Consider the following 129,172-nt stretch of genomic DNA (forward strand, 5'->3'; position numbering starts at 1 on the left):
GGCAGGCTCTTTCTTTTGCTATATGCTGCTCAGGGAATCTTTTAGAAGTTGGCTTTACAAACCCAAGGTCTTCCCTAGAAGGTCTGTGGCCTTTGGGGAGCCCCTGTCAGGACTGAAGCCTTTCAGCCACCCCTCAGGAGGTATTCCCAGGTGGTGCAATGGTAAAGAATCTGCCTGCTAATGCAGGAGCTGCAGGAGACATGGGTTCGATCCCTGGGTTGCGAAGATCCCCTGGAGGAGGAAATGGCAAACCACTCCAGTATTCCTGCCGAGCTGACCCCATGGACAGAGGAGGTTGGTGGGCTACAGTCCATGGGGTTGCAGAGAGTCAGACACGACTGAGCAAGTGCACACACAGGAGGTATTATGGAAACTGTAAGAGAGGCAGGGCCTGACCCAGCGTGACCCAGGGTCCTCAGCTTCCCTCCTCCTCCTCAGACCAGTCCCCCATCCTGAGGCCACAAGCAGACCCCACAGCCCAGGCAGAGCCTGTGAGCAGATGCAAGTTTATTATTGCATAGACGGCAGCTTCCTGAACCTTCACCCCAAATACCAACCCCCAAACAAGACCCCACCCAGGAGCCCTGGTAGCCAGAGGCTTATTCCCAACCCTAAGCCAGACCAAAAACCCCAGACAGCGACCTCAGAGCCCAGGCCTGGAGCCTGTCTCCCCTGAGAAGCACCCCGGCCCACCCTCCTCTTGCCCTACTTGTCCAGAAAAGCCCACACACGATGGCGGAGGCCCTGGAGGACAGCAGAACCCACAGGCTCCTCTCGGCAGAAATGCAATCCAACAAGCTCAAGGCCCCAGCAGTGCTTGAAACAGTAAGTGTGGAGTTGGAAGGAAGGTTCCCAAGTATTGAGGGAGGAAGGGAAAGCTGACCCCATCAGAAACAAACTTTAGGTCAAAGAGCAAGCCCGGGGGGAGGCCAGACTACCCCTGCCCCAGCCCCCAAGGAGCAGAGAAACAAAGACAGAAAAGCAGCTGCTCCCCTCCAACTCAGTTTAAATGTCCTGGTCACGTCCTTCCCCCCGCTCAAAGGGGCCTGGACCACTGGCCCTCCATCCTTCCCCAGCGCCGAGGCCACAGCCCTCAGCCCCCACCCACTCCCAGCCAGCACCAGGGACAGGAGAAACCAGAATGGTACACAGCACATTGGAAAGGGGCTACATGCAAAGACCGGCTCCTGCCAAGCAAGCCGAGGAGCTTATCACAGGAACAGCAGGAACCCCACACCTGCTCCCCTCTCCCTGGGACACGCTGGCTGACAAGCAGCCTTCTTCAGCATCGGCCTGAGAGTCTGCCCCAGCGAAAGCTGCCTGGGCTTCCATGCTCAGCACCCCCCACCAATCAAGCCTGCGGTGGCCCCTGGGAGCGGAAGCGGACAAACCAGTTCACGGGCATCCCTGAGGCTTTATCTCACCGGCCCCACGGCTCCTGCAGGGTGACCTCTCCTCACCCTCAGCATCCTCGAAGCCCCCATGTGTAATGCCAGCCCCAGGCTCAGGTGCCCTCAGAAACAGGGCCATCCTAACTGCCCCTCAGCCCTTCTCCCCACACACCCCGCCCCCTGGCCACCTGGTCAGCGGCTTCCCAGCCAAAGGTCCCAAACCCTCACGTCTCCCCCTCGCCTGCTGGTCCAGAGGGAAGCTAACTGGACCGGTGGGAGGAGACAGAAGCACTGTATTCTGGGATATTCAAACAGAAGATGTCCATTTCCTCTGTTGTCATCCTGAGCATCTGGAAGCAAGGGACAGAGTATGGGAGGGGTCGGGACTGAGACAAGAAGGGCTGGTGGGCTGAGAGCATCACCCGCCATGACCCACCACAGGGATCTCGTCACTTCCTCCGCTTGCCTGGGAGGCCTCAGAAGTTTAAAATAAAGCCAGGGAGGGTAGGAAGGAGGGGGCTGGGATTTAACATCCGGGTTTGGTGACTTCTCCCAAAACACAAAAAGCCTGGGGAGGGGGTGACCTAGGGTAGGGGTGGAGGCGAGGGAGTGGATGGGGATGGGGGATGGAGCAGATTGGGAAGTTCAAGACCAGGGCTCTTCTTTCAGGGCTTTCCCTGCCACTGGGCAGAGAGCTCCCGGACGTTGCCCAGCACTTTTCTCTTCCTCTGGGCATTGCCTGTGTCTGGGCACAGATGCCACGGGAAGCCTCCTTCAATGTTTGTGGTGTGGATGCGAGTGGACCCCCAGCAACCGGGTCCAGTCCTCCTCAGCCGCCCTGCCTGGCACTGCAAAAGATGGGTCCATGCATCCTCAGCAGGAACTCCTGGCTCTGCAGAGAAGAAAAGAGGTCCAGGTGAGGGAAGGACGGAGGAGGGATGAAGGCAGGGGCGGGGGGTGGGGGTGAGGCTGAGCCAGGCTCCGGGCAGGGTTCAAGGAGCAGGCCTGATCCTCTCTGGGGCAAGATCTCTATCACCAGCACCATCCCTGCCTCTGCAAGCCCGCAAGCCTTGGCCTTGGGCTCTGACTCAGTGGGACCAGAGACAAGCCCTAGAGGCCCCTCCTTGGCCCATGCAAGGCCCTGCTGGAGGCTGCCTCTGCCTGTTCCCTTTGCCTGGTACATGCTGCCCTCCTCTCCTCCCCTCCCTCACTGCCATCTGGCTCGCCCCTCACCATCCTTCAGGTCAGGAAGTTGGCAGTCCCCGCTGCAACCATTCCCAGATCCCCTAGGAAACACGGACCCCGCTGGGGCCAGCATCTGCTCCCAGGGCAGCACCTACCAGGCTAATATTGTCACTGGCTGTTTACCCTTCTCCTTCTCCTCTGGGACTGAGTAGGAACCCCCGGCCCATACTAAGCTAGAGTCAAGGGAGGGGATCTTTGAGGGGAGCAAGGCAAGAGGCAGCAAGTCTTGTTAGCAGCACCAAACACAGGATTCACAGTGTAAAGGCTGGTCCTAGTATGAGGAAGATTTGATTTGCCTTGTGGCTACTTTGGGTTCCCAGGTGGTGATGGTGGTAAAGAACCCGCCTGCCAGTGCAGGAGACCTAAGAGACTATGGGTTGGATCCCTGGGTCGGGAAGATCTCCTGGAGGAGGGCATGGTAACCCACTCCAGTATTCTTGCCTGGAGAATCCCATGGACAGAGGAGACTGGCAGGCTTCGGTCCACAGGATCACAAAGAGTCGGACACAACTGAAGTGACTTAGCACGCATGCACGTGGCTACTTCACCCTGAGACCAGCGAGGGCCATTTTCCTTCACCCCAGCCCTGCCCACTTCCTTTTCACCGGACCTTACCCAGCTCCTGAGCTCCATCACGGGGAGAAAACCAACTGATGGAACCGACTGACTGACAGCAGGGTTCAGGAAGAGGACTGAGGGGGGCAGGTGGAGAGTGCGAGCAAGAGAGAACCAGAGGACAGGGAAAGAGGATCCGGCCATCCCGGGCGACCTCAGTCTAGACTTCCGGGGCTCTGTGGGGAGGAGGTCAGGAACTATTCTGCTTAATGTTTAAACTCCAAGACTCTTACACAATGAGCCGTAAGTTAAAGGTTTACTTTCATGTTCGCCTCATTTCTTAGGGCAGGAATGTGTCCCTGCTGTGTCCCTATTCCCAGCAGAGCAGGCGCTCAGTAAAGGGGGGTTAAATGGGCTTCCCTGGTGGTTCAGGGGTAAAGAATCCACCTGCCAGTGCAGGAGACACGGGTTCGATCCCTGGGTCAGGAAGATCCCCTGGAGAAGGAAATGGCAACCCACTTCAGTATTCTTGCCTGGAAAATCCCATGGACAGAGGAGCCTAGAGGGCTACAGTCTGTGGTGTCGCAAAAGAGTTGGACACGACTTAGGGACTAAACAACAACCACAACAAATGAATGGTGAGTTCGTGAATGAACGAAGCCCCCAGCGTTCATCTGACAGCCAGCCAGTGTTCTGTGCACGTTGGGCCAACGAGGGTGCGTGCATGTGTGTGTGCGCACTGGGGAGAGATGATCTCTCAAATCCACACTCTAGGTCCCTGCCCCTGCTGGGGGGTGGGCCTCAATTAACCACAAGACAGTGGCCCAGCAGGCCCTTACTCTCCTCCCCAGAGACTGCCGTGCTCTCCTCCCGGCCTCACCTGGGGGACAAGGTCAGGTCAGCAGGTGAACGAACAGGATGGCCAGGCCAATGTTCAGCAGGATCACCATGCAGATGAGGACGGTGTTGGGGACCTGGGAACAGCGGAGACAGGCTGCCTGAGTCCCCAGGAGAGCACACTCCCCCACCCCAACCCTCCGCAGTGTCCAGCACCTGGACAGACCATCCGAGCTGGAAGGATTCCTGGAGGAAATAATCAACCAAACTGCTCAGGGTCTAGAGAGATCGAGAACGTATCCCAGGACACACAGAGGGCAGAGCTTGGACTGGAATCCAAGTACATGGCCGTACCCACTGCTAATTCCTCTGGGGCTGCATCTCTCAGGCCCTCTGAGCCCAGCTTCAGTCTTTGTCACTGTAGCTTCCTGCTCCCCTAACAAGGCCAGAGGGCCAGGACTCACCCCCTTAATGAACCATTCCTCCATCCCCCCAAAGCCCTCCCTGCTACACCATGTAGTAGAGGCTATTGGAGCCCAGCCTAGATCCTTCATAAACAGGAGCAGCCCACAGCCTAGCTGCTTGGGACTCCTAGTCGCCTCCTCCAAAGGAGCGACCAGACAACTGTACAGAGGCCAGCCCCTGCCCAAGGTGGGGGCACTCTGCCTGCAACCCTGGGTCAGGCTGCACCTAACTAAGCCCACATCCCGGCAGGGGTTCCCCCCTGCCCTGTCCTGTGCCATCATCCTGGTCCCCCAGTCATCTGCCCCCCCAATCCCACTTCCAGCTCCCCGCCCCTCCCGCCCCCTCCCCCCACCCCCACCGCCACTTCCACCAGCAGCCTCACCTCCTCCACCTCGACCTCTGCCGCCGCTGCGGCCTCCTTCCGAGCCTTCTTCTTGGCCCCAGCCTTGGTCAGCCCTCGGGCCTCCGTCTTGCGGGCCTTGACCTTGGGTTCGGCTTTGGGCACGATGGGCTTGGGTTCCAGCTTGGCGGGGCTCTCGGGCGCCGGCGCGGGGCTTCGGGGCGGGGGCGCCGTCCCGGGCGCGGCGGCTGCGGCCGGGGAGGGGGGCACGGAGTCGGCGGCGGGGGGCTCGGGCTCGTCCTCGAAGGGCGGCGGCGCGGGCGGCGCGGTGCGCACGGCGTAGCTGTGGTAGCCCTGGTACAGAGCCACCTCCGGCTCCTCGGGCCGCGCGGGCGGCGCCTGCAGCGCCTCGATGGCCATGCGTTCGCTGGCCGGCCGGGCGGGGCTGCGGCGACCCGCGCCGTCGGACGGCGTGACCGGCCGGCTGCCCTCGCCGCCGCCGCCGCCGCCGCCGGGTTCACCGTTCCAGGCGCCTGGGCTCAGCAGGCCGTCTTTGGACGCCGCGGCCGGACGGGGCCGCTTGGGCTGCGGGGGCGTCCCGGCCGGCGACGGGGGGCCACCCTCGGGCGCCGGGGTCTCCCGCTCGTGCAGCTCCGGGCTCTCGCGGAGCCGCTCCGGGAGGCCCGCGGCGCCGGGGCCCCGGTCGGGGGAATCCAGCAGGCTCTCAGAGTTCTCCAGGATCTCCTGGAGCAGCCGGCGCTTTTGATACTCCGGACCTGCGGGGGGACCACAAGGGGAGGTGGGATTCGAAGCTGGGTCCCCGCACCGGCTGACCTTGGGCAAGCCGCTCCAACCCCGCTGAGTCTCGTCAACTTACTCAGCCAGCACTGACCTGCAGCCACCAGGTGCCAAGAACACTGTTTTTAAGCCATTCCCCAATACTAACTCATTTACTCCTTTGAATAACTCTATGCTGCTGCGTTGCTTCAGTCGTGTCCGACTCTGTGCAACCCCATAGACGGCAGCTCACCAGGCTCCCCAGTCCCTGGGATTCTCCAGGCAAGAACACTGGAGTGGGTTGCCATTTCCTTCTCCAATGCATGAAACTGAAAAGTGAAAGTGAAGTCGCTCAGTCATGTCCGACTCTTTGCTACCCCATGGACTGCAGTCTACCAGGCTCCTCCATCCATGGGATTTTCCAGGCAAGATTACTGGAGTGGGGTGCCATTGCCTTCTCCGGAATAATCCTATGAGGTGGATGCTATTATTTAGCCTCCACTGCACATAAGAACTCGGAGAAGGTAATGGCACCCCACTCCAATGTTCTAGCCTGGAGAATCCCAGGGACGGTGGAGCCTGGTGGGCTGCCATCTATGGGGTCGCACAGAGTCGGACACGACTGAAGCGACTTAGCAGCACATAAGAAGAAAAGGAGGCTCAGAGAGGTAAAATGCCTTGCCCAAAGTCACCCAGCTGACCAAGAGCGGAGCCGGGGCTGGCACACAGGCTGTCTGGCTCCAGAGTTTATGCTCTTTATGGTCACACCGGCCTCTTTCCATTCTCTTATCTGAAAAACAGGCCTAATGATATCTATTTCATAAATACTAACTGTAAGATTAATCGAGTGGGAAAAAAAATGCCTGTGAAATGCTGAGCGCAGAACCTGGCACGTGGTGACAGCTGTTGCTATGACTACCCAAGGCGGAGGCTGCCAGCCAGCGTCGCTCTTCCTGGGACCAGCAGGGGGCGCACTGTGATGGGACGCGTGACTCCTCTTGCCGGGCTGAGATCTGCACTCTGAGGTCTTGTATCTAGCCTCCCTTGCTGCTGCTGCTGCTGCTGCTAAGTCGCTTCAGTCGTGTCCGACTCTGTGCGACCCCATAGACGGCAACCCACCAGGCTCCCTCATCCCTGGGATTCTCCAGGCAAGAATACTGGAGCGGGTTGCCATTTCCTTCTCCAATGCATGAAAGTGAAAAGTGAAAGGGAAGTCACTCAGTCGTCTCTGACTCTTCGCGACCCCATGGACTGCAGCCTACCAGGCTCCTCCGTCCATGGGATTTTCCAGGCAAGAATACTGGAGTGGATTGCCATTTCCTTCTGCCTTGCTGCTGCTGCTGCTAAGTCGCTTCAGTTGTGTCCGACTCTGTGCAACCCCATAGACAGCAGCCCACTAGGCTCCTCTGTCCCTGGGATTCTCCAGGCAAGAATACTGGAGTGGGTTGCCATTTCCTTCTCCAATGCATGAAAGTGAAAAGTAAAAGTGAAGTCACTCAGTCGTGCCGGACTCTTAGCGACTCCAAAACCCTTCAACATGGAGAGCACCAGTCACCCACCCTGATGGACTCCCACCACTGTATTCAAGGGCAAAGTCTGGATCAGAGCCAGGAGGTCCTCCTCACTCTGCAGCCTCATTCCCCAGGGACAGGAGACAGGCTCCAGTTGGGGAAACCTCTTATTACCACCCCAATCTCAGCCTGAGTCCCCTTGACTCATCCCACCGCATGCCTGCACCACGCCCCACAGATGCTCACAGGCATGTGTGGACCCAGAGGAGCATCTCAGCTTTCCACCAAGCAAAGAAAAAGGTGTCCACCTCCCCATCCCCACCCCACGGACTTTCCCCACCCCATCCTGGCCAGTCCCCTCCCTGGCTGGCCCTACCTGGCTGGTAGAAGTCTGGAGCCAGCTCCCTGGCCAAAGTGCGGGCAATGTTGGACTCTTGGTTAGCAGCCAGGGCAGCCTGTTCTGCTGCCTCAGCTTTGGCCTTGGCGTGGCTTGTCCTAAGGAGACGACACGGTGGAGTCTCAGGATCCCTCCAGAGAACCAACCCTCTCTGCCCTTCCTCCCCCACCCACAATGAGACACCCTGGACAACACTTTTGTTAACTTGGGCTGTCAATGAATATTTATTAAGCCCTGTGGTCCAGGCTGTTGTGCGTTCCCCCGACCATTTCCTCTTCTCTCAGGGCACACAGACGGACATCATTTTCCAGCCTCCCTGGGGTTAGGTGTGGTCAGGTGACTGGCTAAAGCATTGTGGGAAGACAGGATGATGCCATTTCCAGGCATGGTCCACAAAAACCTGTCCTGTAATCCACAGTGTCCTCTCTCTTCTCCGCTGTTGCTGGTAAAATGCAGAAGCCAAGCCCCCAGAACAAGGGACTTAACCTCATTTGTGTCACAGCTCTTTTCAACCTGGTGACACCTCTGGACCCTTTCTCGGTATACTGTTTTAAAATGCATAAATTACACAGGATTACAAAGACATGCAATTACACTGACACACCGTTACCAGAATATTTAAAGGAACAAATCTGTAATATAATAATGCATATTCTTCTTTATTAACACATGAAACAAAATATTCAGCAGGCCTATTGACCACCATAATTTAAAAGTATAGATTAGCATAAAGGATATTTCAAGGATACATGCAACAACAGGAATGTGGCATGAAAATATATGTGATTTCTATGAGTGACAAAGTCAGAGATACTGCTAATACTACTGTGATTTATTGCCGACTTCTGTAATTGAAGAAAATACTAAATTTCAGTTACACGTCAGTAAAAATAGAGATGTGGTTTTCCCTGTCCAGATCCCTTCACTGGGCAAATGCACCCACCCTTGGCTGCTGAATTGACTGCTGATGGCTCACTGCTGTCTCAGAGAATTGCAACCAATAAGAAGCCACCTTGTTCCAAAGGTCCATACCCCTCCCCAACCCAAGGAGCCTATAACCAATGACTACTGACACCAGCCAGCCCCTTTTTGCCCCAAGAGGAACCAACTCTTGAGGTACCGCTCAGGCTCCAGAGCCCCACCGTGGGATGAGGTTGAAGGACTCCAGAACACATCCCTGCTTAGCTACTTCTCTGTCCCAGCCTGCCTCTCTCACTCTCCCTTGCTTCTGAGAGCACTTGCTCCATAAATCGGCAGTGCAAGAATCCTCATCTCAGACTCAGCTTCTAGGGAATCTAACCTAAGGCAGCATCCAGATTCACAGACTCGCTGAATTCTATCCACAGAACCCCCGTGGCCCCCAGGGTCAAGAAACATGGTGGAAGGAACTCGGGTCCACAGATGATTATTGCATGGAGCAAAGCCCACCTCCCCAACAGTTTCATATTAAACATGCAACATTTGAGCATTAAATTTAAACATTAAACTCAGCAAGCCTTAAATGTCTACTGCATTAAGTGCCTAAGATTTGGGGATGTTTATTTCAGCTGTTAATCTAACCTAACTAGGAAACGCACCTACAAAAATATTAACAGCCCCACTAACCAATGGACTTCAAGGTAAAGAAATTAAAGATTATCTCATGTAATCATCATGATGCCTTAGGAAGATGGTGCTCTTATTATTGTCCCTATTTTACAGAAAAGGAAACTGAGGCACAGGCAGGGTAAGTAACTTGCCCAAGGTCACAGAGTCCCTAAGTGCAGCAACTGGGATTTTGAACCCAGGCAAGATGATTCCAGACCCTGTGCTGCTCTGAAGAGTGTGCCGTGGTTGGTCAGGAGCCAAGATTCCAGGGGCAAGACAAGCGCCTTTCAAAAGGAGGAGATGGGCTGGACGCAAGCAACCAAAATTATTTAATATAATGTAACCAAATAAAAGGGATTCCCTGGTAGTTCAGCTGGTAAAGAATCTGCATGCAATGCAAGAGATCCCTGTTCACTTCCTGGGTCATGAAGTTCCCCTGGAGAAAGGATGGGCCACCCACTGCAGTATTCTTGGGCTTCCGTAGTGGCTCAGACGGTAAAGAATCTGCCTGCAATGCTAGAGACTTAGGTTTGATCCCTGGGTTGGGAAGATGCCCTGAAGGAGGGCATGGCAACCCACTCCAACATTCTTGCCTAGAGAATCCCACCGACAGAGGAGCCTGCAGGGCTGCAGTCCGTGGGGTCGCAAAGTCGGACATGACTGAGCGATTAAGCTCAGCACAATTAAGTGCCATTGTGAGAAGTGCCATAAAGGAGTATAGAATGTGATGAAAATGTCCAACAGGAAGGCTTGATGTAGATCAGTGGTGGAGGGGGGGATCAGGCAAGGTTTCCTCGAGGATGTGACAGTTGAGACCTGAAACTGACACACCCATTGATTGGCTCATCAGCACTGAGGCAGGAACAGTGAGCCAGGCAGAGGGAAGGGCATGTGCAAAGGTCCTGAGAGGGGGTACAAGCGTCATGTCTTTGGGGAACTGAAAGGTCCAATCAGTGTCCCCATGAGCAGATGAGTCACTTCCTTGGGGATTTGATCTGCGTGTATCTCCAGCACAAATTGAGCCCCATCTAGAGATGAAGTTTACTAAGCTCCCTCCAGGTGCCAAGCCTTTTGCCTACGTTACGCCTTACAATCCTCAAAACTGCCTGGGAGGTAGCTTTTATTGAATCTACTCCACAGGTGGGGAAACTGAGTCTCAGAGCAATACCTTGCTCAAGGATGCCAAGTAACAACTGACATTTACAAAGCATTTACAACATGCCAAGAGCTTTATAGAAATTAATCCATTTCATTTTCCCAAGTACTCTTTGTGGCCCATCATCCCTCTTTACAGAGGAGAAATCCAAGGCACAAGAAGGTTTAAGGAGCCCACCTACAACTCATCCAACCAGCAAGTGAAAGCAAGGTTTCAAACAAAGGCTTTCTTGGGCCTAGAGTCTGTGCCTTTTGTCACAGGTTTGTCTGTCCACTCAATAGTAAGTAGTGGGGGACTTCCCTGGTGGTCCAGTGGTTAAGAATCTGCCTTCCAATGCAGGGGACATGGGTTCTATCCCTGGTCCGGGAACTAAGATTCCAATGCTGCTGGGCAACTCCGCCCACACACAGGAACTACTGAGCCCTGCAGGCTCCAGATCTCTGGTCTACAAGAGAAGCCCCACTCACCTCAAGGCGAAGCCCGGGCACCACAACTAGAGGCCCAGCACAGCCAAAGTAATAATAAGTAGTGGAGCTCAAACCCAGAACTGTCTGGTTTCTAAGCCCCTCCACTGCCACAGAAATGTTTACTGAAGAAAATAAGATTATACTGAACGAAAGAATCCATAAAAGAATGCACGCATACATACATGTACACCTGCATGGGCAAGGGGCAGCATAGAGAATAAAGAGCAGGCTTTTGGAATCAGCAGCCCTGGATTCTAACTTTGGCTCGGCCATGGCTGGGGCTAGGGTGCAAATGATGCATTCACCTCAGGCTCAAAATTTAGGGGGCTGACCAAAAAAAATTAAAAACCTCAGTAATCCAGATAAACAATACTTGAATGCAATATTTTTTAAAGTCAAAATTAATGCAGCAATAATCCTTGATGAACAAGTTATGAAAAAAATGTCAATAAAGTCCAAATCCAGACCATGCACTTCTACGACTCACCTCACTCGCCTCCCCCTAGTCCCAACCCTACAAGGACTCTAGGACCTTGGGTGAATGGCTTTGCCTCTCTGTGCCTCAGTTTCTGCGTCTGTAGGATGATAATTCTCCCCTCTTGGAATTGATGTGAATGGCTGAGAAGCAACATAGGAAGGTGTTTAGCCCGGGATGGGGCTGAGGGATGGTGATGGTGGTGGTGGTGATGGTGGTGATGGTGATGGTGATGACGATGGTGTTGATGAGGGTGTTGGCAGCGATAGAGAAGAAAGAGGAGGAGAAAAAGGAGGAGAAAGATAACATTTGTTACACCGAAACCAACTGTGGAACCAACAAGGGCCTACTGTATAGCACAGGAAACTATAGAAAGAATCTGAAAGAGTATACACACACACATATGTATAATCAAATCACTGGGCTGCACGTCTGAAACTTGCATGATATTGCAAATCAACTATACAATTAAAAACTAAAAAAAGAGAAAAAATGTAGTGCATGCACAACCCCAGACACACGTTTGCCTGTACATGGGTATGTGTGATTCAAAGATCTAAATTTTCAGAGACACTTCCCTGGAAACCTGAAACCCCAGGTTGGGTGGGGGAGGAGGGGAAAGACTGGGCAAACCTTCAAACTGAGAAAATGTCCTTTTTTGGTGGTGTGAGCTGGATGAGGCTTGTTTCCTGGGAAGCTGTGTTGCAGGACGGACTCTTCAGGCCAGAATGGCAGTCTTCACACTGAGCCCTGGAAGGTTCTAGAGGATCAACAATGGACCCTCCAGGGCAACCAGAACAGGGGTCAGAGGGGGATGGCCACACAGCCCCCTCTGTAATAAAGGTAATAAAGGCTGCTGGGTTTGAAGGAAGCACCCTTGACTGATTGAATACCTTACCAGCCCCGCTCCAATGCCTCTGATCTCAGGAATGGCCCCTCAGCTCCCTAGCCCTCAAGCCAGGAATCCCAGTGTCTCCCACACCCTCCTTCCTCATCTTTCAATATTCACAAACAAGCACCACCAACTCCTGTCTCTCCTGCTCCCCCCGAGGCTCTTGATCTCTATTCTCCATCTTTCCATGGCTCCTCCTGCCAGGTTCCCCTCTGCCCTCTGTAACCTCCCTGCTTCCAGACTCACTCCCTACAACCGATCACACACAGCTTGCTTGCCTCACCTCTTGCTGACAGTCTCTGCAAGGCTTCCTATCTCGCAGAAAGTAAAGTCCAAAGTGCTCAGCACAGCCTTCAAGGCTACCCAGCCTTGAAGCGGCCCTGAAGCGCTGAAGCGGCCCTGATGGGGTGTATCTGGCAGCTTACCAGGTAAACGGCAGGCTGAAGTGCTGCGGTCCAGAGGCTATCTTCTAGTCCAGTGGCACTCACAGTGTGGTCCATGCAGACCCCAGCCCCTCACCACCTGGGCACTTGGTGCAAATGCAGACTGGGGGGGCTCCACCCCAGATCCACTGAATCAGAATTTCTCAGGAGGAGCCCAGGAATCTGTGTTTTATAAGCCTTCCAGCTGCTTCCACTGCTCATTAAAATTTGAGAAGCCTGTGCTGGACAGATAGAAACATCCAGCTCTCTCTTGGGCAGTTCCCAGCCTGCTCAACCACCCAGGAGCCTTGAGGGTCTCCCTTCAAGCACCAGGCTCCCTCCCTGAATCCAGGGCCTGCAAGGGAAATGCAGGCACCATTTCTTTTCCTATGACCACTTGGGGAGGGGCTTTTGGGGAGGGTCTCCCAGGAGGGCTCTGCCCCTTCTGTAGAGAAGGGAAGGAGCAGTAACTGGGGCAGGGGGTGGGGCAAGGATCAGTCACCCTTCTTGATTTCATCAGATTTTCTTTCGTCAGCAGGTTAAAAATAAGGCTGGTGGTGGCTCCGGGACAGGGCAGGGCCATAACCCAGTGGGAGCACTCCCGACAGTGTCGACCCTCACTCTTGTCTCCCTTCCCCACCCTGGACCCCTCACCACCCCGGAATAGCTGGCCTCGTTGCCCAGGCGTCTCCATCAAGCTCTGATGGCTTTACTGGGCCAAAGCAGGGGCACCCACAGGAGGCACCCCTGACTCCTCTGCTCTGGTTGTTCCCCCATCTGGAATGTTCCTTTCCCTCCTTCCACCTCCCAGCCTTAAAGGGCCAGCTTCAGACCCACTTTGACTTCCAGATTTATTCAGTTAATGCAACTTTATGGAATGCCTGCTATACGTTAGGAATTTTCTGGGTGCTGTGGCTACGATAGCAAGCCAAGTATCTAAAAATCCCTTGTAGGGGGACTTCCCCGGTGGTCCAGGGACTAAAACTCCATGCTCCCAATACAGGGGGCCTGGGTTTGATCCCTGGTCCGGGAACTAAGATGCTGCCTGCCACAACTAAGACCCGGCATAGCCAAAGTACATAAGTAATTAAGTGAAAGTCACTCAGTCATGTCTGACCCTTTTCGACCCCATGGACTATACAGTCCATGGAATTCTCCAGGCCAGAATACTGGAATGGGTAGCCTTTCCCTTCTCCAGGGGATCTTCCCAACCCAGGGATTGAACCCAGGTCTCCCACATTGCAGGCAGATTCTTTACCAACTGAGCCACCAGGGAAGTCCAAAGAACATAAATTAAGATTTTTTTTAAATCCCTTGTAGAACTCACATTCTGTTGCAGGGGTCAGCAAATTAGGGTAACAGGCCATATCCAGCCTGTTTCTCTATCACCTGTGAGCTAAGAATGTTTTTTATACTTTTTAAAGCTGTGAAAAAAAACCCAAATAGTAATTTTATGACACATGAAAACTATACAGAATTTAAATGTGTGTCCATATAAATAAAGTTTTATTGGAACAGAGTCACATGTATTTGTTTACTATTGTCTAGAGCTAAGCGGTTGCCACAGGACTGGAAAAGGTCAGTTTTTATCCCAATCCAAAAGAAAGGCAATGTCAAAGAATGTTCAAACTACCGCACAATTGCACTCATCTCACACGCTAGTAAAGTAATGCTCAAAATTCTCCAAGCCAGGCTTCAGCAATACGTGAACCGTGAACTTCCAGATGTTCAAGCTGGTTTTAGAAAAGGCAGAGGAACCAGAGATCAAATTGCCAACATCTGCTGGATCATGGAAAAAGCAAGAGAGTGCCAGAAAAACATCTATTTCTGCTTTATTGACTATGCCAAAGCCTTTGATTGTGTGGATCACAATAAACTGTGGGAAATTCTGAAAGAGATGGGAATACCAGACCACCTGACCTGCCTCTTGAGAAACCTATATGCAGGTCAGGAAGCAACAGTTGGAACTGGACATGGAACAACAGACTGATTCCAAATAGGAAAAGGAGTATGTCAAGGCTGTATATTGTCACCCTGCTTATTTAACTTATATGCAGAGTACATCATGAGAAACGCTGGGCCGGAAGAAGCACAAGCTGGAATCAAAATTGCCGGGAGAAATATCAATAACCTCAGATATGCAGATGACACCACCCTTATGGCAGAAAGTGAAGAGGAACTAAAAAGCCTCTTGATGAAAGTGAAAGAGGAGAGTAAAAAGGTTGGCTTAAAGCTCAACATTCAGAAAACGAAGATCATGGCATCTGGTCCCATCACTTCATGGCAAATAGATGGGGAAACAGTGGAAACAGTGTCAGACTTTATATTTTGGGGCTCCAAAATCACTGCAGATGGGGATTGCAGCCATGAAATTAAAAGACGCTTACTCCTTGGAAGGAAAGTTATGACCAACCTAGATAGCATATTTAAAAGCAGAGACATTACTTTGCCAACAAAGGTCCGTCTAGTCAAGGCTGTGGTTTTTCCAGTGGTCATGTATGGATGTGAGAGTTGGACTGTGAAGAAAGCTGAGCACCGAAGAATTGATGCTTTTGAACTGTGGTGTTGGAGTAGACTCTTGAGAGTCCCTTGGACTGTAAGGAGATCCAACTAGTCCATTCTGAAAGAGATCGGGCCTGGGTGTTCTTTGGAAGGAATGATGCTAAAGCTGAAACTCCAGTACTTTGGCCACCTCATGCAAAGAGTTGACTCATTGGAAAAGACTCTAATGCTGGGAGGGATTGGGGGCAGGAGGAGAAGGGGATGAGAGAGGATGAGATGGCTGGATGGCATCACCGACTCGATGGACATGAGTTTGAGTGAACTCCGGGAGTTGGTGTTGGACAGGGAGGCCTGGCGTGCTTCGATTCATGGGGTTGCAAAGAGTCGGACATGACTGAGCGACTGAACTGAACTGAAACGGTTGCCACAGCAGTCCATGACCTGCAAGGCCAAAAACATTTACCATCTGGTGCTTTACAGGAAAAGTTTGCCCACCTCTGTTCTAATGCATCCACTCAACAATGGTCTCTCCTAATATTCTAATTAATAATATTAGTCTACTATTGGTTGAGCTCTTTGTGCCCAGTTCTGTGCTGTGATCACCTTTACACAAGTGACTTCAGAGAGGTGAAGTCACTTTCTCAAGGTCAAACAACTAGAAAGTGTACCTGCCCAAGCTCTTCCCCATTACACTGAGCTGGCGCTTTCCTGGTACTAACTGGACCAGGTCCTCCACATGCTGGTACTAGGGATGGGGATAAATTAGATCCAGCAGGCATCTGAAGAGCTCCCAACCTAATGCAGCCCCTCCAAATCAACTGTGCAGCATCTCTGAAAATCAGCAGATGACGGGGCAGGGGCAGAGCAAAGTCGCTAAGCCACAGGGCAGGGCAGCTAAGAAGGGACAGCTCTGGTAGCCTTGGCTCTGCTCCTTATACTCTCAGGCAAGCCTGAGGCCCCTGAGCCCCAGTCTCGTCATCTGTACAATGGGGATAATAACAGCACCTATCCTGGAGAAATGGTATAAGGAGTATAAATGAATAAACACTCATCAGAAGGGTGAAGGGTACAAGCTCCAGTCCATCACATTCTGACTTTTGCTCCCTGGTCTCAGTTTCCTCAACTGTGAAATGGGGTTAATATCATTTACCTCACAAAATTACTGGGAGTCTGAAATGAGATTGCACAAGAGTACTTAGCATAAACTGAGCACTTAACAAATATTAGCTATTATTATTGTTACAGTTTTGGTTATTATTATAACAATGTTTGGGGATCCCCAGGTGGCTCAGTGGTAAATAATTTGCCTGCCAATGCAGGATACACAGGAGACTCAGGTTTGATCCCTGGATTGGGAACATCTTCTGAAGGGAGGGCATGGCAACCCACTCCAATATTCTTGCCTGGAGAATCCCCATGGACAGAGGAGCCTGGTGGGCTACAGTCCACAAAGAATTGGACACGACTGAAGTGACTGGGCACATAAGATAGTTTACCAGCAACTCCCTTCCAAAAGTCTAAGGACTGCCAACAAATTGGTATTTAAATAGGTATTCTTGTAGCAGGATATGTCATGTAAACTTTGTTTCAAAGTTCACCCAGTTTGTAGCATAGTATAGTACTTCATCCCTTTCCATTGCCAATAATGGTCCACTGTGTGTGTGGATAAACCAGATTTAGTTTATCTGTTCCTCAGCTGAAGGACATTTGGAATGTTTCCATCGTCTGGTTACTACGTATAATGCTACTATGGATATTCCTGTGCAAGTTTGGGGATGGATGTAGGTTTTCATTTCTCCTGGGTGTACACCTTAAGGCGTGGAATTGCTGGGTCATGTTGTAGCTCTTTTTAAACTTTTGAGGAACTTTCAGACTGGTTCTGAGTTGAGTGCACCATTGTACTTTCTTCTAGTAACATAAGGGTTCCGATATCTCTACACCCTTGTCTACACTTATTATTACCCACTTTTAAATTTTAGTCACATAATGGTTTGTGAGGCTCATTTCATTGTACTTTTGATCTGCACTTCCCTGGAGGCTAATGATGTTGAGTGTGTTTTTAAATGTTTAATGACCATTTATGTTATCTTCTTAGGAAAAAAAATGTTTATTTAGATTCTTTGCCTGTTTTCAATTTTTTTAAGTTGTAAAAGTTCTCAATATATTCTAGATACAAGTACCTTATCAAATATAGGATTTGCAAATATTTTTCCCATTCTATTGTCTTTTCAATTCCTTGATGATGTTCTTTGAAGCACAGAAGTTCTTAAGCTTAATGATTTCCAATTTATCTATTTTTCCTTTTGTTGCCTATACTGATGCTATCACATCTAAGAAGCTTTTGCTTAACTCAAGGTCACAAAAACTTACTACCATATTTTCTTCTCAGAGCTTTATAGTTCAGTTTTTACATTTACATCTAGGAAGACTACTTCTAATAAGGAAAAATGAGAAATAAACTAAGCGTTCATACTGCCCTAGGAGACAGGCACTACAACCATTTTACAGATGAAGAGACTGAGGCACAGTGGGGTTAAGTCACTTGGCCATTATTTTTATTGTGAACATTACGCCAGAAATGGCCCCTGCTCTGGAAGGATCTAGAGTTTGGTAGGAAAGATAAGACAAGGTGAAAAGTTTTGAGAACAAACATACACAAAAGGCTACAGGGCAGGAGGAAGCCCATGTGGTGAGCTACATGTTCATAATCTGCATTTTCTTATTTTCATATCATATATTATAAATATATAAAAGATGTAGTAGAGGACTTTCCTGGTGGTCCAGTAGCTAAAACTCTGTGCTCCCAATCCAGGGGGCCTGGGGTTCTATCTCCAGTCAGGGAACTGGATCCCACATGCCCCAATGAAGACCTGGTGCGGCCAAATAAATAATTTTTTAAAACATGTAATATAATATGGCTTCATCAGCACAAAAGAATATGAAAAATAAACAGATTTTTTTTAATATTTTGGTATTTGAGGTGGTTAAGAGCAGTTTTTTCACAGTGGGTGACATAAATTCTCTGTACTTTGATTTTTTTTTTCCATCTGTAAAGTGGGGATATGAATAGCCCCTGCCTCACAGAGTTGTAGAATTATCGTACATAAAGTATTTAGAATAGAACCTGGCACATAGAAAGCCCTATGCAAGTATTTTAACATTTTAAAAAGTTGATTTGTTTTAGTTGAAGTGGAGGGGTATGGGTTTTGAGTCTGGGGGGCTGTGCCACCCCCTAAGAGCTTAAGCAGAACCTCCCCACCTTGGAAGCCCAGACTGAAATCCCCAGGCCGTGGAGGTGAACGCTTCCAGATTATGTTTTACAAAGACCTTTCTCCTCTTCTTGAAAAGGAATCACCAGCCCAGCTGGGAAATCTTCACCATGTGTGAGTGTGTATGTGACACCCCTTCCCATCCTCCAGTCTCTATGCAGGAGACAGAGTGACAAGCTGCTGTTTACTGAGTGCTAACTATGTGCCAGACACTTGACCTATGTGGTCAGCTGAATAATGGCCCCAGGGATATCCAGGTCCTAAATCCCTGGAACCAGTGAATGTTACCTTATACGGAAAAAGGAGCTTTGCAGATGTGATTAAATTGAAGATCCTGAGATGCAAGAATTATCCTGGGTTAGACAAACAGGCTCTAGATGTAACCACACATGTCCTTATAAGAGGGAGGCAGGAGCAGATGTGACCACAGGAGAGGAGAAGATGATGTGATGATGGAAACTGAGATGAGAGTGATGCCATTTGAAGATGCAGGATGGGACCACAAGCCAAGGAATGGCAGCGGCCAGTAAGAAGCTAAAAAATCAAGGAACTGGATTCTCCTCCCAGAACCCTCAAAAGGAACCAGCCCTGTCATCAACTTGTCTTTAGCCCACTGAGACCGATCTCAGACTTCTGACCTCCAGAACAGTAAGAGAGTAAGTCTGTGCTGTTTTAAGCCCCCACGTTGGTGGTCATTTGTTACAGAAGCAACAGGAAACTGCAGCAACCTGTGTGATCTCATGCCATCCTCAGGCAACTCACTGTGTAGAAGAAAGGAAAGATCAGGAAATTATTTGCCCATGGCTCATTGCCAGGTGACACTCAGTTCAGTTCAGTTCAGTTCAGTCACTCAGTCGTGTCCGACTCTTTGTGACCCCATGAATCGCAGCACGCCAGGCCTCCCTGTCCATCACCATCTCCCAGAGTTCACTCAAACTCACATACATCGAGTCGGTGATGCCATCCAGCCATCTCATCCTCTGTCATTCTCTTTTCCTCCTGCCCCAATCCCTCCCAGCATCAGTCTTTTCCAATGAGTCAACTCTTTGCATGAGGTGGCCAAAGTACTGGAGTTTCAGCTTTAGCATCATTCCTTCCAAAGAAATCCCACGGCTGATCTCCTTTAGGATGGGCTGGTTGGATCTCCTTGCAGGCCAAGGGACTCTCAAGAGTCTTCTCCAACACCACAGTTCAAAAGCATCAATTCTTCAGTGCTCATCTTTCTTCACAGTCCAACTCCCACATCCATACATGACCACTGGAAAAACTATAGCCTTGAGTAGACGGACCTTTCTTGGCAAAGTAATGTCTCTGCTTTTGAATATGCTATCTAGGTTGGCCATAACTTTCCTTCCAAGGAGTAAGCGTCTTTTAATTTCATGGCTGCAATCCCCATCTGCAGTGATTTTGGAGCCCCAAAATATAAAGTCTGACACTGTCTCCACTGTTTCCCCAACTATTTGCCATGAAGTGATGAGACCAGATGCCATGATCTTCGTTTTCTGAATGTTGAGCTTTAAGCCAACTTTTTCACTCTCCTCTTTCACTTTCATCAAGAAGCTTTTTAATTCCTCTTCACTTTCTGCCATAAGGGTGGTGTCATCTGCATATTTGAGGTTATTGATGTTTCTCCCAGCAATCTTGATTCCAGCTTGTGCTTCTTCCAGCCCAGCATTTTTCATGATGTACTCTGCATATAAGTTAAATAAGCAGGGTGACAATATACAGCCTTGATGTACTTCTTTTCCTATTTGGAACCAGTCTGTTGTTCCATGTCCAGTTCTAACTGTTGCTTCCTGACCTGCATATAGGTTTCTCAAGAGGCAGGTCAGGTGGTCTGGTATTCCCATCTCTTTCAGAATTTCCCACAGTTTATTGTGATCCACACAATCAAAGGCTTTGGCATAGTCAATAAAGCAGAAATAGATGTTTTTCTGGAACTCTCTTGCTTTTTCCATGATTCAGTGGATGTTGGCAATTTGATCTCTGGTTCCTCTGCCTTTTCTAAAACCAGCTTGAACATCTGGAAGTTCACGGTTCACGTATTGCTGAAGCCTGGCTTGGAGAATTTTGAGCATTACTTTACTAGCGTGTGAGATGAGTGCAATTGTGCGATAGTTAGAACATTCTTTGACATTGCCTTTCTTTTGGATTGGAATGAAAACTGACCTTTTCCAGTCCTGTGGCCACTGCTGAGTCTTCCAAATGTGCTGGCATACTGAGTGCAGCACATATTGAGGTGGCACTAGTGGTAAAGAACTGGCCTGCCAATGCAGATGTAAGAGACGTGGGTTCGATCCCTGGGTCAGGAAGATCCCCTGGAAGAGGGCATGGCAACCCACTCCAGTATTCTTGCCTGGAGAATCCCATGGACAGAGGAGCCTGGTGGGCTACAGTCCACAGGGTCCACAAAGAGTCAGACATGACTGAAGGGACCTAGCACAATCACTCACACATAGCTAGTGAGGTCCAGAGCCGGCTGGAACACGACTCCAGGTCTGTCTGGCACCAGACCCTTTGCTGACCCACGCATCTGCTGCACACTGCAGTTAAGCCAGAAGAGCCCAGCAGCTGGAACTGGCTACAACTATGCTATTTCCCCCAGGGGCCTGGGCATCCCTAGCATGCATCCTGCCTGCCTGAGAGTCCAGAGCTAATGGTTACCAGCAGGGACACTGTCAACTTCCCCAGTGAAAGGCTAGTCCATTGGAAACTGGGATCACCTGGATGACTACATATGACTGAGGTCTGGCTACACTATGGCAGCCAGTGAATGGACAGAGAGGGGACATGAGGCCTTGCTCCACCTCCCCACATGGGACTGGGCTCTACAGTCCAATCTGAAGCCCGGCTCTCAGCAGTGAGGCCTTTTCTGCATGAGTTGGCTGTACAGAGAAGCTTCCTTTTAAAAAAATCTGTGCCAGGGACTTCCCTGGTGGTCCAGTGGCTAAGACCCTGCACTCCCAATGCAGGGAGCCCAGGTTAAATCCTGGTCAGGGAACTAGACCCCACATGCCGCAACTAAGTTCACACGCCACAACAAAGATCGAAAATCCCACGGGCCATGACTATGACCCTGGGCAGCCAAATAAATAAACAAATACTTTAAAAAACAAAAAGCCTAAGCCAGATTTTAAAATCACATTTTGTGAATTATGAGAACAGTAATATCGAAGCAACAGCACTGTGAACCCACTGTGCTAAAACAAGGGCTATGTTAGCTTTTGAGCCTTCTTTTGAGCCTTTTATGAACAACTGTTAATTGTAAAGCCCAAAATTTAAGAGCATGGAATCTGAAATCATGCTACCCAAGTCTGAATCCCTGAGTTAGACATTAGCTGTGTGGCCTGAGCAAATCACTTAACCTCTCTGTGCATCCATTTCTTCTTCTGAAAAGTGAGCATGGCAAGAAGATTTTTCAGATGGCTCCTGGTATTCACACCTTTATGGGATTCAGCCCCCACCCCCTGCCACTACGGAGTATGGGCTGAACTCAGTGACGGGCTTCTAACTAAAAGACCATGACAATGGTGATGTCACTTCCATGACTAGTTTACAAAAGACGGCAACTTTGCTTTTGATAACAGACTCTTGCTGGCCTTGATGAAGCAAGCTGCCATGCTGGGGAAGCTTTCATAACAAGGAACTGAAGACAGCCTCCCACCAACATCAGTGAGAAGCCAAGGGCCTCAGTTCAAATGCCCACAAGAAACTGCATCCTCCTACAAACAAGTGCATGCGGGTGGAGTGGATCCATCCCCAGTGGGGCCTTCAGATGGGACTACAGCCCTGACCAACAGCAGCCTCGTGGGAGACCCTGAGCCAAAGGGCCCAGCTGAGCTGTGTCCTGATACCAAATGGACAGAAACTGTGAGATAAGAAATGTGTGCTGTTTCGTGCTGCTATGTTTGAGCATAAGTTATTATCCAGTGATAGACAACTAATACAATTGGGATCATAATACTTCATAGGGTTGTTATGAAAATTAAAGGAATTAATATACAGAAAGGGCTTAGAACAGTGCCTTGCATGCAGTGTATATACAGTAGTGTTATCCTATAGTAGTATGAAAGTGTTAGCTTTCACTATTATACATTTCTTACTTACATAATTTTTCGTGTTTCCACATATTCATGTTTATCATTTCAGACCCCCTAACCTTTCTTCTTTTGAAATTTAACATCTACCTATTTTTAAAATACGTATTTACTTATGCATTTGGCTGCACTGGGTCTTACTTGCAGCATGCAGCATCTAGTTCCCTGACCAGGTGTTGAACCTGATACCAATCTGCATTGGCAGCACAGAGCCTTAGCCGCTGGACCACCAGGGAAGTCCCAACATCCATGTATTTTTGTGCTAGTGCTTCCTCTTCTGGGAATCCGACCAACTGACATACTCAAACTGTGCAAGATGACACCCATACAAGGGTATTTACTGCAATCCTGTTTGTAAGAGCAAAACACTGGAAATGAAGCCAAAGCAAGAAGGGGGGACTAGTTGATTACATTATAGTATAATCAATACTTGTTGAGTACCTACTATGTGTCAACACTGTGCTTAGACGTTTGCATGTATTATTTCATTGTATCCTCACAATATTCTCTAAAGTAGACATCACTATCAATCCCCATTTTACAAGAAAACTAAGGCTGACAGGGTTAGGTAATCTGTCCCACTCACACAGTCAATAAAGGAGGAAAGCCGAGAATTCCAGTGTGTTTAACACCAAAATAAGACAAAGAAAGCATGTGTTAGTGTTGGAGTCAGACAACCTGGTTTCAAACCCTACCTCCTTCACGTCCAAATTGTACGACTTTTGCCAAGTCATGGAACCCCCTCCAAGTCTCAGTTTCGCCATCTGTAACTCAGGTTAATCACTTTGCCAACAAGAGTCTGTATAGTCAAAGCTATGGTTTTCCCAGTAATCATGTACAGATATGAGAGTTGGACCATAAAGAAGGCTGAGTGCCAAAGAATTGATGCTTTCGAACTGTGCTGCTAGAGAAGACTCTTGAGAGTCCCTTGGACTGTAAGGAGATAAATCAATCAATCCTAAAGGAAAACAACCCTGAATATTCATTGGAAGGACTGATGCTGAAGCTGAAGTTCCAACACTCTGGCCACCTCATGAGAAGAGCCAACTCACTGGAAAAGACCCCTGAGAAAGACTGAGGGCCATAGGAGAAGAGGGAGACAGAGGATAAGATGGAAAGATAGCATCACCGACTCAGTGGACAAGAATCTGAGCAAACTCTAGGAGACAGTGAAGGACAGGGAGCCTCGTGCGCTGCATGCAGTCCATGGGGTGGCAAAGAGTCAGACACAACTTAAGTGAACAACAACTCAGGTTAGTAATTGCACTTAGAACTGTACCGTGAGGATCAAGTGAACTGTGCCATGCGAAGTGTACATTCATTTGATCATGACAAGCATTTACTAAGCGCCTACTGCATGCCAAGTCCTGGGCTAGATCTAGGGGCACAACAATGAACAGAAGAAATCTACCTCCTAGAACTTACAGACTAGCCCAGCATGCGCATAGTGGAACCCCATAAATGGTAGCTGCTACTATTAGAGACTGATTCTTCTTCCCAGGGTTGGTCTTCCCACCTGGGTCTACTGGTGACCTGGGTCTGGGTGTGTTCTGCTTCCCTCACTCGCCCCCCCCGCCTCGGCTCACCCCCACCACCCCCACCACCACCCCCATCCCCGGTGAGCCAGCCAGCAATGGCATCCCAGAAGACTCGAGTCAGCAGACATCTCCTGCCTAAATAAGGACAAGGCGTCCAGGAGAGCTTTCTGCGAGCCGGAGGAATGTGACAGCTGAGCCCGCCCGCCCAGCACCCTCCCCCGCCTCCGGCCCCTCCCCAGGTATGGCATTCCAGCTTTTCCCAGAGCAGCCCCCAAAGTCCCCAACACCCCCTCCCCCAGCCCAGGCCGCTCTGATAACTAACTGCTAAGGAGCCTTCCGGAGGAATTCCAGGCAGCTCCATCTGCTCCTGGGGCTGGCATCCCGGCTGCCACATGGAGAGGAAGAAACTGCAGGGAGGGGCCAACCCAGCCCCAACCCTGGAAAATTGCATCCCTTGGTTCGAAAAGCATTTCCAGAGATATTCTTTGGCCTCGGGCACTGTGTCAGGTGTGAGGGCCCCAGCGGAGATTCTGACCATGCTGCTGTCTCCCCGTCCCCACACCAGGCCCCAGCACTCACACCTGCTTCTGGTGGGGTGGGGGAAGGCAGACACAGCTAGTCCAGAGCATGGGGCCAGGGAAGACGTCTTCAAGAAGTTCTTGCTGAGGCAGGGGTTGAGCAGGGGAACTCTGGCACCAGATGACCGGAGTTCCCATCCTAGCCCTGCTTCTTCCTAGCTGTGTGACCTTGAATGAGTTACCTAACCACTCTGGGCTTTCATTTCCCCATCTGTGAAATGGGAGAATAACAGCACCCACCTCAGGGTCGGGAGGACTAAGTACACTGGTTTTGCAAAGTGCTCAGAGCAGCAAGGAGGAGGTCGTGTCCTCAGGATTTGTTCAGGGTGACCGACGGGAGAGCCTACCATTTAAACCAGGGTGCCTGAGGGTGAAAGCGGGAGCTGTTTATAAGTATACCCTGCACAATCCAAGGCAATCTCGGGCACACGAGGCCGCGTGGTCGTCCCAGACTTGACCACAACTAACGTGCCAACTGTCACCGCCAGCGACTACATATGTCATCTTTGTAAGCAAGCCCTGCAAGAGGTGAACAGCATATCCAGCACACTGATCTGGCCTTCAGATTTCCCAGGAGGAAGACACGTGAAACTGAAATTTGAGCTGGAGTCAAAGAAAAACATAAAGGATTTCAATGCATTAGTTAACACATATCTATTGAGCTTTTTATGTGGGTCCGTACCTGGGCCCTGGGGTGAAGGGGGAGGAGAAAGAAGTATCAGAAGAAGCAAAATAAAGAAGTAAAGGATTCCATTCCCGGTGACCAGCCATAGTTGGTCAGATAATAAGAGGGGATTTGGGGACAGGATTCAAGACAGAAAAGACACCATCAGGGAGGGGTCAGGTCAAAGGTGGACCCTAGGGATGTAACCATTGGCAGATCAAATGCAGAGCAAAGGCAGAGAGGTGGGCAGGAAGGGGACCTCAGGAACCAGATTTTGGACCAGAATTGAGGGTCCAAGTTTCATCTCCACCCCTAACGGGCTGGCTGACCCCTGGCAACTCACACAATCTACATCGCCTCACTTTCCACAGCAATAAAATGGAGCAAACAATACCTTCGCCCTTCAGGGTTGCCCGAATACCAAATGCGATGGAGCCTGTGAAATTCCGTTCAGTTCACAGGCAGGTCGCAAACGGAGAACACGTGCTCTACAAGGGGTTTTGTCCACTGATGAATCCCCAGCACCAAAAACAGGACCTGGCCCACAGTGGGTGCTTAATAAAAATTTGTTGAATGAATAAACAGCAGCCATTATAAATATTATTATCGTAAGTATTATAATACTTATAAGCCAGTAATAGGCCTGGCTGAGCTGGAGCAGAGGAAAACAAAGGAGCTTTTTTACAGGAAACAGGCTGAGACAGGTGAAAGGATTTGCCTGAAGTTACTCTCCTAGTAAGTCACAGAGCAGGGTCTGGGTTCCCGGCCAGGATCTTCAACCCCACCTTCTCTGTCCTCCTGGCCTACCTATTTTTCGCCTGTCTTCTATAAGCATTCCCTAGGTGCCTACTAAGTGCAGGCATCTGACAACATAACGGGAATAAAAAGAAACTTAAAACCATAAATCTGGCCTTAAGGATCTTATAGACCTGTAAAGAAAATCTACAGGAAAATAATCTAGTTGAGAAAATTCAGGTTTGGTTTTTTTTTTTTTTTTTTTTTTTTAAAATATGGACTATTTTCTTTTAAGTCTTTATTGAATTGTTACATTATGGCTTTTGTTTCATGTTTGGTTTTCTGGCTGCCAGGCATGTAGGATCTTTAGCTCCCCAACCAGGGATGGAACCTGCACTCCCTGTATTGAAAGGCAAAGTCTTAAACACTGGACCACCAGGGAAGTCCCAAGTTCAGGCTTTTGAAAACAGGGAACCCAGAAGAGGAAGAAACAGTAAACTTGCCTGCAGATGAGAGCTCTGAGCTACAGCCTGAAACAGAGAAGAGATGGAGAAATCAAGCCTGGTACTAAGCATGTACTGGAGGTGACCTAGGCAAGCTCTTGACAGGACACTGGTAGCTTGAGATCAGCCATAGCCATCTTTACACCATGGAAACTGGCAAACTCCAGGAAGCAGAGTTCAACTCCGTCCCCCACCCGCCAGCCCCTCCAAGAGCTACTTAATCAGCACACTAATTCTCAGAATAGACATGAACTAGAAAAAAGTTAACAGTCTCAGCAGACTCAAATTATGTCTTACCTCCTACCTGGACAATCCCCCACCCCGCCCCATCCCTTTGAAAAAAACGTTATTAGCTCTCTTGACAAAAAGCACTTAAATTTGCCATCTCCAAGCACAAAATCTCCCCTCCGTATTTATCACAGGACAATTTCTGAGTGGGTCTCAGGCGGCGTCAGAGTAGCAATTTGCTCTGTGACTGAGCTGGGGAAGCGAAGGGGATCCCTCCAGGCTGTATATAGGCATCCTTTCTTTTCCCTGCGTGTAGTCCTGGGAAAATGACAAAGTCTTATTTTCAATTCTGACTCTTATTTCCATCTGAGCTGGTCAGATGGAAAAGAAAGAAGGGAAGAAAAGGTGGTAAAAATAGAGGGAAGGGCAGGAGTCAAGGCAAAGAAAGGTTGTTTAAAACACACACACAGTTTTCATGAAACTGAGAAAAATAACCTGGCAATGTCACTTCACCAAACTGCTTTCCTCTGCTTCGTGAACACAAGCCTGGACTATTTCCAAGCCTCCCTTGCAGGGAAGTGTGGCCACGGACCAGATGCTGGCCAATGGAATATGAGAAGACATGATGCGCCCTACTTCCTGGCCAATAAGAACCTTCCACTTCCTCTTTCAATGCGTTTTTCCTTTTCATTGGCTGGACGCAGAAGAGCGTGATCATCTTGGAAGCCACATGTGGAAGACAGCAGAGCCACAAGACTGGAGGAGACCGGGTCTTTGAATCATTGCACGGAACAGAGCTGCCCACTGATAAGAGAACCCATTTTGGATTTTACAAGAGTGAAACATAAACTTTGCTGGATGTGTTCTGTGTCTGTGTGTTTGCTGGTTTCCTATAAACGGAGGGACAAAAGCAGATGAGGAAAGACGACAAAGGGACTCCTGTGCATCTTCTCTCCAGCCTGAGGGAGAGGGGGCTTCTGTTCCAGGGCTCCCGCAGCGAGCCTCAGCCAGGAGGTCAACTGTTCGCCACTGGAAGCCAGAGTGAGAGCAGGACACCTCCTCTTCTTGGACAAGATTCAGGAAGGCACCGTTAGTCTGAATGCCCATCCCTCTTTCAAAAGAGCCCCACAGGCTCATTAATGAGTCGGTCATTGCCGAGCATTTAATGAACGTCTACTGTGTATAATGCCTAAGCTTGGGCTCCTCCCATCCACAACTCCAGAGTCCAGTTGCCCTTCTAAAGACCGGCTTTCCCTCCCTTTCAGGCTCTGGAAAGAGGGAGAGGAGAAATCTTTCAGGCCAGTGACTCAAAAGCTTACTACTGACAGGACCAAAAATGATAGGTGGTACCAGGACATTCATCGGATAATACTGGCCCTTTAAAATTCAAAGTCAACCATTCTGATTTCTTCAAAAAGAAAGTCTCATTTCATGCTTATATATCTTTTTTTTTCCCTCTTGGCAAATATTTATTTATTTGGCAGCTCCAGATCTTATTTGCTGAATCTTCGATCTTTAGTTGTAGCATGCAGGATCTTTTTTTTAGTTACAGCATGTGCGATCAAGTTCCCTTACCAGGGATCAAATCCAGGTCCCCTGCATTGGGGGCATGGATTCTCAGCCACTGGACCACCAGGGAAGTCCCTTATATATTCTTAATGAGTCTTATATTCCATTTTTTAACAGAGAGAGACCAGAGCAGCAAGTAGCCTTGATCTGAGCTTTTAGTAGGCAACCCTAGGGGGGACAGTTGAATGATGTTTTGCTTCACTGTATTTTTTTCTTTTTCTTGTGTTGTGTGTTCTAGTGTTCTTGTGGTATTATTTGTTTTTGTTTTTTCCCACTAACTCCTCTTTATGTAACACTGGATTTCGACCTATGGTAATGATCTAAAGATCCTTTATAAAAATAAGTTTCGGACTTCCCTGGTGGTACAGTGGATGAGAATCCGCCTGGCCATGCAGGGAGCACAGGTTCAATGCCTGGTCCGGAAAGATTGCACATGCCACCAAGCAACTGAGCCTGTGCTCTAGAGCCTTCGGGCCCCAACTACTGAGCCACACGATGCAATTACTGAAACCACACACTCTAGGGTCCACGAGCCACGACTAACAAGCCCCTGCACCGCAACTACTGAAGCCCATTCACCTAGAGCCTTGCTCCACAGCAAGAGAAGCCACCGAAATGAGAAGCCCACACACGACAGTGAAGAACAGTCCCCAGTCGTCACAACTAGAGAAAGCCCACATGAGGCTGCGAAGATCTGGTGCAACCAAAGATAGATAAATAAATAAAGAAGTGTGTTCATGTCCAAAAAAATTAAAAATAAATAAATTTAGGCTTAGGAAGATTGTTTTTTTTTTTTTTTTAAATAGTAAAGAAATAGTAACCCAAAGGGTATATATGGCCATGGTTCGGCTTGGGAAGGTACATCAGTGAACGACATTTGGGAAACTCCAGCTCACCCCCCAGGGTCACACCTCTGGGCCTTTGCTCATGCTGGTCCCGCTGCCTGCTCTTCCATGCAGACCTCACTAGGCTCCCGTGGCCTTAGTCCGGGCTGAAGTCATCTCCCAAAGAAGCCATGGTAACAATGTGCACGTGGTCGGGCATGGGGAAGGCCAAGACAAACAGGCAAATCTGGGCTGCTGTTTTTCCCCAAAACAAGGAAAGGACAGTTCAGCAACCTAGGACACGGAGACCAGTGGGGAGCAGGGACTTGCCCAGGGTCATTCAGCAGGTTGGGGCAGAGGCCGTCTCACCCTCACACCATATGGATGGGATGACAGAATACCACCACCACTATTGAGACTTTGGCCGGTAACTGTACTTGGAGAAATTTATTCTAGACATATACTGATCCACGGGTGAAATGATGAATGTACAGCTTTATCTCGCAGAGCAAAATTCTGGAAGTTACCTAAACAATCCCTGCAACAACCGGGGCTTGATTCAACAAACGATGATTCAGCTATACAATGAAATACTATGCGGGAGTTCAAGCGGAAAAGTTCTTTATTTAGAAAGATCAGGAAAGCTCTCTGAAATATAAACATAGCAAAGAGAAAAAAGCAAGGTTCAGGGCTTCCCTGGTGGCTCAGTGGTAAAGACTCTACCTGCCAATGCAGGAGACACGGGTTCGACTCCCGATCCAGGAAGATTCCACGTGCCACGGAGCACGGGTCTGTGACCTGCAACCAACAAGCCTGTGCTCTAGAGCCCTGGGAACTGCAACTACTGAGCTCATGAGCTGCAGCTGCTGAAGCCCCACAGCCTGAAGCCTGTGCTCCGCAACAGAGAAGCCACCTCGATGAGGAGCCTGCGCCCTGCAACCAGAGAGTAGCCTCCACTTGCCACAACTAGAGAAAAACCCGAGCGACATCGAGGACCGAGCACAACCAAAAATAAATAAATGAATAAGTAAATAAAATTAAACAGAAAAAAAGGTTCAGACAAGTATGTATAATATGCTGCCTTTGGAGGCAGAGAGAGCAAAACAGAAACCTACAGGTTTGCTTGTATTAGATGGCACGACAGGACACTGCCATTTTGCAGGTCAAATGAAGTTCCACCTTAATAGAGTAACTCTGGAAGGAAAAGAAAAACGGCAAATAACAGTTGACCAGGGAGTGTGGAGCAAGCAACCAGAGGGCAACAAGGGAAGAAGAGAGACTTCACACTTTTGCCTAAAAGTGGGGTTTTGAACCACATGAATGTACAAGCAATTAAAAATATAAAAGAATGAATAATTGGGGCTCCAGGGCCAACTTTTCTGGCACGGAGTGCTTGTGTCTATAACCACACCAGTTGGGGCGCTCAGGGAAGAACTATGTACATCTGACACCCGGTGGGGGTGGGGGCTGTCCCGGGGGCATCTGACAAACTCCCACCTACAGGACTTGCTTGGTGACATTTCTGAGCCTACCTGCTGGGTCAGAGCTCAGGGGCCCCCAGCCTTGGCCAGGCTTCTGGCAAGGCTGCTGCCAGTCCTGTGGGGTCACGGGGTTGGCAGCAGGTTTCTGTGACCTTGGGGTGATACCCCTTCCCAGACAGGGTTGCATGGAGTGGGGACTGATGGGAAGAGCGCTGGGGCAGTCATGCGATCGCCCTTACCAGGGATGCGGCTTGGCCAAAGGTGGCTTTAGAGAGATGGATCCCCAACGCAGCCCCTCCCCAGACTGTGGTCCCACTCCACACCCCTCCTGGAGACGGGAGGAGAACGGCTGTCCCCAGTCTGGGCTGCTCTCTGGTTCCTCATTCAACAACACCCGAAGGAATCACTGAAGAAGAAGCATGGTTATAATAATAATGACAAATGCCTCTACTGAGTGACACCTGTATGCCAGGCGCCGGGGCTACGGTGCACGCATGCTCAGTCGCTTCAGTCGTGTCCAGCTCTTTGCGACCCCACAGAGTGTAGCCCACCAGGCTCCTCCTCTGTCCATGAGGATTCCCCAGGCAAGAATACTGGAGTGGGTTGCCGTGCCCTCCTCCAGGGGATCTTCCCGATTCAGGGATCCAACCTGCATCTCTTATGTCTCCTGCACTGGCAGGCAGGTTCTTGACCACTAGCACCATTTGGGAAACCTGTGGCTAGTACTTGACATAAACCATCTCATTTTAGCCTCACAACACCCTCATTGGGAAGTTGCCACCATACTACAAGGCCAGGGAAACTGAAGCTCAAGAAGAGTGACCTGTTGAATGAAGCAGTGTCATCTGACCCCAAAATCCATGCTCCTGATCACTAAAGGATGTCTTGTGCCTCTGTTTCTCCACCTGGGAATGTGGAAAAAGCAACAAGGCTTGTAAACAGGGGCTGAGGAAAGGGGCTGGAGATGTTTAGACCAGAGAAGACTCTTGAAGGTGTTAAGATCATAATCTTTGCATCTCCCCAGGGACGTCCGGGGCAGGCACTGCTAGTCGCTCACCAAATATCCATTCTTCCCCTTCTTGCCTCCTAACAGAAGTGTAACCTTGCTCAGGGAAGCAATGTGTCCAGCTAAAAATATTCACCTTCCCAGATCCCTTGCATGCAGGGAAGGCCATGTGATCCACTCTGCAGAAGAAGATGTGAGTCCCCGGTGGGCTTCTTTCCCTATCAAGAGATGCCGGTGCATTCTGCCCCCGGATATGAAGGTGGAGCTAGGGGTGCCGTGGCCATGTCTGAGTACAAGGCCAGAAACCACCTTCTAAGGAGAGCAGAAAGGAAAGACAGAGGGAGGTAGGCCCCCAGGGCATCTTGGAGCTGCCACGTCAGCCTTGCACTGTCTTTCTGGTCTGGGAGAAGATAAGTCGAGTGCTTAAGACAAGTACTGCTACCCGCAGCTGAACACGTTTCTAACCCACACAGTCCCCAAGGGCAGGACTGGGACCAATGAACTGAAGTGACAGAGAAGCAGAGCATTCTCCTGGTTTGAGCCAATCTTAAAGCCAAGGCTGTCCAAAGTTGGTCTGGACCAGCTCAAGAGGAGTGAGTTTCCTCCACCTGGAGACACAGAGGCAGTGACCGAAGGGCCGTTTGGCAAGGATGATGGGCAAGGCATTCTGATATTGCCTGGGGCTGGACCAAATGGCCTTGCATGCTTTAATCATGCCCACTTTGAGAGGTGAAGAAAGGACCCCAGGATGTGTGCCCAGCCATGTGTGGGCCAGGTTGCTGCCCTGCGATGACCTGAAAGGCCTCACCCAGGCTGTGTCTACACGTTCAACAATAAGGGCAACAGTCCACATCTGTGCTGTCCTACCCGATAGCCAGGGGGCCCTTGACATGTGGCTACTGAGACTGAAGAATGGCACTTTCATTTCAGTGTATTGCCATTTGAATTGCCACACGTGCAAGAACAGAGACACAGACATAGAGAACGGGCTTGTGGACACAGCAGGGGGAGGATGCGGAGGACACACTGGGAGAGCAGCAGTGGCATGCACACTGCCGTGCTTGGTGGCGTCTGACTCTGCGACCACGGTCTGCAGCCCGCCAGGCTCCTCTGTCCATGGGGTTCTCCAAGAAGGAATACTGGAGTGGGTTGCCATTTCTTTCTCCAGGGGATCTTCCCAACCCAGGGACCGAACCCAGGCATCCTGCATTGCAGTCAGATTCTTTACCCTCTGAGCCACCAGGGAAGCCCATATACTGCTGCCGCTGCTGCTGCTAAGTCGCTTCAGTCGTGTCCGACTCTGTGCGACCCCATAGACGGCAGCCCACCAGGCTCCCCCGTTCCTGGGATTCTCCAGGCAAGAACACTGGAGTGGGTTGCCATTTCCTTCTCCAATGCATGAAACTGAAAAGTGAAAGTGAAGTCACTCAGTCATGTCTGACTTTTAGTGACCCCATGGACTGCAGCCTACCAGGCTCCTCCATCCATGGGATTTTCCAGGCAAGAGTACTGGAGTGGGGTGCCATCGCCTTCTCCGATAGCATGTGTAAAATACAGAGCTAGTGGGAAGTTGCTGTATAACACAGGGAGCTCAGCTTCGTGCTCTGTGATGACTTTGAGGGATGGAATGGGGGTTGTGGTGGAAGAGAGGCTCAAGAGGGAGCAGATGTGTGTGTGTGTGTGTGTGTGTGTGTTGTGTGAGGGAGGGCATGTATGTATACATGATCAGCATGCATGTATAGCTGATCCCTGGTAGCTCAGCTGGTAAAGAATCCACCTGCAACGCAGGAGACCCTGGTTCAATTCCTGGGTTGGGAAGATTCCCCTGGTGAAGGGATAGGCTACCCACTCCAGTATTCTTGGGCTTCCCTGGTGGCTCAGAGAGTAAAGAATTTGCCTGCAATGCGGGAAACCTGGGTTGGATCCCTGGTTTGGGAAGATCTCCTGAAGGACAGCATGGCAATCCACTCCAGTATTCTTGCCTGGAGAATCCCCGTGGACAGAGGAGCCTGGCGGGCTGCAGTCCATGGGGTCACAAAGAGTCAGACAGGACTGAGCAACTAAGCACAGCACTGCATAACTGATCCAAGGCTTCCCAGATGGTGCAAGTGGTAAAGAACCTGCCTGCCAATACAGGAGACATAAGAAACATGGGTTCGATCCCTGGGTCAAGAGGATCCCCTGGAGAAGGGAATGTCTACCCACTCCAGTATTCTTGCCTGGAGAATCCCATGGACAGAGGAGACTGGTGGGTCCACAGGGTCACAGAGTCAGACACAACTGGTGTGACTTAGCACACAGCTGATTCATGCTGTTGCACAGCAGAAACTAACACAACACTGTAAAGCAATTACCCTCAAGTTAAAAATAAATGAATAAATTGCCACATGTGGCTAGCGGCCCCCACATTAGCAGAGTGACCTGTCCCCACCTCACCCCTGCACTCTCCCCAGCCTCTTATACTATGGTTTTCTCTCACTCCACATCAGTCACGCTGGTCTCCTTGCTGCTTTTAGAACATTCCAGGCACCTCCTAGCTCTGTCCTCTGCTGGGATGCTCTCCCCTCAGGTACTCCATTAGCTAATTGGTTCAACTCCTTCATGTCACATATTTAGAAAGGCAACTTGCCCCCTCCCACACGCTCTAAAATTTATTCATGTCTGCTGTGCTGTCTCCCCAGCTAGAATGCAACTCCATGTAGGCCAGGATCTTGAGGTTTTCCTCCCTAAGTATCTACATCACTCCCTAGCACACAGTAGGTTGTTGTCGTTCAGTCACTAAGTCATATCCGACTCTTTGAGACCCCATGGACTGTAGCACGCCAGGCTTCCCTGTCCTTCACCAACTCCCTGAGTTTGCTCAAACTCATGTCCATGGAGTCAGTGATGCCATCCAACCATCTCATCCTCTGTCGCCCCTCAGTCTTTCTAGCATCAAGGTCTCTTCTGATGAGTCAGATCTTCGCATCAGGTGGCCAAAGTACTGGAGCTTCAGCTTCAGCATCAGTCCTTCCAATGAATATTCAGAACTGATTTCCTTTAGGATGGATTGGCTTGATCTCCTTGAAGTCCAAGGGACTCTCAAGAGTCTTCTTCAGCACCACAGTTCAAAAGCATCAATTCTTCAGTGCTCAGCCTTTTTTAAGGTCCTACTCTCACATCTGTACATGACTACTTGAAAAACCATATATAGCTTTGACTATACAGACCTTTGTCGGCAAAATGATGTCTCTGCTTTTCAATACATATTTGTTCAATTTTATTGAAAGCTTAACTGAGTCAAATGGAGGGTGCCTCCCCTTACGAGCTGTTGGAGACCTACCTATCAATCAGTCAACAAGGCTTCCTGAGCCTCACTAAGTGCTGGGTGTTGTGCCGTTTGCTGGGACCTGGCAGTGAACACAGCCAGTGAGGGTCCCCGTGCTCTGGAAATGGACAAAGCAGCAGGGAAGACAGAATGAGTCAGGACAATGGTGGGGGAGGCAGCTGAGGCTGGGGCACACAGGAAACATGTAACAGGGAACCCAGACTAGGAAAGAGCTCAGGGCTCCCCTGAGGAAGAAATTGAGCTGGGTGAGGTCTGATACATGAGAAGGTGTTAGCAAGACCAAGAGTAAGGGAAAAGCATTTTAGGTACATGGAACAGAATGTGCAAAGGACCAAGGGCAGGAAAGAGCATGGCCCTTTGGAGGAACTGAGGCTGGAGGTGAGTGATGGGGAGAGTGGTGTGAGATGGGGCTGGTGGGGGTGAGCTTGAGCCAGACAAGAAGGGTCTTGGGGGCCAAAGCAAGGAATCTGAAATTTCTCCGAAGGGCAGACACCCATGATGCCCACATCACACCCCCTCAGTCTAACTCCCAGTTTCATCCATAGCTTTTCGGGACAGCTCCACACACAGGAAGATGCCTCTGGCATGGCCAGGGTCCCATCCAGGCTTTCTGCCCAGAGCCTGCTCTTGACGCTGCAGGAGGGAGGCCCGTTCAACCCACCCCAAATGCAAGTGCACCCGAAAGGACAGGGGATTTATGCCCCAGAGAAACCTGCCGTGAGTGGAGACTGGAGCCCGAGGATACGGCTTTGCCCAATTACCCTCCCTGCCATTCTCCAGGGGCACAGTCTCAGGAGCGTTCTGTACTGAAGTCCCCATCCAACCCAGTTCCTATGGCTGCCACCATGCCTCCATGACACACATTTATATTTGCTTTTCCTTCTTCTCTGTCTCTCTCTACCCACACCCACTTCCTCTCACCTCCTCCTTCCTAGCATCACTTCCCAAATCCACTTCCTGCACCCAGATCCTCATTTCAGGCTCTGCTTTCAGGGGAAACCAAACTGAAGACTCCATGAAAGTTTTGCTCATGAGAGTGATACGTATGGTCAGGCTTACATTTTATTTATTTTTTTAATCTTTGGCTGCACCACAGTGCATGCCAGATCTTAGTTCCCCAAACAGGGATCGAACCTGTACCCCTTGCAGTGGCAGCCTGGAGTTTTTAACCACTGGACCACCAGGGAAGTCCCCAGGTCTACATTTTAAAATCTCACTCCAGCTACTGAGCAGAGTCTAGGGCAGGAAGAAAACTGAAGAGCTGATGAGGGGCCCTTACAGTGGCACAGTGAGAGGCGCTGGTGGCCAGTTTAAGGCTGTAGACTCCAAGGGGCCCTTGGCTGCCCCTCAGGCTGAGAAGCTCAGCAGCAAGGCAGGATGATGGACAGTTGGCCCCAGCCTGCCTGTCTGTGAGAACCAGGCTCGCCAATTTCCATCCTGCAAGCCCGCCCTGGCTCTGGAGACCTGTGGCAAAAAGATGCTATTTTTAGAGAGCTGGGTGTTTACTTGAAGGATCTGAAGACTGGGCTTTATTTTTAACTGCTCTCCCAATGGCAGGGACCCACTGGTGTGGACTTAGGAAGTCAAGTGGAAGTTGGACTGGGCTTTGGAAACCCAGGGGAGTGAAACAGCCTGCGCTTGGGGAAGGATGAAGCTTGGAGGAAATGCCAGCCTGCCTCACTGAGTTCCACGTGCCTGACTCTCTGGTTAAGAAGAATGATGATAAAGCTGGCCAGGGCCTCTCCTTACCTAACACCGAGACTGCATAAAGTCCTCTACACACATCATCTCATTTAGCCCTCATCACGACGTGGGAGGCCAGGCTGTTAACTGTTTCCATTCTGCAGATGAGGAAAGTGAGGCTCAGGAAGGACAAAGGACATAATGTCTGCAAGAAACAGAGTGGGGGACTTCCCTGGTGGTCCAGTGGTTAAGAATCTGCCTCGCAATGCAGGGGACGCTGGTTCGATCCTTGGTGGGGGAACTAAGATCCCACATCGGGGAATTAAGAACCCACATGCTGCGGGGCAACTAAGCCCTGTGCCACAGTGAAGACCCAGCACAGCCAAAAAAGAGAGAGAGAGAGAGAGAGAGAGAAACAGAGCGGGATTTGAACCTCAATTTCTTCACCTCCCCAGGCTTTCAACTGCTCTGCCATACAAAAAGATGGCTGGCCAGGCACCAAGGTCAAGGCACAGAGTATCTGACTGGCAGGATAGTAACCTGAAATGTTAGCACTCAAAGACTTTTTCTTCCAACAGTGCTTAGGAGGGTAGAGTCCAGATCAGAAAATCTAAGCCTTGTTGTATCAGTTACTTGGGGACTTTGGGCTAGTTTCCTCACCTGTGAAATGGGTTACTATAATAAATAGCACTGCCCTCATGAGGATTTGGCTCCATTCCGGTGGCTCAGACAGTAAAGAATCTGCCTGCAATGCGGGAGACCGAGGTTCGATTCCTGGGTCGGGAAGATCTCCGGAGGAAGGAAATGGCAACCTACTCCAGTATTCTTGCCTAGAGAATTCCATTGGCAGAGGAGCCTGGGGGCGGGGGGGGGCGGGGTTGGGCTACAGTCCATGGGGCCTGGGGGTGGGGGGGCTACAGTCCATGGGGCCACAAAGAGTCGGACACAACTGAGCAACTAACACTTTCATGAGGATTAAATGAAATGATGCGTATAAAAGGGAATTAGCACAGAGTCCGGTACCCAGTGGTCAGAACGTGGCCCTGACCTGTGCCTGGCCCCATCCTAAGGGCTCGATCCTCTCATGCGCCCAAGGCTGGTCCTCTCATGATCCCCATCTTAGAGATGAGGAAATGGAGGGACAGAGGGACTTCCCTGGTGGTCCAGGGGCTAAGACCCCACACTCCCAATGCAGGGGGCCTGGGCTCAATCCTTGGTCAGGGAACTAGATCCCACGTGCTGCAACTAAGATCTGCTGTGGCCAAATGAATAAAATAAACTATAATGGTAAAAATTTAAAAAAAAAACAGAAATGGAGAGACAAACTTTGGAGGGAAGTTACTTGCCCATAAGGCTATCAAGTGTCCAGGACTAGAACCCAGGCAGCCTGGCCCCGAGTCTGAGCCCTCAAGCACTTGGCCGTATGGCCACCACTATCATTCTCACCGTTACTGTTATTCTAACACCCGGTGTCCAGGCCCTTCCAGTGATGCCCCCCGAGTCCCTGGAGCTGCTGCACTGAGGCCCAGCTCAGCTGCCATGGTCAGGGCCACGCACTGGCTTCGCAGGGTTGGACCTTCTACTGGGACATGGGGAAACCCTGGCATTGCAACAAAAAGGTGATCTTTCTCCCCAAAGTGCAGGCTGTTGGCCTGTCTGTTCTCTGACTGCTATTTAGGCTGAAATATCAAGCTGGAAAGGTTCTAGAGCCAGACTGAACCACAGTTTATAGGGCCAGGCGGGGGGGAGATAAAATGCTCTTTTCCACTTCCCAGATCCCTGTCCTCTTCCTGGTTGATCTATTAAACGTGACCCAGAAACCAAGTGAGGTTTTGCAAGAGCCCCCCAACTCTGTCCTCTGGCCATGCTCCTCTCTCTGGGTCACTGCCCCTTTTGAGGCCTCAGTTTCTCCATCTGCTAAATGAACACGTTGGGTGGCATCCTCTGACTAGCTTTATCTGAGGACTGATGGGAGTGATGCTGAGTGTTTTCTCTGCACCTCCACTCTCCGAGCTCCGAAGGCCTGGCTCCCCCAAACACTCTGCCCTACAGTCTGAACATCGCCCTGCTGCCAGGGACCCAGGCAATCTCTTCTCTCTCCCTAGACCACTGGGCTCAGAGGCCTTAGAGTCACAGCTGCCTCGTGTATATCATGAGAATCCAGCTCTGACAACTCAGGAAATTCCATTCATCCTGGGCTTCGGTCTCTGGGAGCAAGGGGATTTTGTCCATCTGGCACTTCTCAGAAGAGGGATAGGATGCGGGGGCAGGAATCCGGGGTTTGGGGCCCTTCCAACATGTTGAGGCCACCCCCTGGGCGTTTAATCCTCCCTGATGGAACCCCATATCCAGGAATCTCTGGAGGTCAGCTGGAAATAGAACAAGGGAGAATTTCTGCTTTTGTGGGCCTGGGCAAGTTAACAGGGACCACTGGGTTCATGGAACACCCGACTGTCCTCAAACAATTTGGCAAAGATGCAAAAGACTGATAATCATGGTGCTGATGATGGTGTGAGGAAAATACCCTCTTATACATTGTTGGGTTGGGTTATAAATTTGGTGCAACCATTTTTGGAGATGAACTGGGATTCTGATAATAATTAAAACACACATTCTTTTTGACTCAGCAATTCCACTTCTAGGAATTTAACCCATAAACGTACATCTGTGTGAGCAAGGATGACAGGCAGAGACATGGGAGCATCCCAGCAGGCTAACAACTTGGCATGCCTTGCAATGATTACTCTTAAATACCTGTTGAACATATATGGGGAGGGGGCAGTGGGACCTTAGATAGGGGTGTTTGTTTGTGTTAATCCACTCAAGGGTATCACAGATCTTTTCAGGGGAGAGACCACTGAATTTACATTTTGACCATGAATGTCAAGAGTCAGTCCCTTGCAAAGACCTGGGCTAATGGCCTTATATTTCCAATGCATTCAAATGATGCCTGAGTAGCCCTGAGAGGATAGGGTACCTGGCTGAGCCATCCCTTTAACCAGATCCATGAGCAAGAACATGGGTCCAAGGATGTTCAATGCAGCCTTGTTTGTAATTGTGACAACATGAAATGCTTTCAATCTCCGTCATGAGAGATCTGGTTAAATAAGCCAAGCCGCATCCAAACTGTGGAATATTATGCAACTGTTAAAAAGACGAAGGCAGTATGTACACACGATGACGAGATCTCAAAACGTATTAAGTTTAAAAGCAAAATGAAGAACACTATGTAGGTAGTTCGGTTGTGGAAAATAAAAACAAAAAATCACAAACCAGAATAGGTAAACGGAATGATGCTATGCGTGAAGTGTTAGCAGTGGCTACTTTAAAGGTACAATCAAAACGGAAGTAGAAAAGATGTTTTATTAGTTTTTATCTTCTATCATTCTGAATTTCCTTACATTTCAGCAAGTATGCTGTTCTGAACAACGTAAAAAAAAAAAGAAAAAGAGCAAAGAGAGAAATTACCTATCTGAAGTGGCAGAAACTGTCCCAGGTAAGATCACAGACTCTGGGGCTAGAATAATGGATCTATCGCTCAGTCTACCTATGTGACTTGGAGTATGTTCTAACAGTCTCTATGTGCCACAGTTAGAATTAGATGAGTGGATTTAGCTAAGCATTTAGAACAGTGCCTGCTGCATAGTAAGTTCCAAACTCCTTTACCCGGCGTTCAAAGCCGTCCTCACCTGGCCCTAAGCTGCCTTCCCAGCCTCATCTCTAATCGTTTTCCCCACCCATGGCACCCCTGCCAATGACTCATGGCTCCCAAAATAAACCACACACATTCCTACCTCCGTGGCTTTACCTGGAATGACCTTTCTCTCCCACTTCTCCACCTGGCAAACTCCTAAGCAGACTTACCCACAACCTGCAGGGAATCTCCCAGACCACCTCTGGGGCAAATAGTTACTCTTTGTTCCTCTAACACACCACTGATCGTGTCAGATTCCAGCCTGTCTTGTCCACTAGGCTGTGAGTCCCCAGAGGAGGCCAGCCATGCTGATCCTTTGGGTGCCCAGTGTCCCAGTACAAGCTTGGCCCAGAGTAAGTGCTAATCAACACTTCTGAAAGAAAACCAGCTAAAGGTTAGGTTATGGTTAAGGCCATTCTAGAACCAGATCTCTTGGCTCTGGGGTCTCAACTCCCAGCTCTGCCATTACTGAGAGGAATGACCTTGATTGAGACACTCAATCTGTCTGTGCCTCAGTTTCCTCATCCGTAAAATGGGAATAATAGTACCTTCCTCATAGGGTTGTTCTGAGGATTAAGTTAATATAACTAAGGTACTTAGAATCCTTCTGGATCCTAAAAATAAGAACTATATAGATCCTTGTTAAACAAAAATTAAATAATCAGGCGCAAACATGGGAAAACTTAGCCCTAGTCCAAGGCCAGCCCCTCTTCCCAGGATGGTCTGCAAAACCTGGAGGGGCTGGAAATGAGTGCTGGCAGATGTGAAATCACAGCCTGAAACAGCGCCAGGACTTCCCTGGGGGTCCAGTGGTTAGGAATTCGCCGGCCAAGGCAGGGAACATGGATTTGATCCCTGGTCTGGGAAGACCCTACGTGCCACCAGACAACTAGGCCCGTTAGCTACAACTACCGAGCCCACACTCTGCAACAAGAGAAACCACCACATCAAGCCCACTCACTGCAACTAGAGAAAGCCTATGAGCAGGAATGATGACCCGGTGCAGCCAAAACTAAATCAATAAATAAAAACTCTTCATAAAAAAAAAGGGAAGAAATAGCACCAGACCCATTCTTTTTGTTAGTCAAGGACCAACCCTGGTCAGGTGCTTACAGGTCTCTCACACCTGTCAATCTCTAGCCAATGTCTCTTTTCAGCAAAACGGGACCAGACTTCAGGCTTAGCATCTTTGGCCTTAAGGTTGACCTCAGGTTGACCTCAGACTTGAATAGCATTCTGTTTTCAGAACCTCCCGTGATATGGGTCTCTCATTTTTAACAGTGTTCCAAAGTCTTCCTTTTCAGTAAGTGTACATATGTTAAAGTAAGTTGATTTGAAGATAGAGATTAAATTGGAAAGGTCCATATAGTCAAAGCATGGTTTTTCCAATAGTCATGTATGGATATGAGAGTTGGACCATAAAGAAAGCTGAGAGTCGAAGAATTGATGCTTTTGAACTGTGGTGTTGGAGGAGACTCTTGAGAGTCCCTCCGACTGTAAGGTGATCAAACCAGTCAATCCTAAAGGAAATCAATTCTGAATATTCATTGGAAGGACTGACACTGACGCAGAAGCTCCAATACTTTGACCACCTGATATGAAGAACTGACTCATTAGAAAAGACCCTGACGCTAGGAAAGATTGAAGACGGGAGGAGAAGGGGATGACAGAGGGTGAGATGGGTTGGATGGCATCACCGACTCAACGGACATGGGTTTGAGTGGACTCCAGGAGTTGGTGATGGATAGGGAGGCCTGGCGTGCTATGGTTCATGGGGTCGCAGAGAGTCAGACACGACTGAGTGACTGAAATGACTGAGATTGGAAAACAGAGGTGATATGTGGATGTAGCAAAAATTGGGACTGTGGCCTGCAGAAATACAAGCCTGGGAAATTGTTTTTGGGACTGTGAGAGATGATAGGCTCCCTCCAGCTGATATTAATATCATTCTCAAGGGAGACTCAGATCAGTGCAGAATGACTCATTATAACACAATTCATTGTTAACAGTGTACACCTCCTTGGACGCTTTCAAAGCAAAGGCCCTTTACATGGGCTATCTCTTTTATCCTCTGCAACAATACTTTGAAAGAGAATGTGATTCCTAGTTGACTGAAATGGAAAGTGAGGCATAGAGAAGTGAGGTAACTTGCTTAAGGTCACACGGTTTGTAAGAAGCTGAACGCAGATTCAAACCTGGATCTGTCCAATGTCATAGCCAAGCTCTTGGCTCTAAGCTTGCCAAGCTCTTAGCTTCTGCTCATCTGAGAAATTCACCTCTCAGCAACTCACAACGCCAACTCTAACCCTGCATTCAACCTGGGAACTTCCAGGGTCAGTCAGGGAGTGGGTGGGAATCGGGGTGGGCACGTGGAGGAGCAGAGAACACATGTGTTCAGGGGACCCTATCTTCAGGGTCACACCGATGCCACCATGGTCCAGAACCTGAGATGTTGCAAACGTCACACCCCGGGGAGGCTGAGAACTCCCGCAGGCCAGCCCCTGCCTCTGCTGCCGTGGCACAATGACAGCAATAACAACAAGAATCCTAGACAATGACAACAGCAGCTAATATTTATTGAGTGCTTCCTACTTCTGGCCCTTGTCCTGAATGCTGCGTATATAGTATCTGGTTTAACTTTTGTGAAAACGTTTCGAGGTAAACATTCATTTCCTTTTAGACATAAGAGAATTGCAATCTGCAGAGAAGACAAGATATGGGCGGCAGCAGCAGAGGGCAAGCTCCACTCAGAACCTCTCCCTGTGCTCCTTCCAGAAGGGAGCCGTTTATCAGGGTGTTGGCATGACAACCAGAAGGGCTGAGATGCCTCCTCAAACATCCCAGCTTCCTTCCACAGCCCAGCATCCATGACCTTAAAAGGCATTACAAAAAGCGAGAGTAGCCACAAAATCAGAAACCCTGAAGCTAATACCCCCTTGACCACCTAGTGGCTATGAGCCTTTCTTTGTCCCTTTCCGTACCTCAGTTTCCTTATCTGGTCAGTGAAGGAGCTGGACCATCTCCTTAGGGCCCTGAATGGATCTAGGAGCAACACTGCCCAAGAAAAGTATAACATGAGACACACATGCAATTTTTTTTTTTTTTACTTTTCTAGTTGCCACATTCAAAAATGTTAAAAGAAACAAGTGAAATTTATTACAATAATATGCTTTCTCCAACCCATTATATCTAACATATAATCATTTCAGGACTTCGGCAGTCCAGAGATTAAGACATCGCCTTCTAACATAGGTGATTGCAGGTTCAACCCCTGGTTGGGGAGTTAAGATCCCACATGCCTCATGGCCAAAAAAAAAAAACCAGAACATACACAACAGAAGCAATACTGTAAGTGGATTCAACAAAGCCTTTAAAAATGGTCCACATCCCCCCCCCCCGCAAGAAATATAAACATTTCAACCTGTAATCAATATAAAAATTTATTACTAGGTTCCTTTACATATTTTTCTTATGAAGTCTTTGAAAGCCAGGGTCTGCTTCACACTTACAGTGCATCTCAATTTGTATCAGCCACACTTTAAGACCTCGACAGACACACAAGGCCAGGGGCTACCATATTGGACAGCGCAAAGCTAGAGTCGCCTTCAATCTAGAGCACATTTTAGGGAATGAGACATCTCAGCTCTCCCCCTTCTCCCTGGGAAAGCAGTCCTGGTCCTAGACTTTGAGCTGAGAAGTTCCTTTCAAGCCCAGAGCAGACAATCTGAGGCCACAATGGAGAGAAACCCCAGGCTGCCTGGGCCAAGGAGGTTGGGAGAAAGGCTCTCTGTTCTCTGCAGCCTGATTACTCAACAAAGCCCCCGGGAGCGAGGCTCCTCCTAACCCAAAGATTCCCTTAATTGGAAATTCAATCTGAGCTTAAAACCGAGTCAAGCAGCTACCCACACTCCCCACCCCCACCCCAGTGCCACCAGCTCTGTGGGCATCCAGGATAAGGAATCCTAACCTCCCCTCCCGGTGGCACCACATGGAGGAAGCTGGCACCACCTTCTCACTCCTGAGACTCAGTGCCCAGCCATGGGTCTGGCAGCCTTCTTGGAGGGAGCTCAGTGTCTTCATGTTCAAGGGCACAGCCTTAGCAGAAAGGACAGGGAGGGTAGGGAAAGCAAGGGGGGCGGAGAGGGGCAAGCTTTTGTCCCCAGCAGGGGAAGACCTTGGGGAAATCCCTCCTTCTCTGCAAGCTTCCATTTCATCACCTTTAAAATTGAACATGTTAAACGATGGTAAAGACTGCTTTGCTGTTGGCTGCTCTGTGCCAGGCATTTTTCAGGCATTATCTCATCTACTCCCCCAAACAAACCCAGGAAAGAAAGAAGAGCCAGGGTTCAGAGTGGTGAGGCGACTTGGGCAAGGTCACACAGCAATTCAATACAAGAGCCAGAATTCCAACTCATGGACTTCCAAATCAAGAGTTTAAGCTCTTACCTCATTTAAGCTCTTTGGAGCCCCAGGCTGGCACAGGACAGCCTTGGCTTATGCCTGTCGTAACTATATACACTTGGCATAATAACTTTAAATGTTCCTTTGGAGAGAAGAGACAAATCTTCCATACAGAAGAATTTCTAGTTACGTATATGGATACTTTCCCCTCCAAAAAGGCAGAGGTTTAATTCCAGACCCTTCTGAGTGTGGGCTGAACTGGATGTCTGGGATCCAGAGATTAAATTAGGGGGAGGATAAAATGGTAATTTGACAGCAGAGAAACCCAGCAGACACCACCTGAAAGTCTGAAGTTTAGTTAACAGTAAGGTATGAATGTTGGCTTTGATGAATGTGTCACTGTAATGAAAGAAGTTGACATTAGAGGAATCTGGGTTAAGAGTATATGGGAACTCTCTGTACTACCTTTGCAGCTCTTCAGTAATCCTACAATGATTCCAACATCAAAGTACTATTTTTAAAAAGTGACCCCTTGGGACTTCACTGGTGATCCACTGGGTAAGACTCAGAGCTCCCAAGGCAAGGGGCCTGGGTTCAATTCCCAGTGAGGGAACTACATCCCACATGCTGTAAAGATTGAAGATCCCGTGTGCTGCAAACTAAGACTCTGTGCAGCCAAATAAATATTATAAAGTGCTCCTAAAAGCATCCAATAAATCATATGACTATCTGGCTCTGCCCCTGACCAAGAAATCTTAAGAAAATCACCCATACCTTCTTTCTGCCTTAATGACAGTAACTATTCACACATTCCTAGCAACTGAAAGTTTACAATGTTTAGAGTGGGCAAATGTGCCGGTTAAAGCTTTGGAACCAGAAATCCAGGAGCTGAAGCCCTGGTTCTCTCACTTGCTTGTCGGGTGGCCTGAAGTGCACTGTCTTCCTTCTCTGGGTCTCAGCTTCCACATCTGTAAAACGGATTCACGGAAGGTCATGATAACTAGCATCTGTGGAGCCCTTGGCTAGGTGTCCAGCACAGCGGTGGGTACTCTGATGTGCCACCCAGTTTCCCCTTCAAAACCCAGGATTTATTTCTCGCCTCCTCCTGCCCTCAAGCTGCTCAGAGTACAGCCTACTGTCAGTCCTGTCCAGGGACGGCCACTAGCTAGAGAGAGCCGACCAGCCCCAGGTCATGTGCCTTCTGGAGGTCAGCTTGGATTCAATGCAGAGGCTCCAAAGATCCAGCTCCCTCACTTCAACTTGGGAGAACTTTGAAGGTCCTCTCCACTGCAGGGCGCCCCTTGGGGTCTGCTGAGGCACTGTGGAGACTGCATTGCAGCCCAGCATGACCCTCTGCCCAGTCCTCCTCCTTCCCTTCCCCAGATATTGGTCCTCAGAATGTGCCCGTAAACTCCTGCATATTCATCTCCATCTCAAAGTTGGCTTCTGAGAGAACTCGTCCCATGACAGAGCTGTGAACCACTGGACACGGACTATGTTTCTTAACCCTCAGACCCACCCATTTTTATAGATGGGACAACTGAGGTTGATTTAGCCAAGAACATACACGTAAGAAATGGTGGCATCGCAGACAGGGAACGGAAGTTCAGATGGGCAAACTGAGTTGCCCGTCTTTCAGGTCTGAGCTGAAGGATGAAAGAGCTAAGACTCAGCCCTGCTCCTGCTTAACCCTTAAGACTACAGTGTGAAAGCCTCCATCCCAGGCCATGTCGAGCCGCCAGCAGGAGGGTTCTCGGCACGAGGACAGGCTGGTACCTCTCACGGCTGTCCTGCCACACCCTCTGTTGCCCCCGAAGTTCGTCAACACCTGCAAAACGGGATTAACAGCAGTGCCTACCTCCTCATGACCTTGTAAAAATGAAATGAGTTACTATACATCCCTGGAAGGAAAGTTATGACCAACCTAGATAGCATATTCAAAAGAAGAGACATTACTTTGCCAACAAAGGTCTGTCTAGTCAAGGCTATGGTTTTTCCTGTGGTCATGTATGGATGTGAGAGTTGGACTGTGAAGAAGGCTGAGCGCCGAAGAATTGATGCTTTTGAACTGTGGTGCTGGAGAAGACTCTTGAGAGTCCTTTGGACTGCAAGGAGATCCGACCAGTCCATTCTGAAGGAGATGAGCCCTGGGATTTCTTTGGAAGGAATGATGCTAAAGCTGAAACTCCAGTACTTTGGCCACTTCATGCGAAGAGTTGACTCATTGGAAAAGACTCTGATGCTGGGAGGGACTGGGGGCAAGAGGAGAAGGGGACCGACAGAGGATGAGATGGCTGGATGGCATTACTGACTTGATGGACGTGAGTCTGAGTGAACTCCGGGATTTGGTAATGGACAGGGAGGCCTGGCGTGCTGTGATTCATGGGGTCGCAAAGAGTCGGACACGACTGAGTGACTGATCTAATCTGATCTGATCTGATACATCCCTGATGGCTTCCCTGGTGGCTCAGATGGTAAACAATCCGCCTGCAATGCAGGAGACCTGGGTCTGATCCCTGGGTTGGGAAGATCTCTTGGAGAAGGGACTGGCAACCCACTCCAGTATTCTTGCCTGGAGAATCCCATGGACAGAGGAGCCTGGTGAGCTACAGTCCATGGGGTCACAAAGAGTCAGACACGACTCAGCAACTAACACACATACGTGAAGACATCAGAATGGTGACTGGCTCACAGGAAGCCCATTATAAGAGTTAGAATATAAACAAATAATATAAGCAGCATAAAGTTGCAACTGTGAATGTTGTAAGAAGACATCTATGCAGCTGAGTGAGAGTCAGGCTGTGACAGGGGGTGAGGCTTCATCAGCTCTATATGGGGGTCAGACTTGACCCGATCTCTGGAGGAATAGAAATTAAGGAGCAGCAAGAGGAAGGAAGAGTAGTCCAGACAGAGGAATCAGCAGGAACAAAAGCCTTCGGACAGGTAGAACTAGAGAAGGATGATGAAAGGCCAGTATGACTAGTACAGAGCCAAAAATCCAGGTCCTAGGATACGATGGTAGAAACTGAGGCTGGATAGGAGGGCAGGAACCACTTACTACCTGGCCACTCACTACCTGGGTGATTTGCAACTTTATCTTTCAGAGCCTCATTTATATCATCTGTAAAATGGGGACAAAAATAGTACAAAGTCATGAAGGAGACTGAATGAGTAGATATTTGTAAACCACTTAAAATAATGCCATGCACACAGCAGGTATTATAAACGTTTGAAGGTAATATTGGAACTTTTTCTGAAATACAGTGAGAAGACATAGAGGGACTCGAATGTGGATGAAAGCGTAGGTACTAAGCGGATGGAGAGTGGATGGACGAAGGGCTGGGGGATGGGTCAGTGGAGGTGGCTGAGAGAATGGACAGGCGGATGGGTTGCTGGGTCTGTTTGGGTGATGAAGGTGGTTGGATGGATGGATAATGAGTGGATGGCTGGATGACTGGGCAGGTGGTAGAAGCGGATGTTGTTTCAGTAGACAGAAGCATGATTGGGTAAAGGGGTGACTAATAAATGGAGGAAATCAGATGAATGAAGGTGGTGGGGTAAATGGATGCATGGTTGGATGTTAGGATGGCTGGTGGTTCAGCAGACAGGGAGAAGTTGAGTGAATGTGGGTGCTGGGGATGGATGGGTGGTTGAACGGGTGTTTGGGTGGCTGGAAGAATGGTTGTGGATGGATGGGGGGGGTGAGCGCTTGGTTGAGTGGGTGTAAAGATGGAAAGCTGAATGGATAGATGAAGAAATGGTTGGGTGGATAAGGTGGATGTTATACAGGGGCTGAGTGGATGGATGGATAGAGGAGTTGGGCGAATGGAGGGATTGCTAGGGTGAGTAGTAGAGAAGTTGGGTGAGCGAAGTGGGTGGATGAATGGATGAATGACAGGGTGGTTGGATGGGTGACTAGGTGGTTGAATAGGTTGCTGGGTGGTTGGATGGGTAACTGGGTGATAGAATGAGCAAACAGAAAATTAAGTGGCTGGGTGGGTGGGATGGACAGTTGGGTAGAGAGATGGTTGTTTAGGTCAATATTATAAAAGTTGGGTGAACATAAGGTTTAAGTGAAGGGAGGGATTGGTGAAGTGTGTGAAGCTGTGGGTGGGAAGAATCGAGTGTATAAATGGATGGATGATGGATGGACAATGAATGGATGGGTGAACAGGTGACATGAGATCCCGAAGCACGCCAATAAACCCGCTATATAAAGTCTTGGGGGGAAACCCTTGATGGTGAAAGAAGCAGGAACAGGGCCTCTGAGGTTGCGCTGGCCCGGGACCCTTCCCGGAGTGGGACGCTGCCCATCCGGGCCCCACCCAGGGGTCCTACCTGGAGGCGGCGATCTCGGCCTTCTGGCGCGCGATGGCGGCGGCGCGCTGGGCGCCCTCCACGCTGTGGTCCACCTTCTGGCGGACCTTGCTGCTCTTGAGCGGCAGCACGCGGCGCTTGGTGCCCTTGACCAGCACGTTGTGGCGGTACTTGCCCTCCTCGCGGCGGCCGTCGGGCAGCGTGGTGCAGCCGTAGCCGTGGCGCAGGTTGTCCAGCCACTCGCCCTCGTAGCGGAGGCCGCTGGAGCGCTCGCTCACGCCGAAGCCCGAGCGCTTGTCGTTCTTCCACTCGCCCATGTAGGTCTCGGTGGTGGTGGCGTCGATGTCGGCCTCGAAGGGCGCGGCCTCGTCGGCGCCCTCGCCCAGGCTGCCGGTGGACGCGGCGTCGCTGGCGCCCGAGCTGAGGTCGCTCTTGAGGAAGCTGACGCGGCTGCGCTGGCTGCCCAGGGACGTGCGCGACTCGGCGCGGCGCAGCTTCCCCAGCAGCGCGCCCCGCTGGAACAGGCCGCCGCCCTTGGCCGCCCGCGCCACCGCCTCGGCGTTGGCCAGGAGGCTGAGCGCGAAGCCGCCGCGCGGGATGGCCGGCCCGGGCAGCGCGGGGCCGTCGGCGGCCGGCGAGGCGGGCGAGTCCGGGGCCAGCGTGCCGTTGCTGTGCTCGCTGCGCAGGGACGAGAGCGACGTGCGCAGCGGCGAGCGCACCACCACGGCCATCCCGTAGGGCACGCTCTGGCGCACGCCGTAGCCGTGGCGCATGCCGTTGGTGAACTGGCCTTGGTACGTCCCTGCGGGCGAGGAGAGGACGGTCAGTGGGGCTCCCAGGGCTGCCAGGGAGCCCGGCCGTGCCACGGCCAGGCCGTCGAGGGGCAGGGGATGTGGAGTGACCGGAGCCAGCGGGCCTCCGAGGGTTGAGATTGCCTGAGTGTGTGAGAACACATGCCTGAAAGCCAGGCGTTGATGCAGTGGTGTGAATAGTCCCATTGGTGGGAACGTGTCAAGGTCACGAGCATGCCAGATGGAGTGAAGTGGAATGGCGAAGGGCATCAGTGTGTGAAGCTGTGCCAGCAGGCGAGGTCCCTCGAGTGCATGGAGTTACACGAGTGTGCCAGGACATGAGCAGACAGTGTGTATATTTCTGCTGGTGGGAACACACTAGGGTCTTTAGTGTGCCAAACAGAGTGAGGTTGAGAGAGCCTTTTTAAGTGAAGAGTGAGCAGGTGAGGCTCTGTGAGTGTGAAGTTAACTGAGCGTGCGTAGAAATGGAATCACACAAGAGAAATGAAAAGTGCCAGAGGGAGAGTGGGTAAGACAGTGAGTTTGTGAGGTAGTGTGAAAATTGCATTTGTGTGAGTGTGCAAGGTAGGGGAGCATGTGGAAGCATGAGTGTGCAAGGCAGTGTGTGCACAGGGGGTGACCGAGATCACACCAACGGGTCATCATGAGATGTATGTAAGGTTATGAGAGCATCTGCGGTCTTCAGTGTGCAAGGACAGGTAAAGTTGTAAAGGTGCAAGACTTAGAGGATCAAAAAGTACAAACTTGTGAGCAGGCAAGGCTCTGTATGTAAGGTTAAATGTTTGTGCATGGTTATCCTGGTGTTCAAGGTGAAGTGAAGGTCCAAGGTCATGAATGGCTAAGGCGGTGTTTTCATGGTGGTATGAATGTTGGAGGGCATGGGCAAGTGTGTATTTGTGCAAGGCCATGTGTAGAGAAGACGGTTGGGGGCATGAATATCAGTGTCTTTTGACTGTATAGGCTCATGTGTGTCTGATGCCGTGTGCACACATGGCGTGAGTGCCTAGCAGAGGTGACATTACGGGTATGTGTGAGGTCTGAGTACGCAAGGCCATCTGAGTGCTGAAGTGCAACGTAATCTGAGATTGAGACACCCGATGCTGAGTGAGGGTGTGAGGTTGGGTGCATTAATGAAACTGAGACCATTGACACTACATGTACGAAGGATAGTGGCATGTACAGGGAGCTATTAGCAAGAAGGCCTTGCGTGTCCATGAGTATGAACACATGAGCTCCTGGGAACTAGAATCTGTGCACGTGACTGTGACATGCATAGAGGGGCGGAAGAGAGTAGTGGTTAGAAGCACAGACTCCGGAGCCAGGCTGCTGGGTCTGAATCCTGCCTTGGCCCTTGCTAGCTGTGTAACTTTGGGCAAGTAACTTAACCTCTCTGTGTCTCAGCTGTCTCACCCGTTAGAACAGATTAACAGTTGCCTCTAACCTCATAGGGTTGTTGGAGGTTTAAATGAGTTAATATTGCTGATGAACTATGAAGGAAAAGATATGAGTGTGATTTTGTGATTCTGCAAAGTTGTGCTAGTGTGTGTGGTCACCTAGCTGCATGAACAAGCTGATACAAAGCTACAAAATAACTTCATATTCCACCCCCATCCTAAGAGGCTGTGCTCCCTGGGGCTCCATCCAAGACCTCCCTCCATCTAAGACCTCCCCCGCCCTCCCCTGTCCTCCCTGGGGGATTGCATCATCTGGTACTTTTATAACTGCCACCTATCTCCTGCTGGTTATCCTGACTATATCCCCAACCTCTTCCCCTCTGCAGCACCACCTTGAAGACAGGTGCCCCCAGATGTGACACAGCATCTCCAACTTGTCACCTCCCCTCCCAGCTCCCCAACACCTGTTCTGCCTTCTGGATCTTCCTCCCCGCAGCAGCACCCCTGAAAGCCATTTCTCTGCCTCCATCTTTGTGCCTGGAGTACAGAACAGTGCCTGACACAGCATGTTCGCTGAAGTGAGGGGGCAATTCAGAGCCTGTGTTTTAAACACAAGCTGATATGCAGCCCTGGTTAACCAAACAACCAAATGGCTTCCCAACAAATACCCAGAATGGCTGCTGCAGCTGCTAAGTTGCTTCAGTCATGTCTGACTCTTCGCGACCCCATGGACTGCAGCCTACCAGGCTCCTCTGTCCATGGGATTTTCCAGGCAAGAGTACTGGAGTGGGTTGCCATTGCCTTCTCCAGGATGGCTGCTAAGGGACCCCTAAGGTCAACCCAAGAGGCATGCTCGCATTCAGACCTTTGCACTGGCTGTTCCCTCTGCTTGGAACTCTTTTCCCTCCCAATGTCCTTGAAGTGTTTGCTCACTGAGGCTTACCTGACCACCCTATTTAAAATTACAATCTGCCTGGGACTTCACTGGTGGTCCAGTGGTTAAGAATCCACCTTGCAATGCAGGGGACACAGGTTCGAGTCCTGGTCGGGGAACTAAAATCCCACATGCCGCAGAGCAACAAAGCCTGCGACCACAACTAGAGAGTCCCTTTGCCAAAACAAAAGATCCTTCGTGACGCAACAAAGATCCACGTGCTGCAATCAAGACCCAATGCAACTAACTAAATAAATGTTTGTAAAAATAAGTAAAATGCTAACACCCACCCAAATTTCTTTCCCCTTCCTTCTTTGCTTTTTGTTCCTTCATAGCATATCTAATATTACATATATTTTGCTTTTTCTTTTGTTTTTTGACTATCTTCCCTGGGTTTCCTTGGTGGCTCAGTGGTAAAGAATCCACCTGCTGACACAGGAGATGGGAGTTTGATTCCTGGGTCGGGAATATTCCCTGGAGAAGGAAATGGCAACCCACTCCAGTATTCTTGCCTGAAAAATCCCATGGACAGGAGTCTGGCAGGCTACATGGGGTTGCAGAAAGTTGGACATGACTGAGCACACACACACACACACACACACACACACACACACGGCACATCTCCCTAGTAGAATGTAAGTTCCATAAATGCAGGATTTCCATTCTTTTTTGTTCACTGTTGTATCCTTAGTACCTAAAATAATAATATTATTCAATAAATATTGTTGAATAACAATATTCAATAGATATTTGTTGAAGGAATGAGGGAGTAGCATGAATTTTATAACTATTTTCTCTTCTTTCTGCTCTAGCCAGTTGAAAATGGATCTGCAAAAATGACCAGAGAGATGTTTATAATGGCTCCCATAAGACTCACCCAACATGACACAGTTAATAAATGCAGAGTGTCACAACTCACATCCATATCTGACTGTGCTCCTTCCAAAAGTCTCAGAAGAAAAAAGAAAAAAAATGAGACAGAGAAGTGGACAAGAGACAGCACATTGTGGACAGACAATGAGACAAGAACAGGACAGAGAAGATAGTAAACAGGAGGAAAGAAAAAAGCTAATCTCTGGATTGAATAGCTTGTGAAATCAAATCAACCAATCTACCTTTAGCTTAAATTTGGCATGAGATGGGCTGACGTGGCCCCTTTAAGCCTAAGAAAAACTGAGATTGCAACAGGAGAGTGTCTCTTGGCCTCCAGTTGGGGAGGAAACGGCCAGGCTATATTAGGAAACTTACAAGCAAGTGACAAGAAGCGCAGACACCCAGGGGAGGTTGGGAGTGACAGGGCCCTGGGAAGGGGAAGAGCCAAGTGCTGGGGTCATTCCCTGCCTGACTCTCTCTAAGACAGGACAGTTCTCTCTGGGGACTGGAAGAATGCATCCAAAGAGGGAGAGGGGAACCCACCCATAGCCATCTGGCTGAGAAGGGCCCTCTGTGTAAGGAAGTGCTCCCTCATACCCTTTGGGATGGCCCCTCACTTGAACTTGTAGACATTACAGGGCTTGCCTGCAGGGTAAGGACCAAGATTCTCAGCAGCCTGCAAGGCCTGACGTGGGCTGCCCCTGCCCACCTCTCCGGATTCATCCTGAATGGCTCTCCAGGAATACTCGCCTTCCTACCTCAGGGCCTTGGCACATGCCTCCCCTCTTTTTCTTGGTGTGCTCTTCTCCTCTCTCCTCCCTTAGTCAACTTCTAGTGACATTTCAAGCTTCAGCTTAAATCTGACTTCACCTAGGATGATTTCTTGAGCCCTCCCCCACCCCCCACCAGATACTGCCACATGATGTCAGTACTTCTGGGCGTTGTGTGCAGTCACAGCCAACAATGTTTATCATCGTTTATTCACCTTAAGCCTTTCCTACCAGACTGTGGCTTCCAAGAAGGGATGGGATCCTATCTTGCTTATTTGCCATGATCTCATCATCTACACAGTACCCAGGCATAAGGAAGCCCTGAGTGAACATCTGGGGAACCTGGGAGCATCTCCTGAATGAACCTTACTGTTCTTTCACGGTCAGGAACTGTATCTTGTCTTTTCCCTCACAACTCAGCGTATAGTAAATTCTCAGTTGGGACTGGCAGTGGCTGCCGAGAATATTCACGACTAACTCTGGGAGTTACTGGGATATTTGTAAAAAACTGATGAAGGCTATAACCACAGTAAATGCCATCCTAATATACAGACCAGACTCCTCAGTTTAATAAAACCGAAATAGTGCCTTTTCCTTGCAATCCTTGTTCAGGTTTAGTATAGAATAACCTGGGTTGGGAAAGACTCTGCCTACCAGTGCAGGAGACACGGGTTTGATCCCTGATCAAGGAAGATCCCACAGACCACGGGGCAACTAAGCCCATGTGCCACAACTATTGAGCCTGTGCTCTAGAGCCTGCTCACCACAACTACTGAAGCCCACGTGACCCAGAGCCCGTGCTCCGCAACAAGAGAAGCCACTGCAATGAGAAGCCTGAGAACTGCAGCTAGAGAGTAGCCCCTACTCTCTAAAACTAGAGAAAAGCCTGCACAGCAGCGAAGACCCAGCCCAGCCAAAACTAAATAAATACATAAAATTATAGTAAAAAGAATAACCTGAGTTTTAATCATAACTCTTGACACTGGGTAGTTCTAAAACATGCATAAGTTATTGAAGCCAGTTAAGTCTCAGTTATGTCTATAACTATAACATGGAGGTAATGATACCTCCTTCCTGTGGCTTTTCACTCATTCCTTTGAATCAAGTGTTGGCAACGAACTGGCCTAGGTGCTGGGGATGCAGTGCAAACAAGTAGATGTGGTCCCTGCCCTCAAGGGGCTTGGAGTCTAGCGCCAGCGATAGATTGGATTTAATGGCACCCCACTCCAGTACTCTTGCCTGGAAAGTCGCATGGACGGAGGAGCCTGGTAGGCTGCAGTCCATGGGGTCACTAAGAGTCGGACACGACTGAGCGACTTCACTTTCACTTTTCACTTTCATGCATTGGAGAAGGAAATGGCAACCCACTCCAGTGTTCTTGCCTGGAGAATCCCAGGGACGGGGGAGCCTGGTGGGCTGCCGTCTATGGGGTCGCACAGAGTCAGACACAACTGAAGCGACTTAGCAGCAGCAGCACAGGAATAAACGTTAGGCTGCCCCAGCAGTGTGATCCAGAGAGATGACCATCCAGTTCTTGGTTGGCAGTGGAATGGGGAGGGTTGGTTGACCAAAGATTAAGTGAACTCTATGTGAGGCAGCTAGCACACAGCAAGTGCTCAATAAAGGCTAGCTTTTTGGCAGGTCAAAGTCTTTGCTCAGAAAAGCTGGCCCAGAAAGGATTAACTGGGAAGATGAAGAGGAGCCAGGAAGGACAGAGAGAACTTACAGGGAGAGAATGAGACCAGCTCTGGTTTTCTCCCTAGGTCTGCGTGCTTGTAAGAAAGCGGGCTTGTGTCCTGGGATGCCCAGCTTTTGCTGGTTTGGGGACACTCCTGAATCAGGGAGGCCTCAGAGCGTCTGTCCTTGGGAGGAAGAGCATTTGGGGGATCTGTTCATCAGTGAGACTTGGCCCCCTACACACAGAATGGAGGAGTTTCTGGAAACCATATCTATAGTATAAGATCCACCCCTCCGGGGCCAGAGTTTATGGCTTAATTGACCTGGATACTAGAAAGCATATCAGATGATTGTAATATGCATTCTGTCAACGTTCTCCAGCCAGCATGCTCTGTCCCTCTGTTGTAAAGCCTGCTAACTGAGGCCCTTAGCACCCTGATGCACCCATTGGCAGCTTGATCTCTAGCAGATCCATGCCCCTGTTCCCACATGTGGAGTTGTCTATTTAACTGTTCCTAAATGTATTCACTTCTATTGTAAGCATTATTTGTTTGTTTTAATTATCTTTGGCTACGCCGTATCTTTGTTGTTGTGTGCAGGCTTTCTCTAGCTGTGGTGAGCAAGGGCTACTCTTTAGCTGTAGTGGGTAGGCTTCTCACTGAGGTGGCTTCTCTTACTGCGGAACACAGGCTCTGGGTGTGCAGGCTTCAGTAGTTGCGGTCCCTGGGCTTAGCTGCCCCAAGGCATGTGGAATCTTCCCAGCGCAGGGATCGAAACCACATCCCCTGCATTGCAAAGTAGCTTCTTAACCACCAATAGGGAAGCCCCAGACTCATTATTGAAATATTGTTATTTGTTAACATTTGTTCTCTAAACCAGTGTACTATGAGTATACAGAGAGAGAGTCTAACTTCTCCAAAAACAAGGTGAATGTTTTTGGATGTTCGTAAGGGAGAGAGTTCCTTAAAAATTGCTCTCAAACTTGCCATGAATGGGCTAACTATAAAAGAATGGGAAAAAAATATAAATTTTTAATTTATAAATTAAATTTAATTTCTTGCTCCATTTTAAAGAAACCAACAGAAACCAGAAATTGTAAATGATATGTTACAGGAACGGAAGGCAGACAATGAGAAACTCCACTGAATATCTACACGTTGTACCTAATGTGACAGGGCTTCCCCGGTAGCTCAGCTGGTGCAGAATCTGCCTGCAGTGCAGGAGACCCTGGTTCAAGTCCTGGGTCAGGAAGATCCCTGCAGAAGGGATAGGCTACCTACTCCAGTATTCTCAGGCTTCCCTCATGGCTCAGATGGTGAAGAATCTGCCTGCAATGCGGGAGACCTGGGTTGGATCCCTGGGTTGGCAACATCCTCTGGAGGGGGATCACAGTCCATGGGGTCACAGAATCAACACAGCACATACCTAAATGTGATATAAATTAAAATAAATATCACAAGAGACTTCCCCTGGAAGTACAATTGTTAAGACTTTGAGCTTCCAATGTAGGGTATATGGGTTCGATCCCTGGTCGGAGAACTGAAATCCGATGGCCACACAGTGCACTGAGAAAATAAATAAAAAATGAATATCTTAAGGCTTATGCTGCTAAGTCCCTTCAGTCGTGTCCGATTCTGTGCGACCCCATAGACGGCAGCCCACCAGGCTCCTCTGTCCGTGGGATTTTACAGGCAAGAGTACTGGAGTGGGGTGCCATTGCCTTCTCCCCTTAAGGTTTATAAATCATTTAAAAATCTTTCTCTGCTCTCACTAACATTCAGTTAACCAAGTTGCATTTGGCATCAATGACATCAGATTAGAGGGCTTCTACTTCGATTTTAAACATCAGTGTGAGTACATCTGCTGTGACCAAGAGATGGGTCCATCTCAGGAAAGAAGATACCAGATGGGTAACTGAAACTAAGACAAGGAGAATAAAAGCCTGTGTATGCCAGTACCCTGATGTGTGACTTTCCCATAGGGTGTGAATCCAAGGTTTGGATGAGTTTATTTAGGGCAACACTGCACTTTTGTTTTTCTTTCTCAAGTAAAGGATGCTTCCGACCTGAGTCACTGGGGACTCTGTCTTCTACCTGGTCCGCTGGAATTTTCCCAATGTGGTAGGTGCAGGTCATTCTGTTCAGAACACAAGAGGCCAAACTAGAGATATATAGCCTAGAAGATTCTCCCAGCTATACAACCTAATGATCTATTAAGGCAGGCTCTCAAAAAATGTGTTTCTCAAAACTGGTGTTAATAGTTTATCATGAAAAAAAATTCTGAAGTCAAGACAATCTGAGGAGGTTAAATAAATGAGTTTTTCTGACTGTGAGACTATGCCAGAAGAATTATTTTATATATTTTATATAAACTATTTTAAATATATTATTATATATATATATATGTATATATATATGGCAGTGCCTGGGTCTCTGGGTCTTAATTGGGACATGTGGGATCCAGTGCCCTGACCAGGGATCAAACTGGGCCCCCTGCATTGGGAACGCAGAGTCTTAGCAACTGGACCACCAGGGAAGTCCCCAGAAGAATTATTCTTCAAGAATTTTTCTTAATTCTTCACTATTCCTCCCACGTGTCTCTGAGAAAGATTCTCAATCCAGGGGCAAATCCTGATTGCTCTAAGTCAAGCATTAAAGTCTATCCAGCTTGCCAGTGATTGGATTAGACGTGAGCGTGTGATGAAATCTGACCTTGAGACTTGAGGGTAAGTTGGCTAGTGGGGTGGGGCAAGGGAGACAAGAGAGGTTTCATAGCTCTTATAAAGAGATACATGTGGAGAAACATACCCTCTTTTTCTGCTGGATGTTGTTGAATGTGGACATGACTCCTGGAGCAGTGGCCAGAGGGTAACTAGCTGAGAGCAAAACCCACACTCTGTGGATGGCAGAGCAAAAAGATAGCAGGAGTCTGGGTTCTTGCTGGTGCTATTGCACCTTCAAATTAACTGATCCTGAGACTTCCCTACCTCTGGAGTGTTGTTATGTGCAATCAGAAATATTCTTATTAAAAAAGATCTGTGCTGCCCAATAATGGTAGCTACTAGCTGCATGTGGTTATTGAGCACTGGATTGAAAATATTTAGTACAGAAAAAAATGTAAACTATCTCACTAATAACTATATATTGATTACATGTAGAAATGATACTTTTGGGGATAACAAGTTAAATAGAAGATGTGTAATTGTAAAGCAATTTTCCACCAATTTTTAAAAAATATGTGATTAAAATTGATTTCACATTTTAAAATGTGGCTACTAGAAAATTTTAAATTACATTTGGAGCCCACATTATATTTCTATTGGGAAGTGTTAGTTTTAGGTCATTTGGAAGTTAGCGCTTTCTGTTACTTACAGACAGAAAAAAATATCCTAAGAGATACAGGTCTAATCATTCTAATTTTACAGCTGGGAAAATTGAAATAAAAAATGTAAATGACTTGCTCATGATCATACTAGTGTGGCAGTTGTTGGAGATCACAGCTGAGTAACCAGACCAGTGCCTCCTCGGCACCTCTAAGAACCTGAGAACACCCTTTACAAGTTAAAGGTTCAGAAGCCTTCACCCAAATCTCAGCCCTAAAGAAGTACAACTATTCAGAAACCCACAGGGATGTAAAGCAATTATCCTTCAATAAAAAATAAAATTTTTAAAAGTATATAAAGAAAATAAAAGTGTGATTAAAAAAAAGAGAGAGAGAGAAACCCTCGGGGAGTCTAGAAGACACAGAGTCCACTTTGAGACAGAGAAGAGATATGTGGATCAGACCATGAATTCTGCCTCCAAATACAGACTGCTGCTGCTGCTGCTGCTGCTAAGTCGCTTCAGTCGTGTCCGACTCTGTGCGACCCCATGGACTGAAGCCCACCAGGATCCTCTGTCCATGGGATTTTCCAGGCAAGAGTACTGGAGTGGGGTGCCATTGCCTTCTCTGCCAAATACAGACTAGACACTGAGAAAACCATTCCCTCTGGCCAGTGACACCTGCCTATTTCTAGGAAACTGTCTGAGATCCAAATATCAGTGTCCCTAACGGACTGACGAGAGATGGAGAGGAAGGAATCAGGACAGGCTCCTCTCTGGGGGTCCCCACTGTCCATGAAAGTCCTCAACTGACAGTCCAGTGTGTCTGCATGACCTGGTCCCAGCTCACTTTCTCAGTTTTGTCTTCCAAATCCACTAAAGCCCATTTTCAAAGCCACCTGCTTCAGAAAACTACCCAGGCCACCTCCTTCCTCCAAACACTCATCACTTCATACCACTAAGAGCTGCTATCTTGTCAATATCTTGTCTGTTTTGTCCAACAGTGTTCCCTGATCCTTTTCCCCAGGTCCTCTATTTAGGAGTTAACTCAAGATCTTTGGGCAGGACGGTGAAAGCCTCATCAACAGATTCAGATGGGTCAGACATGACTGAAGCAACTTGGCACACACACACCAAGTTCTTCTCAAGGCTCAAAGGAAGACAACTCTTGGGGCTTCCCAGGTGGCGTGAGTGGTAAAGAACCTGCCTGCCAATGCAGGAGACATAAGAGATGTGGGTTCAATCCCTGGGTCGCGAAGATCCCCTGGAGTAGGAAATGGCAACCCACTCCAGTATTTTTGCCTGGGAAATCCCATGGACAGAGGAGCCTGGGGGTCTACAGCCCCTAGGGTTGCAAAGAGTCGGACACGACTAAAGCAACTTGGCATGCGTATACATGACAGGTAGGGGAGTGAGGACCAGGAAGTCCAATGGTCATAGCTCTTGTCCAAGCACCCCCAAATCAGACCAGGCAAACCAGGTATGCACATTATGGTGAACACACATGCCCACACCATGGACACCCACATAGATGCTCTTGAGTAGAGGGGACCCATCCCAGCTTAGGTCTAACCCACCTTGGTAATGACCGTGGACCCTGTGTCCCAGCAAGAGCAAGTCAAGCAAGCCTGAGGCATCTCTAGGAGCAGCAAAGAATAATGGAAATTGCTTGGGCTTCAGAAACAAACCTGACTCTGAATCTCTCTTTAATACCCCAAAACACCCTTCTCTTCATCTCCATCCCATCCACCTAGTCCGGCTGCACCAGTTCTCCTGGAGAGATAATAGCATCTTCCCTAGTCTCTGCCTCCCGGGATACCCACTTCAATCCACCCTTCGCTGCCACCAGAGTCCTCTCCCTTCTAAGATGCAGATCTGATCACATAAAACCTGGTTTTTGATGGCTTCCCAGTGCCTTGAGGAAGGATTGTCCCCTAGGAAACAGATTCTGAGGCTGAGACTGCATGTGGGTGATTTTGGCGGGAGGGGGACTCTCAGGACAAACACCTGTAAGGGGGGAAGCAGGTTTCCATAAGTGGAGGAAGCTGAACAGACCCCATGGGGTCACTGGAGCTGGTGTGACCTTCAGAGTCGTTTGAAATTGAAACAAGGAGGCTTTGTACTCGAGCATCAGCTCATTAACTATGGGTTAACCCCAGAGGGCGGTGCCTCCTTTTGTCAGAAGGCAGTGCCCAGCTATGAGCCATCAGCAGCCCACACTCCCGGCAAATAGGGGAATGAGGACCCTGGTCCTGAGGGATGTCTGATGGTGTCCCACAGCCTCCCCTGTAAGAATGAAATTCAAACTCCTCGTGGTGACCCAGGAAACCCTCATGGCCTGGGTCCTGCCAACCCTTGTCTCATATACGCCATTCTTCCTCTGAGTCTCTGTGCTCCCACTTTTCTCGAACACAAATGCTCTGCTCCCACCTCCAAGACTTTACACTCAATATTCCTTTTATTATAAAAACAGTATTTATTTTTGCTGTTGTGTGGGCTTTCTCTAGCTGTGACGGGGGCCGCTACTCTCTAGTTGCGGTGCGCAGGCTTCTCATTGCAATGGCTTCTCTCGTGGTGGAGCAGGGGCTCTAGGCACATGGGCTTTAGCAGTTGTAGCATGCAGGCTCTAGAGTGTGGGCCCTGGTAGTTTTGGCTCTTGGGCTTAGCTGCCCCAGGGCATGTGGAATCTTCTCAGACCAGGAGTCAGACCCGTGTCCCCTGCATTGCCAGGTGGATTCTTAACCGTTGGACCACCAGGGAAGTCCTCGATATTCCTTTTGCCTGGCACAAAAGTGTGGTCCTCCGGTCACCCATCCTTCAGATCTTAGCATCAAGGCTGATATCACTTCCTCCAGGAAGCCTTCTCTGATTACCCAACCAGATTAGGTTCACCCATCATCAGCTCATAAACCCTTCTAACTTATCCTTCAAATTACAAATACCATGTTGTAATTAAATAACTGTCTGATGCTGGTCTCTGCTGTTAGAATGTGTGCTCTGAGGGCAGGGACCAAGACTGCCTTGCTCATCACAGCATCTCCAACCCTCAGTGTGATGACTGGCCCATAGAAGGCATTCAGCTGCTGCTGCTGCTGCTAAGTCACGTCAGTAGTGTACAACTCTGTGTGACCCCATAGACGGCAGCCCACCAGGCTCCCCTGTCCCTGGGATTCTCCAGGCAAGAATACTGGAGTGGGTTGCCATTTCCTTCTCCAATGCATCAAAGTGAAAAGTGAAAGTGAAATCGCTCAGTCATGTCCGACTCCTAGCAACCCCATGGACTGCAGCGCACCAGGCTCCTCCGTCCATGGGATTTTCCAGGCAAGAGTACTGGGGTGGGGTGCCATCGCCTTCTGCCCTAGGCATTCAGCAGATACTGTCAATTGAGTGCATGAGTACTTGGCCTTGGACAAGTTCTCTTTGAATGTATCTCCACCCAGCAAGGGCAGAGCCAGCTTCTTTTCAGGGTTGCTGTGAGTAAAGTATGAGTTATCTAGCAGAGACCTCAGACTCTCAACAGATGTTGGCTCCCTTCACTTCTTAGGAAAAGATTGCAGGGTGACCAGTCTTCCCCATTTGCCCGAGATCGAGGAGTTTCCCAAGAAACTTTACTACTTTCAGTACTAAAGCCAGAACAGGACAGTTCCCAGGCAGATCAGGAGGGTTGGTCACCTAAATCTGGGTGAGAAGGAGACAAGGGCATTTCATATTAATTAGTGCAGTGTTCATGGCATGCTGGTAAAACAGCTCCTTGGAAAAACAACTTTGATTCATGTGTGTGCATGCATGCCAAGTCACTTTAGTCATGTCCAACTCTTTGCAACGCTATGGACTGTAGCCCACCAGGCTCCATCTTCCCAACCCAGGGATCGAACCTGCATCTTTTACATCTCCTGCACAGGCAGGCAGTTTCTTTACCGCTAGCGCCACCTGGGAAGCCCTACCCTCATTCACAGTGTTAACCAATTTCTGTCATCTAAATATTCCTCCCATGGCCAATCAAGCTACCAACAGTTAAACAGCCAGTTTGCAACATTCCTGAAAACTTAACAATGGGCTGTCATGCGTCAGTAGGAGCTAGTGGCAGCCCTGTAGCCAATACTAACTGCATGTTCCTGCTATCTGCACATGCACCATGTGGTCATAGATGACCTCAGTGCAGGGGTAAGTGACGTTATTTCAGTTCCAAGAAGGGCACAGCTTGAAGAGCATCTAGTCCAAGGCAACAAGTCACCTATCATGTGGGCTACCTATTTCCCATCCATCCTGTGTCCACAGCAGACACTGCTAATCGATCATGACGCTGACTCCTAACATGGCCATGCTGTCTCCCTTCACTGCGTCTCCAAGAAGCCACAGTCAAGTAGCTGATGTTGCACATAAGAGAAATTGACTTACCTCTAGGAGTAAGTGTGGTTCAGCCCCTCATTATGCAGGAGAGGAAATTCAGGCACAGATATGTAGAGGGACCTGCCCAAGGTCACACAGCCAGGCAGTGGCTCAGCTGGGACTAAAGAACAGATCACCTGCCTGGCTTGCCCTTTCACTCCTGCCTTGCCTTGAAGAGCAGCCTACCCCAGAGTGGGGTGGAACAAAGGGAAACTATCTAGGATCTGAGCCTAGATTCTGGGGGGCTCTGCTTAGAGCTCCCAAAGTCTTTTCGTACCTGAAGGCTTCTTAGCATAAGTGTTGTTCATCTGTTGAAGGGAAGGCACTTCTGAAAATATCACAAAGTTGCACAGGTAGACTGCATAAAATTCAAACAATTGAGGAGTATTTAAACTAAAAAATTTTGTACTGGGACTTTCCCGGTGGTCCAGTGGCTAAGACTCTGCACTCCCAATGTAGAGGGCCCAGGTTCGATTCCTGGTCAGGGAACTAGATCTCAAATGCTGCAACTAAGACTTGGCACAGCCAAATAGATAAATACATATTCTTTAATTATTAAAAAAAATTCTCTGTACTGTCTCCCCAGGAGTAATCACTGTTAACAATTTTGGTCCTTCCAGGATTTCTTCTGCTTATTTACAAGCCTATACATAGCACAAGCAGACTAAAAGATTAGCTGTTCCCCACGCTACCACTCTCCCTCTCAATGAGAACACTGCCCCCCACACAGTAGGCACTCAATAAATATTCGTCCAGTTGCTCTTGTTTGATTAAAATGCTTTAGATTCCTTTCTGTATGAATATAGGTGAATCTGTCTCTTTTTTCCTCCCCTCTCTCTCTAAAAAAAAAAAAGTTTTTATTGAAGTATAGTTTCACTTCTATTTTTTTCAGAGGGTTATACCACTTGGCATGTGGGATTATGTTCCCTGGACCAGGGATCCAACCCACACCCCTTGCAGTGGAAGCATGGAGTCTTAACCACTGGAACTCTGTCTTTTTAATGGTTTTAGTCCTTCCTGGCATGGTCTCATGGATTCACTGAACAGTCCCTTTGGGTGACTGTATAGACAACATTCCGTTTTTGCTGTAACCATCCCAAGGCCTTGCTCTTTGGCTCACCTGCAAGGTGGCACCAGTGTCTCTTCCCATGGCCTCCAAATGCTCCCTCCCATCAAAGCTCCGCTGTCTTCCACTTTCCAAGATTACCACCAGGGGACCCAAAGTGGAGGGACTGAGAGCATGGGCGACCAGCTCCTGGGATCAGGATTGGTTTGCAGTGGGTGTATATAACAGGTCCCGGTAACCTGCAGGGTTCCACCACCCCCACACATAGAGGCTGCTCTCCTAGCTTGCACAGGAGTCAGGGGATTAATCAAGTGACACCGCCTGGATGCTGACAATCCTGGAGCCTGGAGGAAAGCAACTTTGCCAGGTCCTGGGTCAGTTCGGCCATGCTGAAGGCCTAGGAAGCCAGGAATAATTGAGGGTGGGGGACGCAAAGGGATCAAGGGGAGAGGGTCTGGGTTCAGACGCCCCACTGGTCGCTCCGAGGCCCCTGTCCGTGTGCAGGCTTGCACACAACCCTTACATCCACGTGGCTTGTGTAACAGGCATTCCTCACCCTCAGTATCCAACACTGAGCTCCTGACCTTACCTCTTTGAATCCTCATCCCATCTCAGCTCAGGGCAATGCCATCCTTTGCAGCTCAGGCCTTGAAACCTTCCCTGACTCCTCTTTCTCTCCACACACCCTCTCTGCAATCCATGAGGCCAATCTATCAGCTCCACCTTCAAACTCTGTGGTTGACACAGAGTTCAACCACTTTTCCCCACCTCTGCTGCCCCAAGAGGCTGGTCCAAAGCATCATGGCATCTGAACTGTATCATTGCAATAAATGATTCTAATCGATCTCCATTCTTCTACCTTTCTGCACCGTCTCCTCCCCCAGTCTCCCAACACAAAGCAATCCCTTTAAACAAAAGCAGAGCAAGTCATTTTTGTTTTTTTTTTTTTGGTCATGAGGCATGCAGGAATCTTAGTTCCCTGATCAGAGATGGAATCAGTGCCCCCTGCAGTGGAATCAGAGTCCTAACCTTTAGACCACCAGGAAATTCCCTCATATTACTTAAAAAAATTTTTTTAACTTTTTATATTATATTGGAGTATAACCAATTAACCATGTTCTGATAGTTTTCAGTGGACAGCAGAAGGACTTGGCCATACGTGTACATGTATCCCTTCTACCCCAAACTCTTCTCCCATCCAGGCTGCCACATAACACTAAGCAGAGTTCTCTCTGCTATACAGTGAGACCTTACTGGTTATCCATTTTAAATATACCAGAGTGTACCTGTCCATCCCAAACCATGTCACTTTTATAGCCCCCATTATTCTCAGGATCAAAGCCAGATTCTTACCACGGCCTCCTAGGCTCTGCATGAACAGCCCTCTCTCCACACTTGCCCCACAGGAATATTACACAGGGGAAGTGACAGCCTTCTCTGTACATCCCACCAAGGGGCCCTGTTGCCAGGTTGTCCTGTCATCAGCAATGTGAAGTTTGATCACTTTGTTAAGATGATATACATAAAGGATTCAAGTTGTATTACAAATAAAAGAAAGAGAAATATGGTGCTTGAAACACAGAGCTGTGGGCCACCGTCAGGCCTTGGGGTGGCCCCCACTCCACACAGTTCAAACAGTGGTCAGCAGCACGTCATATGCTTGAATGCTTCCAGGCACGAGGTGCTCACTCCTTGCCAGGGGGGAGGGGCTTCTGGAGTTCCTACTGTCCCTGGGTCGCCCTATGGATTCTGCCAGGCAGGTCTGGGCCATTAGACTTCCAGCTATGCAGGAGTGAGTAGGGGAATCAGTCGTGACCAGACTTAACCCACCTACTCTGTGGCTCCAGCTTGGGAAGGGATAGGAGAGAACTAGGTCTAGGGCAGGAAGCAAGCCTGTCTCCCTCACCCCACACTCTGCCCTCAACCAGGGCCCTTAGAAAATGAGACTGGACATTCCTCACAAAGGTGTGGCAGCCAGGGCTGGTCCAGGGAACAGCTGCTGGGGACACGGAATTAGCAGGCACTGGAAACATGCCAGCTCGATGAATGCCAAGGGCCTGGCCTTGGACAGGGGCACGTCTGGGGAGATTTGGCCAGCTGGACACATGCATCCGAGAGAACAAAGCTGCAGAGAGGAGGACTAATGACGTTCACTTCCCTGTCTTACTCAGGGTCCGCTCTGCTCCCCTGGGGGCCCAGATAAATGCCAAGAAGCTGCCATCACAGTAGCCCAGCTGCCTGTCACGCTGACCCCTGGCTGTGAACTGGGATGTGAGATTTTCAAGATGAGGTTCAATTATGCTGATTCTACATTTGCAGTGGAATCCACCTGACGTGGCTTCCACCTGCACTGGCAGGACCCAGCGCAGAGCTAAGCAAGTCAAAGGCTTGTCTGCTTAAGTGCTCCAAAGTCAAAAGCTGGGTTTTGATATTTTCCCCAGAGGCAGCTGTGGTTCAGACCATCCTGAATTAGTTCGCCCTTTGGTCTGCGAAGGAAACTCGGAAAAGAAGGTGTACGTTTCAGCCCTTCCTCTGAGCCAGGCATCACGCTAAGCCCTTTTCATGGATTATCTCGTTTCATTGTTTCAGTCATATTTTGAGGGAGATTTTGACAGCCTTGGTGGAAAAAAAGGAAATGGAAGATAAAAGAGGCCACACGATATGCCCACGTGTGTAAAATGAAGAGGTGGCTCCACCTGGACTTGGACTCAGATCTGGCCACTTGAAGCCCCAAGTGCTTAAGTAACACATGCCTTTAGTCCCATCAGATTCTCTTAGGTCTTCTACACTTAAGCTTTAACAGCGATCAAGAATTTTTAAACTAAAAGACGTTCCTTTTAAATCTGAAGGAAAAAACCCCAAAAAATCCCACCAAAACTAAGAAATTAATTTAGTAATGTAAAAGGACTGAAGGCTAATGTACAAAAGTAATTTTATGTCTATAACCTAGCAATGAACAATAGGAAAAAGGAAATTTTAAATGCCATTTATAATATCATAAGAAATAAAATACTTATTAATTTTACTTTTTAAAAAAGTGCAAGACACTGAAAATGCTAAAACATTGTTGAGTGAAATTAAAGAAGACGTAAGTAAGAAAGGATATATACCATGTCCATGGATTGGAAGGCTCACTGCTGTTTAGATGTCCACTCCCTCCAAATTGATGTAAAAATCAAATGCATTTTTCTCTAACTATTTTACTCATAATCACTCTTGAGAGTCCCTTGGACTGCAAGGAGATCCAACCAGTCCATCCTAAAAGAGATCAGTCCTGGGTGTTCATTGGAAGGACTGATGTTGAAGCTGAAACTCCAATACTTTGGCCACCTGATTCGAAGAGCTGACTCATTTGAAAAGACCCTGATGCTGGGAAAGATTGAGGGCAGGAGGAGAAGGCCACGACAGAGGATGAGATGGTTGGATGGCATCACTAACTCAATGGACATGAGTTTGAGTAAACTCCAGGAGTTGGTGATGGACAGGGAGGCCTGGCGTGCTGCAGTCCATGGGGTCGCAAAGACTCAGACACGACTGAGGGAATAAACTGAACTGAACTGACAGAATAAAAGGAATGTAATGAATGCATCAGTATGAACAATGCATCCAATTGTCAGAAAACTAACTAGGATCCAAAAAATAGAAAAAAAGAATTTAAAAGCAACAAAAGACTTCCCTGGTGATCTAGTGGTTATCAGTCTGTCTGCCAATGCAGGGAACATGGGTTTGATCCCTGGTCCAGGAAGATCCCAGCTGCCTTGGAGTAACTAAGCCTGGGTGCCACAACTACGGAGCCAATGCTTTAGAGCTCACGAGCTGCAGCTACTGAAGCCCGCACGTCTAGAGCCCGTGCTTCGCAACAAGAGAAGGCACCACAATGAGAAGCCCTGAGAATCCAGGCACTGCAACAAAGAGTAGCCCCCACTCGCCACAACTAGAGAAAGCCTATGCGCAGCAACGAAGACCCAGCATAGCCAAAAATAATAATTAAATAGTTTTTTTAAAAAAGCAATAAGATCAACAGTTTGCACAGATCTGTTTGGATGAGTCTCTCAAATTCTCTAGTGAAAAGTTAACATAATAACTTCTTTACAAATTGCCTTTGGTTCTTGTGACGTTGTGCTGAATATACTTCCTCACGATCCATCAAATGTGTTTTTAATCAAATTTCCATCAGGCCTTTTTGGTAGAAATTGACAAGCTGATTTTATAATGTACGCAGAAATGGAAATAATCTAGAATAACCCGAAAAGTCTTGAACAAGAGAAGTCGGAGGATTTACTCTGATTGAAAAACTTGTTTTATGGGAGATTGGGATTGACACATATGCACTACTGAATACCAAACAGATAACTAAGAGAGGCCTACTACATCGCACAGGGATCTCTGCTCAATACTCTATGCCTGTGTGGGAAGAGAATCTAGAAGAGAGTGGGTGTATAACAGATTCACTTTGCTGTACGCCTGAAACTAACACAACTTTGTAAATCAACTATACCCAAAAAAAATTTTACAACAAAAATAAATAAAAACTTATTTTAAAGTTCCAGTAACCATGCTATCATGATATCGGCACAAAGATAGACACCTAGATCAATAAAAATGATATTCCTTTGGGGAGCGAATATAGAAAGAAATATGAAAGTTAAGTTTCTTCAAGGAACACATGTCACAGACCCAGGTCATGTGACAGCAGATATTACTCAGGGCTCTGTGCTGTGCTTAGTCATTCAGCCGTGTCTGACTCTTTGCGACCCCATGGACTGTAACCCACCAGGCTCCTCTGTCCATGGGGATTCTCCAGGCAGGAATACTGGAGTGGGTTACCATGCCCTCCTCCAGAGGATCTTCTCCACCCAGAGATTGAAGCCAGGTCTCCTGCATTGCATCGGATTCTTTACCAGCTGAGCTGCTTAGGGCTCTAGCTTGGAAAGTTCATTTAGCTCCCATGTTCACTTAGGCTAAAATGAGCTGAAGCCGTCAGCATTGGGAAAAACAAAGAAATCTGTACCCAGAGCATAGAAGGTTCCCTTTTTGACCCAGTTGTCATACTTACACATAAAAATATCATCACTTCAGCATGTAATAATCAAAGCACTAACCACAGGCCTAATTCTGTTCTAAGTATTTAATGTATAACAATGCATCATTTAATTCTCTCAAAAAGAGAAAATAACATTTCTATCAATTGAAAGTCGCTCAGTCATGATGCCTCTTTGTGATCCCATGGACTATCCAGTCCATGGAATTCTCTAGGCCAGAATTACTGAAGTGGGTACCCTTTCTCTTCTCCAGGGGATCTTCCCAACCCAGGGATCAAACCCAGGTCTCCCACATTGCAGGTGGATTCTTTACCAGCTGAGCCACCAGGGAAGCCCAATTCTATCAATAAGATCACATACAAGAAAATAGCAAGTATAACATACAGGGAGAGAAATATTACTTCATAATGACTTGTTTCAGTTTTACATTTTTATATGTATGCATTGAATTATAATAGAAAATACATATGTTAAAGTGGGTTATAATTATAAAAATTTGAAAGCCACTGAGAAGGCAATGGCACCCCACTCCAGTACTCTTGCCTGGAAAATCTCATGGACGGAGGAGCCTGGTGGGCTGCAGCCCATGGGGTCACTAAAAGTCAGACATGACTGAGTGACTTCACTTTCACTCTTCACTTTCCTGCATTGGAGAAGGAAATGGCAACCCACTCCAGTGTTGTTGCCTGGAGAATCCCAGGGACGGGGGAGCCTGGTGGGCTGCCGTCTATGGGGTCGCACCGAGTCGGACACAACTGAAGCGACTTAGCAGCAGTGTAGTAGAAGAGAGAATTAAGAAGCCTCAATAATATAAGACATGTATGATTCTTAGCACATAGTCTGATAAAGACTAGTAAAGACTCCATAAATGGTAGAGATGGTTATTACTACTGTCACGGAGTCTGGTAAAAACTAATAGAGATTCGGGACTTCCCTGGTGGTCCAGTGGTTACCAATCCACCTCCCAATGCAGGAGACACAGGTTCTATCCCTGGTTGGGGAACTAAGAACCCACAAGCCTTGGGGCAACTAAGCCCGAGTGCCACAACTAAGACCCAATGGAGCCAAAAAATAAAAACTGGTAAAGATTCAACAAATAGTGGAGAAGACAGTTGTTGCTACTTGGTCTTAATAAGGCCAACTTCATGGGCATTCAACCTGTACACTCACACAAGACTCTGAGCTCAGAAGGGCCCTGACCTTGGTTTAAGGCTCTGATGTCACCATCTTGAAATTCTTAATTTTGAAAAAGGGGCCCCGCATTTTTGTTGTGCACCGTGTCCCTAAACTATGTAGCCAGTCTTGATTATTTTGTGTAGTTGTTTATCATTTGTTAAAATGCTGATTTACAGTATAAAATATTTAATTGTCACTTATGATGATCAAATTCCATCTCGGCCTCTTATCAGTTAGAGGACTGTCGATCTCAGTGTCCTTGTCTATAAAATAGGGGTAATAATAATAATACTTCCCTGTAAGGGTTATAGTGAAAGTTTAAGTAACACAATGCTTGCCATGTGCCCAGATGAGGACCAAGCACATCGTTCAGTACTCCAAAAATGTTAACTATTATTAGCTTTAGGAGGAAAAAAAAGTCAACCTTGGGCTTGTTTTTCCTGCTGCACATTTTGGGGAGGGGATTATTGAATTAGATCCATGGTCCTGGAATTTATTTGAGCACCAGATTACTTGTAGAATCTGATGGCTCTTGCAGGAAATATCTCCCAGAAAAACACAGAGAGTCCACGCACAGAGTCCTGCAGTTTCAGGCCATTCGTGGGCCTTGGAATCCTAGGCTCAGGCCCAGGTCAAGATCAGAGGAAAACCAAGATCACTAGTGGCCCTTCAAGTCCTACAGTCTGTTGGTCTCGGGTGGGAACCGCCAGGCAGCCATGCAGCTGTGGATTACTACTTAAGGGCTGGGTGTGCTGGCTTTGGGCTTTAAGTCAGCAGCTATTTTTAGCTTTGCTATATATGGCCAGGGGAGGAATGTGGGGCTATAGATGGGGGAGGGGTGCCAGGAGGCTTAGGGCAGGGTTTGGAAGACTCCTCTGCCTGGACTACCTTCCCCTTCCTACCAGAGAATTGGAACTTCCAGCCAAAGCAACAAGCAGAGGGGCAGAGGGAAGGTCTGTGCGTTTAGGAATGACTGGGGCAGCCATGAAGATGTCAGGTCAAGTCACTTTACAAAAGTAATATTCCTATTTTTTGACTGTGATCTGCAACAAAAAATACATTTGAATCATGATATACACATAAACAGATGTTTCGATACACAAAATATAGATATATAATCTCCAACTGAACAAACATTTCAGGAATCAATACTTTAATCTCATTCTCTATGAAACACTCTGATATTTTCTATTCTGTTCTGTTCTATACTTTCCTTTCTTTTAAAATGCAGGTCATGACCCACTAAGTTGATTTGGCCAAATGGGTGGACAGCTCCAGTTTGGAAAGCTACTCTTTGGTTTGGAGCAGGCAGACACCTGTAACACCAGACCGCAAGGTAAGCCAGGGAATGGAGGAAAGCAGACGTGTTATCACTTGGATCAATGCTTCTCAAAACTGAGAATGAGACACAAATCTCCGCTTGATCTCCGCTGGACAGCAAGCTTTGGACTTCAGTCTTTGTACAGTGTTCTCACCACCCGGAGCAAGCGTCCTCACCGCTGTCACCTGGCTGACTTTGTACTTCAGAGCCCCACTTGTCACCTCCTCCAGAAGGCCTCCCTGAGTGCCTCAGTCTCATTAGCCACCCGCTTCTTGCTCGCTTAGCCCCCAGCATGTCCCTGCTTGGCACCCAACACAATTTTTTGTTACATTCCCTGGAAGGCGGGGTGACCTCTCCCATCCTGTTCAGTTCTACACTCTCCCCATCCCCCACCACCGCCCACCCAGTGCTGGCTTCCTAATAATCACTCAATAAATATTTACTGGATGAATTAGTGATAGTTAATAGTAATAATGGCAACTGCACATTCATCCCATGAGAAAGCTTAGGAGAGGTTAGCATAAATCCATCTTAGGGATGAGGAAACTGAAGCTCCAAGAGACAAGAGAATACGATAGGGGCAGGGTGGTGATCCAAGGCTGCCCGGCTCCCAGCCGTCCCTAATCCCAGGATCTTATTTGTCCACATTCCCCTCAGTGCTACCCAGGATGGGGCAAAGGGCAGGTCCTTAACAACCCCTGGGAAAACTGATGACAGGTTGATTAGAGAGATTTTCCGAAGCAGTGGCCACGTCTAATTTTGGAGGGTTGTGCTTGGGGGAGAGGATCTCTGAGGTTTCCAGACCCCCTGGATGTGGGGCTGTCTCTTTCGAGAGGAGAATATGGGCTTCTGACAAACCAGAGGGGCAGACCTCCCGATGACCTAGCCTGGAGGGCTCCTGGACACACCTAGGCTAAAACCCAGGGCCCTGCAAACCTTCGTGCCCTGGCCCGCCCACATCTCCAGCAGCAGCCCCGGCAGCCCAGCCTGTGCCCCTCATTCACGCCTCTCCCACTGCCCCGGCGTTCTTGCTGTTCCTCGTACGTGCCAAGCCCAGTCCCGCCTCAGAGCCTCTTCAATCTCATTCCCTCTGCCTGGGGTTTTCCTTCCTTCTCCCGTCCTCCCTACCTTAGTACTCAGACACCCGCCCTCCAAAAAAAAAAATTACCCTCTTCCCTCTCTGCTAGTTTTTCCGTAACACAGGTAACTTTTGGAAATTGCATCTGTGTTTGTTTTCCTGTTTATTTCTGTTTTCTTCACTAGACAGGGAGCTTCCTGAGGACTTTGCTTGCTCACTGCCTCGGACCCTGGGACTTGCTGCGGGAGGGCGCCTGACACATCATTGGTACTCTATGAAGGAATGAATGGGTTTTCCCTATTTTAGACATACTGGGACATCAGCCTGTAGTTTCCCAGAAATATTGCTTGCCCCTGTGACTCATATCCATGCTCCCCACACACAAACACACACTGTGTGGGGAGGAGGAATAGGGTAGGGAAGGGGAGGAACTTTCTGCACATGCATATTTGCACCACTTTGCCTGGCTCATTGATGCCCAGCAAGCCTGCGGGGACCATCTCCACTTGGTAACTGGAACATGTGAGGTTTGCTCTCTGCTCACCCCCAGTGCTCTGTGCAGTGACCAGTATAAACACCTGAATCGCACTGAATTGCAGAGGTTCCGCAAACAGCTCAAGGTCACCAAATTAGGAAATGTGAAGCCAGATTTAGTCCAATTCCAGCCAGCCATTGTGCCACGAAAACTCTGTTAACAACCTATTAACATCCAGGTACATTGGAGGTTGAGCCCTCACCAGATAGCCAGCAGTAGGTAACCCAGTCAGGAGCCTGTCCTATACCTGAGACCACTGTCTACAAGCCTCACAAACACAATCTTCCCATCAAGATGCAGTTCCGATGTCACCTCCTCTAAAGCCTCCAATGACCTCCTCAGACCTAACTTCCCTTTACTGCCACGGCACACTATGAGTACTTGCATATAAGTGTTTGTCTGCAAGCATATCTTTGAACCCATGGACTCTACCCTACTTCTCTCTACCTCTAACCCTTTTTACAATGCCTGGTGAATGTGGTACTACAGAAATATTCACTGAACAAAAGTATGCTTGGGTGGATAGATGGATGGATGGATGAGTAGATGGATGGATAGATGGATGAATGGATGAGTGAATGGATGGATGGATGAGTGGATGGATGGCTGAGTGGGTGGATGGATGGATGGGTAAATGCATGAGTGGGTGCGGGGGTGGATTGATGAATGAATGAACGAACACTTCAGGATCTACTGGCTGAAAATAATTTTCATAGCAAAATTGACATTAGACACCAGTTCTTCTGGAGCATATTCCAGAGCTCTTTGTACACCTAGCCTGCCACAGTCGCAGTGGTGTCTTATTGAATGTGTCTTGAATGTGTGTTTCTATGGCAGGCCTTGTACCAAGCATGTCTGCCAATTTTCTCGACAGCTCCGTTATTAGCCTCACTTTTCCTGTCAATGAAATGGATGCAGAGAGAGGTGGAGCTGCTTGCCCAATGCCACACAGCAAATCATATCCTGGCTCCTCCTGCCCCACTCTGCACCACCTTCCTCACCCCATCTGGCCCCTCCCCAGGTCTGCAGGCTGCAGGCCAGGCTCACCTCCATCCGCGTAGGTCTCGGTGCCATAGCCGTCCTGCAGGCCGTTGTTCCAAGTGCCCTCATACTTGGCACCGCTGCTGCTGCTCTGCCGGGTCCCGTAGCGGCCCTTGAAGCCGTGTGTCCACTCGCCCTTGTAGAGCCAGCGTCCCTTGGTCTCTATGCCCAGCCCATGCCGTTTGCCCTGGCTCCAGTATCCCTCGAAGGTGTTTCCGCTGGGCCAGGTGTAGACACCCGCCACTTCAAAGCCAAAGTTCCAAGAGCCCGAGTATTCCCCCTGGCCCTTGGGGCCCGTGCATAGGCCGTGCCCATGGGCCTTGCCCCCCTCCCAGCCCCCACAGTATGCCCCGCCATCATCAAAGTCAAAGCGACCCCCGCTCATCTCATCGTAGCCCCGGACCTCCTCACCGTTCTCCAGCTTTGGGGGAGAAGGTGATGGGGAGAGGGGGTGCCAGCAACTCTCTCCAAGCAGCTCAGGGCTGGGCGCCCCCCTGACTCACCGCGCCCCGGGAGGAGGGAAGCGAGATGCCACCCGAGGCTGCAGGAACCCAGGAGCCAAGTCAGCACTGGGTCGGGCGGTCAGTGCCATGCCTGGGAGGCCCCCACTCAGTCGGCCAGAGGAAGGCTGCCAGCCGAGGAGGAAGTGGAAAGGAAAGGTTTGAAGTCTCCACGGAGTGTCCCCAACCTGGCTCCCATGGAGTCAAAGGAAAAAGTGCTGTGATCTCTTTAAGAAGTGCAATGGGAAGGGTGGGGTGGAGGGGTCCCCAGTCTGTCTTCAAAAAGGAGAACTTTTCCTCTGTGACAGCTCCCAGCCCAGAGGCTGAATTCCCGGCAGCCGGCTGGCCCCCTTCTCCTCCACCCCCCTGGGTGTGCCGGGCTGTGATTCCGCGCCCTGCCCCGCCCCCCTCCAATCCTACCCTCCTCCTGGGATGGAAAGGTCAGTGTTGCCCTAACAAGGCCATTGGATCTCAGAGGCTGCTCCCAAAATAACCCCCCCCCGCCGGCCCGGCCCAGCCTCCTTCAAAGCGGGAGGGGTGTTTCAAACTGGGCTGGCGCTTCAGACTCGGGGAGTGGCTGGAGGGATGAGGAAGGGAAGCTGAAACCAAGTGTGGGTAGCCCTGGAGGGCGGATCGGGCGGCTTTTCTTCTCTTGGGTAAAGAAGAGCTCCCTTCCACCTTCCCGGTCCCTTGAGTGTCCAGCAGGGAGGGGAGAGGAAGACCCAGTCCTGAAACACATTCAAATCCCCCTGAGTGTAGAAGCTGGCGAACCTCAGCCCCAGCGCCACTCACATGCCCCGACAGGACCCGGGGCTATCAGAGCATCGCTGCCAACCCCATAAAGGAATCTGGTGACCTAAAGAGAAAGGAACGGGCATGGGGTCACATATGCTTTTGAAAGCGGAGGAGGGAACTCGGGAAGAAAGGTGAAGTTCTGCAAACAGAGTGGGGTTAGATAAAGTGAATCTAAGTCTGACACAACCCAATTCCCGCCCTGCCCCCGCACCCTGGGAAAACCCCTGGGAAGAGCCCGGTTCAAGAAGCATCATCTGGATCACTCCGTTTCTCTCTTCTCAAGGGCGAGGAGCCCACCCTCTGCTCTCTAGTTCCAAGACACAGCAGGACTGGTTGTATCGCCAGGAGATCGTCTTAGAAATACTCAACGATCATGTTTTTGTTTTTTTTTAATTCTCTTTCCAAGCTCTCTCTTGCTGTGCTCTCCTGAGAGCCTGGGAGGCCAGATTTCAGAAAGCTCCTAGGGCAAGGTCAACAGCAAAGGGACTGACCAGCCCTCAGGTTCCCACCGAACTCCAGGAAAAGGGACAAATAAATCTCCATGATGAGAGACAGTGGCCAAGACCTAGGGATGGAAATTTCAGATTTCCCTGGTGGTCCAGTGGTTAAGAATCCGCCTGCCAGCGCAGGAGACACAGGTTTGATCCCTGGTTGTGGAAGATCCCACATGCCCTGGAGCAACTAAGCCCATGCACCACAGCTACTGGGCCTGAGCGCCTAGAGCCCACGGTCCGCAACAAGAGAAGCTACCGCAATGAGAAGCCCGTTCACCGCAACTAGGGGAAAGCCCTCAAGCAGTGACAAAGACCCAGTGCAGCCAAAACTAATAAATAAATAACAGATTTAGGGTTTTATTTTTTAAAAATGGAAATCCCAGCTGAACCCAGGGTTAATAGGAGCACAGTAATTCTGTGAAAGAGAGGAGCCAGCAAGCACAGGAAGCTGTGCGTATGTGTGTCTGTGTGTGTGAGAGATGGGGGGGTGGGGGTGGCAGTGAGGAGGATAGAAATCACCAAAAAAAAAAGCCCAGAAGGCATTTGAGAACATTCAACTATTATTATCTGACTCCAAACTTATCTGTCATACTCTGAAACCCACGATGACTTAGGCCACTTCAGATCAGATCAGATCAGATCAGTCGCTCAGTCGTGTCCGACTCTTTGCGACCCCATGAATCGCAGCACGCCAGGCCTCCCTGTCCATCACCAAATCCCGGAGTTCACTCAGACTCACGTCCATCAAGTCAGTAATGCCATCCAGCCATCTCATCCTCTGTCGTCCCCTTCTCCTCTTGCCCCCAATCCCTCCCAGCATCAGAGTCTTTTCCAGTGAGTCAACTCTTCACATGAGGTGGCCAAAATACTGGAGTTTCAGCTTTAGCATCATTCCTTCCAAAGAAATCCCAGGGCTGATCTCCTTCAGAATGGACTGGTTGGATCTCCTTGCAGGCCAAGGGACTCTCAAGAGTCTTCTCCAACACCACAGTTCAAAACCATCAATTCTTCAGCGCTCAGCCTTCTTCACGGTCCAACTCTCACATCCATACATGACCATAGGAAAAACCATAGCCTTGACTAGACGAACCTTTGTTGGCAAAGTAATGTCTCTGCTTTTGAATATGCTATCTAGGTTGGTCATAACTTTCCTTCCAAAGAGTAAGCGTCTCTTAATTTCATGGCTGCAGTCACCATCTGCAGTGATTTTAGAGCCCCCCCAAATAACGTCTGACACTGTTTCCACTGTTTCCCCATCTATTTCCCATGAAGTGATGGGACCAGATGCCATGATCTTTGTTTTCTGAATGTTGAGCTTTAAGCCAAACTTTTCACTCTCCACTTTCACTTTCATCAAGAGGCTTTTTATTTCCTCTTCACTTTCTGCCATAAGGGTGGTGTCATCTGCATATCTGAGGTTATTGAGATTTCTCCCAGCAATCTTGATTCCAGCTTGTGTTTCTTCCAGTCCAGCGTTTCTCATGATGTACTCTGCATATAAGTTAAATAAACAGGGTGACAATATACAGCCTTGACGAACTCCTTTTCCTATTTGGAACCAGTCTGTTGTTCCATGTCCAGTTCTAACTGTTGCTTCCTGACCTGCATACAAATTTCTCAAGAGGCAGTTCAGGTGGTCTGGTATTCCCATCTCTTGAAGAATTTCCCACAGTTTCTTGTGATCCACACAGTCAAAGGCTTTGGCATAGTCAATAAAGCAGAAATAGATGTTTTTCTGGAACTCTCTTACTTTTTCCATGATCCAGCGGATGTTGGCAATTTGATCTCTGGTTCCTCTGCCTTTTCTAACACCAGCTTGAACATCAGGAAGTTCACGGTTCACATATTGCTGAAGCCTGGCTTGGAGAATTTTGAGCATTACTTTACTAGCGTGTGAGATGAGTGCAATTGTGCGGTAGTTTGAGCATTCTTTGGCATTGCCTTTCTTTGGGATTGGAATGAAAACTGACCTTTTCCAGTCCTGGGGCCACTGCTGAGTTTTCCAAATTTGCTGGCATATTGAGTGCAGCACTTTCACAGCATCATCTTTCAGGATTTGGAATAGCTCAACTGGAATTCCATCACCTCCACTAGCTTTGTTCGTAGTGATGCTTTCCAAGGCCCACTTGACTTCACATTCCAGGATGTCTGGCTCTAGGTCAGTGATCACATCATCGTGATTATCTGGGTTGTGAAGACCAAGTCACCACCAAAGATGTATCCTTGTTTAAGAAATGGATAGACAAGCCTCTCTCCCTTCACCCTTAGCTGATCCTGGTTCTTATTACCACTTGGTTCCTTCCTTCTTCACAGTCCCCTGCCTTAAAGAACCCTTCTCGGCCCACATTTTACCCCCGGATAGAAACACCCAGCCTCGGAGCTCTTTGCCAAGCAGACATGCAGCAAAAAGCAGCAGATAAAGACTGTCTCATCTGGGTTTTAACTCACCCCAGCCCCCTGCCCCGCAGGTTGCCTGACAGCCTGGTCGCCCAGTTCACTGCTGAGACCATCTCAATGCTGCCCCTGTAGAACTCTGCTGTTGCCACTTCTGACCAACCCTGGAAAACCGCGTGTTTCTTTCCACCTCCGCTCTCCAGGGGAGAGGAAAGAGCATCTCCAACTGGAAGCCAGAGGACTCTGAGTTCAAAACCCTTTGTAGTTTAAATGCCCAGCAAATCGGCATAATCCTGTTCTAAGGCTGGGCGGCTGGCTGCTGTGTCCTAGCAAGCTGTTCCAAGTGTAGCAACTGTTCATCCATACGCCTCCCTACAGTGGTTCCTCCCAAGGGCTGGTACACGTAAAAATCACCTGTGATACGTAAAAATGGGAACAGATTCCGGAATCCCACCCCCTCCCCAACCTACCAGATTGTCCTGGGAGGAGGCTCCAGCACTTGCATTCTTTTTAAAATCTCCTCGGACAAATCTGACTCTCATTCCCAGTAAAGAACCACTGTAGGTTTTCAAATTAAGAAACAGTTTCATAATAATGTACAGATCCATGCCTTCACTGTGTAGGGTAGATAGTTATGGAATTAGATTTGTGTTCAGATCCTAGGTCTGACCCTCACAAGCTGTGTGGCTTTGGACTATCTGTTAATTTCTCTAAGTCACAAATTCTTTGTCTGTAAAAGCACCTATCTCAAAGGATTCTCAGGGTTTTTTTCTAATTTATTTGTTTTTTAATTGAAGGATAATTGATTTACAGAATTTTGTTGTTTTCTGCCAAATATCAACATGGATCAGCCATAGGTATACATATGTCCCCTCCCTCTTGAATATCCCTCCCAAGGATTCTCAGTTTCAAGGATAATAGTATCTACCTTATATGGCTGGATGAGGATTAAGTGAGTTAATGGTGTAAAAAGACTTGTGCATGCATGCTAAGTCACTTCAGTCATGTCTGACTCTTTGTGACCCTATGGACCATAGCCCACCAGGCTCCTCTGTCCATGGGATTCTCCAGGCAAGAACACTGGAGCGGGTTGCCGTGTCCACCTCCAGGGGGTCTTCCCAACCCAGGGAAGTCTGCATTGGGTCTGTTACCTCTACGTGCATTGGCAAGCAGGTTCTTAACCACTAGCACCACCTGGGGAAGCCTGTAAAATGGCTCAGAAGACACTAAATACCTAACAAATGTTTGCTGTTATTAATATTATCCTCACAAGATAGGTTGCTTTTCACAACCTAAATGTCCATCGACAAATGAATGGATAAAGAAGATGTGGTACATATGCACAAGGAAATACTACTCAGCCATAAAAAGAATGAAATAATGTCATTTGAGGCAACATTGATGAAGCTAGAAATTATCACTCCGTAAGTGGCAGCTGGTCCCATCACTTCATAGGAAATAGATGGGGAAAGAGTAGAAACAGTGTCAAACTTTATTTTGGGGGGCTCTAAAATCACTGCAGATGGTGATTGCAGCCAGGAAATTAAAAGACGCTTACTTCTTGGAAGGAAAGTTATGACCAACCTAGATAGCATATTCAAAAGCAGAGATATTACTTTGCCAACAAAGGTTCGTCTAGTCAAGGCTATGGTTTTTCCAGTGGTCATGTATGGATGTGAGAGTTGGACTGTGAAGAAAGCTGAGCGCCGAAGAATTGATGGTTTTGAACTGTGGTGTTGGAGAAGACTCTTGAGAGTCCCTTGGCCTGCAAGGAGATCCAACCAGTCCATTCTGAAGGAGATCAGCCCTGGGTGTTCTTTGGAAGGAATGATGCTAAAGCTGAAACTCCAATACTTTGGCCACCTCATGTGAAGACTTGACTCATTGGAAAAGACTCCTCTGATGCTGGGAGGGGTTGGGGGCAGGAGGAGAAGGGGATGACAGAGGATGAGATGGCTGGATGGCATCACTGACTCGATGGACTTGAGTCTGAGTGAACTCCGTGAGATGGTGATGGACAGAGAGGCCTGGCATGCTGCAATTTATGGGGTTGCAAAGAGTCGGACACAACTGAGTGACTGAACTGAACTGAACTGAAGTAAGTCAGAAAGAGAAAGACAAATACCATATGATATCACTTATGTGTGGAATCTAAAATATGACAAAAAATAAAGTTATCCATGAAACAGAAACAGACTCACAGACGTAGAGAATAAACTCACCGTTGTCAAGGCAGCAGGCAGGGTGAGGGAGGGATGTGGGGGGAGTTTGCGATTAGCAGATGCAAACTATTGTATATAGAGTGGATAAACAACAAGGTCCTACTGTGGCATAGGGAACTATATTCAATATTCTGTGATGGACCATAATGGAAAAGAATATGAAAAAGAATGCATGTGTACATATAACTGAATCACTGCGCTATATGGCAGAAATTAACACACTGTTGTAAATCAACTATACTTGAATAAAATACAATAAATTTTTAAAAAATAAGTTGCTTTTCACACTATCATGCTTTATAAAATTATTACCAAAGGGAAGAAAGTGAAAGTGAAGTCGCTCAGTCATGTCCAACTCTTTGTGACCCCATGGACTGTACCGCACCAGGCTCCTCCCTCCATGGGATTCTCCAAGCAAGAGTTCTGAAGTGGGTTGCCATTTCCTTCTCCAGGGGATCTTCCCGACCCAGGAATCGAATCTGGGTCTCTCGCATTCCAGGCAGATGCGTTAACCTCTGAGCCACCAGGGAAGCTTAAGGGAAGAATCACCCCTTAAATATTAAGTACCTTAACACTGAAGCACTCCTTACTTTTCCCAATGTGTATTTATTCAACATTACCCTGTGTGGTTTTCCCCTTTTCAAACTGATAAATTATATTATTGGCAAAGGGACACTGATTTCTTGACCGTTTAAGTGAGGCGTTCTCTGGCGGTCCAGTAGTTAAGATGCTGCGCTTCCAACGCAGGGGGCACGGGATCAATCCCTGGTTGGGAAACTAAGATCCCACAGGCCGTGCAGCACAGCCAGAAGTTTCGGTCAATTTTTTTCGGTCAATTTGGTACCGGCCTTACCTGACCAGCCATCACTTCTTTGCCTCTCCCTTTAAACCAGTGAGTTTCAGGGAAAGGGAGACCCCTTGTGGCCACATGTGCATTACAACAGATTTTTCTTAGAAAAACCAAGTTCTACATTTGAAACGTATATACTAAACTTGGAACGAATTTTAAATTGCTTTAAAAGGTAGCTATCCCATTCTCTCTTTTTCGCAGGTTTTTCCCACTCCACAGTGTTGTTCTTGGGTCAGAAGGTGCAGTCACTTGCTTCCCTTGTCTCCTCAATTTCTCTAGCGTGACTGCTTCCTAGGGAGGGAGGAGAGGAAGGGACTGAAAATCCAAAACAGAGAGGAATGCACACAGAAATCTACTCGGGTCTCACGTTCCTTCTCAGCACCGAAGACTTAGTTAAAGAAGCCTCGCCTTCCCAGACAAGTTATCTGGCTGGGTTACATGCCTTCCGACACGCTGACTCCTTCCCCCACCTATGAGCTGTCTGAAGCAAAGATTATCTTCATTCCAAAAAAAAAAGAAGCCAGAATACCTCCTAAGTGCCTGCCTGGCACTCCAGCTCATCTTTTTGTGCCCAGCACCCTCCCAAACTACGTGCCCTCATCTTTCCTTCTTATTTGGCAGCTGACAACCCCCTTCTTGAGATGCTTTTTCACTCTACTCCTAGGGCTTGTCTCTCGGTTCTGTCCTGCCTCATTGGCTGCTCCCACACAAGTCTTCTGCAGGTTCCTCCGCATTGCCCTGAGCTCTAGACTTTGGAAATGACCCAGAGCTTGGTCCTCTTACTGAGAATCCACATTTACTCTCTAGGTGATCTCCTTTGCCAGCAGAGTTTTCAGTAACACCCACACCCTGATGGCTCCTAACTTTGGATCTCCAGCCTGTCCCACCCCTGATCTTCAGTTGCATATCCAACCACCGACTCAGCATCTCTACATGATATCAAAACCAAACTCCCAAAGTCTCCTCCCAAATCTGCTCCTCCAGCCAACTCCCACTGTATTAAACCTTGGGAATCATCCTTAATTTCAATCCTTCTTTCATACCTTATGTGCACACATGCTAAATTGCTTGTCGTGTCTGACTCTTTGAGACCCTATGGACTGAAGTCTGCCAGGCACTTCTGTCCATGGGATTCTCCAGACAAGAATACTGGAATGGGTTGCCATGCCCTCCTCCAGGGGATCTTCCTGACTTAGGGATCAAACCCATGTCTCTTATGTCTCCTGCATTGGCAGGTGAGTTCTTTACCACTGAACTTCCCTGGTGGCTCAGATGGTAAAGGATCCGCCTGCAATGCGGGAGACCTGAGTTCGATTCTGGGTTGGGAAGATCCCCTGGAGAAGGGAACAGCAACCCACTCCAGTATTCTTGCCTGGAGAACCCCCATGGACAGAGGAGCCTCGCGGGCTACAGACAAGGGGGTTGCAAAGAGTCGGACATGACTGAGCGACTTTCACTCACTCTTTACCACGAGCACCCCCTGAGAAGTCCATATCCTTATATCCATCACTTATATCCATCAGTAAATCCCTTTAGCTCGACCTTCAAAATAATTCCAGAATAGGTCTTCTCTCCTGCACTGCCAAGGTCTGAGCCACTTGAAATCATTGTCTGATTCACTGCAGTAGCCTCCTGACTGCCTCCTTCCTTTCCTTTTCCTAGCTCCCCTCTTAGTCTACAGAGCAGCCAGTGGTCTTTATAAAAGACAAGTCTGATGTCTCTCCTGTCCTCCAGACCCCCTCAAAGGCTCCCTGTCTCCTCACAAACCAAAGCCTTTAAAACGACCCAAGAGGGTCTCCATGATCTGCCCGTCACCCATGCTTCTGTGACCTCGCCTGCTTCAAGGAATGCTGCCAGGAATGCTCTTCCCCCAAATATCCACATGGCTCACTCTCGTTATCTTCAGGTCTCAGCTCAGATGTCACCTCCTCACGGAAGCTTCTCTGACCACCCCAAATGAAACAGCAACTCCTCCCACTGCCCTAGCCCTTGCTCTCTCCTAATCCTCCTCTCCATAGCATTTTCTCCACCAAGGATATGATGTCCTATTCCCAGCACCTGGTATAGCATGACTGTGTTGACAGCACTCAGTGAAGATTATGTTCAATGAAGTTACACATCAGGATGCTACTTTCCAAAACATCAGAGTAAAAATCCCTCAAACCACAATTTGAATCTGTTTTCCAGGATGCATCTGACAAACAAACATTGGTCCCATAAGTTGGACTCACAAATGGTCAACTGTCCCAATTAGGAACACATATTAAAGCTGGCCCAACTGGGTTTGAGTGATCTTGGACTTCCAAGATTCACGTTTAAAGGAAGATTCTGACTGAGATGTAAATCTTACACCTCATTCCTGCAAATCTGGAGTTCCGTTTTTGTCCAAGTGTGGATTTCTCCAACAGGTTACTCAGCCATTGGAACTTGGTCCTTTTCAGTTATGACTCTCCTCCTAACAACTCTGAATAAAAAACGGGCCTCACTCACCCTTCTCCTGTGACTGTTCTGTTAATATACAGAATAATTGGACTGCTGCTTTGAAAAGCAAACTAAAACCTTAAAAGACTTAACAGACTTAGAACTATTTTAGTTCAAGTAACATGTTCAGCTCAATTTACTCCACTTCTTTCTAGTAAAAAAGGTAAAGCAAAACACTAGCTGTGTTGGGGAGTGGGTGGGGGGAGGGGCCATAGGTGCCCTTATAACCAGAAGCCCTAATGGCCTAGATTCAGTTCACTTGCTCAGTCGTGTCCAACTCTTTGCAACCCTGTGGACTCCAGCACACCAGGCTTCCCTGTCCCATCACCAACTCCTGGAGCTTGCTCAAACTCATGTCTATCAAGTCGGTGATGCCATCCAATCATCTCAACCTCTGTTGTCCCCTTCTCTCCTCCTGCCTTTGATCTTTCCCAGCATCAGGGTCTTTTCCAATAAGTCAGTTTTTTGTTATCAGGTGGCCAAAGTATTGGAGTTTCAGCTTCAGCATCAGTCCTTCCAATGAACACTGGAGTATATTCATTGGATATATTCAATCAGAGAAGAGAATGGCAAACTAGTACCCTTGCCTTATATGGCAGCATGTCACTTTGGAACCACCCAGAAAAGAGAGGGTTCTTCCTCCAGTGGAAACTGTGGACAGACTTTTGTTCGAAACTTTAGAGGGAGCTGTGGCCTGGTCGGCCTTTAATTACAGGACACGGCATGGATAAAATTCTCTTTGGGGCCTGCTGGGGTAGGAGGGCAGTACAAAGAGATATCCATCCAGAACATTTGAAACTGAGGTATGAGAGCTATACTGCAAGTGACTGAAACATGCCATATATACCAGAATGCGAGATGGAGCAGATACATGGCAGTGTCCAACATCACACCCCTCTCCCGCAAAGCAGCAGCCCACTCCAAGCTGCTTCTCACGGAAGAAACCTTATGTGATGTGTCTCAGGGCGAAGAGCACCAGCAGGGGTTTGCTTGGTGATGGTTAATGATTCTCTCAAACAATATAGGGCAGGCCAGCCAGTTTATTTATATTGAATCTAAACCTTAGATCTCTGGCTTAACAATAACATAGGAAACCTTTAAAGACACAATAAATCTTAGGTAAATCAGAGATGGTTTAAACCTGTCATGTAACTTCTAATACCGCTGGGCTGGCAATTACAGCATGACAAATGTTCAGTCCAGTTACAAAACCACATTTCATTTTCCTTGGCACCCAAATCTTAACACACATCTGAAAAATGCACTGTTTTTTCAAAGGCTTTCACCATAAACATGCTGCTACCAGTCAAACAATGACCGTTTGTTCACCCCCAGGGACATTTCTAAATGATCTGCTCACCTTGGTGGGTATGTAAGAACTCAGAAAGTTTAAAGAACGAAGATTAACTGACTGAGATGCCAAGAAAAGTTTTTATTGCAAGCACAGTGAGCAGAAGGAGATGTCTTCTCACACAAAGTAGCTGCAAGGTCTGCTGTTAACTAACTCTCTGACAACCCTTCATTGGTTAAAGCACAGTAAGGAGCTTCTTGCTCTCAGGTGTACATCATTTCTGCCATGTGGGACATTTTCTTGGGGATATACAAGTAATATTCCATGTAGCCCGACAGGTCCTCAATGGTCACGTCATCCACGTAGACACGAGCCTGCTCAGAACAGGAACGGGGAGAGCCAGACAGAGTTCTCGTGTGAAGCGACTGAGAGTAGTCCTCAAGTGTGGATCTTCGTTCTGGGGCCAAGGGGGGGACATTCTGCAGGCCTGAAAAGGAATATACCTCCATGTCATGCCACCTCTTACACTGGCACTCCTTGCCTATGCATACACATGGCTTGCCCAGGTTTAGCTTGGAAACCGATTGAAAGTCAGAGAGATCATTGGCCTGGAGACTTGCTTGGGAGACTTGGGGAGCATCAGAGGAATCTTCCTCCTTACTCTCTGATGGGAGCCTTGGAACCGAAGTTCTCAAAGGCTCAGCAACCGCCCCTGTGTGATTAGTATCGAGAGAAGATGAGCATTCTCCTGCATTGAACTCTTTAGGGGTTGAAATTCCCAGCCCACTGCTGCCATCAGGGGAGTCAGTCTGGCTTTTGTGCTTGAGCTGGCTGCTGGAAGAAGCTATTGTACTGCAATGTATGAACTTTGGAGGATGAAGGACAGGAGACTTGGAACGGCGGCGACGCTGGGTTCTCACTGCTCCTCGTGAAGACTTCCTTGTAGACCTAAGAGGAAAAAACACACAAGAGGATGTTGGGATACAGTGTTCTTCTAAAGAGATCTTTTAAGATGGTTGGGAAATTGCCACCTCTCTGGTGAATGAGTGGAAATAAGTTCTCCACAAAGACGTGTGCCCACCTCCATTGTCAAGCTGCCCGAGCCTGTGCATCTCAAAAACTCCAACACCCCCTTACTATAGGAGAGGTGAAGGGTAGTTTTAAGTCACGTTTCTCAGACCAAACATTTGGTGCAGAAGACCTGTCTGCCCTGTCCCAACCCTTGTCTTAGGAACCTCTGACCAGTGGTTTGGGGAAGCACCCTGCACAGACAACTTAGAAAAACCTCAATGCTGGGCTCCATGCTCTGAACAAGGCAGTTTCAGTACCACCACGGGGCAGGGCGGGGGGGGGGGTAGCTAATGCTACAAATAATCACTCGTTCAACAGAATGACAGATTTAGAATTCATTTCTATCACTGCAAACAGCTGAACAACAGATTTAGACACTCTCAAGTTTTCAGATACTGGGAATTATCAGGCACATTATGTAATTTTTATAAAAAATATTTAATAAGAATTGTGCAAAGAGAAAAAAGTTCAAAATTGCCAAGCAAACTTGAAAGAGATAATGGCCGAGCAATTTTCTGAACTGATGCAAGAGAATACAAACACAAGAAGCACACAAGCAGGACAACTAATTGGAGAAAACCAAAAACAACAGGAACATCTTAAAACCAGCTAGAGACTAGATGGATTATTGCCAAAAGAAGAAAAATTAAGTCTGAAAGTAGGCTTTTCAACAACAACATGGAAGCCAGAAGACAATACCTTCAAGTGCTAAGAGAAAACAACTGCCACCTAGGACCACGATTTCAGGTTCACTAAAGCAGGGATAACTTTCAAGAAAAAGGATGAAATAAAGACATTTTCAGAGAAACATTCTATATGGACAACTAACAGAGAGCAAACACCCCCACTGCGCCTTTTTAACTAAATAACAGACTTCTTTAGGAAGAAAGTGACCCTATACGGAAGGTCTGATGCCACAATGGTGAGAGTAAAGGAAGGGTACATGAGATGAATCTAAACCAACACTCTCTAATTAAATACAATGAAGTAGGGTAAATAAAACTGAACTGGTGAGACAAAAATAACTGACAGAACTAAAGTACCAGGCCATCCATTGGGAGGGGACTGGAGCAAAACAGTTCTGAGGAGGAGGGCTAAGAGAAACAAAGTACGTAATTTCCAAACCAATGAAAGGAAAACTGGTATGGAGAAAAACAAACACATTTCAAACAATTTTTCAAATGGGGAGGACAGGGAAGGTGGGAACAAAAGAAATAAAAATGAAAAAACCGGACAAACAGCATAAAAGAGCAGAACAAATCCAAATATATCAATAATCAAAATAAATGTAAGTTTAACTCCAGACAAAACAGACTTTAAGACAAAAGCCATTATGGGGGATTAAGAAGGTCACTAAATACAGTAAAAGTCTCAATTCATCAGGAAGAAAACATTCTAAACTGGCATGAACCTAGGCTATAAACAAAACGGCTTCAAAACGATAAAGCAAAGACATAGAACTTACAGGGAAAATAAACGAATGTACTCCACTGGGGGAGACTTCAACAAGCCCCTCAATTATTAATAGGCCAAGCTAACAACACCAACAAAATTATTTGAAAAAAGATCCTATAAATAAGACATTTAAAAGCTTACTTTAATGGACATTTATAAAACCTAAAAATGATTAGAGGAGAGCCATTCTTCTCAAACACACATAGAACATTTATAAAAACTGACTACGAACCAGGCCAGACAGCAAGTCTCAGCAAATTCACAATGAGAAGAAAGACTCTTCTTTAATTGGTGCATCTTGGGTTCTGTATCATAAGACATTCTCTTCTGAATTTTCAGCAAAGAAAATCCAGTACCACGTTAAGGTGCTGGGATAAAAACCATGTGCAGTGAGAAGTTCTTACCCATGCCAACTGTCTTTAGACGCACATGCGGACTTAGGCTTGGCATCCTCTACTGCTGCTCTGACTGACGCTCTGACACTTGCGCCTTCTCCAACAGACAGAGATGCTATGGACCTGAAGACAAGAACAGAGTTTACTGCTTAGAAAACCACGCAAGAAGAACACACTGCTCTCACCAACCCAAATGCGACTTGTGTTAATACCTTTATTGCCTTTTCAGTTTGCTTTTCTCAAGAATTGCTCAGCTTTCACTGTAAACTGTTCTTCAAAACCAAATTTGGAGGATCCCTAAGAGCTCACAGTTGCAAAACTGTAAGCCAAAGAATGATTCTTAAGTATAACCAGCAGCGGGATATAAATAGACTGTTTATCTGGGGCAGATCGGCCGTATGTCCAGGGAGAATGCTAATGACACTGACCGCTTACTTTATGTGGGCAAACCAGAGCTGTGGAGACTAAGTTCAGGAGGATAAACTTTAGGAGACTCAATCTAACTCTGGGAGACTCAATCTAAATGAATCCTTTTTCAAATAGTATACAACTTATACAAAAATATTCTGATTTTTACAACCAATAAACCTGAAATATTATTCAGTTAAATCTCTACAGTTTAAAACTACACAAGTAACGTGGGTTCTCAGTAAAGAAGATGAAAAAATTTAAAAGAGAAAAGAATCAACTCTAATTTCACAATCCAGAAATCAACATTAACATTTAACATCAAATTCTTCTGGACCTTTTCAATATACACACACACACAGGGCTCCTACTACACATGCTGCAGCACTGTAGTATCCTATAGAAAGAGACAGTCTACTAAGTAACAAGATGCTCACTCACTGAAACATAATTTAAAAGCTGGCAATAACTAAATGTCTAATAACAGAAAATACTATACTATATAAAATTAGTGGTGTCTGGTACACAATGGGATATTAGGAATTTATTAAAAATTAAGAGTACAAAGAACTTTAATGACATGGGAGAATGCTTATAATATTAAGGGAAAACAGCATGGATGAATACCTGTACATATATTATGATTTCAACTGTGTAAAAACAGTGATATTACAGATGATTTAGATACTAACAGTGGTAATGGTAAGGTGTGACTTTTACTTTTTTATCCATTTTATGATTTATAAATAAGCATGTATTATGCTAAACATATATATATATAGTCTGAAAAAAAGAACTATATTGTTTTGCAATTAAATATATAGACTCTATCCTGATAAGACAAATACCATTAGGAACCAAAACCTGTTCAACAGGATCATGCTGAATTCCTTGGCAAGGCTTGGTTAGCCTATGAGTCACTACCTCACATGTTCCATTTGTAAATCAGCAACAATTCCAAACAACCAACTAGAACTGCATGACACACTACACAAGTCTTATTCTGCCTAGTCACAGTAATGACTCACCCCTTGCACTCTTACTTGGTTTTCTGAAATGCTCTCCACTGCTCCTCCTCTTTATAATTTCACACACAGTAGACTGCAGGCTACAAATACACAGTATCGGACCGTAAACTGTACAGAGTATTTTAAAAGATTTTATGTTCCAAGTAATTTTTAGGGGCACAGAAATAGCTTAATTTTATGTTCCAATGAAAATACCAGGAAAGAAGTCTGTGTATCAAGAGTTAAGTAAATTTATACACTAAGGGATTTACATATACCTGTGCATTTGTAAGTATTTTCCTGATTAAAAAATTGCATAGATTTGCATAGTCTATACCAGAAATCACAGAAAATTACACTATGACTAGAGTCTGGAACTATGTGTTTCTCTGCTTTGTTTCTGCTTCCCAAAATAGCAAGTACTAATCAATTCTAATGGCAAGATGATCATATTGGCAAAATCACTAGAAGCTACTTACTTGCTGTATCATGGAAACAATGTCAGCACCTGTAACAGCTGCTGTGCAAATCTATGAGTATAAATTTTCTCATTTGATAGGTCAAAAACAGGATTAGCAATAGGCAGGCAGCTGTAACAACTAACATCTATTTAATTTTACTATGCGCCAGGCACTGAATGTGTTTCTTCATGTTGTCTTCACAAAAATGGTTAAGAGCAGAGGTTCTGGAGAAAAATTATCTGGGTTCAAATTCTGGCTCTACCACGTCTTACCAATGTGACCTTTTATAAGACAATTCATCTGTAGCTCCTCTGTAAACTATACAGTATACTCTGTACTGTCTATCTTCTAAGTTGGTAGTGAGGATTAGATGATATGTACAGAGTACTTCAGTATTGAGGGCATAGTAAAATAAGTAATAAATTTTAACAGTCATTACTGCTCCTTGCTGAGTTGGGTTTCCGTTCATGAAATGAAATATTGTTATATCCATTAAAATTTAAGATATCTTCTGGCCTGGGGCAAAGAATGGGGATGAAAAGAGTCCTGCATAGAACATTTTGCAAAGGGTGAAAATATTAACATTCAGACAGCAGCTGGTCTGCAGGTGCTCTAATTAGTTTGACCAAAGGGTCCAAGACTATTGATCTCAGTGACAGAACCCTAATGAATAGAGGTTTCCATAGTGATAGGCTCAGCGATCAGAGCCCATGAAATTGACAATGTCTGCAGAGATTCCTATTGAACCAACTCACTTTCAGTGAAAAATACTGTGATTCCCTAGAGGTGTAGGAGGAACTCTCTGATGGGACACTGACTGCTAATGTGTGATTAAAAAGAGGCAGGGGGCAGGGAAAGCCGTACTCTACTAAAGTTAAGGATAATTCCCAACCTTGGAATACAAATGAGCAGCTACTTCTCAAAATTTAACAGAAGAGTTTCTTTTATAACAATGTTATACAGAATTTGGTAAAATATCACACTATTAACATTTATACTTCCTACAAATAAAAAGAAACTTTAGAAGAGAAAGAGCTCCCCTGAGGAAATGTCTACTTAAATCTAGTAAACAATTCCCCAATAATATACTTCATATTTAATTACCCTGATGCATCCACTCTTAGTTTCTTGAAAGCAGTTTGTAGACTCTCCTCCTCTCCATCCTTGGCTTCCGATTTCATTGTGAAAGTTTTTACACTATTATGGATGTTCCCGTTAATACTAAAAAAAAAAGAAAAGAAAAATTAAATGAGCAAAGTGAAAACAGGTTAAAATCTGTATTCCTGATACTACCATTGCTTCTTAGTGGGATAGAGTGCAAACTTCTATTTCTAAAAGGAAGTTTCAATGATTAGGAAACTGCAGGTTTTATTTCTTAAGAGGAGACAAATGAAATGATACAGAAAACATGTGTTTATTATGATGGTATTTAAACTGTCCAAATACTTGAAGACAACATCTTGTTTCACAGTTTTGGAAATTAGATCACATTACCTAAAATCTGTGTTTCTGTATACTTTTAACAGGAAGGGAAATCCTTCCAGTTGTAGAAGTCTAGAAACCTACAGAAAAGATGATCATTGCATTGGAAATAAAAGGGAAAAGCTTAGTCTACAAGATTCTGACCTTTAAAATGCTACTTAAAAAGTGTATATATGTATATGCAAACATTCACTTTCCTGTGTATTTGAAACTAATACAATATTATAAATCAACTATATATACTTCAACAAAAATTTTTGAACAACAAAAAAACCCACTACTGAGTATTTGTCTCATCTAACTCTAAACATTTCAGGTAAGAATAACTACATGACACATGACAGCATTTCTCTAAAGCAATCCTGACGCAGATATGAGTATTTATACTCATCCTAATAATCATACAGATAGATATCAAGTTGTTACCACTGTCAAGGCAGGATTACAAACTTGTTTCAATGATACTGACTACTCCACACACTATCTATAAGGTTGATACCTTTGCTTTCTTTAGCTTCTAATGCTCTCTCACAAAAATAGATGAACTACACTTGTAACTCAAAATCTTAAAGGTAGCTGAAGAGACAGGAAATAAAGGAAAAAAACTAAAATTGTTCTACAGATATGCCTTTAAATGATCTCTACCTAATCAACTAGCTTGATTAACCAAAGTTCTCCATTTCCCCCACCCTGAGTTTTATATTTAAACTAAAAAGGTGGGGGGGAGGGGCGGCGGGGGGGGCCCAGACCAACCAAAACAACAAGAGATACAATAGAGAAGTTAATCAATTCATTGACTCTAATCTCTCCATTTTTTTTACTTTTAGGGTAAAAAATTTCCTGATACCAAATCCAGAATGAAAATGGTTTCTATAAACATATTACTGGAAATCAGAAAGAAAAAAGTAAAACAAAAAAATAAGAAAATGAGGAATTTTTTAAGCATTCACTTCACCTTCTCTATTTCTAACCTGCTACCCCATCCCCCCCACCCCCACCCCGCCCTGGGCACTCTCCCAGTGAATAGTGCCTGGATCCTTGGAGCCTCTTTGATTTTATATCTGCTCATTTCTCAGGGGTGGGTTTGATGTTATTGTGAGACCTCTAATATTCTAAAGGTCAGAGTGTCATAATATGTTTGTTAATGTAACCACGCAGTACCAGAGACAGAATTAGGAAGCAAGTAATCAAGACTATTTGTTTTATTTATGTGTAGAAGGTATTTTAGGCAGACTTCTCTGAGAACACTGAAAACAGTCTCAAAAGAATTTATCTAGTTTTCACCTCAACTTCTTAAAATATTGAAATACACTCCCCACAGATATTTTTGCTGGTTTATTTAACCAGTACATCACTGTGAGGAAACAGTATCAATTCCGTATTTCACTGGCTACTAATTCAGTTCTAGATTTAGAGGAGGATCCTCTCCCAGATACACAATAACGTCTTCTCTCTCTATATATATATTTATACCTGGGGAGAGGGATGGCCAAAGACCAGATATTCTCTTATTTTTGAAGCTCCACAGCATCTAAAACGGTGCTGTCTGTAGGCTGTAAACAAATTCCTCCTGCTGGCAGAACTAAAATAAAGTTTTTATTAGTTTTCCTCAATTACTTTATGACCAAACGCTGGCCCTCACAGAGGAACATCATATGAGCCAGTCTCCCCACTCCTCTGGACCCCACACAATCCCTCTCCGGGCCTCTCTAGAAATCAGCACACATCACATCTACACATGCACTGCTGAATTCTACAGGCAGGAATCCATTCCTTCCGCAAATACTGACAGACTCCCTACGCTGTGCTTTTAGCACTAGTACGGATGCTCAGGCATGTAGGTGTGAACTCAGGACTATGAACCCCACTCCTGCCCTAACACTGTGCTAAGATGTTTTGCACTCAGATATGGAACTTTTAATTATACAGGGCTAATTTATATACTGTAAGTGACCTCCAGATGTTAATACAAACTCCACTAACATTCTTACTGGCACACTAAAAGAGCCATCATTTACAAACCAAAACAGGCCAGAATAAGACTGGCTACCGACTAAAACTCTAGGAATGAAGTTCCATTTAAACTATTTTCAGACTTCGAGCATTTTGATTACTCGTCTTTTCCCTCAGTTAAATTAACCCAGAGCAAAGGTGAATCTCAGGTATGACCTTAACAGCTAAACAGTAGCGTGTCTGTAACTTTAAAAGGCTTTACCATGCTCCTCCCTCTTCCCATTCACTCAAATCAAGAGCTGCACAACCAACTCCGGGGATCTTACACTTGATTTATCTTCATTAAGTTTATGGGAGGCGTTCTTGCCGATTTTTACTGCACTATCTTCTTGAAATTGAACAATCCCCGCAAAGGTCAAACTTTTAAAGTTACTTTAAGTCAAATCACACGGGGATTCGGAGTTTCCCTTAACCTTTCAAAAAACCAAAACAAAACAAAAACACAAAATTCTTCTAAGTTCATCCATCAAAAGGGCAAATTCCTGACTTTTCTCTGACTTCAAACGAAGAGTAAGTCTCACAATATTATTTATATCTTGCAATTTTAACCAAGCCCACCTAACAACCACAAGCCTAGGTCCAAATTTCCCGGACCCTGAAAAGACCTGAGAACGATCAATAAAGGATCCGCGCGTAAGCGTGTCATCACAATGTTAAATAAAGCTTTTAGAAAATTTCCCAGCCCAGCAGGAAGCATGGAGTCCGGGAAAAGAAAATCCTGTCCAGCAACTCTGGAAGACGCGAACAAGACGAAGTTGCAACAATCGGCCCCCGAAACAAAACACGTTCATGTCTCTCTCTACCCACTCAACTTCTACACCCTCGGTGTAAAAGAGCTTTGTGCTTTGCTAGAGCACAAAGTTAATTCTTTTCACCCAGAAACTGGGTCGGTCGAGGTTAAACAAGATGGGGTGGGGAAAGGTCAGGGCCGGGGGGGGCGGCGGTTCGGAAAGTGGGGATCTGTCTGGCGCCCGAACCCGCCCGGGCTCTCCCGCTGCAAAGTTTCCCCTTGAGGATACTCCCCCGGCCAAGATGAGAGGCCTGCGTCGGGCCAAAGGGGTGAGGGATCCAGAAGGAGGCGGGAACAGAGCCGAAGAGGCAGCCAACGAGACTGGGGCTCGGGAACCAGCGAGAAAGGGCGGGAAGGGGCAAAGGGCGGCCGAGGAGGGCGAAAAGGGGAAGCTATGGACCGGCGGGAGAGGGCGGAGGCACGGCGCGGGGGCCGCGGAGGCGGGAAGGGGCGAGAGAGAAGAGCCTCTGGCAGGGCCAGGCCGCAGTGGCCGAGGGGGCGCGGAGAGGCGCAGGCCCGGCCCGGACGGCCCGGCCCAGGCGGCCAGCGTCGGCGGGCGACGCGGCTCGACGTGCGGCGGGAGGGCCAGAGGAAGCCGCCCGTGGCCAGGCCGGGCCGGGAGGCCCAGACGCGGTGACGCGGCGCGTCCGCGTCACGTCAGGGTACTCACCTTCTCGCAGCAGGGGCGCTCCGGGAAGCCAGTCCGGTCAGTTTAGAACGTCTTTCCCGGATCGCGGCGCCTGACTGACCCGGATCCAAATCCGCGGAGGGACGACCAGCGCCTCCGAAGTCGCACTGCGCCTGCGTCACCCAGGCACGCGCCCCGCCCCCTTCTCATTCTCCTCCCATCTCGGGGAATCGGCGACGGGGGAGGGCAGCGGCTGCGCAGGCGCGAGGTCGTGGCCGCGCGTCTCAAAAGCCTGGCGCCAGCCCCTCGTGAAACACGTGCGCCTGACGTCATTTCCTGTTATTCTCTTCCCTGACTCCTCCCTCCGCGAAGGGTTCGCTGGGGATGGGATTTTGGGGCTTGCCTGCTTCTTCAGCTTGGTCAGGTGAGCGAGTGGGCGTGCTTCACCGGCCAGCCGCCTCCACTTCTGCGGGTCTCCTGGTGTTTGGTGCCTGGAATTGACAAGGCTGCGGGATTCCTCCGGGTGAGGCCATGATGGGGGGAATCTTCACGGCAGTGGACCCCGTCTGAGCGATTGGCGAGAGCCCCCTCTACGCCCGAATTGGACTTGCTGCGACATCTCCAGAGCTCCGACGAGAGCCCTCGCCTCCCAAGGATCTTCCAGGGCTGCAGAGAAATCAAGGAGGTATTCGACACGGTCAGAACCGTGAACGTGACACCGGAATCGGAACTGAAATGCCTTTACTATACCCCTGTTGTTTGACTTGAGGCAACTCACTTTTTTATCTCTGGGCCTCAGTTTCTCCATTCGGACTATTTCACCGAATCTCTGTTTTTGTTTTGTTTTGTTTTGTTCCAGCCATGGACTCCTTTGAGAATCTGGGGAGAACTGTAGACCATTTCGACAGAGAGACGCACATGCATACTAAATTTTGCGAAAAGGTTTAGGCAGGTCACCTAAGTAGGTGATTTTTAGGTATCTTGTCTATTTGTATGACTCATGACAGGCTGAGAAGGTGTGGGCTTCCCTTCAGCTGCCACTCCCTCCATCAGGAGGAGTGGTTCTGCGGAGTTCGGAGTTCGCTGTATGTCTCCTCACCGCACCCAAGCTCCCGTCTGCAGCTCTCGGAGCACCTATCAGCGCTGTATGGGAAAAGATGGCTTTCCTCAATAGAATGAGCTAAAGTTGGTCCTGGCCCAACCTTTATGTGAAGTTGTCACCAGAACCAAAACAGGACCCTCCCACTCCCCAATACCTTAGCTATAATCACCTAGCTAGATAGGCTGCTGAAAATATATATTTAACCTACCTACAGCTAGATCTTGGAAGGCCTGACCTATGTACAGGTCACTGGATAAGGTTGTTAAAGCATGCCATGGGCGCTGGGTAAAACATTCTAAATCTCCTTGTTAGTGGGAGAGGCTCAGTAACTGACAGCGGATGAAAAAAACCTGTTAATTGCGAACTTCCAACATCAAGCCTAATAATGCTAATAATGGCTGTCCTCCATGCACATGTTTGCACATTTAATATTCCTGTGGTTTTTGCACATTTTACAGATGAGGATAACTGGGACTCAGATAACTTGTTCTGTCGCCCATTTTCCTGTGTCATACAGTGCTAGAAAGTGACAAAATAAGGATTGAAACAGTCTCAAAAGCCTGGCCATCCACTGCTGCCCATCTCTCAACATCTCTTAGAAAAGATTAAGAAACAGGAAAGTATCCCTGGTGGTCTAGTGGTTAGGATTTGGCACTTTCACTGCTATGGCTAGGGTTTAGTCCTTGGTCAGGAAACTGAAATCCCTCTAGTTGCCTCACATGGCCAAAATTATTAAAAAAAAAAAAAAAAAAGAAACAGGAAAATATGATGCATTTTTTTCCCCTCAGTGAATTTCCCGAGTGAATTTCATCATGACCAAAGATGTGTTCTTAAGCTGTTTGAAAATATTGCTTCAGATAAAACCACACATTCTTGAGGGCAAGGACTGTATCTAGATGAGTTGAATTCCCAAAGCTTAAGACAGATCCTGGAAGTTAGTAGGTGCTCCATACAGTTTTGATGAATTCTTCATTTTATCTTATTTATACCCATATGGCATTAAAATATTAAAACAAAAAGTGGTTTTAAATGCTTCATTTTAGGTAAGCATGTTTCCATCATAAAGTTGGATACTTTCTGAGGATGTGGCTCACTTCTCGGGGAGTATTTGGAAGGTGAGAGCCTCTACAAAAGTCTGTTAACTCATACCTCAGTGATGTGGCCTGAAATTTCAAGTCATTAGATACAGGCCTGACTCACTGTGTGGTACCTCCTGACTTAGAATGACGGAGAAGCCACAAACCACATGACCTGAGGGAACCAGAATCCCAGTCTGCCGCTTACATCAGCAACACAGGATCTTTCTAGCCATAGAAAAGGCCCTGAACTTACGTGGAGACTTTCTGTTCAGGAAATTGACTTGGTATTAAGGCACACAGTAATGCCATCTAATCAGAATCTATGAAATGAAAGTTATTTGCTCAGTCATGTCCAACTCTGCAACCCCGTGGACTGTGTAGCATGCCTGGCTCCTCTGTCCAGGGAATTCTCCAGGCAAGAGTGCTGGAGTGGGTAGCCGTTTCCTTCTCCAGGGCATCTCAATCCAGGGATTGAACCCATGTCTCCTGCATTGTGGGCAGGTTGTTCACTGTTTGAGCCACTAGGGAAGCCCATCAGAAAGCTAAGGTAGCTGTAAAATTTCATCAACAGTGTATTTCCTTCTTGTTACATGAATCTTATAAGTGATTGAATGCGTGCTCAGTTGCTCAGTGTGTCCAGCTCTTTGCAACCACCTGGACTCTAGCCAACCAGGCTCCTCTGTCCATGGGGTTATCCTGGCACGTATACTAGAGTGGGTTGCCATTTCCTTCTCCAGGAAAGTGATTGAATAGAGGAGACTTAACTCCATCAAATTATACTGCAGAAATAATTTATATAGGAAGATGACTTTTGATTGAAAATAAATTTATTTTAAAATCAAAGCTTTTGATTTTCAAAAAATCAGAAGTTGCATGTGAATAGTAGGGGCAGGGAGAGGAAGTCAACAATAACAATTTGCTTTCTAGTTTGAGCAACTGAATGGGTATTGTTGCCTATTTTCTTTTTTTTTTTTTTTTTTTTTTGGCCACACCACACAGCACAGAATATGGGATCTTAGTTCCTTGACCAGGGATCAAGTCCACATGCCCTCATCTCTGCATTGGAAGTGTGATGTCTTTTTTTTTTTTTTTAGAAGTCTTATTTTTATTTCTAAAAATTTAAACTGAAGATTAGTTGGTATACAATATTGTATTAGTGTCAGGTGTACAACATAGCAATTAAGTATTTTTATAGATTAAGCTCCACTTAAAGTTATTGCAAAATAATGGTTATATTTCCTTTTGTTTTACATTATATCTGTGTTGCTTATTTATTTAATTTTAATTTTATTTTATTTTAAAATTTTACAATATTGTATTAGTTTTGCCAAACATCGAAATGAATCCACCACAGGTATACCCGTGCTCCCCGTCCTGAACCCTCCTCCCTCCTCCCTCCTCCCTCCCCATACCCTCCCTCTGGGTCATCCCAGTGCACCAGCCCCAAGCATCCAGTATCGTGCATCGAACCTGGACTGGCGACTCGTTTCATACATGATATTATACATGTTTCAATGCCATTCTCCCAAATCTCCCTACCCTCTCCCTCTCCCACAGAGTCCATAAGACTGATCTGTACATCAGTGTCTCTTTTGCTATCTCGTATACAGGGTTATTGTTACCATCTTTCTAAATTCCATATATATGTGTTAGTATACTGTATTGGTGTTTTTCTTTCTGGCTTAATTCACTCTGTATAATAGGTTCCAGTTTCATCCACCTCATTAGAACTGATTCAAATGTATTCTTTTTAATGGCTGAGTAATACTCCATTGTGTATATGTACCACAGCTTTCTTATCCACTCATCTGCTGATGGACATCTAGGTTGTTTCCATGTCCTGGCTATTATAAACAGTGCTGCAATGAACACTGGGGTACACGTGTCTCTTTCCCTTCTGGTTTCCTCAGTGTGTATGCCCAGCAGTGGGATTGCTGGATCATAAGGCAGTTCTATTTCCAGTTTTTTAAGGAATCTCCACACTGTTCTCCATAGTGGCTGTACTAGTTTGCATTCCCACCAACAGTGTAAGAGGGTTCCCTTTTCTCCACACCCTCTCCAGCATTTATTGCTTGTAGACTTATGGATCGCAGCCATTCTGACTGGCGTGAAATGGTACCTCATAGTGGTTTTGATTTGGCATTTCTCTGATAATGAGTGATGTTGAGCATCTTTTCATGTGTTTGTTAGCCATCTGTATGTCTTCTTTGGAGAAATGCCTATTTAGTTCTTTGGCCCATTTTTTGATTGGGTCATTTATTTTTCTGGAGTTGAGCTGTAGGAGTTGCTTGTATATTTTTGAGATTAGTTGTTTGTCAGTTGCTTCATTTGCTATTATTTTCTCCCATTCTGAAGGCTGCCTTTTCACCTTGCTAATAGTTTCCTTTGATGTGCAGAAGCTTTTAAGGTTAATTAGGTCCCATTTGTTTATTTTTGCTTTTATTTCCAATATTCTGGGAGGTGGGTCATAGAGGATCCTGCTGTGATGTATGTCGGAGAGTGTTTTGCCTGTGTTCTCCTCTAGGAGTTTTATAGTTTCTGGTCTTACATTGAGATCTTTAATCCATTTTGAGTTTATTTTTGTGTATAGTGTTAGAAAGTGTTCTAGTTTGATTCTTTTACAAGTCATTGACCAGTTTTCCCAGTACCACTTGTTAAAGAGATTGTCTTTAATCCATTGTATATTCTTGCCTCCTTTGTCAAAGATAAGGTGTCCATATGTGCGTGGATGTATCTCTGGGCTTTCTATTTTGTTCCATTGATCAATATTTCTGTTTTTGTGCCAGTACCATACTGTCTTGATAACCGTGGCTTTGTAATAGAGCCTGAAGTCAGGTAGGTTGATTCCTCCAGTTCCATTCTTCTTTCTCAAGATGGCTTTGGCTATTTGAGGTTTTTTGTATTTCCATACAAATTGTGAAATTATTTGTTCTAGCTCTGTGAAGAATACCGTTGATAGCTTGATAGGGATTGCATTGAATCTATAAATTGCTTTGGGTAGTATACTCATTTTCACTATATTGATTCTTCCAATCCATGAACATGGTATATTTCTCCATCTATTAGTGTCCTCTTTGGTTTCTTTCACCAGTGTTTTATAGTTTTCTATATATAGGTCTTTAGTTTCTTTAGGTAGATATATTCCTAAGTATTTTATTCTTTCCATTGCAATGGTGAATGGAATTGTTTCCTTAATTTCTCTTTCAGTTTTCTCATTATTAGTGTATAGGAATGCAAGGGATTTCTGTGTGTTGATTTTATATCCTGCAACTTTACTATAATCATTGATTAGTTCTAGTAATTTTCTGGTGGAGTCTTTAGGGTTTTCTATGTAGAGGATCATGTCATCTGCAAATAGTGAGAGTTTTACTTCTTCTTTTCCAATTTGATTCCTTTTATTTCTTTTTCTGCTCTGATTGCTGTGGCCAAAACTTCCAAAACTATGTTGAATAGTAATGGTGAAAGTGGGCACCCTTGTCTTGTTCCTGACTTTAGAGGAAATGCTTTCAATTTTTCACCATTGAGGATAATGTTTGCTGTGGGTTTGTCATATATAGCTTTTATTATGTTGAGGTATGTTCCTTCTATTCCTGCTTTCTGGAGAGTTTTTATCATAAATGGATGTTGAATTTTGTCAAAGGCTTTTTCTGCATCTATTGAGATAATCATATGGTTTTTATTTTTCAATTTGTTAATGTGGTGTATTACATTGATTGATTTGCGGATATTGAAGAATCCTTGCATCCCTGGGATAAAGCCCACTTGGTCATGGTGTATGATCTTTTTAATGTGTTGTTGGATTCTGATTGCTAGAATTTTGTTAAGGATTTTTGCATCTATGTTCATCAGTGATATTGGCCTGTAGTTTTCTATTTTTGTGGGATCTTTGTCAGGTTTTGGTATTAGGGTGATGGTGGCCTCATAGAATGAGTTTGGAAGTTTACCTTCCTCTGCAATTTTCTGCAAGAGTTTGAGCAGGATAGGTGTTAGCTCTTCTCTAAATTTTTGGTAGAATTCAGCTGTGAAGCCATCTGGACCTGGGCTTTTGTTTGCTGGAAGACTTTTGATTACAGTTTCAATTTCCGTGCTTGTGATGGGTCTGTTAAGATTTTCTATTTCTTCCTGGTCCAGTTTTGGGAAGTTGTACTTTTCTAAGAATTTGTCCATTTCTTCCACGTTGTCCATTTTATTGGCGTATAATTGTTGATAGTAGTCTCTTATGATCCTTTGTATTTCTATGTTGTCTGTTGTGATCTCTCCATTTTCATTTCTAATTTTATTGATTTGATTTTTCTCCCTTTGTTTCTTGATGAGTCTGGCTAATGGTTTGTCAATTTTATTTATCCTTTCAAAGAACCAGCTTTTGGCTTTGTTGATTTTTGCTATGGTCTCTTTTGTTTCTTTTGCATTTATTTCTGCTCTAATTTTTAAGATTTCTTTCCTTCTACTAACCCTGGGGTTCTTCATTTCTTCCTTTTCTAGTTGCTTTAGGTGTAGGGTTAGGTTATTTGACTTTTTTCTTGTTTCTTTAGGTATGCCTGTATTGCTATGAACTTTCCCCTTAGGACTGCTTTTAAAGTGTCCCACAGGTTTTGGGTTGTTGTGTTTTCATTTTCATTCGATTCTATGCAAATTTTTATTTCTTTTTTGATTTCTTCTGTGATATGTTGGTTATTCAGCAGCGTGTTGTTCAGCCTCCATATGTTGGAATTTTTAATAGTTTTTCTCCTGTAATTGAGATCTAATCTTACTGCATTGTGGTCAGAAAAGATGCTTGGAATGATTTCTATTTTTTTGAATTTACCAAGGCTAGATTTATGGCCCAGGATGTGATCTATTCTGGAGAAGGTTCCATGTGCGCTTGAGAAAAAGGTGAAATTCATTGTTTTGGGATGGAATGTCCTATAGATATCAATTAGGTCTAACTGGTCTATTGTATCATTTAACGTTTGTGTTTCCTTGTTAATTTTCTGTTTAGTTGATCTATCCATAGGTGTGAGTGGGGTATTAAAGTCTCCCACTATTATTGTGTTATTGTTAATTTCTCCTTTCATACTTGTTAGCATTTGTCTTACATATTGCGGTGCTCCCGTGTTGGGTGCATATATATTTATAATTGTTATATCTTCTTCTTGGATTGATCCTTTGATCATTATGTAGTGACCATCTTTGTCTCTTTTCACAGCCTTTGTTTTAAAGTCTATTTTATCTGATACAAGTATTGCTACTCCTGCTTTCTTTTGGTCCCTATTTGCATGGAAAATCTTTTTCCAGCCCTTCACTTTCAGTCTGTATGTGTCCCCTGTTTTGAGGTGGGTCTCTTGTAGACAACATATGTAGGGGTCTTGTTTTTGTATCCATTCAGCCAGTCTTTGTCTTTTGGTTGGGGCATTCAACCCATTTACGTTTAAGGTAATTACTGATAAGTATGATCCCGTTGCCATTTACTTTATTGTTTTGGGTTCGAGTTTATACACCGTTTTTGTGTTTCCTGTCTAGAGAATATCCTGTAGTATTTGTTGGAGAGCTGGTTTGGTGGTGCTGAATTCTCTCAGCTTTTGCTTGTCTGAGAACCTTTTGATTTCTCCTTCATATTTGAATGAGATCCTTGCTGGGTACAATAATCTGGGCTGTAGGTTATTTTCTTTCATCACTTTAAGTATGTCTTGCCATTGCCTCCTGGCTTGAAGAGTTTCTATTGAAAGATCAGCTGTTATCCTTATGGGAATTCCCTTGTGTGTTATTTGTTGTTTTTCCCTTGCTGCTTTTAATATTTGTTCTTTGTGTTTGATCTTTGTTAATTTGATTAATATGTGTCTTGGGGTGTTTTGCCTTGGATTTATCCTGTTTGGGACTCTCTGGGTTTCTTGGACTTGGGTGATTATTTCCTTCCCCATTTTAGGGAAGTTTTCAACTATTATCTCTTCAAGTATTTTCTCATGGTCTTTCTTTTTGTCTTCTTCTTCTGGGACCCCTATGATTCGAATGTTGTAGCGTTTAATATTGTCCTGGAGGTCTCTGAGATTGTCCTCATTTCTTTTAATTCGTTTTTCTTTTATCCTCTCTGATTCATTTATTTCTACCATTCTATCTTCTAATTCACTAATCCTATCTTCTGCCTCTGTTATTCTACTATTTGTTGCCTCCAGAGTGTTTTTAACTTCATTTATTGCATTATTCATTATATATTGACTCTCTTTTATTTCTTCTAGGTCCTTGTTAAACCTTTCTTGCATCTTCTCAGTCTTTGTCTCCAAGCTATTTATCTGTGATTCCATTTTGATTTCAAGATTTTGGATCAATTTCACTATCATTATTCAGAATTCTTTATCAGGTAGATTCCCTATCTCTTCCTCTTTCGTTTGGTTTGGTGGGCATTTATCCTGTTCCTTTATTTGCTGGGTATTCCTCTGTCTCTTCATCTTGTTTAAATTGCTGAGTTTGGGGTGTCCTTTCTGTATTCTGGCAGTTTGTGGAGTTCTCTTTATTGTGGCGTTTTCTCGCTCTGTGTGGGTTTGTACAGGTGGCTTGTCAAGGTTTCTTGGTTAGGGAAGCTTGTGTTGGTGTTCTGGTGGGTGGAGCTGTATTTCTTCTCTCTGGAGTGCAATGAAATGTCCAGTAATGAGTTATGGGATGTCTATGGTTTTGGGGTGACTTTGGGCTGCCTGTATCTTGGAGCTCAGGGCTGTGTTCCTTGCTGCTGTAGAATTTGCTTGGTATGTCTTGCCCTGAAACTTGTTTCACCCAGAGAGGTTTACAGCGTTATATGGAGAAGAGAAGAGTGAGGAGGGAGTTAAAGGTGACCCGAATGAGATGAGGTGGAATCAATAGAGGAGAGAGTGGGCTATTCAGTAATCTCTTCCTTACGTGCATTCCACAACTGGACCACTCAGAGTTGTTCACAGAGTTATACATAGAAGAGAAGAAGGAGGAAGGTGGCAGAGGTGGCCAGGAGGATAAATGGGGGGAATGAAAAGGAGGAAGACAGATCCAGCCAGTAATCAGTTCCCTAAGTATTCTCCACCGTCTGGAACACACAGAAATTCACAGAGTTGGGTAGAGTAGAGAGGGGTTAGGGAGGAGACACAGGCGACCTGGTGGAGAAAAAGGAGAGTCCAAAGGGAGAGAGAGCAGTTAAGCCAGTAATCTCGCTCCCTAGTGAAAAATGGGTACTGAAGATTGGGTTCTTAAAGGTACAAAATTGGTAACAAATACATAAAAGCAAAAATTAAAAATCTAGAGTAGAGTTTGGAATTTCAAAAATACGATGTTAAAGAAAAGAAGAAGGAAAAGAAAGAGAAAAAATGAACAAACACAAACAAGGTCGCAAAAATTATAAAGAAAATATAGGTACAAAATTGATAACTAATACCAAAAAGCAAAAGTTAAAAATCTAGAGTAGAGTTTGGAATTTCAAAAATACAATGTTAAAAAAGAAGAAAGAGAGAGAGAAAAAAAACAAGAACAAACAAAGACGCATAAAATATAAAAAAATACAGGTACAAAATTGATAACAAATACCAAAAAGCATAAAATAAAAATCTAGAGTAGAGTTTGGAATTTCAGATATACAATGTTATTTAAAAGAAGAAGAGAAAGAAACAGAAAAAAAAAAAAAAAAAAGGGTCACGGAAATTATTAAAAAAAAAAAAAAACTATAGGTACAAAATTGATAACAAATACCAAAAAGCTAAATTTAAAAATCTAGAGTAGAGTTTGGAATTCCAAAAATACAATGTTAAAGAAAAGAAGGAAAAAAAAAAAAAGGGGGCAAGGTCAAAAATTAAAAAAATATATATATATATATATGAAGTTTGCTTAAAAAAAATAGGGTCTTTTTTTTTTTTTTGCAAAGTAATCGTTATAAAAGTGGAAATTAAAGGAATAATAGAGGACTTTAAAAAAATTTTTAATTAAAAAAATAATTGAAAAAAAAAAAAGAATGATCGTACAAATAGTAAAAATATTATATCTAGGACTTTCTCCGGTTTTGTTGTGAGTATTGTGGGTTCAGTTCATTTTTGGCTAGTTCCTTGGTCTGACTTATATTTCTCAAGATCTATAGGCCCCTTCCTATGTAGTTGGTAGTAACCACATGGTTTTAATCTATTGCCTGTAGCTTCCAATGCGGTTCCCTCTGTTATAGCTTCTTCTGTTTGCTGGTCTCTTCAGTGTCTGGTTTCTGCTCTGATACAAAGGGGATGGTGGAGGACACTTTTTTTTTTTTTTTTTTAGGCTCACTTGTTCAGTCGCGCTGAGGGGAGGTAGGGAGGGATGCTGCAAACAAATAACACTGGCGTGTGCTTGCAGCACCTCAGCCACACTGGGTCTGCCCCCCGTTCACGGCGCGTGTAGCCTCTCTGCCCACGCTGCTCAGGCTCTAGGTTGCTCCGCCAGGAACCATCCGCGGCCAGCCCTGGGCTGCCTGTACTTCCCAGGTCCAGGCCGCTCAGGTTCAGGCACTCGGGTAGTCCTCAGAGGTGCAGACTGTCGGTTGGGCCTGCGTTTTGTGCCCTTCCCAGATCCGAGCAGCTCAGGTGATGAGGTGTTTGGCGCGCGCGATTGCTGCTACTTATCACCTCCCTGCTGCTCGGTTATCTAGGTGTGCACCGGCACACCTTCTCAGGCAGATGTTGACCGTCCAGACCCCCAAGAAGTTTTAGTTAGCAAAGAAGCCTGCTTACAGTTTTATAGATAATGTCTCTCTGGGGCTGCGATTGTCCCCTTCCGGCTCTGGCTGCCTATCACTGGAGGGGGATGGTCTGCCGCCGGCTATCTCTGTTCAGTCCTTTGTTCCGTGCGCGGGCCTGGCAATGTCATAGGTTAGGGCTGGCTTTTCGCGTGGTAGATATCCCACAGTCTGGTTTGGTAGCCCAAATTATTTCGCTCAGATAGCGCTCGGGGTATTTAGGCCAGATTCTTGCAATGCAGCCCGCGCCACGCCTCCCTGCCCAGCCCCCACTTGCTAATGGCGGGTGCAGGCATCTGCGCTGCTTCTCCGCTGGGGGAGTTACCGTAGGGCTCGCAATGTGCGGGTTTTAATTGTTTATTTATTTTTCCTCCCTGTTATGTTGCCCTCTGTGCTTCCAAGGCTCAGCACAGATTCGGCAGTGAGAAGGTTTCCTGGTGTTTGGAAACTTCTCTCTTTTAAAACTCCCTTCCTGGGACGGAACTCCGTCCCTCCCACTTTTGTCCCTTTTTTTGTGTTTTATATTTTTTCCTACCTCCATTCGAAGACTTGGGTTGCTTTTCTGGGTGCCTGATGTCCTCTGCCGGCATTCGAAAGTTGTTTTGCAGAATTTACTCGGCGTTCAAATGTTCTTTTGATGAGTTTGTGGGGGAGAAAGTGTTCTCCCTGTCCTACTCCTCCGCCATCTTAGCTCCTCCTGGAAGTGTGATGTCTTAACCACTGTACTTCCTGGAAAGTTTCTGTTGCCTGTTTCTAATGTCAGTGTCGAATCCAGTTGACAAAGGACAGACGAAGAACCACAGTTAAGTGCAATATCACAACAAAAGCTAATACTTCTTTAGCTTATCCTATGCTTTTCCTTTAGCTTTTCAGAAGACTCATTTTAATTCTCACAATGGGCCCATGTGATTATCCTTCAGATCAGATCAGTCACTCAGTCGTGTCCGACTCTTTGCGACCCCGTGAATCGCAGCACGCCAGGCCTCCCTGTCCATCACCAAATCCCGGAGTTCACTCAGACTCACGTCCATCGAGTCGGTGATGCCATCCAGCCATCTCACCCTCTGTCGTCCCCTTCTCCTCCTGCCCCCAATCCCTCCCAGCATCAGAGTCTTTTCCAATGAGTCAACTCTTTGCATGAGGTGGCCAAAGTACTGGAGTTTCAGCTTCAGCATCATTCCTTCCAAAGAAATCCCAGGGCTAATCTCCTTCAGAATGGACTGGTTGGATCTCCTTGCAGTCCAAGGGACTCTCAAGAGTCTTCTCCAACACCACAGTTCAAAACCATCAATTCCTCGGCGCTCAGCCTTCACAGTCCACCTCTCACATCCATACATGACCACTGGAAAAACCATAGCCTTGACTAGATGGACCTTTGCTGGCAAAGTAATGTCTCTGCTTTTGAATATGCTATCTAGGTTGGTCATAACTTTCCTTCCAAGGAGTAAGCGTCTTTTAATTTCATGGCTGCAGTCACCATCTGCAGTGATTTTGGAGGCCCCCAAAATAAAGTCTGACACTGTTTCCACTGTTTCCCCATCTATTTCCCATGAAGTGATGAGACCAGATGCCATGATCTTCATTTTCTGAATGTTGAGCTTTAAGCCAACTTTTTCACTCTCCACTTTCACTTTCATCAAGAGGCTTTTTAGTTCCTCTTCACTTTCTGTCATAAGGGTGGTGTCATCTGCATATCTGAGGTTGTTGATATTTCTCCTGGCAATCTTGATTCCAGCTTGTGTTTCTTCCAGTCCAGCGTTTTCTTATGATGTACTCTGCATATAAGTTAAATAAACAGGGTGACAATATACAGCCTTGACGTACTCCTTTTCCTATTTGGAACCAGTCTGTTGTTCCATGTCCAGTTCTAACTGTTGCTTCCTGACCTGCATATAGGTTTCTCAAGAGGAAGTTCAGGTGGTCTGGTATTCCCATCTCTTTCAGAATTTTCCACAGTTTCTTGTGATCCACACAGTCAAAGGCTTTGGCATAGTCAATAAAGCAGAAATAGATGTTTTTCTGGAACTCTCTTGCTTTTTTCCATGATCCAGCAGATGTTGGCAATTTGATCTCTGGTTCCTCTGCCTTTTCTAACACCAGCTTGCACATCAGGAAGTTCACGGTTCACATATTGCTGAAGCCTGGCTTGGAGAATTTTAAGCATTACTTTACTAGCGTGTGAGATGAGTGCAATTGTGCGGTAGTTTGAGCATTCTTTGGCATTGCCTTTCTTTGGGATTGGAATGAAAACTGACCTTTTCCAGTCCTGGGGCCACTGCTGAGTTTTCCAAATTTGCTGGCATGTTGAGTGCAGCACTTTCACAGCATCATCTTTCAGGATTTGGAATAGCTCAACTGGAATTCTATCACCTCCACTAGCTTTGTTCATAGTGATGCTTTCTAAGGCCCACTTGACTTCACATTCCAGGATGTCTGGCTCTAGGTCAGTGATCACACCATCATGATTATCTGGGTCGTGAAGCTCTTTTTTGTACAGTTCTGTGTTTTCTTGCCATCTCTTCTTAATATCTTCTGCTTCTGTTAGGTCCATACCATTTCTGTCCTTTATCGAGCCCATCTTTGCATGAAATGTTCCTTTGGTATCTCTGATTTTCTTGAAGAGATCTCTAGTCTTTCCCATTCTGTTGTTTTCCTCTATTTCTTTGCATTGATCACTGAAGAAGCCTTTCTTGTCTCTTCTTGCTATTCTTTGGAATGCTGCATTCAGATGCTTGTATCTTTCCTTTTGTCCTTTGCTTTTCGCTTCTCTTCTTTTCACAGCTATTTGTAAGGCCTCCCCAGACAGCCATTTTGCTTTTTTGCATTTCTTTTCCATGGGGATGGTTTTGATCCCTGTCTCCTGTACAATGTCACGAACCTCATTCCATAGTTCATCAGGCACTCTATCAGATCTAGGCCCTTAAATCTATTTCTCACTTCCACTGTATAATCATAAGGGATTTGATTTAGGTCATACCTGAATGGTCTAGTGGTTTTCCCTGCTTTCTTCAATTTAAGTCTGAATTTGGCAATAAGGATCATCTTCATTTTCCAGATGAGGAAACTGAAGCCAAGAGAAGCTAAGTAACTTGTGTGCCTAAGGTCACACAGCTGCTGAGTGGTGGATTTGGAATTTGAACAGAGGTGCTCAGGCTAGAGTCTGCTCTCACATGGGCTGTACCTTCCTGTGATAGAATACTTCTAAATGATGAGCTCAGTTTAGACACATTGACCTTGAGAGATTCTGGGGGCAGCCACATGGAGGTGTCCAAGGATCAGGAAGAGACATGGGTCTGAAGTTCAAGTGAGAGATTTGGACTGGAAAGAGATTGTGGAGTCAGCACACAGGTGGCCAAGGAAGCCATAGGGAGGGTAAGGCCCTCCCTCCTCCGCTGGAGAGGTGGGAACTATCAGGAGGAAAGAAACAAGTGGGGCTGGGGGTTACTTCCTTGGAGTTCCAGTAGCTAAGACTTCATGGTGGTGGTGGTTTAGACACTAAGTCGTGTCCTACTCTTGTGACCCATGGACTGCAGCCCACCAGGCTCCCCTGTCCACGGGATTCTCCAGGCAAGAACACTGGAGTGGGTTGCCATTCATATTTTGCCAAATATTTTTTTAAAAGGTGGGGGGAACCCTGGGAGGCAAGCAGTAAGCATTCCAGTTGTGGGGAAGGTACCTTTCCTTTGTACATGAATAAACTGGCATCAGATCTCTAGGCCACCAGCCAATATTCATTGAGTCCATGTCCTTGAATTTGTTCAGATCTGGGGCCCCTGACACGGCAGAGTTCTTGGACCCACAGCCCTAAGGACATATCCTGGGTGGCGATGACCCTCCCAGCTCTTTCCTCCCTGAGATCCCACTTAGTGGCCTGATGGCTTCCTAGACATCTTTTTTTTTTTTTCCGATTCTTCACAGCAACTAAAGGGCTTCCAGCTCTTCTGTCTACCCCTTCTCAGCTTTGTCAGCCCAGGGCCCCTCTCCATCTCCAGGGCTCCAAAGTGAGGTGCCTGGAGTCCCAAGTGACATTTCTCAACTCCAGGCACCGCCTCAAGTTAGTTTTTTTTAGCCTTTTATTCATACATTTCTTGTGTCTCTAACTAGATTCTAAGCTTCCAGAGAGCAAGAAGCATATTTCTTCCAGCTTTCCCCCATTCCCGCCCCACCCCAACCTCTATTTCCCCTGCAGGGTTGAATGTCCCTATACCTGGTGCTCCCCTGGCCCTCACATTTCCCCATCGTCGGTGGCATTGCATCATGTGACCAGGGTACCTGGCACAGAGTATGCTACAGAATCTACCGCGTGAGTGAGAGCCCACCAATTGATCAATCCATCATCTTGCTCAGTAAATAATTATTTGCCTGCTGGCTTTTGAGACCCATAACTTGGGCTGTTGGCTCCTTGACAAGTTAATATTAGTCAGCAGGGCCCTTCACAACAGTCCCTTGTTTGGGGAAGAATAGGCAAGAGGTCACCCTGCTTATTTAACTTATATGTAGAGTACATCATGAGAAACGCTGGGCTGGAAGAATCACAGGCTGGAATCAAGATTGCTGGGAGAAATATCAATAACCTCAGATATGCAGATGACACCACCCTTATGGCAGAAAGTGAAGAAGAACTATAAAGAGCCTCTTGATGAAAGTGAAAGAGGAGAGTGAAAAAGTTGGCTTAAAGCTCAACATTCAGAAAACTAAGATCATGGCATCCGGTCCCATCACTTCATGGCAGATAGATAGGGAAACAGTGGAAACAGTGTCAGACTTTATTTTGGGGGGCTCCAAAATCACTGCAGATGGTGACTGCAGCCATGAAATTAAAAGACGCTTGCTCCTTGAAAGTTATGACCAACCTAGATAGCATATTCAAAAGCAGAGATATTAACTTTGCCAACAAAGGTCAGTCTAGTCAAGGCTATGGTTTTTCCTGTGGTCATGTATGGATTTGAGAGTTGGACTATAAAGAAAGCTGAGCACCAAAGAATTGATGCTTTTGAACTGTGGTGTTGGAGAAGACTCTTGAGAGTCCCTTGGACTGCAAGGAAATCCAACCAGTCCGTTCTAAAGGAGATCGGTCCTGGGTGTTCATTGGAAGGACTTGATGTTGAAGCTGAAACTCCAATACTTTGGCCACCTGATGCAAAGAGCTGACTCATTGAAAAAGACCCTGATGCTGGGAAAGGTTGAGGGCAGGAGGAGAAGGGGGCGACAGAGGATGAGATGGTTGGATGGCATTATCGACTCAATGGACATGGGTTTGAGTGGACTCTGGGAGTTGGTGATGGACAGGGAGGCCTGGCATGCTACGATTTATGGGGTCACAAAGAGTCAGACACGACAGCGACTGAACTGAACTGAGGCAAGAGGTGGGGAAGCAAAGATTAACTGCACTTTCTTATCATTCTGTTCTTAGCCCCCAAAGCTGTTATGGCCCATTAGTTATCATTGCCTTCCTCAGATGTTGACTGAGGGAATGGGAAGGGAAAGGGGATTTCTGGTTGCCTTGCTAAGTGACCTCACTGTATCCCTCTGCTGACTTAAAAAATGCAGAACAGGAGAGCTGTGAGCTAAGTTTTATTTGGAGCAAAATGAGGACTACAGCCCAGGAGACAACATTTCAGACAGCTCTGAGAAAGGGCTCAAAGAGGCAGGGGGAAGGTTAGTAAATATGTGATTTTGGTGTACATGCAATCGAGTGCATACTTTTTGCAGAGTTTCTGCTAATCATGAGGAGTAGTTGTCACCATGAAGAATTTTAGTGCTTTTCTAGATTTGAAGAGATACAGGAATTGGGCTCATAAAGTGGGCTCCTCAAAGTGTCCAACTATCTGAAGACCTGTTCTGCCATTTTTTCCCAGAGCAGAGTGCCCCATTTCTGCTCTCCACCCTGAACTCCTTTCAGGGGGTGTTGAAAATCAGCAGCAGCAACAGCAGATGATTTAATCCTTGTAGAGGTAAGTGGCAGTTTGTACTTGACACCCCTGTGCACTGGTTCACAGAAAGTCTACAGTGACTCGAGTCCCAAACTGCATCCTCAAGAGCCTGGAGAGGAGATGGGAGGCTTTTCCTGGTAACTACTGGTCACCAGCTGGATCATGGAAAAAGCAAGAGAGTTCCAGAAAAACATCTATTTCTGCTTTATTGACTATGCCAAAGCCTTTGACTGTGTGGATCACAATCAACTGTGGAAAATTCTGAAAGAGATGGGAATACCAGACCACCTGACCTGCCTCTTGAGAAACCTATTTGCAGGTCAGGAAGCAACAGTTAGAATTGGACATGGAACAACAGACTGGTTCCAAATAGGAAAAGGAGTACGTCAAGGCTGTATATTGTCACCCTGCTTATTTAACTTATATGCAGAGTAGATCATGGGAAACGCTGGACTGGAAGAAGCACAAGCTGGAATCAAGATTGCCGGGAGAAATATCAATAACCTCAGATATGCAGATGACACCACTCTTATGGCAGAAAGTGAAGAACTAAAAAGCTTCTTGATGAAAGTGAAAGTGGAGAGTGAAAAAGTTGGCTTAAAGCTCAACATTCAGAAAACGAAGATCATGGCATCTGGTCCCATCACTTCATGGGAAATAGATGGGGAAACAATGGAAACAGTGTCAAACTTTATTTTGGGGGGCTCTAAAATCACTGCAGATGGTGATTGCAGCCATGAAATTAAAAATTTTAAATTTTAAAAATAAAATTACTCCTTGAAAGGGAAGTTATGAGCAACCTAGATAGCATATTAAAAAACAGAGATATTACTTTGCCAACAAAGGTCCATCTAGTCAAGGCTATGCTTTTTCCAGTGGTCATGTATGGATGTGAGAGTTGGACTGTGAAGAAAGCTGAGTGCCGAAGAACTGATGCTTTTAAACTGTGGTGCTGGAGAAGACTCTTGAGAGTCCGTTGGACTGCAAGGAGATCCAACCAGTCCATTCTAAAAGGAGACCAGTCCTGGGTGTTCATTGGAAGGACTGATGCTGAGGCTGAAACTCCAATACTTTGGCCACCTCATGTGAAGAGTTGACTCACTGAAAAAGACCCTGATGCTGGCAGGGATTGGGGCAAGAGGAGAAGGGGACGACAGAGGATGAGATGGCTGGATGGCATCACCAACTTGATGCACATGAGTTTGGGTGAACTCCGGGAGTTGGTGATGGACAGGGAGGCCTGGCATACTGTGATTCATGGGGTCTCAAAGAGTCGGACACGACTGAGCGAATGAACTGAACTGGTCACCAGCAGGGGGAGCCCTAAGATCGTCCCTTCTGTAATTGTGATAAAACCCTTTTACAGAGTAGAGTGGGTTTTCAAAACTGTTGAAGACTGAGAGTTGTGAATCACTTGCCTTCTTGCTCAAGTTTCGTTCAGCTTTGTCATGGAAACTGAATGATGACATCAGGAAGGTATTAAGGTCAAGAAATAGAATCAAGCAATAAAACTACAGAAGAAAAGAGTCTGTAAATGGTGAGGACCAGAGGGATTATTTATTGAGGATTACTTATTTCCTGGCGTGCTGGTAATTCTGTTTCTTGATCTCATGTCGATTATAGGAGTGTGTTCAGTTTGTGAAGATTCATCAAGCTGTGACATAGTATAATTACATTTTTCTGTATATGTATTAAATTTCAATAAATGTTTTTAAAACTTAAAAAAAAATCCTCTTATGTATAACACAAGATATGTATTGGATTAGGGTGATTGTTCTTTTTATCCCTTAGTTCTTAGCCTTATCTGAGTCACAAGACCCTCTGAAAAAAAACCCTGGTTAAGAACTTCTGCAGCAGCAAAACAGAGAAAAGGAGCCAAGGATGTAAACAGATAGTTCACAGAAAAAGAAATTCAAGTGACAAACATGAAAAGATGCTCAGTTTTAATTTGCAAAAGATGAATGCTTATTAAAAGTGCACAGAGACACCAATTTTAACCTCTGGTTGGCAGCAATCCCAAAGTTTGACTGCACATCGGGTGGGGTTGGAGGTAGGCCATGGGGGCAGTAAGCAACTCAGATATTGCTGGAGGGATTGCATGATTACAGTATTAAAGTGACAAGTCTAGCAACCCCACCCTGCAGATGACATCTGTACGTCTATGCGATGACTTGTGTAAATGTTAGCTATTGCAGCATTGGTTGTAAGAGCAAAAGTATGGAAACAACCCAGGTGTCCATCTGTACAGACTAGACACCCAAACTGTGGTGCAGCCGCGTGCAGGAGTGTAGGTAGCTGGAAATGGGAAGCTCTCCATGGACTTAGGAGAGCCCTCCGAGATACAGGCAGTAAAAAGAAAAAGGGAAAGGAAGGAAGGAAGGAAAGGAAAAAAAGAAATGGAGAAAGAGGGAGGAAGGAAGGGAAAAAGATGCAAGCTAAGAATATTTATTTGTGTTACTCATGTCTGAATAAAGAATGAAAATACGTGCAGGACAGCAAGAGAAGCAGGTCAGAGAAGGGTGGGGTGGGGGCAGCCAGACTTCTTTGCCTGGACCTTGTGTTCTGATTTTTGAATCCTGTCCCTGTCTTACCTACGCAAAACAAGAGCAGCAAATTTAAAAAGTCCTGCTCTGAAGCTGTTGAGCTAAAGCCTCGAGGCTCTCATACTTAGCTACCAACTTCACAAGGGCGGTTTTTTTTGTTTGTTTGTTTGTTTTTAATTTGAATGAAGCTGTGTCTAGATAAAGAGTCTTCAGCTTACTCTGTTGATACATTTGAGCTGCTGTGTCAAGGTTTCCTGGCTCAGCCTTGACTCCTGAGAATCCTTTCCTTGCCCTGCCTGTGCTCTAACCCAGTCTGCCCTCTCAAGTGTTGACATTTACCTATAATTCATGAGCGTCTTATTCTGCTTGAGGGAAAAGGAAAATGTTTCACACAAAAACAAGTGCACCTTTTTTTTTATGTGTCCTCAGACGCCAATGGAGATCTTGTCCTTCGTCCTTTCGTCTTTGCCTGTCTCTGCAGCCATTCTCTTCCCCTTCCTCCTCCTCAGAGGGTCTTCCCTCCAAGACCAGCCCCCAGCATAGTGTCACTCTGGTGCCTGTCTCTCGTACCTTCTCGGGAAACTCACACTATTTTTTCTGTACGTGTAAACACACCATGTGTCTTCTCCCATATTAAAAAAAAAAAAAAAATGAAAACAAAAAACAACCCACAAAACCCAAACCCACAGAGCCCCCTTCTACCTGGATTTCCCTTAAACACCTGTCCTTATCTCCCCTTTAGAACCACAGTCAATGTCTCTTCCTCTTTGATTCTCATTCATCAACCACACTTCCATCCGCACTGAAGTGCTTGTGGCCAAGGGCAGGAGAGGCTTCCTTGCTGCTGAATCCAGCAGCCCCTTTCTCAGTTCTTAACGTTGCTCGAGTTCTGTGCACCTTCCGACACTGGACGTGGCCTCCTTAACTCAGTCCCTTCCCAGTTTCTGTGGTCCCTGCATCCAGGGCCAACCTCGCTGCTTCTCCTGTTGTGTCTCCTCCCCAGGCTCCTATTCCACCCTTCTGCCGTGCCGGGGCCTCCCCGCACCACGCTTCTTACCTCCCCTTCACTGCCTTGGATGAACCTGTGTCAGAGCATACAGGAATCCACTCTGATTTGCTTGAGTGGAAAAGGAATTGACTGCAAGGCGGTCAGCTCACTCAACAGAAGAAAACGCTGAATTGGCCAGACCTCATCAGGCTGGGGACAGAGCCTTTCCCAGGTGCCAGGAATTTGCAGGCAGCCTCTCTGGGGCACGGTCATCAGATGCCACGCATTTGCGACACCCTCCCCCCGTGCCCCTCTGCACAGGATTCAGGTTCTGAGGAGAGAAGCCCTGGGAGGCTCTGTGGCCGTCGGCAGACTTTTCCCCCAGTGCCGGTACCCAGGGATGACCCCCATCTGCATTTTGTCACAGTGTTGTGATGTGCCTAAGAGCCAGGCTGGCCCTGTTAGAAGTCTGACTTCACCACATCTACCCCTCTGTGTGGCCTTGGCATGCTGCCCAAGCCTGGTACCTCCATTTACTGCTCTGAAAAATGGGGCTAATGATAGCGGCTCTACCTCAGAGGACTTGGCAGAACTGAGTGAGTGATGTAATAGGACATTGCCTGGTTCCTGGTGAGTGTCCAACAAATGTCAGCTGCTGTTATTATTATTATTATTAGTGTATCTATTTTAATTGCCGATAAACTTATATACAGTTTTATATTCTGCTTTTTTTCCTGTTAACTATTGGAAGCATCTTACAAGGCACAAAATATTCCCCAAAATGTTAATGACTTTATGACTTTAAGTTTAATGACTTTAATTTTAATTTTAATGACTGAATTCTAGTCCATTACTTAAATATAATTTCTTCTGTAGTTAACCATTGCTTTATTTTTCAGACAGTTGTGTGTGTGTGTGTGTGTGTGTGTGTGATGTATGTGTGTGAGTTTTCATAATAAGGAACTCTGAAAAAGAGCACATACCATTTATATTCCATTTATATAAAAAGCAAAAAATAGAACTAATCGATGCTCTTAAAAGTCAGAAAAAAGAAGTCAGGGTCAAGGTTACACGGTGGGGGTGGGGGCAGAAGTGATTGGAAGAGTGGAGCAGAGGGCTGTCTGGGATGCTCCTAACATACAGTTTCTCGATCTGGGTGCTGGGTCCATGGGCCTTCCTAGTTATGAAAATTCATCAAACTGTACTCTTAGGACATGTGCATTTTTTTTTGTATGTATATTATACTTCGATAAAAACAACAATAAAAATGAGAAGAACTCTGAGCTGAAAAACCCTTGTTTGTGTGCATATACACATAAAAGGGGGCTTCCCTGGTGACTCAGATGGTAAAGAGTCTGCCTGCAATGCAGGAGACCCAGGTTCAATCCCTGGTTTGGGAAGATCCCCTGGAGAAAGAAATGGCAACCCTCTCCAGTACTCTTGCCTGGAGAATTCCATGGATGGAGGAGCCTGGCAGGCTATAGTCCATGCAGTTGCAAAGAGTCGGATACGACTGAGCTACTAACACACACACACACACACACACACACACACACATCAAAGGGCTTCCCAGATGGCACTGCAGGAGACATAAGAGTCATGGGTTTAGTCCCTGTGTCGGGAAGATCCCCTGGATGAGGGCATGAGAATCCTATGGACAGAGGAGCCCAGTGGGCTACAGTCCACAGGATGGCACAGAGTTGGACACGACTGAAGAAACTTGGCACACACACATGCACACACCTAAAAACGCGTGTGTGTGTATATGTATGTAAGAATGATTATTTGTTTAGAGTAGAATTTTATACCTGGGACACTTGAGTGAGAAGGTATGAACTGTTTAAAGTCTCCGGCAACACACTGATAAGTTGCCTGAATGAAAGATTATCGCCCATTTACACACTCAGGCCCACCTCCCTACACCCTCTCTATCAGTGAGATGAGTGTGTTTAAGTCTGTCTGTTGTGGCTGCCCTTCCTTTTATAAGGTCACTTTTATTTAACACATTTCTCTGAGTTGGTGGGAGATGGTTTCCTGCCCAAGGTACTTCCGCATACATTACCTTTTATAACGTTAATAAATTAACTGAGGTGTCCCACAAACCCTAGATGGGGTTTGTATGTCTGTGTTAACTTGCTTCCTGCCTGGTCCATTTTCCCATGGGTACAATTTTCTCAAATAAAAATATGGTCAATTAGATAAAGCTGGCTAAAACAAATGAGAAATTGAAAATAGAGTTTAGAACAGGTCCAGTGCCTATTGGTTAGTTTTTCTTATTCAAAAAGAATAGATGCTCAGAACAGAAAAGCTGCCAGTATTTCAGGTTCAAGTCCCCCATCCTCTGCCTTCAGAATTTCTTGATTGCTCTTCCAAAGCACCTTCTCCCAGCAGACACCCAGGCCCAGGAGCCACCTCCAAGAATCATTTTAGCCCAGAGACATGCCTCACCACAGACCAGGGCTCCAGGACAAAATGTATCCCCAGGCTGACCTTAGGGCCCCCGGAACACCTGCCATGCACTCATCTGCCCAGAAGCCAGGAAAAAAAAAAAAAAAAATCCTCAGGCGCCTTTCTCAGCTGTGAAACCTGAGATCCACTCACCCATGCATCTCCCAGGCAGCATGGTCAGCCTTTACTGGGCTTCTGCAGAGCCTGGGGCTGCTGGCATGGGCTCTGGAGCAGCAGGGACACTCTCACGTTCCCGCCACTGTCGTCGTTTTCCAGTTGCTAGGTAATATCCGACTATTTGTGATCCCATGGACTGCAGCATACTAGGCTTCCCTGTCCTTCACTAACTCCAAGAGTTTGCTCAAACTCATGTCCATTGAATCAGTGATGCTATCTAACCATCTCATCCTCTGTCACCCCCTTTTCCTTTTGCCTTCAATCTTTCCCAGCATCAGGGTCTTTTCCAGTAAGTTAGCTCTTCACATCAGGTATTGGACCTTCTGCTTCAGCATCAGTCCTTCCAATGAATATTCAGGGTTGATCTCCTTTAGGGTTGACTGATTTGATCTCCTTATGGTCCTATTCTCTCATCCATGACTACTGGAAAAACCATAGCTTTGATTAGCTTTGACCTCCACTGGGCCTTATCCAAATGAAAAAAGGGCTACAGCCCCATCCCAAGCCCAACCCAAGCCCAACCCAAAATGCCAAGGAAGAAGAGCCCCATTCCTTTTACTTGGCTCAGAGCAAGCCACAGCCAGCCTAGAGGAAGTGCCTGTGGAGGATTTGTCAGTATTACCTGGATCCTCCCAGGTAACGTCCCAGGTGGCAGAAATACATAGGCCTGCCTTCAGCCTTCGCAGAGCTCCCAAAGCAGACTTTAAATGTGGGCAGACAGGTGGTCCAGTGGTTAGGAATCTGGCTTCCCATGCAGGGGCACCAGTTCCATCCCTGGTCTGGGAACTGAGATCCTGCATGCTGTGCACAGTGGCCAAAATAAACACATTTTTAAAAAGCTTTATGAAGTGGGCAGACAGCTCCTGTCCTAGGGCTAGATGGGTGGGCAGGACTTCCGTCAGCAGTTCGGTGCATTTGCTCTGCAGCCTGCTGTGGTTTTACAGGAAGTAATGGCAGATGAGTGCTTCCCCGGTAGCTCAGCTGATAAAGAGTCTGCCTGCAATGCAGGAAACCGGGTTCAGTTTCTGGGTATTGTACCCATTACAGTATTCTTGCCTAGAGAATCCCCATGGACAGAGGAGCCTGGCGGGCTACAGTCCATAGGGTCACAAAGAGTCGGACACGACTGAGAGACTAAGCACAGCACAGCACAGCAAAGGGCAGATGAAAGAGGCTGCCTGGGCTAAGGACTCTGTCTGGTCTCTGGAATCCACACAGACCCCACACAGCAGAATGGCCAGCCTGTGAAGCCATGGATGATGGATATCTGAAACACTCCTGAATTGTGACTTAATGAAAGAGAGAGGGAGGAAGACAAGAAGAGAGAGCGCGCTGTCGGAGGCTCCCAGAGGGCAGGGAAAGGAGCGTGGTGAGGGAAAGAGTGCCCATCAGCAAGTCAGGGCCTGCGTTCTGCCCCTGACCGGCTGCTTCTCTGGGACACAGAAAGCCCTTTACTTCTTTGGCTATCAGCTTCCTTGCTCATTGGTTATTGGTAACATTAACTTTTTTTTTCCAATGTGAAATTTTCACAAATAAAAACATTGTCAATTAGATCAGTTCAGTTCAGTCACTCGGTCATGTCTGACTCTTTGGGACCCCATGGACTGCATCATGCCAGGCTTCCACCTGCCTTAAATCTTTCCCAGCATCAGGGTCTTTTCAAATGAGTCAGTCCTTTGCATCACGTGGCCAAAGTATTGGAGTTTCAGCTTCCAATGAATATTCAGGACTGATTTCCTTTAGGATGGGCTGGTTGGATCTCCTTGCAGTCCAAGGGACTCTTAAGAGTGTTCTCCAACACCACAGTTCAAAAGCATCAGTTCTTCGGCGCTCAGCTTTCTTTATAGTCCAACTCACATCCATACATGACCACTGGAAAAAGCATAGCTTTGACTAGACGGACCTTTGTTGGCAAAGTAATGTCTCTGTTTTTTAATATGCTGTCTAGGTTGGTCATAGCTTTTCTCCCAAGGAGCAAGCATCTTTTAATTTCATGGCTGAAGTACCATCTGCAGTGATTTTGGAGTCCAAAAAATAAAGTCTGTCACTGTTTCCACTGTTTCCCCACCTATTTGCATGAAGTGATGGAACCAGATGCCATGATCTTAGCTTTCTGAATGTTGAGTTTTAAGCCAACTTTTTCACTCTCCTCTTTCACTTTCATCAAGAGGCTCTTTAGTTCTTGTTCGCTTCCTGCCATAAGAGTGGTTTCATCTGCATATCTGAGGTTATAGATCTTCCTCCCGGCAATCTTGATTTCAGCTTGTGCTTCATCCAGTTCAGCATTTCTCATGATATAGTCTGCATATAAGTTAAATAAGCAAGGTGACAATATACAGTCAATTAGATAAAGCTGGCTAAAATAAATGAGAGATTGAAAATCAAGTTTAGAACAGGTCCAGCTCCTGTTGGCTAGTTTTTCTTACTCAAAAGTAATAGATGCTCAGAACAGAAAAAGTCAGAAGATAGAGCCAAGCAAAAACTAGCATATAGAAAATTCCTGGAGAACACTCATACTACCATACACCCAGAGACCATGCTGTTGATGTCTTGTTGGGCTCCTTCCAGCTACGAAGTTTTTAATATATATTGGTGAATAGCCTTAGGGGGAAGAGAGTTCAGGAATAATTGTTTTTAATATTGCTGTGCTGGGTCTTAGTTGCAGCATGTGGGATCTTCAGTCTTCTTTGTAGCATGCCAGATATTTACTTTCGGTATGGGAGATCTAGTTCTCTGACCAGGGATCAAACCCAAGCCCCTCTGCATTAGCAGTGTGGAGTTTTAACCCTGGGATGGATAAGGAAGTTCCCTGCCCCCCACCAATGATTTAGCAAACTCCCTCTCATGGGCCATTTAGGATATTTCAGTTGTTTCTCCATTCCGGTGGCCTCTCTCACCATGTAGAGAGAGGCTAGATGAAAAAAAATTAGAACTTAATGAGAAAACAAGAAAAATTCAGTCTGAACACCTGACAAAAAACGCTTTAAAGGACACAAAAGGAGTGCACAAAAATTACCATTCACAGACAGAAAAGATTAAATCTTATTTTCAGCCATTTTAACATTTTCACTTTTCACTTTCAGCCACTTTACATTTACATCAACAAACATTTTCTGGGCAGATGCTCTCACATGCCAGACTCTATGTCAGGTGCTGTGGACCCCACCAGCGGCCCAGCCCTGTCCTCACTGAGCTTTCAAACTAGTGGAGACGCACAGCAAAATTATTTCATGCACCAAAAATAGTTTGTATTTAGCCAAATGGCCTTCACGATTGACGGGCACAGTGGAACCCTGAATTATCTTGGTCCTCTCACTTCCTGACCGAGCCTCCCTGCCTTCCGGGGAGGGAAGGCTATATGTTTCAGCCTCAAGCAGGGGTCTCCCCCAAGCTCACATTCAATCCAGAGGTTGCATCCAGCTGCCTCTGAACGAAGGCCATTCAACTTCCAAGAACAAGAGGCTCCCTCTGCTTGACTCAGTCCCTTCCTGCTCGTTTGAAACTTTTCCTTCTATTTAACTGCAACCTCCATCCCTATGACTTCCTCTGATTGGCCCCAGAACCTCACAAAACAAGTCTGCCTTCTCCAACCTGCAGATCTAAAGAGATCGTCTTCCTCTTTCTAAAAAATATTTATTTAATTAATTTACACGCACCAGGTCTTAGTTTCAGCACTCAGGATCTTTAGCCGTGGCATATGAACTCTTAGTTTCAGCATGTGGGGTCTAGTTCCCTGACCAGGGATCGAACTTCAGGCTTCCTGCATTGGAAGTGCGGACTCTTAGCCCCTGGAAAACCAGGGGAGTCCATAAAAAGATCTTCCTGTGAAGCAACCACGATCTGGTCCTCAAGTCAATGTCTCACATCTGTGATGTCCTGCCCTGGGAGGAGGGATCTGCAAGCCCCCTGTTGAGTCATCAACCAGTGCGCATGCCCAGACCTTCTAACAAAGTGTCCAAGAGCAGATGCCCATGGTATGCGGGCAGCAAGGCCCAGACCTTTAAGAATAGTCTACCTTTTGAGGATAGACTATGCTGGTGACACTAGAAAAGGTTCTGCAGCCTCAAAAGGGGGTGAGTGGAGATGGGAGAGAAGCTGGACCGGCCCTGATTGAAGGACTAAACTGCTGTCCTCTCGACAAAAAGTTTGTGAGCCTGAGAGCAGTGCCTCTCCCATTCATGTATGTGCTCATCTCCTCGGGGTCCTGTTGAATTGTGGGTTTAGTTTAGCAGGTCAAGGGTAGGGCCTGAGAGTCTGCACGTCTTACAAGTTCCCAGTGATGCACTGATACTTCAGCTCGGACTTTGAGTAGCAAAGCTCTAGAGCAGTGGAATCACAGTCTCCACTTTAAAAATAAGGAAAGTTTGGCTCACCCCAAACCTACTGAATCAGAATCTTGTGGTCCATTTATTCAGTAGGTTTCAACATGGATTGCATGTTAGAATCATTTGAAGAGTTTTTTTAAAATGCTGATTCTGGGACTTCCCTGGCGGTCCAGTGGTTAAGACTCCATGTTTCCACCTCAGAGGGTATGGGTTCGATCCCCTGTTTGGGGAACTAAGATCTCACATGTGGTGTGGCCAAAAGTTGTTGTTTTTTTTAATGCTGATTCTGAAGATTAAGAATCACGTGGTATCCCTCCCTTTCTTCCTCCCTCATTGCTTCCCTTCCTTCTTTCCTCTCTCTTGCTGCTTTAGTTTGTAAATCTCCCCCAGCCCCATTAGACTGGGGACCAGAGGCAGTGTTTCTGAGTCTTGGCTGCACATCAGAGTCACCTGAGAGCTTGACAACAGGTCCATGTCAGGGACCCTCCCTATGGACCAACTGAATCAGAGTTTCTAGGCGTTAGAACCCAGAGATTAGCATTTCACAAAGTTCCCCAGACAATTCCAGGGTGCATCCTGGGATTCTCAGTGAAAGTACAGGTTACCACATTCTCCCCCAAGACATTCAGTTCAGGGTCTGGGATGAGGGCTAGGAATCTGTATATTAACAATCTGTATATGCTCACGAGATGGCAAGTTTGGGAAAGGTTAAGATAGAAAAATGATTCCTCGATTGGAAAGACAGTGCTCCTGGCTATGTGACTTCTCATGGGTCGATTTGCCTCTCTGGGATTTGGATCTCCACTGATAAACCAGAGATGATAATAACTGCCTGAGGCAGGGATGGATAAGATCTGTGGATGAGTCTGCAGAATAGAGTTGTTGGAAAGTGGCTGCCACAGGCCAGGGACTTACATACCCAGCTCTGATCTGTGTTCAAGTGAGGTGGCCACAGCGTTCTGTCCAACAGTAGGTGGTCAGAGTAAGGAGTGCTCATCTGGTCTTCAGTTTTCTCTCTTCACCATCTGCCCGTTAGTGATCAATGCCCATTGGATGTCAATGCCTGGGTGATCTTTGAAGCCACAGAGGCAGATTGACTGCACTCCCTGCCTCTCTCCTCACCTTCTGCTAACTGGAACAATATGAGTGAAAAAATAAACCTCAACTGCATAAAGTCACTATGACTTGGCAGTTTAGCTGTTACAGTAGCTAGTGCTACATTAACTAACACACTGCCTCCAGGATTGTGGAAAAATTAAATTATCAAAAATAGAGGCTTCAAACTAACTGTATGAGAGTTTAACTCTGACTCACAAGTCGTTTTGTTATGCTTGTCCTGTGGCTTTTTTTTTGATCTACAAAAAAAAATTTTAATTGAACAATTTCCCACAAACCTCTGCATTTCCAAGTTCTTGAAAACCCAGAATAACTGGCAACTGGGGTTGCTTTCCCGTAAGGCAGTATAGGAAGCGTCTGGCCCCATAGGGTGGGACTTGTGGTCTATGACTTGCCACAGCCTCCACCCCGCCCTGTGGGTTCATACCTGGTTAACCTCATATTTACAGCATTTATGGCATTTCCCTGATCCCTGTAGCTTCCCGAGTCAGTGGCTCCTGATGTAATAAATGTAGCCATTAGGTGCATTTGCTGTTAGGATTTTCCCCAGTGAATTCCTTCAGGTGACTTCTATTAATAACTTTCAGGAGAACCATTCATCCTACCCAGAACTTGGAAGGAAAATCTCCTGACTGATGCTTACTGGCCGAAGGATGTCGGCCACCTCCACACCACCCATGTCTGTGACCATTTCAGCACCTGCTCCATGCAGACAGTGGTAGGAGGAGAAGAGAACTCAGGTGTATCTGGGGATCCGGTAGACCTGGAGCCCAGCATGAGCTCAGCTGGTCCCTACATAGTGATGTGAGATTAGGCATTTCATATTTGCTGAGCCTGTTTTACCATGTCAAGTGTGGACATTAGTACTCTTCTTGTGGGATTTCTGTAAAGGGTCTGGCTATAGGACACAGAGCAGCTTCCAGATGCCTCAGTGGTAAAGACTCCGACTGCCAATGCAGGAGATGCGAGTTCGATCCCTGGGTGGGGAGGATCCTCTGGAGTATGAAATGGCAACTCGTTCCAGTATTTTTGCCAGAAAAATCACATGGACAGAGGAGCCTGGCAGGCTACAGTCCATAGGGTTGCAGAGAGTCAGACACAAACCACGCTAATTCCTCCCTCTTTGAAGCCTGTAGTGTGGGAACCAAAACCAGCTTTGCTTCCAGGAGTAAAGGGAAATCCAGCAGTATCTTTTTTTTAAAATCAACTTTGAATTCTTTTGAAAATATTTAAATTATGCATTTCTGTTGTAGGTATTAATCTTGTTCTGGCTGCCTTAACAAAGCATCACAAATTGGTGGCTTAAAAAACAGAAATGTACTTTCTCACAGTTCTGGGAGCTGAAAGTCCAAGATCAAAGTCCTGCTACAGTTGGTTTCTGGGGAGATGTCTCTTGTGGCTTGTCGAAGGTCACCTCCTCACTATGTCCCCAGATGGCCTTTCTGTGGTGCTCGAAAAGGGAGAGAGAGAGAGAGATCTGGTGTTTCTTCCTCTTAAAAGACACCAGTCCTATTAGGTATCTTGATTATTTCCATAAACACCCCACCTCCAAATACAGTCACACTAGGGCTTAGGGCTTCAACATATGAATTTTTGTGGTGATGCAAAATTCAGACAATAATGGTAGGAAAACCAGCAAATCCAATTAAGAAGGAAAAAAATCACTCATCATTTCTTCTTACCTCTGTCTCCACCCACCCCAGTCTAACCACAGAACCACTTTTATTGACTATCCTTCCCTGATTCATATATTTTTAAAATTTAAATTGAATTCCACTTACTTTTTTGGTAACCTGCTTTTTATTTTCTTTTTACATTTATGGTAATCTAAGCTACATAGAAAATTTATAGTAACTTATATCATTGTAACTCATTTTTAACTGTAACCTTCCTCCTATAATGAATATAAATTGTCCCCTTGTAAGGATTTACTCATATATTTAACCCTCAATTGTCTAGACAATCATAATTCCATTTTCTATGGACTTGGGTGTTTGTTAGCTGCTGGCTTTGACCTAATAATGACTCCATCCACCTGAGCAGCAATTTCCTCATCTGTGTTATCAGAATGGTAAAAATGTCACCTCGACTGAGACAATGACTGTACGGAGCTTAGCACAGTGTCTGGCACGTGGGAAACCCTCAGAGCTGTTAGTACAAAACATATATTATACATTAAAATCTGCCAGTAGTGAGGCCAAGTGAAATGTTTCCCTAAGACTCTCCATCTCACTGTGCCCTGAGCTCACATTCAAGCCCAGTCCATCCCTACTTGTCATGGAAGAAGGACAGGAGTCCCATCACTAGTGAGGAAGGAACATCTAGCCTCCAATGTGAATTAGTCCATTGGCATGACAGTATGCACGTTTCTGGTACCTAAACTGATGTTACTTCCCTGCTTACAACTCTCCAGGTGGGCTTCCCTGGTGGTCCAGTGGTTAAGAATCCGCTTGCCAATGCAGGGGACATGGGTTCAATCCCTGGTCTGGGAGGATCCCACATGCCATGAGGCAACTAAGCCCGTGCGCTGCAACTACTGAGCTGGGCTCTGGAGCCCACGTGCCGCAACTATGGAGGGCCTGCAGGCCCCAGAGCCTGTGCTCTGCCAACAAGCGAAATCACTGCAGGGAGAAGCCTGCGAACCGCAACTAGAGAGCAGCCCTGCTCTCTCCAACTAGAGGAAGCCTGTGTGCAGCAACAAAATCCCAGAGCAGCCAAAAATAAATTTAAAAACCAACTCTCCAGTGACTCCCCAGTGCCTACGGCATGACGGCATGACGTGACAAGTCCTAAAAGTGGCTGAACAGGTCTGACTTGGCCTCACCTCTCACCTCTGCCCTCAACCACATGAAGGTCCGTTGGTCCCTCAGGCTCACCTAACTCTCACCTCTGGGCTCTGGCACCTGCTGCTCTCTCTGCCTGGAGCACACATCCCGTTCCCCATCTTCTCTTCAACAGGCTCCTGTCTCCGCATCCTTTAAGTCTCTGCTTAGAGGTCCCTGCAGATGCCGGTGGTGCCCTAATGTCTTCACTTTTACCATTTTGGTGCATGCTGGCTGACCCCAGCTAGCAGCACCCACATTTGTTGCCTAAGGGCTTTTGCGGTCACTAGAATCCACTCTGCCAACTTCAAGGCAGGCCTGAAATGCTGGGAAATTAACACTCCCCAAGGACAAACGTTTAACCAATGACAAACTGGACTTGGTGTACAATTACAAGAGTTCTCTTCCTTTAGCAGATAATGCCAAGGTACTTTACAATGGTCTTAGAATTTGCCCATGGCAACTAAGCTCTAGACATTCACAGTGCTAAGTTACTTGATAACGCGCCTTCTTTGGCTGATTTCCTGTCTCATTTCCTGCCCTTGCCTCCAGGATTTCCTTCATTTCCCAAATCAATTGCTTCTCCTTCAATTCTTGTCTCAAGGTCTGCTTTGGAGGAACCCATACCAGGAGCCTCCATCTCCTGAGAGCCTTCCCTGGCATGTCCAGAATCTAGGTGGGGCAGATCCATGGTCCCTTCCCAGCTGTATCTGAACCCCATGTTCCTATCTTGGTCATAGCCCTCATCACGCTGTGCCATAATTGCCCAGGTCCCCATGGAAACACAGGTAATTCACTGGGAGAGAAATCTAAACGGCTTTTAAACATTTGAGAGGATGGTCAACTCCAGTCATAATTAATGAAATTCAAATGAAGAATGCCAGCTGAGAAATGCTACTGAAAGGACAAAATTAGAAAATCACGGTTCAACCTCCAATTATTGACTCAGTCAAGGACCATCCATGGATGAGAAACTGGATACTCCAGGTTCTGATGGAAGAAGAAAAATAGACATTTGGGGAGAGACATGATCACCACCTTACCCTTGAATCAGACTTGGCATCATTAACAATGGGACAGCAAGACATCATGGACCTCCTGGTGAGAGACAGGATAAAGCAAACAGCAACACCCATGATGTGTTGATTAAATTCTTGACGTCAAAAAGTTTAACCTCAATCTAATCTATCCTTTAGACCTAAGGACTAGTTTAAAGAAATACAGGGGGCAGGGCAAGTGGGGGCGCACCAAAAGTTAAAGAATCCTGCAATCAGGCAAATCCCAAAGTGGGACATTGTACAAGACAACCAGTCCAGTCTCTTCATGAGTCAATGTTGGAGGAGAGTGGTGAGAACCATTCTAGATTCAGAGACTTAAGAGATCTAACAGAATTAGAACAGAACTTGTTTTGCATGATCCTTGATTGAAAGCAGCTATAAAGACATGTGAGAGTTGGACTGTGAAGAAAGCTGAGCACCGAAGAATTGATGCTTTTGAACTGTGGTGCTGGAGAAGACTCTTAAGAGTCCCTTGGACTGCAAACAGATCCAACCAATCCATTCTGAAGGAGATCAGCCCTGGGATTTTTTTGGAAGGAATGATGCTGAGGCTGAAACTCCAGTACTTTGGCCACCTCATGCGAAGAGTTGACTCATTGGAAAAGACTCTGATGCTGGGAGGGTTAGGGGGCAGGAGGAGAAGGGGACGACAGAGGATGAGATGGCTGGATGGCATCACTGACTCGATGGACGTGAGTCTGAGTGAATTCCGGGAGTTGGTAATGGACAGGGAGGCCTGGCGTGCTGCGATTCATGGGGTCGCAAAGAGTCGGACATGACTGAGCAACTGAACTGAACTGAATAAAGACATCCTGGTACAGCTGGAGAAATTCAAATACAGTGAGTCCCCTACATACGAACCTTCAAGCTGTGAACTTCCAAAGTTTATTCGAACATGCATTCACATGTCCAATCACGCTAGCTAGTTCATATGTCTGGTGTACACTGTCACACGTGTAAATCTTCTACAAGTGGTTGTGCTTTTGTGTACTCTACTGTACAGTATTGTAGAGTACAGTAGTACAGTATCTTTATTTCAAACTACATTTGCAAGAGGACAGCTGCACTGAACCCCTTGCTATGCACCAGGAGGAACTTACCAATGAAGACCTGATGGAATTGGAGGCCCAAAGAAAGGACGCAGAGAGACAAGAGGAAGAAGTCACTGAAGAGTCAAAGAGATCCACAATGCAGGAAATGGCAAGAGGATTTTCTTTACTCGAGGAGGCATTGTTAGTTTTTGAGATATAGGACCTGAATGTAGAATGGGACGTGAAGGTTGCAACCGCTGTTTACAATGCAGTCCGGTGCTACTGTGTCATCTCTGATGACAAAAAGAGAGCTCCTACCCAGACATCGCTGGATCCTTTTTTCAGAAAGGTAGGTAGAATTGAACCCAGCGAAGAACCAGAACCTGTGTCATTGACCTCAGGCCTGAGTGAAACTGCAGCTTGCCCTCCGTCTCCTATTGTTTTGATCCCTCAGTTCTACCATCTCCCACCTGCTTTCTTTCCTCTGGTCAGTAATGCTTCTTGACCATACACTTGATGCCAGCCCCAAATGCCAGATGCTGTACTGTACTACTGTACTACAGCCCGGTACTGTACTATGACTTTTCAAGGCACTGTACTGTAAGATTAAAAATGTTTTCTTCATTTTCTGTTTGTTTATGTGTTATTTATATGTGAAAGATACTATAAACCTGTTACAGTGTAGTAGTATATAGCCGATTGTGTTAATAGAGTACCTAGGCTAACTTGTTAGACTTACAAACTGGACTTATGAACATGCTC

General features: G+C 46.8%; 2 protein-coding genes and 1 non-coding gene across 6 annotated transcripts; 1 reads left to right on the plus strand and 2 right to left on the minus strand.

The window, feature by feature from the left end:
• Positions 1-489: 489 nt before the first annotated feature.
• JPH2 (junctophilin 2) lies at positions 490-75,233 on the minus strand. 3 transcript variants are annotated; one of them, XR_011466601.1, is made up of 7 exons: positions 74,369-75,231; positions 48,956-49,736; positions 7,498-7,616; positions 4,876-5,609; positions 4,072-4,165; positions 3,252-3,427; positions 490-2,283 (listed from the first exon to the last, which is right to left on the minus strand). XR_011466601.1 is itself a non-coding variant. In XM_070381772.1 (6 exons), the coding sequence occupies exons 1-5, from the start codon at positions 74,745-74,747 to the stop codon at positions 4,085-4,087; spliced, it is 2,094 nt and encodes a 697-aa protein (XP_070237873.1). In that variant the 5' UTR covers positions 74,748-75,231; the 3' UTR covers positions 490-2,283; positions 4,072-4,084. The 3 variants fall into 3 exon arrangements, 1 of the variants encoding a protein (XP_070237873.1); XM_070381772.1 differs by lacking the exon at positions 3,252-3,427; XR_011466602.1 differs by lacking the exons at positions 490-2,283; positions 3,252-3,427; positions 4,072-4,165 and adding an exon at positions 5,726-5,939 and having other exon boundaries at positions 5,487-5,609; positions 74,369-75,233.
• Positions 63,520-63,592, plus strand: TRNAG-CCC (transfer RNA glycine (anticodon CCC)). The gene has a single exon. It is a non-coding gene; the product is annotated as a tRNA-Gly (tRNA).
• A 10,282-nt stretch (positions 75,234-85,515) lies between the features above and the next one.
• Positions 85,516-95,296, minus strand: OSER1 (oxidative stress responsive serine rich 1). 2 transcript variants are annotated; one of them, XM_005903194.3, is made up of 4 exons: positions 95,142-95,296; positions 91,291-91,407; positions 88,320-88,433; positions 85,516-86,337 (listed from the first exon to the last, which is right to left on the minus strand). In XM_005903194.3, the coding sequence occupies exons 2-4, from the start codon at positions 91,365-91,367 to the stop codon at positions 85,653-85,655; spliced, it is 876 nt and encodes a 291-aa protein (XP_005903256.1). In that variant the 5' UTR covers positions 91,368-91,407; positions 95,142-95,296; the 3' UTR covers positions 85,516-85,652. The 2 variants fall into 2 exon arrangements, with proteins under 2 accessions (XP_005903256.1, XP_070237874.1); XM_070381773.1 differs by lacking the exon at positions 95,142-95,296 and adding an exon at positions 93,142-95,096.
• Between the last annotated feature and the right edge of the window lie 33,876 nt (positions 95,297-129,172).

The sequence above is a fragment of the Bos mutus genome, chromosome 13 (genome assembly GCF_027580195.1).
Source record: "Bos mutus isolate GX-2022 chromosome 13, NWIPB_WYAK_1.1, whole genome shotgun sequence".
In the NCBI taxonomy this organism is placed as follows: domain Eukaryota; kingdom Metazoa; phylum Chordata; class Mammalia; order Artiodactyla; family Bovidae; genus Bos; species Bos mutus.

Excerpts from the sequence above, each read along its gene's own strand:
- JPH2 (XM_070381772.1), bottom strand. The coding sequence starts at position 74,747 with ATGAGCGGGGGTCGCTTTGACTTTGATGATGGCGGGGCATACTGTGGG. Across the intron at positions 49,737-74,368 it reads CGAGACCTACGCGGATGGAG|GGACGTACCAAGGCCAGTTC; the intron begins GTGAGCCTGGCC and ends CCTCGCCCGCAG. Across the intron at positions 4,166-4,875 it reads CAGAGGTCGAGGTGGAGGAG|GTCCCCAACACCGTCCTCAT; the intron begins GTGAGGCTGCTG and ends CGCTGTTCCCAG.
- OSER1 (XM_005903194.3), bottom strand. The coding sequence starts at position 91,367 with ATGAAATCGGAAGCCAAGGATGGAGAGGAGGAGAGTCTACAAACTGCT. Across the intron at positions 88,434-91,290 it reads CTAAGAGTGGATGCATCAGG|GTCCATAGCATCTCTGTCTG; the intron begins GTAATTAAATAT and ends TCTTGTCTTCAG. Across the intron at positions 86,338-88,319 it reads TCTAAAGACAGTTGGCATGG|GTCTACAAGGAAGTCTTCAC; the intron begins GTAAGAACTTCT and ends TTTTCCTCTTAG.